Source organism: Mytilus trossulus, chromosome 14, assembly GCF_036588685.1.
Source record: "Mytilus trossulus isolate FHL-02 chromosome 14, PNRI_Mtr1.1.1.hap1, whole genome shotgun sequence".
In the NCBI taxonomy this organism is placed as follows: Eukaryota; Metazoa; Mollusca; class Bivalvia; order Mytilida; family Mytilidae; genus Mytilus; species Mytilus trossulus.
In genome coordinates this window covers 8,257,186-8,401,364 of record NC_086386.1, presented here as the reverse complement: position 1 = coordinate 8,401,364, position 144,179 = coordinate 8,257,186, and the positions used below count along the sequence as shown (strand labels likewise).

The window sequence follows — 144,179 nt, the reverse complement described above, 5'->3', positions numbered from 1 at the left end:
CCATGTATGTTTTAAATTTGCCTGTAACTTTTATGTTTTGAGCAGAATTGCTAGAGGCAATTTCTAATACATAATAAATATATAAAATTGAGAATGGAAATGGATAATATGTCAAAGAACCAGCAACCCAAACAAAGAGCAGACAACAGTCAACGGCCACCAATGTGTCTTCATTGGAGCGAGAAAATATGTTTTTTTTCTTGGTAATTTATTTGGCAAATTTGTATTCATGTGTTGATTATAACAATGCAAAGTTTAATTTTGCTTTGAATAATTTAGTATATATTCATCTTATTTAGTAATTGTATGTACATTTGCTTTATATACAGGATGGAGAAAGATGTTCACTATGAATCAAAAATTCAAAACAGATGACTTTTATATATATATCAACAAAACCACTTGCAGTACATGCACATGTATGATTGATATACATACAGCAGGAAAACAGTAATAAAATAGAGAGTCAACAACGAGTAATGTCCAAAGCAAAATTATTTTGTTAAAACAAAACAATATGACTAGAATATATTAAGGGTAAGTAATCCAAATGTGTCTGTTCAGGGTAACAACAGTGGGTTATTTACAATGCGCTATGATTTCAATCCCTCAAATATGAAACAAAAACATGATAGACATTATCATGATTATGTATTAACTATTTTGATAAGGAAATAGACTGAATATATCTTACATTTAACAGTCAGACAAGAAAATTGCCAATGGAATAAATTGGGAATGGAAGTTAAAATTTATAGTTTATATTTATTTATGAAATGCACATTTATACCACAGGCACTTGTCTCAGAATTTTTTTCCCCCTATATACCTTATATGTTATAATAAGGTATATAGGGAAAAAAAATTCTGAGACAAGTGCCTGTGATTTATACACAGACTTTAAGAGCAAATGGTATACTTTTAACATGTTTAATAGTTTAAAGATTTTATACTATTATCTATGCTGTATAATTTCAATATAGTTTCATTTGGATGTAAAACCAAATTTCAAGAATGAAGGGTACTGTAATTTAAAATTAATTTATAAAGATAAAACAACAATATAAGGGAATTAACTCTTACTTTATGTGCATTATATCCATGAGAATGAAGTGGTTTAATAAAATTGGCCATTTTCTTCAGATAAGAGAATGACTTAAGCAGACCATATTTTGGTCAAAGATGCAAATGACAATAAAATATAATATTTTATAATTATCATTCATCATTACTTTTCAATTGAATCAACAAACTTAATTTAATAACAATTTTTTTTTTTCAGTACACAACACATACTGGAGGATGAAAATTTTGATACCTGGAATCAGCAAAATTTAAATGAATTTTGTTATGAGAGATATGTTCATGTACAAAATGGTAACTGAGGTGGTTCAAGTGTTTATTAGCAGACATTTTTGTTGAACTTGTGCAGGATTTGAATAAATGAAACTTAACTCAGTCTTAAGCTGACTATGGGCTCAATGTGTAGTAAAAAATTAATAAATAGTAAATCTAGAAAAAAAATCCTATAGATCCCCAATGTTATGGTTTATGCGGTTTATTAAAAAAGTTGGCAACAAACTTTTACATACTTCATTCAAATAATTTACAGTAAACAAAATAACAAAAAAAAATGAACAGGTACCTTTGATTGGATATAAAGGTAAAGTACCTAGAACAGACAAGCAATTGTTTGAAAGACTCATTGTTGAAGGCTGTACGGTGACTTATAGTTGTTAATGTTTGTGTCATTTTGGTCTTTTGTGGATAGTTGTCTCATTGGCAATCATACCACATCTTCTTTTTTTTTTTTATATAAGCACTAATACAAACACACCAGGATTCTCTTCGAATTCCCCAAAAAAAAGCAAATGGCCACCCCCTCCCCCTATGCAAAATATATTACTATATATTTGTAGTACTAATATAGTAATTGTAAATAATCATTGATCTAAGAAACTGCAAATTTGAAATAAGTAAAATCAAGTAGATATTGAACCTTAACAGCAAACCAGAAATTGAGAACCATAAGCCCCTAAAAATCACGCATGCCTTTGATAAAATTAAAAGAGCACCCCACCCCAACCCCCTTTTTGACAAAAAAACGGAAACACTGAAAACAAAACACATAACGATAATTGCATTAACGAACGAAAGGAAAATTATGAAAGAAATCGATATGACCAAACAGATAAGTTGTTCATTTAAAAAAATCAGCGACCGGTAACCTGGTAACAACATGCACGAAATTAATCTTCATCAACTACAAGTACGATGTCAACAAGTCAATCTCATGATGATGGCCTCAAACTGTTAGTTTACCAAGTAAGGCCTGTTTTGGTATAACGTTGATATGGATTCAACATATTGCATGACTTTCTTGACATTAAGATAAACAAAATTGATACAAAGAAGAAAAGATTCCAACTTTTAATGACATTTTACGTTGACATTTTCGGCGCCGGAAATTGACAACGTTGATCTAATGTATTGACACAACATCGGATGGGGTCGATTCCGGCATATTCTGTTAAAAATTAAAAAAATCAGTAGCACTTAAAATTTGTTGATGTCTTAAAATATATTCATTTTGTTTCAATGATATTTATTTGATAATTAATTTCGAGAGATGAATAGCTATCGTGTACTTCAGAATCAAGGTGAAAGGATGACCACGCCCCCATAGTGGTGACATACAAAATAAAGATGACCGTTCTCCATTTCTACTCGATAGAAGTGCCTAATTTTTTCATAACATCTGCATTATGTACCAAAGATTATAAAATGAAAGTATAAAAAAAATCGAGGCGGAGATTTTTTAGAATCATCTAATAATTATAGCAGACCAATAGACGTATTAATAGAGAAATAGGCGAAAATGGCGTCTTCTTCAATTTCGAAAAAAATCGATAATTTTACAATTTATTGACACATATTGATATTTTTATAAGGGTTACATATATAAGGATTCAGCTATTCTTGATAGTTGAATGAATATTTACTTTAAAAACAGAATCTTTTCCAATTTCTAATTCTACCGGCCATGCAAGGGAAAACCTTCAAAAAAATTAGACCCCTACTTTAAAATGGGTACAATTTTTTGCCCTACTGTGGACACCCCTTTTCTTTACGGATTTCGATTTGAAAAACTAGCGAAATTACGATGTAAAAAATTTAAGGTAATTGAAGGATAGGCTTTTTTTTGTACCCCTTTTTAATATCGCTATTAAATTCTACAGTGCAGAAAATTGAAATCCGAAATTCGATGTTCAAATGTGAAAAAATAAGATTTTCTTATATTTTTTTGTTCAAACATGTAAATAATGAGTAAACTCATATATTTTTCTCTTATAAATGAGCCTACAATCAACAGCATTTACCGCCGGTACTTTGCTGTAAACGAATGAAATGTTTTTACAAAAGCGCGCCATTTTTCAGCTGACGTCGGCCGACGCAATATAGTCCAATTTTCGGCGTAGGACTACTGAGCGCCGCCGAATCACATTTTGGCCAAAAAGGCACATCCGGTTGTCCTGCTGAACTACAAAAGTTATTAATATAATCGAGAGAGCAAACATAATCTTTGAGAACCAATAAAATCTATAATGCAGCATCTACTATTCATAGAAATAAATGAATCAGTATGATTTTTTGTATAATGAGCATATGTTGATACTAATACAAATGCAATATAGTAGAAATACTCAAAATATGGAGCATGGCCGTAACGTTTTCTCTGGACATTGAAATATTTAGTAGAATACAACATTATTTTACCTTAAAAAATCAAAAATTGTAAAAAAAATCTCTTTTAGCATATGAGAATTACAAATTTTAGTTGAGAACTCATTTTATATAGGCAATGGTCAAAATGATGGTAGTTTAAATTATATAGGCAATGGTATTTATATAGGCAATGTAAGTTATAAAGGCTATGTTTGTTATATTGTATATTTTAATAATATATCATAAACCATATATAATCAAACAAAAAAGAAAATCAATTATGACAGCTATACGCATGCTTTTTTTGGTTCAACAATTTTATCATCATAGAATTTGGAGAACAAAAGACACAAATAATATTATATACTCGATTTATTTTAAAACAAAACTTTTTCTGTAAATTTCGTTTAAACAAAAATTTGCTAATTCATTGAATTGTAATTGCATGATAAATAAAGTTGTTAGAAATTTGAAACACCAAAATATTTTGAGAATAATTAAATAGGAAATACATGGTATGTAAGCTGTGGTTTAACACCGTATATAAGTAATGGGAGATAACTCTTTATTTCAGATTTATTAGTGAACAGCTGTATACCCAGACAGGATCTGAAGCAGTACAGTTGTTCAAGGCTGATACAGAAGTAATGGGAGATAACTCTTTATTTTAGGTTTATTAATGGACAGCTGTATACCCAGACAGGATCTGGAGCAATACAGTTGTTCAAGGGTGATACAGAAGTAATGGGAGATATCTCGTTATTTTACGTTTATTATTGAGCAGCTGTATACCAAGACAGGATCTGAAGCAGTACAGTTGTTCAAGGGAGATACAGAAGCATTCAACTGTTACCATGAAGGTTTTCAGAACCAGGTGAACAAATGGCCAACTTATCCAGCAGATCTTATCATCCAGCAGATTAAAGCAGGTTCAGTGTCTACTCTTTTCAGCTCATCTGGCCCAAACGGCCAAGTAAGCTTTTCTCATCGTTTTGCGTCCGTCGGCGAACGGCGTCCGTCGACGTCCGGCATCTTTCGTCTGTAAACTTTTACAAAAATCTTCTCCTCTGAAACTACTGGGCCAAATATAAACAAGCATTGCCAAAATCATTATTAGGATATCTAGTTTAACAATTGTGTCCGGTGACATGTCCAACCAACCAAGATGGCCGCCATGGCTAAAAATAGAACATAGGGGTAAAATGCAGTTTTTGGCTTATAACTAAAAAACCAAAGCATTTAAAACAATAGGGGTAAAATTATTTATCAGGTCAGGATTTATCTGCTCTGAAATTTTCAGATGAATCGGAAAACCCATTGTTAGGTTGCTGCCCCTTAATTGGTAATTTTAAGGAAATGTTGCTGTTTTTGGTTGTTATCATGTATATTATTATAGATAGAGATAAACTGTTTATAGCAAAAATGTTCAGCAAAGCAAGATTTACAAATAAGTCAACATGAACGAAACGGTCAATTGACCCCTCGGGAGTTATTGTCCTTTATAGTAAATTTTTAACAATTTTCATAAAATCTGTAATTTTTTACTAACATTTCCCGCTCAAACTACTGGACCAAGTTCATTATAGATAGAGATAATTGTAAGCAGCAAGGATGTTCAGTAACGTAAGATGTACAAACACATCACCATCACCAAAACACAATTTTGTCATGAATCCATCTGCTTCCTTTGTTTAATATTCACATAGACCAAGGTGAGCAACACAGGCTCTTTAGAGCCTCTAGTTATTGGTTTGTGGAAACTGGAGTGCCAAACGACAACCATTGAATAACATGTTCCTGACTTGATTTTAATACCTCTGTTCTCCACTATTATTACTATGGAGATCAGAGCACAAAATCAAGATACCCAAGTTACAAAATGATGGGTATGCTTTTATCCATACTTGAAACAGTTATCAATATATCCTTTTAAGTGTAAAATCTGTGACAGACCACATTTGGTTGTAAGAAAGATCCTTTCCTTCTTTTTCAGTGCCAGTACAGTTGTTATAGGAGATTTTGGATGTGGAGATGCTAAGATAGCCAGAAAAGTACCTAACAAAGTTTACTCCTTTGATATTGTGGCTTTGAATGAACATGCGACAGTGATAATTGAAGTGTGTAATATTGAAAAGGTACCAGATTAGTTGATGGTTAAGAAACCAAGTTAAAAATAATGCTGGGGATTTGGATACTTGACCCAGGTTAATCTTACAAGTATCTGATGGTTCTGGTTTCATGTGTCCAATCCTTATTTATTCATATTGACAAATATAAAGGAAGATATTTTTTTCTTTAATTATTTATTAAACTTATTTAAAAATAACTTTACATGCATGCATTCTATACTTTTAAAAATACCTAAGAAATTAACAAAAATATGAATACAGAAAAAGACCAATACAAACCTATATATATGTTATTTATTAATTGAAACTATTCTGATAACAATTCAATTGTACACCTTTATTTGTTAGTTAATGTAGGCTGCATTACCTGTTTAAAAAATGCTACAAATTAAGAAAATAAAGATGCTTACATGAAAACACATTCAACTATCCTGTTATACATTTTTTTTGTAATACATTGTACTCGTTTAAGGTGTTACCTAACACTACAGGGAGATAACTCTGTAAAATCAGCTAAACGTTTTAATTACGTTGTGTTGTTGAGGGTTTATTTAGTGTCTTAATGATCAAAAGAAGTGTTTGTCAAACTGCTATATAGCTAGTGTAATTTTTCTGATAAAATGGTTGGTTCAAATTTTTTTAATTTTTTATATTTTTGTCAAAGGGTCAAAGTAAATTCTTTGTCAAAATGTAATGGAAATTAAACGAGCCAAATTAATTTTAGTGAAGGTGTTGGGTACCACCTTAATTACTTATAGTTTAGTATCGAAAGCTTTATACATAAAACATGTGTATGCACAAATGATGTTTATTTGTTTTTGTGTTCCACAATTTAATGCACTTCTGTGTTGCACTTAATGTTGTCAACGATTGACTTCACTAATCTAGCATCTAGGGAAAGGTCACTTATGTATTTCATCACGATTTGACATATATATTTACAGAATCAATATTATTTTTTCCAGATTCCTTTGAAAGGCAGCTCATTAAATATTGCTGTGTTTTGTTTGTCATTAATGGGGACAAATTTGGTAGACTATTTGACGGACGCTAAAGGGTGTTGAAGAAAGGGTATATATAATTTAAATGTAGACATCAATATCCAAATACTGAATAATCTCTAAATAGTGTTACATTCTGTATTGTCATGATTGTAGATTAGCAGAACACAATGAGTCTGCTTTTATTTTGCATATTTTGATACTTAATGCAATTTAGAAATAAAAAGTAAAATCACAAAAATACTGATCTGAAAATTCAATCGGAAAGTTCCTAATCAAATCGCAAAATCAAAAGATAAAACTCATTAAACATATGGACAACAACTGTCATATTTCCGACTTGGTACAGGCATTTTCAAATGTAGAAAATGATGGATTGAACCTGGTTTTATAGCACTAAACCTCTCATTTGTACGACAGTTGCGTAAATGTGATTTTATCTTAACATCTTAATCTTGATATATTTACAAAGATAGAATATATTTTGCTTGACATTTAATTATTTTATCTTTACATATATATAGGGAAGATAACTTTTTCTCTTTGGATTAATAAGTGGAATGTAGGACAGGAAGTCACAGGACAAAAAGTCACAAACAAAAAGTCACAAACAAAAAGTCACAGGACAAAAAGTCACGGACAAAAAGTTACAATTCAGTTTTGAGATTATTTTCCTTTGGACACTAAAACACTAATTTTGAAAAAAAATAATCTTTTTTTCTTGAACAATAATATATAAAGCAACTTTCTTATTAAAATTTATTTCATAAATATCAATAATGATTAAATAATTGTTAAATATGAAAACAAGATGTCAAACTAGCCACTTCTTCATCGGTGCCAATAAATATATCATTTACTTGATTAAAACTTAATTAAATTGGATTTATCAAGGCGTATGTACAATTTCCTAAACTTAAAAATGAATATACATAATAACCAGATGCTCCGCAGGGCGCAGCTTTATAAGATCCCAGAGGTTGAACCCTGAACAGTTGGGGCAAGTATGGACACAACATTCAAGCTGGATTCAGCTCTAAATTTGGATTGTGATTAAATATTTGACACAGCAAAGGTTTCTGACACAGAATGAATGTGGTCTAATGAACTTAAATGTTTTGTTTTGTCTTTGAGAAATTCATTATGCTGTTGAATATTGATATTTTTTTTCACACCCCCCTTTCCCTTATTCCAAAACTGATCTCAATTCAAATTTCTAATGGCCCCTAAAATAACTACTCATTTAAATACATCATAAAATATTAAAATGTAAAAAAGTGCTTGTTATCACTGAATGGTAAAGATTGTTTTGATTTATCAGTTGGTAGTAAAAGTGAATATACATTGTACATTGTATAAAACAATGATTTAAGTTGATTCAACTACTATTCTGGACAAAGAAAGATATCTCAAGTTTTCAAAGAATATTGAAAATTTCTTGCTATTGCACAATATTGTGCAATTAGATATTTCTTGCCATTGCGCAATACTGTGCAATTGAAAATACTTGCCATTTCCCAATACTGTGCAATTGAAGATTTCTTGCTATTGCGCAATACTGTGCAATTGAAAATTTCTTGTTATTGCTGAATACTGTGCAATTGAAAAGGAGTAGGTCCGGTAAGGACTCGTTTTGGCCTCAAATTTCAGTTTCATCTGACGAAAGATTTGGACCACTTTTTAAACACTTAAGTGTCTATTTCACTTGATTCAATTAGTTTTTGTAAAAGATTTTAACTAATTTAGTCATTAAAAACGATCCGATTCAAGCTCAAATATGAAAAATCTCTCAAATATGCCCAAAAACGTCACTTTTCAGGTGGTTTTTGTCAAAAATGAAAGTGGCCGCATCCGTGTTCATCCACAATCTTTATATATGTTATGTAATATTATAAAATACAACTAACATTTCAATATTATGAATGAACACGAATGTGGCCACTTCCGTTTTACACGGAAACCGTCTAAAATTTAACTAAAATGATAGAATTTTGAAGATTTGCGTAATTTAGCATGACTTAGTGGTGCTACAACCCGATATATGTGCATTGTATTGTCAAAAACAGCCTATGTTTATGTAGCAGAAGCATTCAACTGTCCAAAAAAAATCTAAAAGTTTACATTTTAACAATTTTGTAAAACTGCCATATTTTGGGGCCAAAAAGGGGTCTTACCGGACCTACTCCTTTCTTGCTATTGCACAATACTATGATAATGTTGGATCCTGGTTTGGACCAACTTGAAAACTGGGCCCATAATAAAAAATCTAAGTACAGTTAACTCTCGTTGTCTCGAACTCGGTTGACTCGAAATTTCGGATGAGTCGAAGTTTTCACGTGGTCCCGAACTTTGTTCCATATAAATGTACGTAATTCGACTCCTGATGAGTCGAAATTGGATGAGTCGAAATTTCGGTTGAGTGGAACTAATTTTACGATCCCAAGGTTAACAAAAGCATTCAAAATTCATTATTTATCTCGAACTAATACACATTTGTCAAAACATAACCTCTGGCATTTAAATGAATTGAAGAGTTAATCTGACAATACACATGTAATTAAATTTCCGGTCACTGACCACTGTATTGATATATGACATGCTATTTCCAAGAGTGTTTACCTAAGATTATCTTTTATAGAATTTTTATAAATAATTAGTGATACATTGTTAATGTTTATGAAAAAGTATTTAAAATGTTACAAAACAATTAATTGTGATTTACACTAATGAACTTGGGTGTGTATAACGTAACTTTAAAAGATTATGACTTCCGTTGATGATCACCTAAAAACTACTCAATCAGCGTCTTTCATCTTGTTGTATTTTCTTTTGAAAAGAAAGAGTGAGATAAAACAAGATGAAGAGGAATATAAATTTTCTAAAGTCTCTTGTATCCGAGAATAAACAATTTTGTCAACTATAAACGACCTGAGTAATGTAACTATCGATTGGAAAATACTCTCTCGGATAAAAGCCATAGGAAAAAATTGTAGCTGAAACAACTGAATAAGTAAAAATAATGTTATTATAATAATGAAAGACCATGACATACAAATACATCGATCTGATACCAGAATATCGATTCCCTTCCCATATTCATCCGGATTTATTTTAGCTTTCCCAAGCTAAGCAAGAGTTGTGTCCCTTGTTCTGTCAAACCTCCGGTTTTCGTTTGAGTTGAACTACGTGTGTCTCGAACTTTTTCTCTGGTCCGAATGACTTCGAGACAACAAGAGTCGACTGTACATGTTTAGATTCAGCATATCAAAGAACCGCAATGATTCAATTTTTGTTAAAATCAAACTAAGTTTAATATGGACCCTTTGGACCTTAATGTAGACCAATTTGAAAATGGAACCAAAAATTAAGAATCTACATACACAGTTAGATTTTGCATATATCCCAATTATTCAATTTTTGATGAAATCAAACAAAGTTTAATTTTGGACCCCGATTTGGACCAACTTAAAAACTGGGCCAATAATAAAAAATCTAAGTACATTTTTAGATTCAGCATATCAAAAAATCCCAAGGATTCAATTTTTTTTTTAAATCAAACTAAGTTTTATTTTGGACCCTTCCGACCTTAAAGTCATAAGAAACCTCAAATTAAAAAAAAAATGTTTTTTATAACTAAATGGATAGTTTTCATTATACAACTTATGTATATTTACTTTTTTCTGAGGAAAATTCTTTAATTTGTCCACATTTAGAAGAAGTTTACTTATTTTTGATTGCTATTCTAAAGTTATGGTGCGAATACCAAGAAAAATGCTTATTTGGGCCCCTTTTTGGCCCCTAATCCCTAATCTGTTTGGACCTTAACTCCCAAAATCAATCCCAACCTTTCTTTTGTGGTCATAAACCTTGTGTTTAAATTTCATTGATTTCTATTTACTTATACTTAAGTTATTGTGCAAAAACCAAGAATAATGCTTATTTGGGCCCTTTTGTGACCCCTTATTCCTAAACTGTTGGAACCAAAACTTCCAAAATCAATCCCAACCTTTCTTTTGTGGTCATAAACCTTATGTCAAAATTTCATAGATTTCTATTTTAATACTTGAACTAAAGTTATAGTGCAAAAACCAAGAAAATGCTTATTTGACCCTAATTCCTAAAATATTGGGACCAAAACTCCCAAATCCAATCCCAACCTTCCTTTTAAGGTCATAAACCTTGTGTTAGAATTTTATAGATTTCTATTTAATTTTACTAAAGTTAGAGTGCGAAAACTAAAAGTATTCGGACGCCACAGATGACGACGACGCAAACGTGATAGCAATATACAACGAAAAAAAAATCAATTTTTGCAGTCGTATAAAAAGAAATTATTTCAAGATTTTTCTCTTATATGTTAGAAAAAATGTCAACTAATTATTTGTGACTTTTTGTCCTGTGTTCACCTATAAGTGCTATCTTTTAAATTCTAACATTTTTAGTGGAAGAAGTGTTTAAGTCTTTTTAAGCTTTCTACAAATATGACTTTCATAATGCTTAAAATCCATGCAGTACTAGTGTTAGTGTATGTTATTTTTTTAATTAATTTACGATGTTGCAAATATACATGTGGAGCTTATTTCTTTCTTATTTGTCTATACATTTACAAATGATAAGGAGATGGAGACATGAACAAAAATATATACAGATAAGATATATAAATATAATGATTCATTTGCAAGCAGTGAACAATCATTTGTCGAAAACAAAACAAAACAAGAAACAGATTCTTCTTATTATTTTATTTTATTCAAATAGAGAGGCAATAAGGGAACTATAAACATTACAATTTGATGAAAATTTTAAGAAAAAACACAATTTCTACATCATTTGGTTACATTTACGACAAAATTTATGTCGATAAAAAAACATGATGTTTTGACCATTCAGTACTTAATAGATGCATAGTTCTTGGGGAAAAGTTTCATCAAATAATATGAATATAAATGACTTTTTTTGTGCTCATTTTTTACAGTGGGTTGTGATGATCTTCCAGTTAGGTTACCCTCATTTGGAGTGTTGTTCTCAACCTGTTCAAGGTCCATCTTTGTGCATAATTCAAAATTGGAAATTTCAACAAGCATCTAATATTCTTAATCTTCAAAATAAACCCTGGTCTGCAAGCTTCATGTATATTTTTTCTACCGATGTAATATATAACTAGAATCATGCAAACAGACTTAAGGAAAAGGCATGTAAGTTCATCATACAAATATGACACTTTTTCTAGACAATCCAGATCTTGCAAAATACGTCGCTAAAAATTGTAACCTTTAAAATTGTTGTTGTGCAGTAAAAACCCATATGGGAACTTTCAAAAGTTGACAGGTATGTAACAAGTCTTACTATTTTTATGCTCCATTTATGGGCAATATGTTTTCTAATCTGTCTGTCCGTCCTGCTTCTGGTTATAAAGTTTATGGTCGAGGTAGTTTTTGATGAAGTTGAAATCCAATCAACTTGAAACTTAGTACACATGTGTTCCTCTTGATATGATCTTCTTAAAATTACTGCCAAATTAAAGATTTTACCTAATTTTCATAGTCAACTGAACATAGAAAATGATTGTACGGATGGGAAATCCATGTACTTATGACCTTTTCTTGTTTGAAGAAAAAAAATACATTTTAACGATAATGGAACAAAGCAGCCTGGGTAAGTGGGGCTGCTTTTATGGTAATTCAAGTTACCTTTTATTCACCTTCTTCCACTTCAGAGCTATCAGCTCTTTGATTTTTTTAACTATGAAGTTTTGGTCACATCAAACTGAAACTTTGGACAGTTGTACATAATGTTTATTTTAGCTCACCTGGCTCAAAGGGCCAAGTGAGCTTTTCTCATCACTTGGCATCCGTCGTCGTGTGTCGTTCTTCGTAGTATACTTATACAAAAATCATCTTTTCTGAAACTACTGGGCCAAATTTAACCAAACATGGCCAAAATCATTATTAGGGTATCTAGTTTGAAAATTGTGTCTGGTGACATAGGGGAAAATGCAGTTTTTGGCTTATAACTTAAAAACTAAAGCATTTCGATGATTTGACATGGTTTAAATTGTTGATCAGGTGAAGGTCTATCTGCCCTGAAATTTTCAGATGAATTGGACAACCCTATGTTAGGTTCAGACTTGGGGTAATTGTAATTGTAATCGTTAATCAGCTGTAATTGGTTACAATTTTTCAAGTAATCACTGTAATCATTAATCAGCCAAAAATCTGATTACATGTAATTTGATTTAATCAATTACTTTTCAAAATACTCTATAATCATGATAACTTTTTGATTACATTCTGATTACAATGAAAAAAATCTAAAATTGTGTTTTTGGTCATTAAATGAACCTCTTTGTTATTCATATTTGATATAAAAAAAATTAACATGCTAAAATGGTTTGGTTACTTTAAGCATGTCTACTTCAGTAAAAAAATAAACTGTTACAGTATTGAAAAGTCATCATTAGCCTAAGCAGAGACATATAATACAATTATATACCTTTTATCTTAGTAAAAGATATTGTACATACATGTATATTCATCGTTTTATAATGATCTTCATATTAATATTTGATAATAACTGTTATATATTCAAGTACATAAATGTAATACTTTTCTTTAACCCTGAATTATAATCTGTTGTTAATTTTTGTGATTTTTGTCATCTTTGAAATGACAGGTAGGAGACTAATTAAGGTTTGTTTTCATTGCAATTACAAATTGAGTATAGCAATTCAATTCAATTTAATTCAATATTTTATTTACGTCTCACCTTATGTATAAAATTACACAACACATTTATAAAAGATACATTTTGTATACATAAGCCAATCTGTACAGATTTATGAGAGACGATAATCACTTAAAAGAATATGTTTATGTACATAATAAATATTAAACCTGAATGGTAAAATTATACAACAAAAGTATTTCATTATTATTTACAATATAAAACTTCTCGGTGTCGTTTAAGAATAAAATTACAGGTTTTGGCACATAATCTTATAATATCTTGATTCGAAAATAAAAATACCATTTTCTGACAATCTGTAAAACTATTAAAATGTTCATCAATTTTGAGAGACTCAGTAAAAAGAACTTGTCTAAGATCATTATAAACAGGACAATGTAAAATAACATGATATTCATCTTCGACAGTAATAAAACAATTAAAACAGCATCTCTCTTCCAGCGGCAAATTTTCATACCTCCCAGTTTCCAGTCTAATAGGAGCCACCCACATCTAAATTTTGCAAAGGCGCTTCTTTCACAAAAAGGCATAACCAGTTTGCAGTAGTTTTCAACAACATACTCCTTTTTAAAAATATTATAGGTTCTTAATTTATTACGCCCATTTCCCCGTCTGGAAGAGGATGAACTTACAATACACTTCCACTCTTCAATATAATTATCAATCATTCTTGACATCACTGTATCAATAAACATATTTTTATTAAAATTAGTGTTTATATCACAAAAGTCAACCAATTCAAGTTCCGTGAATTGTTTTTTAACAATGAAATTCCAATTTTTCACAATTTTATGTTTCAGACCGACCTCATCTGCCCATATGAATATTTTCCTATTAATACGATCTGGCTCCATATTTACTAATCTGTGCCAGTGTCTGAAATTACTTTCCATTGAGTATGGTAAATTGGAATCCACCCCATGTCTCCCGTAATAGCTGGATTAGGTGTATATTTACCAACACCAAGGAAGAACCTACACGCTCTCATTTGAATCGCATTAATAAATGAGAAATTCTTGCAGCTCCAAATCGCGGCACCATATTCAACAATAAGACTTACAAGTGCATCAAATAGTTTTTTTATAGACGTCATATGACATGCCACCAATAGCTTTACACTTAGCTATAACCAGACCTAGAGCTCTGTTTGCTGACCTAGCAACTGCTTTTGCAGTAATACTATAGTCTAAAGACTCATTTAAAACAAGGCCTAGATAAGCATATTCGCTGCTAGTAGCAATATTCATATCCCCACACTTAAAGACGTGACTTGATCGTTCAAATGAGGTCGGTCTGAAATGGACAACATTACTCTTACATTAATTAATAGTCATTTTGTTGTCAGTACACCATGATATAACTCATCTAAGAGGTTTTGTAACTCATTCTCAGTATTTGCTAACAGTACGATATCATCAGCATACAATAAAATACATACTTTTTCTCCCCCAATGTCAACACCAAAATCAAATGATTTTAAGTATACAGCTAATTCATTTATGAAAATGTTAAATAATAGAGGAGAAAGTGGACAACCTTGTTTTAAACCACAGTTCACAGTAAACCAATCTGTATTGAAGGTATTGACTCTGATCGAGCACCTGACCCCATTATAAAGGGACTTAATAGCCATACACATTTTTACATCAACCCCCAGAGATGTGAGTTTTTCCCATAACAATGTCCTATTTATCGTATCATACGCCTTCTTAAAATCGATAAATGCACAAAAGGTGGATTTTCGTAACTTTTTACGAACATCGACTAAACTAGTAAGTGAAGATATTTGATCTATGGTACTCCTTCCCTTCCGGAACCCATTTTGATCATCAACTAAGGACTTATTATCTTCAACCCATTGAGACAGCCTCAAGTTTAATATGTTACAATATAATTTATATGAAGCTGGGGCTAAAGCAATACCCCTATAATTTAAGGGGTCTCTTTTATCTGACATGTTATTTTTGGGTATCGGATTAATAATTATATTATTCCACATCTCTGGGACTTTACCAGTTTTAAAACACCAATTAAACAATCTATGTAAAAATATAATACAATTCTGGTTACATAAAACATCAGCTGGAATATTATCTACACCAGAGGCTTTGCATCTTTTGCTTTTACATACGACATTGAAAACCTCTTCAAATGAAATTTCTTCTGTTAAAAGAAAGTCGCTTTCTGTCAAAACGGCTGGGCTATGATCGACTGGAATGTTCCTATCCGTTGTAACCTGGTTACCTGTTTGATTAAGTAGATCGGCATAGTCCGATTTCCACTTTAACAAATCAATTTAAGTCTGCTAATTGATATTTTATCATATGTTTTTATATGTTGTGATGTTATGCTATTGTTTCAGAAAAAGGGAGAAGGTTTGGGCCCATTAAAACGTTTAATCCCGCTGCAAATGTTTGCACCTGTCCTAAGTCAGGAATCTGATGTACAGTAGTTGTCGTTTGTTTATGTAATATATACGTGTTTCTCGTTTCTCGTTTTGTTTATATAGATTAGACCGTTGGTTTTCCCGTTTGAATGGTTTTACACTAGTAATTTTGGGGCCCTTTATAGCTTGTTGTTCGGTGTGAGCCAAGGCTCCGTGTTGAAGGCCATACTTTAACCTATAATGGTTTAATTTTTAAATTGTTATTTGGATGGAGAGTTGTCTCATTGGCACTCACACCACATCTTCCTATATCTATCATCAATATTTGAAGATACATTACCATTTGCGTCTACAACTTCCATTGGTATTAAAGTTTTGCGTTCTGAAGCAATTCCTATCTTACCTATCTTCTTCCAAAACGTTTGTTGATCAGTTTTTGATTCCAACAATAATTCTTGCTGCAATGTGTACCAGTACTTACGTTTTGCTTTTTGAACCTCACGATCTAAAACCCTTCGTTTTGACACAAAACTGGACTTTAACTCAACACAAGATACACGAGACAATTTGCCCTTTTTCCATAACTTTTCTGCACAACACATATCATTAAACAATACACTTAAATTATCATTCCACCAAGGTTTTTTAATTCTTTTTCTCTTATTACAGTACATACTATCAGACATGACAATTACTTTTGAATGCAACTTCTGATTCATCTCTTCGCTGACAATAGCACAAACATCAGTATAAACTTGATCAATATTACCTTGGGATACTTCATTTGTTTCAAGACCATTGATAGTATCTAAAAGTCCCAATTATATCATCGCCGTGACAAAAATTTGAAGGTATGTTTTTTACATCAAACATTACGTCCGAAGCTCTAATAACTTTGAAGTTTTGAAAAAAATGAAGATTTTCATAGCTAGTAATACAATAATCAACAACCGATTGACCCTTTGATGACACACATGTGAAATCATTGTTTGTACCAACTCTACCGTTCAACATACAACAATTGCTACTTGTTAAAAAATCAATAGATGTAGAACAGTAACTATTACGTGTAAAATCTATAACACTTCTCATATTTATACAATCGACTCCAGGAATGTAATCATACTCATCCCCACATCTACTATTAAAGTCTCCACAAATATAAAATAAACAATCATTTTGGAATTCATAAACTTGTGAAATTAATGTGTCAAAAAATAGTTCCTTGTCTACTTGCCTAGTAGAGTGATCAGGTGGAAGATAGCAAACACATATATTAAATCTAAAATTTGACAGCCTGTGATGCAGATACAACCATAAAATACCTTCAAAAGATTGGTCTAAAATACCAATATAAAAAAATTCAGTTAAATAATTTTTAATTAAACCAGATGCTCCGCAGGGCGTAGCTTTATACGACCGCACAGGTTGAACCCTGAACGGTTGGGGCAAGTATGGACACAACATTCAAGCTGGATTCAGCTCTAAATTTGGATTGTGATTAAATAGTTGACACAGCATAGGTTTCTGACACAGAATGAATGTGTTCTAATGAACTTAAAATTTTTGTTTTCTCTTAGAGCAATTCACTATGCTGTTGAATATTAATCCTCTCAAAAAAATGTTTGAAGAAATTTTCATTTTATTTATGAAATTTCATTTTTAATCACATCCCCCTTTCCCTTATTCCAAATTAATCTCAATTAAATTTCTAATGGAGTTTGCAACAATAACTACTCATTTAAATACATCATAAAATATTAAGATGTAAAAAAACTGCTTGTTATCACTGAATGGTAAAGATTATTTAAATTTATCAGTTGGTAGTAAAAAGTGAATATACATTGTATATAACAAAGATTTGAGTTGATTCTGGACAAAGAAAGATAACTCCAATTAAAAAAAAATATTGCTATTTCACAATATTGTGCAATTAGATATTTCTTGCTTACTATTCTGGACAAAGAAAGATAACTCTAATTAAAAAAAAATATTGCTATTTCACAATAATGTGCAATTAGATATTTCTTGCCATTGTGCAATACTGTGCAATTGAAAAGACTTGCTATTGCACAATACTTAATATAATATTTTAGATCCTGATTTGGACCAACTTGAAAACTGGGCCCATAATCAAAAATCTAAGTACATGTTTGGATTCAACATATCAAAGAACCCCAAGATTTCAATTTTTGTTAAAATCAAACTAAGTTAAATTTTGGACCCTTTGGACTTTAATGTAGACCAATTTGAAAACCGGACCAAAAATGAAGAATCTACATACACAGTTAGATTTGGCATATCAAAGAACCCCATTTATTCAATTTTTAATGAAATCAAACAAAGTTTAATTTTGGACCCCGATTTGGACCAACTTGAAAACTGGGCCAATAATCAAGAATCTAAATACATTTTTAGATTCAGCATATCAAAAAACCCAACCGATTAATTTTTTGTCAAAATCAAACTAAGTTTAATTTTGGACCCTTTGGACCTTAATGTAGACCAATTTGAAAATGGACCAAAAATTAAGAATCTACATACTCAGTAAGATTCCGCATATCAATGAACCCCAATTATTCAATTCTTGATGAAATCAAACAAAGTTTAATTTTGGACCCTTTGGGCCCCTTTTTCCTAAACTGTTAGGACCAAAACTCCCAAAATCAATACCAACCTTCCTTTTATGGTCATAAACCTTGTGTTTAAATTTCATAGATTTCTATTTACTTGTACTAAAGTTATGGTGCGAAAACCAAGAAAAATGCTTATTTGAGTCCCTTTTTGGCCCCTAATTCCTAAACTGTTGGGACCTAAACTCCCAAAATCAATACCAACCTTCCTTTTGTGGTCATAAACATTGTGTATAAATTTCATTGATTTCTATTAACTTAAACTAAAGTTATTGTTCGAAAACCAAGAATAATGCTTATCTGGGCCCTTTTTTGGCCCCTAATTCCTAAACTGTTGAAACCAAAACTCCCAAAATCAATCCCAACCTTTCTTTTGTGGTCATAAACCTTGTGTCAAAATTTCATAGATTTCTATTAACTAAAACTAAAGTTATAGCGCGAAAACCAAGAAAATGCTTATTTGGGCCCTTTTTGGCCCCTAATTCCTAAAATGTTGGGACCAAAACTCCCAAAATCAATACCAACCTTCCTTTTGTGGTCATAAACCTTGTGTTAAAATTTCATAGATTTCTATTCACTTTTACTAAAGTTAGAGTGCGAAAACTAAAAGTATTCGGACGACGACGACGACGACGACGACGACGCCGCCGCCGACGACGACGACGACGACGACGACGCCAACGTGATAGCAATATACGACGAAATTTTTTTCAAAATTTGCGGTCGTATAAAAACCAACTCCACCTGACCCACACTTGGCGTTTTTATGGATGCCATTTCTGTAATGACCAAACCATTTAAAATCGTTTACAATCAGTACTTCATCTTTCTTTAGATGAGTTTCAGCTATACCTAAAACATCAAGATTTAAACATGAAATTGAATTTAAACGAACATCAAAATTGTCAGAAAGGGTATTTTTACTCCATCCGTTGACATTCCAAAAACCTATTTTCACCTATCTCCCTCCATGGTATTGACTTGAATTGTCTTGCATGTAATGTTCACTGTTATGTCTTGATGATCGGCGGTCGAAGCTTTCATTGTAACTACTACGTTGTGTGTGGTAATCAGAACTGTCCCTGTGTCGGCTGGTTGAAGTATGACGATCGTAACTTCCAGCGTGACTATTATGTTCACGATGCCTATTTGAACGAACATAACTGTGGGAATCTGAACGGGCGGATTCGTCAACAAGTCTAGATCCTCTCACACGTAGATCTGGGTTCACAGATTTCAGAGTTTTAGCTAGAACTCTCATATTTTCGGATTCAATGCGTTGTTGCAGGGTCATGTCAGGATAACTTGAATTCTACTGGCTGCCTTGCCATCTGCTAAATAACCATGTTCGCCGTACACAACCCAATCAAATTGTCCCAATAGAAGAAACCTTCTTACAAAACATGTGCCTGTAGCCAATCAGAAATCGCGTTGTAATATGTTGACCTTTAACCAACGTGCTTAAACTATTAACCTGAAATCATGTGCTCTATAAAAAGAACAAAGTGAGGTACACGCTGTTTTGTGATAACTTTCGTGTATTGCCCTACATAAAGCCAGTTGACTTGTTAGCCTGTTCGCTTGTGGAATTTTCCACTGGTTGACATCTATACATGCATATGACGCAATCAATGGCTTTATTAATCTAGAGAAATTCAAATAAAATATATTTAATATACATCTGTGTATTATATTATACAAACTAAACAGTAATAACAGAGTTTTAAAAAAAGGTTTTCGTCCAGAAAACACTTAAAAATATAAATAAAAAAAATAAATAAGATGGAATGAAACAAAGTGAAATGCTCCCGATCACATTAAACAAAACGGTAAAAAAAATGTTCTAAAACTATCAGATCTGTTCTTCTTCTTCAAATAAAGTCATTCTTCTTCTTCAAATAAAGTCATTCTTTTTTATAAACAATAGTTACGGAACAGTTGTTGAAAACTTGTGGACAAAGTGTAGTACGATTTATGTTTACGGCAGTTTCAGAAAAATCGTTAAACAGTTCATTTAGATTAACACCTTGCAATGATTCATTAAATGACTGTGTGCTGTTTCTTTGTTGGGTTGTACTTAAATGTTTTGGCTTAAACGTATTGCATGGCAAAGGTCCACTAAATGGCAACGGCGGCGCTTTGTGTTCCTTAGCAGATGTATACAGGGTCTTTTGTCCAACGTTGTAAGTAACGGAACTACGTTCTGTGCTCATAAGTGTGGTGCTGGCTGTTGTAATATTCGGTAGAGGAAGAAATGTGGAAGAAGGACCAATTGCTAAAGTTTTAGGAGGCACTGAGCTTGGTAAAGCACGAATATTTGATGATGTTTCACCAGCAGTTAAAGCTAATGCTTTAGAAGGTTCAGTGATGCTTTCTGTTAACGTCTGTCCCATACGTATCTTATCATCATTATCAACCCGCTGATACAAAGAAAGGGATGCTACTGACTTATGTCCAGTTACGGCCATGATCTGTGCATTGCAATATGAGTTTTTAGCTAGAACAGTAGCCCCGGTAGCACGGATTGAATGGTTAGTGTAAATTTCAGACAAGTTGCACTTCTTGCTCAGGTATGACATGAAATTGCCAAGCGTTTTTTCGCCCACAGGAATGTTATAATACCATGAAGGGTCCTCTTCCCAAAACTGATCTTTTGGTCTCTGCCATAGTTTGTCACACTCTGGATTTAATTTATTTACATACTTTTCAAAGGAGGACACGGGGCAATATTCAGAACCGGAATTTTCTGGCATTATCCCTGACGTTTTTTCTTTGTCACTGCTGCGATGGTTTTTTGTCAATTCATCTAAAGTTTTAACCACATATTTAAGCCCCGTCTTCGGATCTTTTTTTACAGAAAACGTGGATTTTGTCATTTGTGGCATATTTTCCATTCCCCGTCTACAAAAATACAGGCGAATATCAAACTGAACTTTATTTTGAAGTCCAAATGGAGTATTTGGTGATAAATATATTGAGGTATACATTTTTCTTCTGTCAGTTTCGTCAATAGACGGATAATGCTCGACGTCTCCTAATCCCATGCGTTTAAGTTCTGCCATTGCTGCTTTAAAATTTTCTCTGGAAGCGCTAAAACTTTCATCATTCACGATGTCAATTTTTTTATTGTACGGTGGAGCCTTTAAATATCTATTCAATGAGTATCTCAAGCATTGCAGTGAATTTGTTTTATAACGATTTCCATCAGCTTTACGCACATCCATATAAAAATGACCCAACACTTCATCTAGTTTTAAGGTGTCATACTGTTCAAATCCAGGATCCATTTTCTTTACTTTTAAATACTCCCTGAAAATAGTGGCTGCTGCTATATTCTGCTTAATTGTTTTGTCAGCACTCATTTTCAAACGTTTTTGTTCAATTTCTTCATCACTAGTATCAACAAATCGTCTTTTACCAGACTCCATCTTCAGTTAACATAAAAACACATGAAGTATGCACTACATGGAAAATCAATAGATCATCAGGTTACACGATACACATTAAGAGTGAGGTCAGTGGGCGGAGTTAACATGTTGCGTAGTGAAATCAAGGACACTTGTGTATTAAACGTTTAATTAATTATATACCTAGTACGGTTAGCATAACCACACAAAAATGTTATCATGCTTTGACCCAACTAGCATGATTATTTAGACGGAGTCGAAAATTGTTGAACGGTTCGGGCTTTCGCCCTCACCGTTCAACAATTTTCGACACCGTCTAAATAACCATGTTAGTTGGATCAAAGCATGATAACTTATACTATATTGTCTGCTGACTTTAAGTTTATTTTTAGCTGACAAGATACTCTTTCGGTCATCTCTTGATTTACATGAAACAACAACTACGCCATCCCGGCCAGACTTGTTGATTTTACGTTCAACATTAAATGTACCTATTCTCGCTATTTTTAGACCCTCAGTGAATAAGGCCGCAACTTTTAATTTTAGGTTCTCATTCCGACCCTCTGGAAGATTTCGAATTATCACGTTTTTTGAAATATCTTGTGCTTGGTTTGTTGCTCTACTACCTATTTCACCTACTGTTTTAGAGACTCCATCTAACTTATCTTCAACTACTTTAAGATCTTGATCAATATCTGACCTCAGTGCATCTACAATCTTATTTACATCCTTACGTATTTTTGATGACTCACTATTTACCCGTTTATCTAAAATCTGATTGAATTTCTGGGTCAACTTTTGTTCTAATTTCTCCTCTAAAGTACTTATTCGATCGTTAACGTCACTAAACATTGTCCGCATATCTGCTGATAATTTACTTATCATTTTGTCATGACAACGGTGTCCGGAGTGAGTTCTGTATCAATATGTATGTCTGCTTCGACATCAATGTTTGGGGATTTGTTTTTTGTTGGTGCACTTTTTTTTTCTGGATGTTTTGCCGATTCGGAAGTCTGTCTCCGTGCCTTTTTACTTACAGGTACTTTTACAACTTCAGATGCTATTCTGGGGGAAGCTGTGCCACTAGAATGTTTGCGTTTATTACTATTCTCAGTGCAACAATATTCAACGGAAATAGACTCATCATTATCATTATAAATAACGTCATGTGCTATAGATATCACCTCACTTGTATCTAGGTCTACCGATTTCATTGTGTTGTAATAAGTGTTTTATTTAATCTTCTGATCGTCTAAGGGAACGCTACGGGCAACAGAGTCCAAAGTCCAATACCAAATTACTCCGTATAAATCCTTTACGATAGTAAACACTTAAATGCCTAGTGAGTTATGTTCATCTGTGGTGTATGCAATGTTTATAATATGTGATAAAGAAAAGATTTTTGTCAAAAGTCAAAAATATTCAAAACTCACATACGACGAAGATAATCCTCCTGTCACAATATCAACAACTTTTCAAATATTAAAATGCAGTTTTAAGAGCTATATAAACTAAAACAATCGGAGCTCAAAACATTACAACCATATGCAAGGGCTATAACTCTATTACCTCTATAGCTGTAGGGAAATACATATGATAAAAGATAAAGCAGACATGAAAATTTATCTAATTAGCACAAATTAAAAATTGGACAAATATGTTGTTTAAAATTTATAAAAATGTATTTGGACTGGACATGTAAAATGCAATGATTTTTAGTACTTACATTTTGTGTACAATTTGATTAAACATTTCTATTTAAATTTAACATAGTTTTAACTGGTAACCTTATTTCATCCATATTTAAACTTCCATAAACTGCACCTTGGAATACATATAAATTATGAAAGAGCTCAGAAGACAAACAAAAAAACTCTTGATTATGATATATCTTTATTAAATTTAATTCAAAATAATTCAGAGATCATTGGTGATAAAGTGTAATGTATATATGTAGTGAAATTTGGTGTTTATCTAAATAGATGAAGTTTAATTTGAAGTTATCATTTTATAATTGAACCAAATAAAATACTTTCTCAAAAATGCTATAGTTATATTGAACGTTTATTCATTCACATCATTCAAAATGTTTTGTTTTTAAATTCATTGTAATCAGATGTAATCATGATTACTTTGCCAATGTAATCATTAATTTAATCAGATACTTTCAGAAATGATGTAATCATTAATTTAATTTAATCGTACAAATGACAAAGTAATTGTAATTTAATCAATTACATTGAAAGTAATCCAACCCATCTCTGGTTAGGTTGCTGCCCCTGAATTGGTAATTTTAAGGAAATTTCTGCCATTTTTTGTTAGTATCTTGAATATTATTATAGAAAGAGATAAATTGTAAACAGCAATAATTTACAGCAAAGTAAGATCTAAATGTATGCCAGCATGACCAAAATGGTCAATTGACCCCCTAAGGAGATATTGCCCTTTATCAATGTTTCACCGTTTATAGTCAATTTTTAACAATCTTCATAAAATTTGTAAATTTTTACTACATTTTCCACTGAAACTACTGGGCCAAAAGATAATTGTAAGCAGTTAATGTTAATGTTTAATGTTCGTTAAAGTAAGATCTAAACACACATCACCATCACCAAAACACAATTTTGTCATGAATCCATTTGTGTTCTTTGTTGAATATTCACATAGACCAAGGTGAGCGACACAGGCTCTTTAGAGCCTCTAGTTTTAATAATATAAGCCAGGTTAGTCTTTTGACCCAGATTTTCTGTTTTACAGAACATGTACCCTGTATATGTGATTTGTGAATAGGATATTACATGTATGTACTATTGGCCATATTCTCGTTATGATTTATTTTAAAATTTAGAATTCAACCAACTCTAACAAAAATATTTGTGAAAATGTGACAAAACAGAACTTTACAAAACTACTTATCCTTGAGCATCTGTTTTATCAGAATCTATTTAAACATGACAGTTGTGTTACAGCTTTTAGACCATGACTGAGCTTTTGATGATTTAATGAATCTTATCTTCGACACAGCATAGATTTAAATTGAAGACAATGATGACAATAATAACAATAATGACAATGATGACAATGGTGACAATGGTGACAATGATGACAATGGTGACAATGATGACAATGGTGACAATGATGACAATGGTGACAATGGCGACAATGATGACAATGCATGATACTACATGTATTAATCATGTCCTAATTTCCTTAAAGTTTACATTGAAAGAGCAGTGATATGATTTTTTTTTTTAAACTGATATAAATATTCCTCCCAATATGATTTGAAGAAATATACATATGTTTTATTTATTAATTTACGCACAAGAAATATACATATGTTTTTTTTTATTAATTTACACACAAGAAATATACATATGTTTTTTTTATTAATTTACACACAAGAAATATACATATGTTCTTTTATTAATTTACACACAAGAAATATACATATTTTTTTTTTTATTAATATACACACATGAAAAATATACACACTGCATTGTAAATACAAATTCATAAATCAAGTATATAATTGTAACATTACATATTCTGATTATATATGAGGTAATGGTGGTGTTTATGGTATGTTATTTATTTACAGCGGAGTTTTAATGATAGCAGAGGTAACCAGTAGAATACAGAAAACAGGGAAATTTATTAGGAATATTGAAAAGATGGGTTTCCAGTTTAGCAGCAAGGTAATGTCAGTGTTTTGTTTTCTGCATCATAATAGAGCCCCATATGACAAATACAATAGTTCTTATTTTTAATTTCTATGTCTGTCTACCCCCAAAGGTGATAAAGGAATATATATATATGGGCTGTTTGGTGTATCCCATGCAGGAGAGAGGGGCATCCGTCTGGTTGTACAGGGTGTACAAGTATGCAGCCTGGTCTTTAAGTTTAAAATTGATGCTTTGTGTAAAAAGAGCGTTAATTTGTTCTCATCCTGTAAATGCATGAAGTATTAAATTCTGAATGTTAAGCCACCAATAATCAATTAATCAATCAGGAGCCTGTTATTCAGTGGATGTCGTTTGTGTATGTATTACATATTTGTTTTTTGTTCATTTAAAATAAATAATAAGGCCGTTGGTTTTCTTGTTTGAATTGTTTTACATTGTCTTATCTGGGCCTTTTATAGCTGACTATGCGTTATGGGCTTTGCTCATTGTTGAAGGCCGTACGGTGACCTATAGTTGTTAATGTCTGTGTCATTTTGGTCTCTTGTGGACAGTTGTCTCATTGGCAATCATACCACATCTTCTTTTTTATACTGTCAGTTTTTAATCCTTCTGTCCATATGTCTGTCTGTCTGTCTGTCTTGCAAACAAAAACAAAAACTGGGAAGAAAAAAAAGGTAGAACTGGGATGAGTTTTGCACAGTTGTTATGCATTATACGTAGATCTATATATAAGAATCAAGAAGGTCACTGTACAACTTTGAACAATTTGCAAAACCAATACCCTATATTAAGGTATAACATGCTATAAAACATTTAAAAAAAAAATAGTTCAAAGGAGAAAACATATGATGCACTGATTTATGTACAAAATCTAATTTAAAAATTTAAAAAAAGATGAAAATAATATAGAACAACAAAAGACAACCACTGAATTACATGCATATAATTATATGCTGCTTACTTGGGACTGACATACATCACATGTATATAGAATGCTTTTTAATAAAAGTTAAAATAAAATATATTTTGGAATAAATTTATGTTTTCTGTAAAAAGTAATACATAAAATCATAAAAATTCCAAACTCTGACAAAATTTCAAATGAAAAGTCCCTAGTCATATCTCACAAAGCTTGAGAAAAATATTTAATACAAACAAAATCTCTGTAAGTTACAGTAGGAAAGAAGAACATTTTTGTGAAGGATTTCAATGAAAAATAATAAATAGACATTACTTAACCTATGATAAATAAAGGATATATCATATATCAACATACATCGGGAATAAATATTAATAAAATTTTAAAGATTTTTTTCAGCAAATATATTGAAGTCCAATGGACAATAGTTCTAGTTGATTTGATTGCTTTCCCTCAGAACAGACTGTTCACTTACATACAAAAACTGACATCTTGTAATGTGATTAACTTGACAGGTGTTAGTGATAATGTTAAGATGTGATGTCATCAATATAACCATGGCATTGTAGACACCTCACATTCCTTTTCAATGTACTCAAAAATATCATATCTAACTTAATTGACATCAATATAGTAATAAAAATCATTGAGTTTAACAAATACTTCAAAATCAGAATAAAATTATTAATATATTTGATTATAGTTCATTGACGATTTTAAGTTTATCATCTAAGACCACCAGTTTTCTTTGTATGAGATTATAATGAATCATATAATGCCAACCTGGAGTGGATTGAAATGTCTTCACTGGTTTATACTGTTTCCCATCAGATGACACATGTTGTACAGATCCATCCTCACACCCCACATACAGACTGCCATCTTGTAGTGTAATCATACTTCTGGGATATGATGGTAATGTTAGGGTGTGATGTCTGTCATCAGTATAACTGTACCAGTAAAGCTTGTTGTTGTTGTTGTTGTAGTAGTTTTCACTGTAGAATATTCTGTCACCAGAACCATGTAACTTGTCCGGACTACAGTCGGTCTGTATTATCTGTACCACCTCTCCTGTCTGATGATCTATGATCTGTAGTCTGTTGTCACCACCTACAACTAACTTGTTGTTTATACTTGTAATGCGACTCCTATAACAACTTATTCCAGATGGTGATATTGATTTAAGTTTGAGTTTATTGTTTATGTCATACATCTCTATACACTGACTATCATACAGTATAACAGCTACTGTAGAGTTGTTGACTGCTGTAACACACCATGGGTAACCCTGTACAGGTATACTGTATGCCTGTGATCCATCTGTATTACAGATCAGTAGTCTACTCTGCCAAGGTAAACACATCACCAGTCTACCATCATCCATCATCACTATATCTGTTATATCACTACTCCAGTCACCACCAAATACTGATGTCAGGTCTGTCTGATGATGTAGTGTGAAGATAGACTGACCTAGTTTGTAGGGTTTTATGCTCTCTTTGACTTGTTTTACTGCAATATAGGTATGATACTACATTTTGTGTAAATAAAAGAAACATTTTTTTTTAATATGAATAAATAACTCGACTAAAAACACCAATAGTAGGTGATAATTCAGTTGTGTACTATGAACATAAGAGTAGCCTTACATAAAAAAAAAATGATTGTATAATTTTTTCCTACCATTTATATATTTTTTAGATTAATTAAATTTTGATAATGGTAAAGTAGAAAGAAAAATTTATCTTTGACCCTTTTTAATTATAAAATTAGTGATATTCTTTTTCGAATGGAAATAAATTAAACGAGTGTCGATTTTGTAGCTTAATCATATCAATTACTTGTACTTTATAAACATCACTATACATATTTTTTTTTTTTATTTCTTTCTTTAGTAAATTTCTTATTATAGTGTGTTTTATTTTTGATATGTTCAATTTATGTGCTAATCAATCAAATTATGACTAAACCAAAAATGTCCCAAATGTAACTGTATTCCTTGATTCAAATGGTTATTATTTAAACAGCTCTCTAGTTCAATAGGTGATAAACAGATAACATGTTAATTTCATAATCCACTTATATACTTTAGCAACCAGACTATTTGAATAAATATACAGGAAAATGTATATACATATGTCACTATACTTTCACAGTAAGACACTTTTAAGGAGTATTTCATTTATTGCCGTTGTTGGATTGCTATTTGATTAAATTCTATCCATATCTAAGGATCTAGAATTGGGTGGACAGAATAGAAAATATAGGCCCCAAAAATAATGGAAAAGGGTAATTGAGCACAAAAGAATAAAAAAAAAGATATTTGTGGTTCAAAAGTATAAAAAATTAACTGCCAAAAAAATTATGACAAAAAAATAATCGTATGATAATTTTCTCAAGAATTTTAACAAATAAGTGTTATCTTTGAGAATTGAAAAAATAGAAATTTAGGACCTCTCCATTCAGGTGACCATCATATCAATATTGCATATACATTGGAGATAATTGTCCATAAAACATAGAAATTAGAATAAATACCTTGTGATTGACACTTGTCTATAGCACATTGACATGTTATTCCTCTTTTTGCATAGTATAACAATTCCTGTGGATAGTAAAAAGGAAATAAATGAGTGTGCTATAAACAGTTTCATATATAAAAAAAAACTAGGAGTAATTCCCCGACTAAAAAAACATGGGGGGAATCCTCTGTTTATTTACTTAATTAGTGAAAAAGTATCATGTTTTTTGGATTTCATTGAAAAATTAGTTAATTTGCTTTCCATTAAAACAGGTTGAATGATTGAAATTATTTTTTAAAACTATATAAGATCATGTAGATAATATGTTTTAAGGGGAGACAACACTGTAAGTGTAAACATCCTGTTTTTTGGCAGTGAAAATTGAAAATTTATTTTCAATCACAAAGCAAGAGAGCATACACTGAAACAGGATTTTTGTGAAAGGCAAGGTAAAAACCTATAAATTACATACAATTTTGATTATTTAAAATGTGCATGGATCATGTCTTAATGGGTGTGCACATGACCTGATTTCAGTTTTTATGCCCCACCTACGATAGTAGAAGCGCGTTATGTTTTACTTTCCTACATTTTGGCTTATATCTCTGAAACCAAAGCATGTAAAACAAGTGAGGTAAAAGGGGTAAAATTGTTTATCAGGTCGGGATCTAACTGCCCAGAAATATTCAGATGAATCGCAGAACCCGTTGTTGGGTTGCTGCCCCTGAATTGGTAATTTTAAGGAAATTTTGCTGTTTTTGGTTATTATCTTGAATATTATAATTATGATAGAGATAAACTGTACAAACAATAATGTACATTAAAGTAAGATCTACAAATAAAGTCAACATGACCAAAAAGGTCAATTGACAGAGCTCCAGATAAGAATTCACAAATTGGGGTTTTTACCCACCATTTTTATACGACCGCAAAATTTGAAAAAAATTTAGTCATGTATTGCTATCACGTTGGCGTCGTCGTCTGCATCGTCGTCTGCATCGTCGTCATTGGAATACTTTTAGTTTTCGCACTCTATCTATAGTAAAAGTGAATAGAAATCTATGAAATTTTAACACAAGGTTAATGACCACAAAAGGAAGGTTGGGATTGATTTAAGGAGTTTTGATCCCATCATTTTAGGAATTAGGTTCCAAAAAGGGCCCAAATAAGCATTTTCTTGGTTTTGGCACAATAACTTTAGTTAAAGTGCACAGAAATCTATGAAATTTTGACACAAGGTTTATGACCACAAAAGGAAGGTTGGGATCGCTTTTTGGAGTTTTGGTTTCAACAGTTTAGGAATAAGGGGCCAAAAAAGGGCCCAAATAAGCATTATTTTTGGTTTTGGCACAATAACTTTAGTTTAAGTGAATAGAAATCAATGAAAATTAACCACAAGGTTTATGACCACAAAAGGAAGGTTGGTTTTGATTTTGGGAGTTGCGGTCCCAACAGTTTAGGAACAAGGGGCCAAAAAGGGGCCCAAATAAGCATTTTTCTTGGTTTTCGCACCATAACTTTAGTATAAGTAAATAGAAATCTATGAAATTTTAACACAAGTTTTATGACCATAAAAGAAAGGTTGGTATTGATTTTAGAGTTTTGGTCCAAACAGTTTAGGAATAAGGGTCCCAAAGGGTCCAAAATTAAACTTTTGTTTGATTTCATAAAAAATGGAAAATTGGGGTTCTTTTATATGCTGAATCTAACTGTGTATGTAGATTTTTAATTTTTGGTCCCGTTTTCAAATTGGTCTACATTAAAGTCCAAAGGGGCCATAATTAAACTAAGTCTGATTTTAACAAAAAATATATTTTTGGGCTTCCTTGATCAAATCAGGATCCAAAATTATTATATTGAGTATTGTGCAATAGCAAGAAATTTTCAATTGCACAGTATTCAGCAATAGCAAGAAATTTTCAATTTCACAGTATTGTGCAGTAGCAAAAAATCTTCAATTGCACAGTATTGTGCACTAGAAAATATTTTCAAATGCACAGTATTGCGCAATAGCAAGAAATATCTAATTGTACAATATTGCGCAATAGCACAAAATTTTAAATTGGAGTTATCTTTCTTTGTCCAGAATAGTAGTTGAATCAACTTAAATCATTGTTTTATACAACATACAATGTATATTCACTTTTACTACCAACTGTTAAATTTAAACAATCTTTACCATTCAGTGATAACAAGCACTTTTTTACATTTTAATATTTTATGATGTATTTAAATGAGTAGTTATTGTTACCATTAGACTCCATTAGAAATTTGAATTGAGATCGGTTTTGGAATAAGGAAAAGGAGAATGTGAAAAAAAAAATGGGGGGGGGGGGGGAAGGGTGTTCAAATTTTCTCATTTCAGATTTCATAAATTTCTTCAAACATTTTTATGCCCCACTTACGATAGTAGAGGGGCATTATGTTTTCAGGTCTGTGAGTCCGTGAGTCCGTCCGTCTGTCTGTTCATCCCTCTGTCCCGCTTCAGGTTAAAGTTTTTGGTCAAGGTAGTTTTTGATGAAGTTGAAGTCCAATCAACTTCAAACTTAGTACACATGTTCCCTATGATATGATCTTTCTAATTTTAATTACAAATCAGAGTTTTTATCCCAATGTCACGGTCCACTGAACATAGAAAATGAAAGTGTGAGTGAGGCATTCGTGTTCTGAAACACATTCTTGTTTTCAGAGGATTAATATTCAACAGTATAGTGAATTGCTCAAAGGCAAAACAAAAATTTGAAGTTCGTTAGACTACATTCATTCTGTGTCAGAAACCTATGCTGTGTCAACTATTTAATCACAACCCTTCAGGGTTCAACCTCTGTGGTCGTATAAAGCTGCGCCCTGCGGAGTATCTGGTTATAATTATGCTTTGGTTTTTGATTAACTGCCTACAGCGCTTACGGCGCTTTGATTTAATCGCATTATCAATTCCAATTCACCCCTCATGTTAATATCAAATTGTTTTTTTCAACACCAAGCCCCCGAATGTATTGGGTTTTTCATCAACACAATATTGAATATTTAGGCAATATCAACCCCAGATTTTTTTCCATCTTAAATATGTTTCTTTCTTTGTTGCTGTTTTTTTGGGTTAAGGGTTATGGTTATTTGCTAGCTGTTTTATTTGGTTTATTCACTGAGGACCAATTGTAGGTATAATTTGTGTGCCATTTCAAACCTTCTGCCAGCTTTGTATTTTCTCACAAAAACGGATATGTGTATTCCCAGGCACTCGTCTTATACCTTTATATAATAAATTCTGAGACCAGTGCATGTGTGTGTATTCATTAATTAACCGTAAAATGAGAAAAAAAATTGTATATAAACTCTAGTTATACTTGAATGATTTTGCTTGTTTCAATTTACATAAATCTTGGTTTAGTTATCTTTTATTAGAAGTTGAACTTTTGGTTTCTGATGCTTTATCATGTCATAATTGATTTGGCCTTTCACTTTTTCCAACTGATTTCGTTTTTGACGAAAACCCGTATTTATTAGCAATGTTCTCGTTAAGGTACACACACACGCCAATGCGTTTGATGGACGCTTCATAAAAACACTAGCTGTGTCTTGTTATCATCATAACTTTCCCTCAGATTAAGCCTTTTAAAAAGAAGCGCAGAAAACATGCTTCATTCAATATTTTTACTGGACATTCACTTTCGTTTTAATTCAATGTATGTTATGATAAATCCCAAGCAATACGAAAAAAAAAAATGAATACATGACACACACTAATTGGATAAACGCCGAGAAGATCTATATGTTTTCCAAAAAAGGTGTACCTATTGAGAAATGGAAAACTCTTAACAGGGACCTATTCAGCTACTTGATGCAGGGATCTATTTGTAGAATGAAAGGAAATTTCCAATTATAAATATTACAAAAATAGATTTACGCGACGACTGTTAAAAGATTTGGGTAAATAACGCAAACAGTAGCCAATAAAAGGGTTGAAAACTCATGGTTTTGGCATGTACTTGGGTTTCCTTTGAATTAATTGGGTTATTAAACCCTGCAATGGGCAGTTGCATTGGGTTGTTTGATAATTGTATTGGGTGATCACGCAAATATGCAGCTTATCTGGAGCTCTGAATTGACCACTTTAGGAGTAATTGCCCTTTATAGTCAATTTTTAACAACTTTGAGTGTTTGTTTTTTTTATCTTTTACAAGAACTTTTCCTCCGAAACTACTAATGTAAATTTAACCAAACTTGTCCACAATTATCATTAGGGTATGTAGTTTTTAAAATATGTCTGATGATCCCGCCCTTGAATGAAGATGGTGGACATGGTTAAAATAAGTACATAGGGTAAAATGCAGTTTATGGCTAGTATCACAGAAAGGAAAGATTTAAAGCAAATCTGAAGAGGATAAATTTGTTTGTTGGGTCAAAGTCTATTTTCCCTGAAATTATTTGACTAATCAGGCAACCCCTTGTTGGGTTGCTGCCCAGGAATTAGTTATAATCAGAAAAATTTCCAGCTATTGGTTATTATCATGAATTTTATTACAGATCTAGATAGTAATTAACTGTAAACAGCAATAATGTACCGCAAAGTAAGACCTACAAATAAGTTAAAATGATCAGAATGGTCAATTGACCACTTAAGTAGTTATTGCCCTTTATATTAAATTTTTAAAAAAATCATTTATTTTTGTGAATTTTTGTAAATTTTAACAAAATATTTTCCACTGGCCAAGTTCATTATAGATAGAGATGGCCCAAAGGGCCAATGATCTTGTCCCATCAATTGGCGTCCGTCGTCATTAACTTTTACAAAAATCTTCTCTTCTGAACCTACTAGGCCAAATTTTACCAAACTTGGCCACAATCAGCATTGGGGTACCGTATCTAGTTAAAAAGATATGTCCAGTGACCCAGCCAACTAACCAAGATGGCTGTCATGGCTTAAAATAGAACATAGGGGTAAAATATAGATTTTGACTTAAAACATTTAGAGCAAATCTGATGTGAAGTAAACTTGTATATCAGGTCAAGATCTATCTTCCCTGAAATTATCAGCTGAATCGGACAACGGGATGTTGGGTTGCTGCCTCTGAATTGGTAATTTTAAGGAAATTTTGCTGTTTTTGGTTATTATCTTGAATATATAATACATACAGATACACTGTTAACAGCAATAATGTTCAGCAAAGTAAGATCTACAAATAAGTCAAATTCCCAAAATGGTCAGTTGACCCCTAAAGGAGTGATTGCCCTTTATAGTCAATTTTTAACAATTTTCATTAATTTGGTAATTTTTTTGAAATTTTCACAAAATGTATTCCTCTGCATCTAAAGGGCCAAGTTTATTATAGATAGAGAAAAATTGTACGTAGCAAGAATGTTCAGTAAAGTAAGCTCTACAAACATCACACACTTTTGTGATGACTCAATCTGTGTCCTTTGTATAATATGCCCATAGACAAAGGTAAGAGACACAGGCTCTTTAGAGCCTCTAGTTTCTTAAAATGCCCTGTACCAAGTCATGAAAATGGCCATTGTTATATTTTAGTTTGTATCTGTGTGTATTTCTATTGTGTGGTAGTTCTCTTATATTTGATATATTTTTTTACACCAATGAGTTTTTTTATGAAGGATGATTGATTTGCATAGTATAGAATATAAAAACAAAAGTTAGTCATGAAGCAGGTAATCAGACAACAAATATAACAAAAAGAAAGAAGGAAAAAAGTAATTTCAAAATTTTTTTCTTTAACAATTTACCTCCACGGTAGCTTGTAATCCCATTACTGCTGTATTAGTTCCTGTGACAGTCTGGTCTATTCTATTTACAGCAGTTTCATTTCTCTGAACTGTTCTTCCTATTGCATTGGTGGTGGTGTCAATTCTTTGAATGGTTTCATCAACTCTTTGAATTGATGCACCAATCTAAAATTAGTTAAATGTGACATTTTTATCAGATGAAATTGATGAATGATTAATGAATTTAATTGGCAAAAGGAAATTATCCTTTTGCTGTCACTGGGTATGCTAGGTGTCACTCATACATACATATAGCCTGTTGTTCGGTGTAAGCCAAGGCTCCATGTTGAAGGCTGTACATTGACCTATAATGGTTTACTTTTTTTTTAATTGTTACTTGGATGGAGAGTTGTCTCATTGGCATTCACACCACATCGTCCTATATCTATGTTCTTGAAGAATCTTGCATGTTACATATGTCCATATAAATTACAGTCTTACAATGAAAACTTTTCATTGCGCTGCAGGTTAATTATCACATTTTGATTAGTTAAAAACTGTCATGTGGTCATGACCCCCTTTGGATCAGTAGATTTCATAGGGGGGGGTCACATCTACAATTAATGGTGACGTCATCTATTTATGTTGTTGCATGCTATAAATTCTTTATACAGTTCACACAACTGAAGCCCTACAAATTCATAGAGATTTAGTAAAATCCATAGGGAACCTGATCATCGGCCTCATCCCCTTTAGATTTTACTAACCCTCTAGTTTCGGTTGCAATTAGGTAACTATCCATGGAATCAATACTATACAACCATAAAACATCCATCAATATGAAAACCCATATAAAATGTCATTACAAACAATAGGATACCATTTAATTGACAGAAAATTTAATGGCTAAATTTATATGTATAACAGTACAATTTTTGAAAACCAGATATGAAAGACATAAACTAAGGACAACCACTAGGCTACAAAAAATGTAGTATAAATGCCAATGAGACAACTATCCATCCAAGTCTCAATGTATAAAAAGTAAACAATCATAGAACAAAGTATGTCCTTCAACACAAAGCCTTAGTTCATACGAAACAACCAGCTATAAAGGACCCCATATTGATAAGGGTAAAACAATTCAAGTAGGAAAACCTTGGAACAGTCTTATCTATATAAAGAAGAGGCTCACATGAGCTTGAATCAATCACCTGTATTTCAGAGGAGAAGATTTGCAAACTTGATGAACAAATTGTGTAAAATTGTCTTAAAAGGGCAATAACTCCTTCAAGGGTCAATTGACAATTTTGGTCATATTAACTCTTTTGTAGATCTTACTTTGCTGGACATTATCATGATTATTGTTGTTTACAGTTTATATATATCTATAATATTATTCAAGATAATAACAAAAAACTGCAAAATTTCCTTAAAAATTGAACAACTTTAACCCATGTCAGATTTGCTCTAATAGCTTTAGTTTTTGTGATTTAAAGCTGCATTTTACCCCTATGTTCTATTTTTAGCCATGGCAGCAATGTTTGTCAATGGATCAAAACTTTGGATACAATTTATAAACTAGAAACCCTAAGGAACATTTAGTTAAAGTTTGAATGTATTTGGCCCAGTAGTTTCAGAGGAGAAGATTTTTGAAATAGTTTACGATGACGACAGAAGACGATGGACGCCAAGTGATGGCATATTAGCTCACATGGGACCCTTCTGGCCCTGTTGACCTAAAAAAAAAAAGGAGAATTGAGAAACACTTATGAACCACATCAACAAATGAGAAGGACTGAAAAAAGGTGCCAGCTATCAGATGCATATAAACATGATAAATGCAGCAGGTTTAAGGGTTTTAAAGGCGAAGTGAAAATAATTTGATATACAATATAACATTCTCCACAATACACAGAACATTGTCATGGGAATGTTGTGTGACATCTGGTTCATGTGGTTTTCATTTGATTGAAATCTATACTTTTCTACCATATAGTGATTTGTAGAGTTTTTCATATCCTGAATTATAAATTCGCCTGAGGGCTCTGTAGTCAGTAGTGCATCATCATTTATATGAAAAGACACATTTTTAGATAAGAGCATCTAATTAAGAAATAATTCTTTCATGCCATGCTCTATGCTCATTTTAACATGGGTAGGCATTATATTTGTTAATATCTTAATACCGAGCGTTAGCGAGGTATTAAATGTTTACAAATATAATGCCTACCCATGTTAAAATGAGCATAGAGCATGGCATGATAGAATTATTTCGATTCTAATAGGAATGTTTTGAACTTTTGTACTTCGAAGCGGACCTATAGTAGACGCTCGAAATGTCGCCATTTTGATTTGATGAACAAAAACCCTATAGAAAAATCAACAGTTTATTAATAAAAAAGAACAGAAACAATTAAACTTACTTTTAGAATGTTTTTATTTTATTTCCTAGCGAGCAACACCAACACAAATGTTCATTTTGATGTCTGTCGTTGTTCAAAATTCATCTGACGTTGTCGTTTCAATTGTGACGTCAATCACGTGCAGCCCATGTTCTATTCAAATTAGAACATGGCTTTGTACCCAAAGCTAAAGAAGCACGTCATATTAGAATAATAGAAGATGATGACAAAAAAATATGATACCTTTTACTTTTATTGAGGAAATGTTTTCAAAACTTACCTCGTCAAGTTTTTGGTGAATATCTAGTAGTATAGCATTATATTTATGACAGAGTGCTTCATCTAGAGGTCTGTTCTCTATCCTTATTAAGTGGTCTTCCTTGTTTTGATCAAGCTGTAAAACATAAGCTGTCAGGTCTGGCCACACTGATTTGTAGTCATCAGCTGTTATTGCACCTTCAGTGTTGTGACTCAGAAAATTATTTTTCATCTGTCGTAAGTTCTGAATAGTGTTATATTCATTTGATGTCAGGTTACAACAGTTAAGTAAGATTATGCAGGACAAGCTGATGTCAGGGTCATTAAGCTGAACAGGATTAGCTGTGTATTTACAATGACAGTTGTGGCGACATAGACCTGTTGTCTTACTGTACAGGACGCCCCACTGTCTGTAGTTCAGTGGAAGGGATCCAATATGTACACAGTTATTTTTATCGTTACAACACCAAACATTGTTATGTCTTAGATGGAATAGGATATGTTTGATCTGTGGGTTATTGAGGTAATTCTGTAAAGTGCCAAAGGCACGGAATGTTTGGTCATCCTTTATACGTTGTTGTAGTATTGGTGTGACAACTTCTATGATGACAGATCCCACCACAAAGTAACGTCTACGGTCCTCTCTGTCCATCCTGGAAATGTGTAAACTTGTCATCAGTATACGTGTTATAAGTTATTTCATGTTTTTTCAACAGAACCTTTTAAGATTTTTATAATTTTTTTTTTTTATATAGACCAATCTTTCTCAATCAGTTGCATTTTCAAACCAGAGTTGAAATAAATTTGTCCCAATCCTTATCAGACACAAAATTAATCTAGGACAAGGCAAAGGATCATCATATGAAGTTTAAAAAGTTGATGGATACAAAAAAGAAACTACTTGAACATTTTCATTGATGTTGGCCTTTTTTTTTAAGAACTTTTGCCAATACAATTGATGTATATTTCATGGTAATGTTTTGTATGGTCAATAAACCATTGATACCATCTGGTTGAAATACCAGTCACTCAAAAGGCAGAATTATCACTAATGTACCAAAGGCAAAGGGGGATAAAACAAGACAGTTCATTAAAAACTGTATTGACCTTTGATATCTTATAAACATGGTTCTTAAGTTTTAATACAGCTAGAACAAATCAAGTTTGTCTTATCCTTATCAATTCTAACTATGATATAACAAGTATTATAATTTCTGGAATATATATTGGTGGAAATACTAGATTAATATATTTAACAGGCAGTGACCTACCTGGTATGGTCCTATGACCTAAGTGTTTTGAAAAGTTATTTTGACTTCATTTCTAATACTCAATTTTGGTTGCTAAAATTTCAGTATTTTGTATAAATTTATTCCTTTTGACATTGTTTTTTTTTTGTGGTCTTAGTATTTCTTGCTGTTATTTTTACTGGTCTCTCATTGAACATCGATCATTGTAAGACCATGGCATTGTATATCCAATACAGACCTATTTATGATACTTAATATTATGTAAAGTCTTCTCAGTAAATATATGATTACATAATAAGGGATAAAAGTTTTTGTTCAAAATTAATACTCTATATGACAAATTATTATATATTATATTTATGAACCACCATTTTGGAAGATAAATGTGTGTGTATAATCAAAAGAAACATTTATAAGAACAAATACAGGCTTACAAAACATTATAAACTTATAAGATTAATACTGCTCATCATCGACACATTTGAAGATAAAGTCTTCACCATTACTTTACAGTTAATTTGATGAAAAATGTGTTTACCTTATTTGTATGAAAAGTGAAAGTAAATCTTCAATTGAAAATTGTAAGGAATGTTTTGTAGATAGTTAACTACATGAAGACATAAAGTCTTGAAAGATAAATTTTATATATTGAAATCACGTTTCGTTTACCTGATTTATCCAGTTATTTGGTTGAGCAGTAAATTCTAAACAATGCAATTAAATGGAAATCCCCTTTTCTATAAAAAGTAACATTACATACCTAACAAATATAATATATGTTAAGAAAGACAACTCTTAATGATATAGCACTTCATAAAAGTACAAACCAGTACAGAATATACAAGTAAGATCTAGAGATTGTACCTAATTATGGGTTATCATATATTCACATATTAAAGTAAACTCACAGTATATATCTGCTTTGATAGTTTGTATTTGATAAATTACTAAAAAAAATATTTTAAACGGAAACAATTTATAATTGGAATGTGTGTCAAATTGAGATAAATCGTTATGCTATATATGTTACAGTGAATTTGTATAATCAGTGATTATGTAGAATCCCTGAAATTTTCAGGGATTATGTAGAATCACTGGCTAGTTTAGGGATTATATATAATCACTAAAATTTTCAGGGATTATGTACCCGGATATAATTTTGCTTTATATAATCACTAGAAAAAACGTCAGGGATTCTACATAATAACTGAAATGAAAAAATAGCTTTATTTATAAAGAAAATGAATAAAATTGAAATAACATATTCTATAAAATCACATAAAAACATCATTATAAAGTAATATTAATTGTAAAATGTTAAGCAAAATATATCAAAATGATAACCCAATTTTTTTTAAATGTTAGGCACACTACATGAAAATGTGAAACACAATATATATCAAAACATCTGTTTTTACCACAATATCTACATTTTAGAAAACCTTTTCCTGCACATATCAAATCAGATTTTAACAACACGCCTAGGTGAAATAAAGTGTTCAGTAAAACATCTAAAGGTACCCCCCCCCCCCTAAAAAAAACCCCAAAAGATGTGAATTTGCAACCTTGAACTGGTTCGAGCAAGAAAGTTACCATGTGTTGTAGTCAGGCGATATCCTTTTTCAGACTTTTTTAAACAATTAGCATTATTTTTTTCGGGTTTCCCTTTCCTTTTTTACCATGTGGAATTGCTATGAGAATATTATACCAAATGCAAGCTTCCTCTAATTTTTGTTTCTATGTGTCAATCCTAAGTTTGGCCTGTTTTTCCTACATTTAGATTTGTTCTCACAGTTTGAATGTCTTGTTCATTTTAACAACAACAAAAAAACCGCACAAAACAGATGTTCCATAATCTTCTTCTTTGCTTTACATGTATCACAAATAACATGCTTTGTGGATTTAAAAATATAGCATAAATAAGGCCGTTAGTTTACTCGTTTGAATTGGCGTTGCTCATACAGTGACCTATACATGTTAATTTCTGTGTCATTTTGGTCTCTTGTTGACAGTTGTCTCATTGGTAATAACACCACATCTTCTTTTTTTACCTGAATATTCTTTTGACACTGGCTTTTAATAAACAAACAATACATGTTATAAAGCTATTGCTATAAAGGGAATGTTGATATTATTAATTTTGAAGTCTTCAACTTTATCTCGAAACCCTTTGTTGGTTATATCTTATAGATCATGCTCTGTGTTTAAAAGCAAAATTATTTCATCTGGCAAGGAATTAATGAAAGAAAAGAATATTATTTGTCTATTTTATTTTTTATCAAACGAAGGATCATTAAATTATTCATAATCCCTGAAATCATATTAGGGAATTTGTAGAATAATTATTAAAATGTTCAGTGATTATGTAAAATCACTGGTAATTTTTAAGGATTGTATATAATTACTAATGATTTTAGTGATTCTACATATTCCCTGAAAAATCAGGGATTCTACATAATCCCTAATTATACAAATTCACTGTAACATATATACTGCATATACAAAGGATTAAGCCTTTAACGCACAGGCACTCGTGCCTTTGCCATAAAATATTTTTAGTTAGCCATAAAATATAGATTTTTTTAATCTGACCAAATTTATAAAAATTTCACATAGAAATAGTTGTAATATAACTATAAATAAATAATAAACAAACTGTTTGTGAATTTATCACATGTACATTATAAATGATTAAGAAATTACACCCAAATTATGCATTATTTTGTTGAAATGTTAGTTTTGGTAAAATTTTCAAAAAATTGTTATTATTATAATTTACTCATTCCTTAGTCTATTTAAAGGTTTACGCTATCATCATTGGCAAATTTTGAATACAGAACATTTCAGATCCTGGGTTTCATCAAGCCACGAAATCAAGAATACAAGCAAATAACAATACATGTTTATTTAAATGTGCTAACTTCGCAACCTAGAACATACTCTAATGAAGAGATTTGTTTAACTTAGTAGCCTTCGAAATGTATCAAAAGAACCAAATTCTTGCCAATTTAAAATTTTAACATGATAAGTTGAAAGTCTAAGCAATGTTTGGCCTAAAGTGAATTTTTTTATTTTTTTTTCTCACAGTGCTTCAGTTTTGATATTAACTCACTCAGGTGCCACGTTATGGTACAATACCTTTCCCAAGTCATTTTTCATGACTGGTGTCTTCTAAATATTTTGTATGTGGTTTTATAATAGAGTCGATTAATATCATTTTTGAAACGGATATTCCATAATAGTCAACCAATCAACTTGTGATGACAAATTTATGAAGGGATTTCTACTTCACCACTTCGAGTTCTGGTTGAATAGCTTTCTATGAGCAGCAAGCCTCTTGTTAATGTGTATCTTAAGAAAAGGAAATACGATATTGTTTCAATAGCATTTTTATATGAAAATTAAAGAAAGACATGATAAGATAGACTTATAAAATCAAACTAAAATGATTAATTTGATGTGATTCTTTTGTTTATTTTAGGACACAAGTAATGCAATGTTTATACTGGCAGACTTTAAGAAGATTGGTAAACCAGAAGAACTAACACCTGACATACAGTTAGATCCATGTGTTTACAAGAAAAGATAATGTCACACATATACAACATGACAATTAATAGGAAAAAGATATAATGATGATAAGACTAACTAGATCGTATATAACATTTAGCAGGCCTATATTTTGTTAAGGAATCTGTTTTATAATAATAATATTGATATAATGTGTTAAGAAATCTTTTTATGCCCCACCCACCTACGATAGTAGAGGGGCATTATGTTTTCTGGTCTGTGCGTTCATCTGTCTGTTCATTTGTCCGTCCGTTCGTCTCGCGTCAGGTTAAGTTTTTGGAAGGAAGTTTTTGATGAAGCTGAAGTCCAATCAACTTGAAACTAAGTACACTAGTTGCTTATGATATGATCTTTCTAATTTAAAGCCAAATAATACTTTTGACCCCAATTTCATAGTCCACTGAACATCAAAAAGACAGTGGGATTTTCAGGTTAAAGTTTTTGGTCAAGGTAGATTTTGATGAAGTTGTAGTCCAATCAACTTGAAACTTAGTACACATTTTCCCTATAATATAATCTTTCTAATATAAATGCCAAAATTAGATTTTTCCCAATTTCACGGTCCATTGAACATGGAAAATGATAGTGCAAGTGGGGCATCCGTGTACTTTGGACGCCTTCTTGTTTATAATGTTGTTGATATGACATTGATGCACTACATTTTTAGCCTTAACACAAAGGACATCCTTTATGCTGCTCCAAATTATGGACTCAAATTGCAATCATGTTTGCCTTTATTTTCAAAATATTTTGTGCCAATTTTGTATGATAAGTATAGTATACAATTTGATAATAAACACCAAAATTCTGTTATATGGTCACATGCGTAGCCAGGGGAAATGGTTTTCAATGGGTTTGTACAGTCCCTTCCCCTTGAAAAATTATAAGCACTGTTAGAGTCAATGTTCTGTTTGATTTGTCACTTTTAAAGTTGAGTTGGCAAATTCATGTAACTATAGATACTAGCATGTATAAATGTTTTGTATGAATGCTTTATTTTACAAAAATGGAATCTTACTAAGAATTTATGCAATTTCATTACTTACAATAGTTGCTTTTGTCCAAATAAAAGAACAGTAATACCACATTTTAATCCACGTGTACTTGTTCTTGTTATTTTAATATTTTTATTTTGATGCTGTTAAATTTTAGTGTACATATTCAATGTTAAAAAAAACTGTTTAAACATGGAAAATAACACAAGTGTCTCATATTTCTTGAATATTTACTACAGCGGTACTCAAAATGTTTTACTGTTTTAAAGAGCTAGTAAAATACTAGAAGAACTAATGAAGTAGTTCTAGTATTACCAGATGTATTCTCATTGTGATATTGGCAGGTGTAGTGGATTATTTCTAACGTAAAGAGTATTAAAACACATGGGTATACTTTTTCTGTTCCTTTTAAAATACTAAGGTAGGCAATAACCCTCTGATGTTAACCAGTGCCATAAAAAAAGGGTAAATACAGTCCTTTTTTGTCGTTAGAAAGTTATTATATAAGATTTACACTGTAGTGACGTCATAAAATGCTATGGATATTCCATGAAAATAAAGGAATTTTGATTGTATACAGTTTCCATCATTATTTGCTTGAAGGAAGCATCTTCTAAGCAAATAACAAAAACAAAATATTTGGAAATACTTTCGTATGGCGTTTAACGCAATACAACCTGAATTTTGTTTGTTTTTTTCTACATTTTTCTGCATTGGCTAGAGGTATAAGTGGGTTGGGGAATTTCATAAAACATGTCAAGTCTTGTATTTTTTTTCAATTTTAGTTTCTTTTATACGTGTCCATTATCACTTGTTTCGTGTATGCTAGTTCCTTGTGTAAAAAAATGGCAGCTTTAATTATGCAAAAGACAAAATTTTCATCTCAATTAATTTATTTTATTAGTTCAGTACAGCAACTTTATATTTATCAGAGATAACTACAATAGCCTTAAATGAAAGTGGGTATGTTTATTTTTAAATTTTTTTTCATTACATTTTTCATGAATTTGATGTACTCCATAAAGTTATTTACCTGATGTGCCCATACTTCCCATGTAACCCTTACTTCAAAATTTGGTTTCTATGTTGAAGGTGTGTATCCTATTGAATTAGAAATAAAGGATACTACAGATACAGTTCAGTCTACCTCATATTTTGGCTTACATTTAGAAATCAACAATGAGGATCGATTCAAAAAAACTTTAAAGCAAACGAGATGATTTTTGCTTCTCAATAGTGAACTTTTCATTTCTATGTGGCAACATTCCATCAGGGCCTACATACTGAGTATATATCTTCCAATTGATACGATATTCCCGGGCTTGTATTTCCTATCAAGATTTTCTTGATAGGGCTGTGCTGCTCATAATGAAGCTATTAAACCAAGAGTTCCAAATGGTGAAGTTTAAATCATACCTTCTTAAATTTTACCAATGCCATCACGAGTTGATTGACCGTTAATACTATTATCCGTTTCACAGATGATAATGAATATGTTTTTCTTGTTGGAACTATATTTCTGCTCCTTTTTCATGAATATGACCTACCGAATAAAACTTATTACCTAGTTTGTACTAACATGAGCAATACGGGTGTCACTTGTGGAGCAGTTCAGAGGGGTTGTTTGCTAAGTCTTTGTGTTTCTATGTTGTGTTTTGTGTACAATTGTTTTTGTGTTTCGTCTTTTTAAGCCATGGCAATGTCAGTTTAATTTCGATTTATGATTTTGAATGTCCTTCTGATAACTTTTGCCCCTCTTTTATGTGTAAGCCTTGTATTATGTGCATCTTTCAAATCCATGAAGTAACATTTTAACAATTTACAAATGTACATTTAAAAAAAAAAGATTAATAATTTCTTGTGGATACGCACATCTAAATAGTGTGTCATTATTACAGGTATGTACAAAGTTCAAATTCTGTAGTTTTAGTTTCAGAGGAGTTGCAATGAAAAAACAGGACGGACAGATAGGAAAAGAATAATATACCCTGTTAGGGTATTACATATAGTTGACCTCTTGCTAAAAGCATCTGATAAATAGATAAAATCACAAAATATTACGTGTCCAGTACACTATGTATTATAAGGCCATGGTCATACATGATATGAAATCTGTCATTCAGATAAGTACACCTTGTAATCATTCTGTGCACCATATATAGTTGACATATTGCTTATAGTTTCTGAGATGTGGACTTGACCAAGAAATATTAACCTTAATGACTGATCAAGAACATGAGGTGAAGTTCTTTCAATCCTGCATTACGTGGGTCCTGTATACTTAAAAGATAGTTATCATTTTATTCATATTATGTGAGCATTTCCCATGACAAAAAAATATGTGATTTTTTTCAGGCAGCTTTTCTTAATGAAAATGAGGTCAGGGACCATGGAATCTGTACCATCTGGCATCTAAAATATAAAGATTATAACAATAGCGTATGAGTAAGCTTGATAGTACTGGTAATCCCAATGACCGGTATTTCACATATCAAGCTTATCGCACCTGTTATAGTGTAATGCCACATTGCATTGAATTAACAAAAAATATAGTAGAGAACTACAAAATATTAAAATAAAACACAAGAAAAAAACAGTACAAAACATATCTATTTTCCGACTTTAGAGGGAAATGACACAAGAAATAAATAGAACAATAGTATACTTTCTTTGTACTGAAATTTATTTTATTCTTAAAAATTATGACTTCATATTTACACAAATGTAAACAAATAACAAAACAACAGATATGACAAACCACTTCATTTATATTTTCAAATGGTACCCAACATTCTAATGTTACATCTGAAAATTGACAGTTTCATGTTTATATATAGGGCAATATACGTTCATATTGTGCTCGGAAAAGTATATAAATTTAAGAAATTTTCAAACTTGTGAAAAGTTGAATATAAATTCTTTTCATCATATCATTTCTGTTTCTCAAACCATAACATCTGGACATTATGAGAATAATATTATATACCATGATTTCTATTTTTTAATAGCTCAATAGGTAGTTTATACAATTTTAGTTTATTTGTAAATATTTAACATCCTCATCAAATACTTTGCAGTTAGGTCCAACTAAAAAAGTGTCTTCAGGACATATTTCTGAAGCTTAATGTGTAGTTCATAAGTGTTGGTATTGTTTGTATATCTATAGAGCTGTCTGTTTCATGGGTGGTGTGGTCTGTTTTCCTTCAATTTTTGGCAATTCCTATTGTCTTTTTTATGCATTAGTTTAAAAATTAGTTAAAAAAAAATAAGAGTATAAAATATGGTGTTTTTTTTTACCAAAAATAAGCATATTCTTTATACATTTGTACTATGTTTTCAAACGATTGTAAAATACTAACATATGTTACAAGTCTGCTCATGTAGGCATATTCCAAAGGAAAGAAATATGTAGTTGAATTTAAAAAAAGGTACATTAAAATATTTCACAATGATAAGATGATGTCAAAATTGGAAACAAAAAGAGTTTACATTATAAGATGTAATGCATTTTAATGCTGATTATGTAATGCATTGTTAAAAATGCCAAAACATTTAACATAGAAATATATAAACTTCAAGTAACATTGTTTTTAAAATTAATAGCATTCCTTATCAAGCGTGTGGCTTGAGAAAATGAGGTATGTTAAAAAGCTGCTATGCCAAAAAATCAAAATTACATGATTTCAGTTATTGGCTTGTCTAACATTTAATAGTGTAAGAGAGATTGAATATTGCTGGTTTTATGTTCAGTGACAAATGTTAAGCATGGTCATATTTCCATTCTTTGTATAAGTCATCAAGCTTATATATATTTTTCTTATTGAAAAAAGAAGTTGTTACACACAGGAAGCAATGTTAATCTAACAGGACTCAGAGCCTGTCAGTCTTTTCTATCTCAGTAAATGCTGAAGGCTCGTCAGAAAACCATTAAATTACAATTGTAAAGTCTATTGAATAGAAATTTAATGTATTTCAATCTAAAATGTGATTATTCTCCTTAACAGCTATAAATATATAGAAGAAAAAATAATTCTCAAAAGATATTTTCATATGAAATTCATTTCATATACAATATTTTGAGTGACTCCTTTAAGGATGTAGTCTTCTGACGTTTCAGTCTCGTTGAAATCTCGTTCTGGAATTATTTCAGAAACATGTGATACAAGTGAAAAATATCAATGAATTTTAAAAACATTATAATCAAACATAACTCTGTGAAAAAATTGTGTATTTACAATAAACAGTTTTTAGGTTATCCAGTTTTCAAATTTCACAACCAATCAAGTCAGTCTTTTTAGAATTTTTTTTAGCAAATGTGTGAGGGGTACAAATAATGATTTTACAAGAATCATGTACATCCCATATCATTTTTGTCTTTTCAAATTTCTTAAGATATGTATGTTTTCAATCATTAAAACAAAAAAGTTGAAATAAAATGCACTCAGATAAATCACAAATTTACAAAATTGACAGCATGGTAAATTTTACACAAAAAGGCATCAAAATATGTCAAACTGTTTTATATAAACCCCCTACCTACATTTTTTTTTAAAGTTCAATCTATTCAGATTGGTCCACTTCACCTTTATTGAAAGTATGAACAAAAGTTTAATTGAGGAACTGAGATTTTTTTTCATGATAATAGCCCAAAAATAGGTAAATTGATGAAAAATGGGAAAATCATCCAAATTGGGTATTTTCTTAGGGCCATAGCACCACCATATGATTCTTTCTTCAACATATTTTTTTTTAAATAAGAAATTGAAGGCACTAAGCTTAATATTCAGTTTTAAGTGAAGGTAGTTTATACCTGCCAAACCTCCTATTTAGTCGTTCCCTGGGCTGTCAAAGCTGAGGGGAGATCTCTATCTTTAAAGGTTTCAGAGGTTGGCAGGTATGGTAGTTCTGAATAATAAAGAGTTGTATTACCAGACAAAAGGATGGCTGAAAATATGCTGATCCTACATTAACCAGGAAACTTTAAAAAAAAAATATACAATTAGAAAAGACAAATATACCATCATGAATATTGCAGTAACAATTTAAACACATATTTAATAAAAAAAATTATGATGACAATGTATAAGAAAGAAAACCCACAGGCATTGCAAAATATATAAATGACTGGTTAAAGGGAAATAACTCCTGCATTATTCAGATCTTCAAAATGCATTGGTAATATATTATTTTCAGTGTTCATAAGTAAAAATAGTCTGTTTATGTCTATCTAAGTAATTCTGGTTTTATGTTAATTATGTACAATAAAAATAAATAAAGTTCTTAACAAAATATCTTAAGAAATGAAAGACTTAAGAATATACAGATTCTGGTTTAGGGTTATGGCTTTTTTGAGAATTAAATGGACAGATGGATAGGTGATGGATTAAGACATTTTTCCCGAAGATCCCCACCCAAAGAAATAAAATTTAAAATGTTATGCATTATGGTAGGAGGAGGTGTTTAGAATCTCACTACTGCTTTAACTTATTATTAATATTAGGTACATCCAACTCTTCCAGCCACCCATACAATTATTAATCTAAATATATTTCAACTGTTTTACTGGTGGTCCAATCAGAAATTCTTATTGGAATGCAGTATAAATAAAATTCTATATAAAGAATGAAATGTATCTCTCCTATATCTAAATAGTTCTAGCAAATTTTTAAGAATTGCAAGACTAAAATGTTTTGCATAAAATCTAAAATTGCACATTCAAATATCATGATTTAATTTTTTTCAATAAAAGAAGAGGCATGATTTAGCCATATGATTTGGAGTCTCACAAAGAATTGCAATCTTTAAAATAATACCTTCAGAAATATACAAGACATAATGGATCCGCAGTCTCTTGGATATAAACCACTGTAAATTAAGATTTTACAAGATGTTTTTATTAGTGTGGAATTTCAGATCCAATAGCATTAGAAAAACTATAAACTCTGCATTTTTAATTTTTAAGATGTTTTTGTATACAGCATATGCTGGAATAACAATCATAAATCTCTCATATTTTTTCATGGCTCATTACTCTAAACTTCCTACATGTAAATAGTAACGGCCATCCTTGTCATATTTCAAGGTCATATGTTTTAAATATTTTTGATATTTGAATATGAGAAACAACAACACTGAAAACATTATTTAAAACACAAGACCATGCTGATGTCAGTCAAACATTTATATTTCACTTTAATACATGCAGAAAACAAAATGTAATATGTTTTTTTGGTCCAATATCAGTAATGACATCACAGTGGGGTAACAACACAATTGGGTCCAGATTATATCATGATTTAACTCTATTTTTAAAGGATAACTTTTTTTTTCTATTTTACAAATTTCAATTCCATACGATTTTATATTTGTATTAACATCACATAAATAGAAAGTGGAAATATCAGAGAAAAAGAAAATAGAGTGTGTTTCATGTTATATCTATCAGACAATGAGAGTTAATAAATAAATAATAGTTGTTTTATAGATTATTTATTGCAATTTTAAAATCATTGCAAGAAATAAATCCCGAATACTCTTACTAACTGAAATACTGTCACATTTTCCATTGTGATGAAAAAGCATTATTTTCATCCAAATAAGTTATTTCTAATTGCAACATAAGAGACACAGCTGTCTTTCAATCCCAGATCCTTTCATTCATAAAAAGTTATCAGAAATCTGTACAAGAATGTATTAATTTATTCATTCTCTTGATTGATAAAACAAAATATATCCTGTCTCTGAATTTTTCTGTAGATCTGATGGCAGTCCATAAAAGTCTTCTATTGTAGAGGGGTCAATTTTCTGTAATGGAACAAATTTTCAATTAGGAATTTTATTTAAACACAGGAAACATATGCATCTAAGTGGAGTGAGAATATAACTGTTATGTTGTATTTTGACCAATTTCAGTGAATATGCTATAAAATAAATGCAAAATTAAGATTTAAAAAAAAAAAGAAAAGCAGATGCTCAATATATTTTTCTGTGACTATAGAACAGCTTTCAAATATTGCATGCCATAAAGTATGCTTGGCTTGGAGCAAGATACTGATTCTAATGAAAACGGACTGTTTTTGGTTTCTAAGAATTATGAATTTCTGATTGCTACTATCTTATTACTTGCAATTTTAAAAATGGTTAAGTACTGTATAAAATATATTGTAGTGAAACAATTCTCATGCAGATCTATAATACCTTGTATGTAATTTAACTACCAGTAACATTAATTAACAATCCTAAATCAACAAAACCATCTTTAATAACTCCGTTCATTTCTGATTGTAAGACAGTTGCTATGGTAACCAATACTTACATCAACAATATCATCGTCAAACAATAACCAGAATCCATCACTTTTAACAATACTGATATAATGACCTCTGTTTAAACTGCTACCTATGTGTATCACCACGGCAACAAGGTCATACATTCTATCAGGGTTAAAAGCATCATCTGACTGAAAGAATAAAATAAGAAATTTATTATTTGTAATACATAAGTTCATTCTGTTTTGAGATCTATGAATTGTGATTAAATATGTAAACTGTTTTAAGGGATCAGTTTAACAACCATTTTTAGAGAAAGAAAAAGATATCTAATTTTCCAGATATCTACAAAATATCACCCCTCTGATGGCTTAATAAATATCAATTTCAATCTATTTACATAAATGCATACATTTCTGTGATGTCTTACTCTCTTTATGATGACCGATTTCTATGTATCACCCAGTCAGTATCTAACTATAAACTTATAAATAAATATAAAATGTCTTCTTAAAACTAATCTGACATTGGAACCTGAATGGTTAATTTTTTTAAACATTCTTCGGGTTAATTAATTTCAGTTGTTTTTGGGGAGAGCATTAACTATGTGTTGTGGTATATAACATTTATACTTACTGTATTAAATAATCGTAATTCTAATGGAAAGACAACTCTGTATGAAAGTTTTGTAAATCTGTTCATCTGTTCCATGTATTTAAAGCGTTTTAAATGTAAGGCTAATATCTGTGGCAGTTTTTTTACTCTCATTCTGAAAATACAATATAAAATTGAGAATGGAAATGGAGAATATATCAAAGAGATAACAACCAATGAGTAGATAAAGGCCACTGATGGGTCTTCAATACAGCAAGAAATCCTATACCAGGAGGTGGTCCTTAGCTTGGTTACTTTCTTAGGATTCAGTATCAAGTGTTGAGTATTATCAACAAAGTGTCAGCCATTATTTTGTGCATGTCGAATGTTTCAGGTTCTTTTGACTACGTTTCATCACTGTAAACACTATTCTTATAGATTATCGATGGTTTTTCAAACAAGAGGTTGTTTCTCAGCTACAATCTCATCAAAGGGGGACAACCTTGAGATGACATGTGGCCAAGAAACATTACAGAGTTTAAAAGACCATTGATAATCTATTAATCACTATTTTGCCTATGAAAACATTAATGTTTACATTGACAACTACATGTGCGCTCTTAGTTTCTGATGATGATTTACTATCTCAAGCGTGTAGCATGATATGAAAAATATTCACAAGAAAAGAGCTGCTGAGGAAGAATGCACAAAATGGCATCAGATTTCATAAATAATCTCTATATTTTAAGTTGTGTTGACAAGAAACAATATCTGCATAATTAAGGTAATTATATCTAGGCCAAGAAACTTATGAAGACGAAAATTTAAATCCTATTTAACATTAATCAATAATAAATGGCAAAAGTGGGTATGGGTCACATATCATGCCCCCACTTGCATATCATATAAATTAATAAAGAACATAACCGAAAAACGCCTAAGTGGCGCTATCCCAATTTGTACTTGAAGGGTCTACTTTTACAAATTGCGACTTGAGTAGAGAGTTGTCTTATACCACATCTTCTTATATCTAATATCAACATACTAGAACAGACAAAGTGAAGCCACCAAAATTCAAACTTGATCTGCATTTTGTGGTAATAAGTATTGTGTGTAAGTTTCATAACACTTGGTTAAGGCAAACTGAAGTTAGATAATGGAAATCAAATTTTGAACATACATACAGATGGACAGACAGATTTTCAGACAAGGTGAAAACTAAATGCATCCTCCGCTACAACAGGGGCATTAAAATGTTGTACCTAATGACATGTATTTCTAGACACTGAACACTTGCCAAAATGCTTTTAATACAAATGATTTAAATGTTTTTTGCAAGAGCTGATGCATTTAAAATATATCATGGTGAATGTTTATATTGACCTTTTCTGTGCTTCCTGTTTACTACAGCATACTTCACAGTAATACTTCTGTTCTGCACACAGTGTCTCAGTACTACTGAATCCTCTAAGACAATGTGTGATTGAGGTATTTTGTTCTACATCTACAGAAAGATCTAAAAAGTCTTCATCTTTGCTGCTAACCTGTAAAAAAAGACATCCTGCTGATAAATTCCCTTTAAAAGTTTTTATCTATATATAAATATCTATCGAGTACAGATTTTAAGATATTAGTGGAAAACGTAAAACATTTATAAAATTGGTCATTAAAAGACAATATCTGTATAAATAAGGATTTGACTAATGATTTCAGCCATGTTGGCTTATTTGTAGATCTTGTCTTGCTCCCTATGTTTGATGTTTATAAGTTTATGTCAGTCTATTGAAAATTTTAAGATAATAGGCACAAATCTAAAAAATAAATAAATGGTAAAATCAATCTTTTAAGTGCAATAAATCATATAAGCAGTTGTCCGACAGTTTTAACTTGAATGAACAATAAGAAGAGCTCAACATTTTTAACAGTTTGGCGCTCCCTGTTAGATTTTCTATTTTTGAAGCGGATTTCAAAATAATAGGCAAAACTTGCATTTTATCCCTATGTTCTATTTTACCCTTGTTGGCCATCTTTGTTGGCTGGTTGGGTCATCGAACACAATATCAAAGACAAATACCACAAATGTTTGGTTAAATTTGGCCCAGAACTTTCAGAGGGGAAGATTTTTGTAAAAGTTGACAGACAACGTCATTTGCCAAGTGATGAGACATGCTCTCTTGGTTTTTTGAGACTAGGTGAGCTGAAAATAACTTACTGTTTCACAATTAAGACACCTTGTCTCGTTTGTAAAGGTCCCCTGGAATAATTCCTCCACCCAGGTAGGTTCTGGTTTACTCTGAATCTCTGGGTTATTCACAGACTTTGGTTTGTTGCCTTGTTTCTCTGCTAATAGCATAAATAAATAAAAGATAATTGAGTCCACATAAAACACAATTTACACAACTATTTTTTCACATGAGCTGCGTCCAAAAGCAATCGATCGTGTGCAAATAAATATCAGTACATCTGTTTACATATTGTGGGTCAAGGAAATCTTTGCAGAAATTCTGTAACTTTTGAAAATGAAGTAGTTATAAGAACCCTACAAAACACTATAATTCATCATTTTCTTCATATTTGAACATTACAAAATCAATTAAGTAATATACATGCATGTCTACAAATGATTTTTAAAGCAATTGCTTTCATGCCGTCGCGTATGGCCATCTTTGTGACCCAGATCAGAGACTCCGCCCAGATCAAGCCATAGTATTTTGTTAAACAGGCTCCTGGGCTGTCATTTTTAAACACCTGTGTATGTTTTCTAATGCAATACATAGCTTGAAACTTTTGAAAAACGTTAGTGGATTTAAGAAGTTTCAGCATACGTTCTTGTAGATGTATTTTTGTATTTAGGGGGACAACCGTTTGACTATCAAAAAACATAGACGTCCGAGTGAAAAAAATGCATTTTTATACTTGCGATTCCGTTTTCCGTTCGTACGATGTTTCAACAAAATATGGTATCATTTCAGTTGTTGATTTAGTATTGAAAATTTGACTGAATTATCTTTTATAATATACGGTTTTATATGTTTAATTGGTGTTCTTTTAAGAAAGAGGTCAGGTGCTCTTGTTCATTCATAAAATTGTCGTTCATTCATAAATTTATCGTAAAATCAAAATCACTACACAGGTTATCAGGTTATACGTAGTGTCAAATGATTACTCGAATCTAAAAATAGACAAAGTTAACTGACCAATTTTGTTGATTTGTTTGCGCAAATAATTTAGAGGAACGAAACCCTTGTTAAAAACACACAACAATAAGTTTGTTTTCCTTTTTGCCATAACTCCGTAAGATTTATCGATCACCTTACTAATGAAATGGACCCGTCCAAACGTGATAGATGCCAAGTCCAGATGAAGAGATATTTACAATTTGGAATTTTCTAGTTTCATAGATTAAAAAAAGTACATCCTTTTTGGATATCATATTCAAAACTGGGTATGCATGACAAATGATGAAACCATTATCCTAGTCTTTCCAATGAACGAGTCTACTACGTTTGTTGACCCTCTACGGTCCACCGTGTTTGCAATTTTATTTCACATGAATTCGAAATATTGAAGATCATTTTCACAATTTTTCCTGAAAATTGGATAAATATCAAAGCAACTTAGAGCTGTTTGTTCTTGTTCGTATAATGACGATTTAATGTCATGTTTGTCTGTGATGGCCCCTCTTTTCGGGATTGCAGGATAATTATAGTTATCTCGTACCGCATGAGGATGACACATATCAACTGAGCAATAATGTTTGGGACTTAGTTTTTAAGAAATGATGACAAAGTAACATTATGAAAATATTTTTAGTCAGCTGAAATATATATTTATTTTTTACATGTTTATGCCTGTAAAATATTTTGTTTCTTTCCCGTTTTTCAACATTTGCGTCTGGAAAGTTGAAATGTTTTAACTGAAGTGTTAAATTTAAATTAATTATGAAAATTAAATCAATAAAGGAAATTATTGTCCAATTACAAACACTACTAGGGGATAATCCATAATAATTTTTCTTGGAGTTATATGTTTCAGCACATGTATATTTGACCCCAACTTTAGCCTGGTAAACGTCTCCTTGTGAAATATAAAACATATTAAAAATGACTTTCTGCTAAAGTCTTTAATTGATATAAAGTTAAAACCTTCTTAATTCTCACTAGAAAACACTCCTGTCATGTTTAATTCTTAAATATATGTGGATGAAAAAAAAGTCCCCAAAACATAAACATGGCAGCAATTGCTTTTACAGCCTTTCAGGCTTTGATTTAATATGTTTCTTATCTTAATTTTTAAAATAAACAGCTGCACCATGAGCACAGCATAGGCCTGACGTCTTGTGTGGAAGTTTTATGCAATAATCGTAAATAGTTTCTGAGAAAGTTTTGAGCAATAACCATATATTGTTTTTGAGACAAGGCATAACATGTGAAACCCCTCACCCTGTTTTTTTTAACAAAAAACTGAATATCACTAAAATAAAATTTTGAATCATCACCAAAAAGTATAAAGATCCTCAGATTAATATAACATAGATCTAGACATGTGTAAAGTTTTAAGCAATAATCATAAATCGACCTTTTTTTACAAAATACTCAACAACCTAAAAATGAAATTTTGAATCATCACCAAAAAGTATACAGATATTAAGATTAATATAACTAAGAAGTGTTTAAAGTTTTAAGCCATCATCAACAAATGTATGTGAAGTTAGCAGCCGGTTCGTTATTCGTTATTCGATATTCAATATCCAATCGGCTGCTAGCAGCCAGTTTGATATTCAAAATTTAGTGAAAAAATTACAAGATAATTAAATACTTGATAACATAAAAAGCATGATTTTCATATTTATAAAAAAGACTGATAAGATACGTGGGAAATCGTTAAATGACCTTTTCAAGCTGTCGTAATTTCTCGTCGTAATTTCTCGTTGTCCTCGAATATAAACCCTTTTCCATGTTGCATATTTGTCTTTATGCAATATAGAGTTTTGTCAATAAACGACTTCAAAGATGTACTTTTGTGTATAATATTTCTTAAGACAAAAAGAAAAAAAACATAACTCTAGAAATATTTATAACTATAAATAGAAATATATATGGAAAGCCAAAAAAACAAAACAAATCATTCGAAAAATGTCAAAATCTTAGGACAAAGGGCACAGGGTAATGGTGAGAGCCCCCTGATCTCTCAATCTTTCTAATATTTGACAGACATTTAGTCAATAGGTAGATACAAACGTGACTAAAAGGAATTTGGATACACTTCCTGTCTTCTATGTTTACGGAGCGCCCAAAGTGCCAGTTGGATATTCAAAATATATAGCGAAAACCTACCCGAGACCGCTTAAATGAGGTTGAGACCCCCCGGGTCGTTCAATGTCCATAAAATTCAACCAAATCATTGACTCTGTATATATAAAGGTTGTATTAGATGGATTTACCAGAATAACGTCATCTTCTATATCTACGGAGGGCTAAGATTGTCACTTTTCAGTCGAAAAATGTCAAAATCTTAGGACAAAGGGCACAGGGTAATGGTGAGAGCCCCCTGACCTCTCAATCTTTCTAATATTTGACAGACATTTAGTCAATAGGTAGATACAAACGTGACTAAAAGGAATTTGGGTACACTTCCTGTCTTCTATGTTTACGGAGCGCCCAAAGTGCCAGTTGGATATTCAAAATATATAGCGAAAACCTACCCGAGACCGCTTAAATGAGGTTGAGACCCCCCGGGTCGTTCAATGTCCATAAAATTCAACCAAATCATTGACTTTGTATATATAAAGGTTGAATTAGATGGATTTACCAGAATAACGTCATCTTCTATATCTACGGAGGGCTAAGATTGTCACTTTTCAGTCAAAAAATGTCAAAATCTTAGGACAAAGGGGACAGGGTAATGGTGAGAGCCCCCTGATCTCTCAATCTTTCTAATATTTGACAGACATTTAGTCAATAGGTAGATACAAACGTGACTAAAAGGAATTTGGGTACACTTCCTGTCTTCTATGTTTACGGAGCGCCCAAAGTGCCAGTTGGATATTCAAAATATATAGCGAAAACCTACCCGAGACTTCTTAAATGAGGTTGAGACCTTCAGGTCGTTCAATGTCCATAAAATTCAACCAAATCATTGACTCTGTATATATAAAGGTTGTATTAGATGGATTTACCAGAATAACGTCATCTTCTATATCTACGGAGGGCTAAGATTGTCACTTTTCAGTCGAAAAATGTCAAAATCTTAGGACAAAGGGCACAGGGTAATGGTGAGAGCCCCCTGACCTCTCAATCTTTCTAATATTTGACAGACATTTAGTCAATAGGTAGATACAAACGTGACTAAAAGGAATTTGGGTACACTTCCTGTCTTCTATGTTTACGGAGCGCCCAAAGTGCCAGTTGGATATTCAAAATATATAGCGAAAACCTACCCGAGACCGCTTAAATGAGGTTGAGACCCCCCGGGTCGTTCAATGTCCATAAAATTCAACCAAATCATTGACTCTGTATATATAAAGGTTGTATTAGATGGATTTACCAGAATAACGTCATCTTCTATATCTACGGAGGGCTAAGATTGTCACTTTTCAGTCGAAAAATGTCAAAATCTTAGGACAAAGGGCACAGGGTGATGGTGAGAGCCCCCTGATCTCTCAATCTTTCTAATATTTGACAGACATTTAGTCAATATGTAGATACAAACGTGACTAAAAGGAATTTGGGTACACTTCCTGTCTTCTATGTTTACGGAGCGCCCAAAGTGCCAGTTGGATATTCAAAATATATAGCGAAAACCTACCCGAGACCGCTTAAATGAGGTTGAGACCCCCCGGGTCGTTCAATGTCCATAAAATTCAACCAAATCATTGACTCTGTATATATAAAGGTTGTATTAGATGGATTTACCAGAATAACGTCATCTTCTATATCTACGGAGGGCTAAGATTGTCACTTTTCAGTCGAAAAATGTCAAAATCTTAGGACAAAGGGCACAGGGTAATGGTGAGAGCCCCCTGATCTCTCAATCTTTCTAATATTTGACAGACATTTAGTCAATAGGTAGATACAAACGTGACTAAAAGGAATTTGGGTACACTTCCTGTCTTCTATGTTTACGGAGCGCCCAAAGTGCCAGTTGGATATTCAAAATATATAGCGAAAACCTACCCGAGACCGCTTAAATGAGGTTGAGACCCCCCGGGTCGTTCAATGTCCATAAAATTCAACCAAATCATTGACTCTGTATATATAAAGGTTGTATTAGATGGATTTACCAGAATAACGTCATCTTCTATATCTACGGAGGGCTAAGATTGTCACTTTTCAGTCGAAAAATGTCAAAATCTTAGGACAAAGGGCACAGGGTAATGGTGAGAGCCCCCTGATCTCTCAATCTTTCTAATATTTGACAGACATTTAGTCAATAGGTAGATACAAACGTGACTAAAAGGAATTTGGATACACTTCCTGTCTTCTATGTTTACGGAGCGCCCAAAGTGCCAGTTGGATATTCAAAATATATAGCGAAAACCTACCCGAGACCGCTTAAATGAGGTTGAGACCCCCGGGTCGTTCAATGTCCATAAAATTCAACCAAATCATTGACTTTGTATATATAAAGGTTGAATTAGATGGATTTACCAGCATAACGTCATCTTCTATATCTACGGAGGGCTAAGATTGTCACTTTTCAGTCAAAAAATGTCAAAATCTTAGGACAAAGGGGACAGGGTAATGGTGAGAGCCCCCTGATCTCTCAATCTTTCTAATATTTGACAGACATTTAGTCAATAGGTAGATACAAACGTGACTAAAAGGAATTTGGGTACACTTCCTGTCTTCTATGTTTACGGAGCGCCCAAAGTGCCAGTTGGATATTCAAAATATATAGCGAAAACCTACCCGAGACTGCTTAAATGAGGTTGAGACCCCCCGGGTCGTTCAATGTCCATAAAATTCAACCAAATCATTGACTCTGTATATATAAAGGTTGTATTAGATGGATTTACCAGAATAACGTCATCTTCTATATCTACGGAGGGCTAAGATTGTCACTTTTCAGTCGAAAAATGTCAAAATCTTAGGACAAAGGGCACAGGGTAATGGTGAGAGCCCCCTGACCTCTCAATCTTTCTAATATTTGACAGACATTTAGTCAATAGGTAGATACAAACGTGACTAAAAGGAATTTGGGTACACTTCCTGTCTTCTATGTTTACGGAGCGCCCAAAGTGCCAGTTGGATATTCAAAATATATAGCGAAAACCTACCCGAGACCGCTTAAATGAGGTTGAGACCCCCCGGGTCGTTCAATGTCCATAAAATTCAACCAAATCATTGACTCTGTATATATAAAGGTTGTATTAGATGGATTTACCAGAATAACGTCATCTTCTATATCTACGGAGGGCTAAGATTGTCACTTTTCAGTCGAAAAATGTCAAAATCTTAGGACAAAGGGCACAGGGTGATGGTGAGAGCCCCCTGATCTCTCAATCTTTCTAATATTTGACAGACATTTAGTCAATATGTAGATACAAACGTGACTAAAAGGAATTTGGGTACACTTCCTGTCTTCTATGTTTACGGAGCGCCCAAAGTGCCAGTTGGATATTCAAAATATATAGCGAAAACCTACCCGAGACCGCTTAAATGAGGTTGAGACCCCCCGGGTCGTTCAATGTCCATAAAATTCAACCAAATCATTGACTCTGTATATATAAAGGTTGTATTAGATGGATTTACCAGAATAACGTCATCTTCTATATCTACGGAGGGCTAAGATTGTCACTTTTCAGTCGAAAAATGTCAAAATCTTAGGACAAAGGGCACAGGGTAATGGTGAGAGCCCCCTGATCTCTCAATCTTTCTAATATTTGACAGACATTTAGTCAATAGGTAGATACAAACGTGACTAAAAGGAATTTGGGTACACTTCCTGTCTTCTATGTTTACGGAGCGCCCAAAGTGCCAGTTGGATATTCAAAATATATAGCGAAAACCTACCCGAGACCGCTTAAATGAGGTTGAGACCCCCCGGGTCGTTCAATGTCCATAAAATTCAACCAAATCATTGACTCTGTATATATAAAGGTTGTATTAGATGGATTTACCAGAATAACGTCATCTTCTATATCTACGGAGGGCTAAGATTGTCACTTTTCAGTCGAAAAATGTCAAAATCTTAGGACAAAGGGCACAGGGTAATGGTGAGAGCCCCCTGATCTCTCAATCTTTCTAATATTTGACAGACATTTAGTCAATAGGTAGATACAAACGTGACTAAAAGGAATTTGGGTACACTTCCTGTCTTCTATGTTTACGGAGCGCCCAAAGTGCCAGTTGGATATTCAAAATATATAGCGAAAACCTACCCGAGACCGCTTAAATGAGGTTGAGACCCCCCGGGTCGTTCAATGTCCATAAAATTCAACCAAATCATTGACTCTGTATATATAAAGGTTGTATTAGATGGATTTACCAGAATAACGTCATCTTCTATATCTACGGAGGGCTAAGATTGTCACTTTTCAGTCGAAAAATGTCAAAATCTTAGGACAAAGGGCACAGGGTAATGGTGAGAGCCCCCTGATCTCTCAATCTTTCTAATATTTGACAGACATTTAGTCAATAGGTAGATACAAACGTGACTAAAAGGAATTTGGATACACTTCCTGTCTTCTATGTTTACGGAGCGCCCAAAGTGCCAGTTGGATATTCAAAATATATAGCGAAAACCTACCCGAGACCGCTTAAATGAGGTTGAGACCCCCGGGTCGTTCAATGTCCATAAAATTCAACCAAATCATTGACTTTGTATATATAAAGGTTGAATTAGATGGATTTACCAGCATAACGTCATCTTCTATATCTACGGAGGGCTAAGATTGTCACTTTTCAGTCAAAAAATGTCAAAATCTTAGGACAAAGGGGACAGGGTAATGGTGAGAGCCCCCTGATCTCTCAATCTTTCTAATATTTGACAGACATTTAGTCAATAGGTAGATACAAACGTGACTAAAAGGAATTTGGGTACACTTCCTGTCTTCTATGTTTACGGAGCGCCCAAAGTGCCAGTTGGATATTCAAAATATATAGCGAAAACCTACCCGAGACTGCTTAAATGAGGTTGAGACCCCCCGGGTCGTTCAATGTCCATAAAATTCAACCAAATCATTGACTCTGTATATATAAAGGTTGTATTAGATGGATTTACCAGAATAACGTCATCTTCTATATCTACGGAGGGCTAAGATTGTCACTTTTCAGTCGAAAAATGTCAAAATCTTAGGACAAAGGGCACAGGGTAATGGTGAGAGCCCCCTGACCTCTCAATCTTTCTAATATTTGACAGACATTTAGTCAATAGGTAGATACAAACGTGACTAAAAGGAATTTGGGTACACTTCCTGTCTTCTATGTTTACGGAGCGCCCAAAGTGCCAGTTGGATATTCAAAATATATAGCGAAAACCTACCCGAGACCGCTTAAATGAGGTTGAGACCCCCCGGGTCGTTCAATGTCCATAAAATTCAACCAAATCATTGACTCTGTATATATAAAGGTTGTATTAGATGGATTTACCAGAATAACGTCATCTTCTATATCTACGGAGGGCTAAGATTGTCACTTTTCAGTCGAAAAATGTCAAAATCTTAGGACAAAGGGCACAGGGTGATGGTGAGAGCCCCCTGATCTCTCAATCTTTCTAATATTTGACAGACATTTAGTCAATATGTAGATACAAACGTGACTAAAAGGAATTTGGGTACACTTCCTGTCTTCTATGTTTACGGAGCGCCCAAAGTGCCAGTTGGATATTCAAAATATATAGCGAAAACCTACCCGAGACCGCTTAAATGAGGTTGAGACCCCCCGGGTCGTTCAATGTCCATAAAATTCAACCAAATCATTGACTCTGTATATATAAAGGTTGTATTAGATGGATTTACCAGAATAACGTCATCTTCTATATCTACGGAGGGCTAAGATTGTCACTTTTCAGTCGAAAAATGTCAAAATCTTAGGACAAAGGGCACAGGGTAATGGTGAGAGCCCCCTGATCTCTCAATCTTTCTAATATTTGACAGACATTTAGTCAATAGGTAGATACAAACGTGACTAAAAGGAATTTGGGTACACTTCCTGTCTTCTATGTTTACGGAGCGCCCAAAGTGCCAGTTGGATATTCAAAATATATAGCGAAAACCTACCCGAGACCGCTTAAATGAGGTTGAGACCCCCCGGGTCGTTCAATGTCCATAAAATTCAACCAAATCATTGACTCTGTATATATAAAGGTTGTATTAGATGGATTTACCAGAATAACGTCATCTTCTATATCTACGGAGGGCTAAGATTGTCACTTTTCAGTCGAAAAATGTCAAAATCTTAGGACAAAGGGCACAGGGTAATGGTGAGAGCCCCCTGATCTCTCAATCTTTCTAATATTTGACAGACATTTAGTCAATAGGTAGATACAAACGTGACTAAAAGGAATTTGGATACACTTCCTGTCTTCTATGTTTACGGAGCGCCCAAAGTGCCAGTTGGATATTCAAAATATATAGCGAAAACCTACCCGAGACCGCTTAAATGAGGTTGAGACCCCCCGGGTCGTTCAATGTCCATAAAGTTCAACCAAATCATTGACTCTGTATATATAAAGGTTGTATTAGATGGATTTACCAGAATAACGTCATCTTCTATATCTACGGAGGGCTAAGATTGTCACTTTTCAGTCGAAAAATGTCAAAATCTTAGGACAAAGGGCACAGGGTAATGGTGAGAGCCCCCTGACCTCTCAATCTTTCTAATATTTGACAGACATTTAGTCAATAGGTAGATACAAACGTGACTAAAAGGAATTTGGGTACACTTCCTGTCTTCTATGTTTACGGAGCGCCCAAAGTGCCAGTTGGATATTCAAAATATATAGCGAAAACCTACCCGAGACCGCTTAAATGAGGTTGAGACCCCCCGGGTCGTTCAATGTCCATAAAATTCAACCAAATCATTGACTCTGTATATATAAAGGTTGTATTAGATGGATTTACCAGAATAACGTCATCTTCTATATCTACGGAGGGCTAAGATTGTCACTTTTCAGTCGAAAAATGTCAAAATCTTAGGACAAAGGGCACAGGGTAATGGTGAGAGCCCCCTGACCTCTCAATCTTTCTAATATTTGACAGACATTTAGTCAATAGGTAGATACAAACGTGACTAAAAGGAATACGGGTACACTTCCTGTCTTCTATGTTTACGGAGCGCCCAAAGTGCCAGTTGGATATTCAAAATATATAGCGAAAACCTACCCGAGACCGCTTAAATGAGGTTGAGACCCCCCGGGTCGTTCAATGTCCATAAAATTCAACCAAATCATTGACTCTGTATATATAAAGGTTGTATTAGATGGATTTACCAGAATAACGTCATCTTCTATATCTACGGAGGGCTAAGATTGTCACTTTTCAGTCGAAAAATGTCAAAATCTTAGGACAAAGGGCACAGGGTAATGGTGAGAGCCCCCTGATCTCTCAATCTTTCTAATATTTGACAGACATTTAGTCAATAGGTAGATACAAACGTGACTAAAAGGAATTTGGGTACACTTCCTGTCTTCTATGTTTACGGAGCGCCCAAAGTGCCAGTTGGATATTCAAAATATATAGCGAAAACCTACCCGAGACCGCTTAAATGAGGTTGAGACCCCCCGGGTCGTTCAATGTCCATAAAATTCAACCAAATCATTGACTCTGTATATATAAAGGTTGTATTAGATGGATTTACCAGAATAACGTCATCTTCTATATCTACGGAGGGCTAAGATTGTCACTTTTCAGTCGAAAAATGTCAAAATCTTAGGACAAAGGGCACAGGGTAATGGTGAGAGCCCCCTGACCTCTCAATCTTTCTAATATTTGACAGACATTTAGTCAATAGGTAGATACAAACATGTCTAAAAGGAATTTGGGTACACTTCCTGTCTTCTATGTTTACGGAGCGCCCAAAGTGCCAGTTGGATATTCAAAATATATAGCGAAAACCTACCCGAGACCGCTTAAATGAGGTTGAGACCTCCCGGGTCGTTCAATGTCCATAAAATTCAACCAAATCATTGACTCTGTATATATAAAGGTTGTATTAGATGGATTTACCAGAATAACGTCATCTTCTATATCTACGGAGGGCTAAGATTGTCACTTTTCAGTCGAAAAATGTCAAAATCTTAGGACAAAGGGCACAGGGTAATGGTGAGAGCCCCCTGATCTCTCAATCTTTCTAATATTTGACAGACATTTAGTCAATAGGTAGATACAAACGTGACTAAAAGGAATTTGGGTACACTTCCTGTCTTCTATGTTTACGGAGCGCCCAAAGTGCCAGTTGGATATTCAAAATATATAGCGAAAACCTACCCGAGACCGCTTAAATGAGGTTGAGACCCCCCGGGTCGTTCAATGTCCATAAAATTCAACCAAATCATTGACTCTGTATATATAAAGGTTGTATTAGATGGATTTACCAGAATAACGTCATCTTCTATATCTACGGAGGGCTAAGATTGTCACTTTTCAGTCGAAAAATGTCAAAATCTTAGGACAAAGGGCACAGGGTAATGGTGAGAGCCCCCTGATCTCTCAATCTTTCTAATATTTGACAGACATTTAGTCAATAGGTAGATACAAACGTGACTAAAAGGAATTTGGGTACACTTCCTGTCTTCTATGTTTACGGAGCGCCCAAAGTGCCAGTTGGATATTCAAAATATATAGCGAAAACCTACCCGAGACTGCTTAAATGAGGTTGAGACCCCCCGGGTCGTTCAATGTCCATAAAATTCAACCAAATCATTGACTCTGTATATATAAAGGTTGTATTAGATGGATTTACCAGAATAACGTCATCTTCTATATCTACGGAGGGCTAAGATTGTCACTTTTCAGTCGAAAAATGTCAAAATCTTAGGACAAAGGGCACAGGGTAATGGTGAGAGCCCCCTGACCTCTCAATCTTTCTAATATTTGACAGACATTTAGTCAATAGGTAGATACAAACGTGACTAAAAGGAATTTGGGTACACTTCCTGTCTTCTATGTTTACGGAGCGCCCAAAGTGCCAGTTGGATATTCAAAATATATAGCGAAAACCTACCCGAGACCGCTTAAATGAGGTTGAGACCCCCCGGGTCGTTCAATGTCCATAAAATTCAACCAAATCATTGACTCTGTATATATAAAGGTTGTATTAGATGGATTTACCAGAATAACGTCATCTTCTATATCTACGGAGGGCTAAGATTGTCACTTTTCAGTCGAAAAATGTCAAAATCTTAGGACAAAGGGCACAGGGTGATGGTGAGAGCCCCCTGATCTCTCAATCTTTCTAATATTTGACAGACATTTAGTCAATATGTAGATACAAACGTGACTAAAAGGAATTTGGGTACACTTCCTGTCTTCTATGTTTACGGAGCGCCCAAAGTGCCAGTTGGATATTCAAAATATATAGCGAAAACCTACCCGAGACCGCTTAAATGAGGTTGAGACCCCCCGGGTCGTTCAATGTCCATAAAATTCAACCAAATCATTGACTCTGTATATATAAAGGTTGTATTAGATGGATTTACCAGAATAACGTCATCTTCTATATCTACGGAGGGCTAAGATTGTCACTTTTCAGTCGAAAAATGTCAAAATCTTAGGACAAAGGGCACAGGGTAATGGTGAGAGCCCCCTGATCTCTCAATCTTTCTAATATTTGACAGACATTTAGTCAATAGGTAGATACAAACGTGACTAAAAGGAATTTGGGTACACTTCCTGTCTTCTATGTTTACGGAGCGCCCAAAGTGCCAGTTGGATATTCAAAATATATAGCGAAAACCTACCCGAGACCGCTTAAATGAGGTTGAGACCCCCCGGGTCGTTCAATGTCCATAAAATTCAACCAAATCATTGACTCTGTATATATAAAGGTTGTATTAGATGGATTTACCAGAATAACGTCATCTTCTATATCTACGGAGGGCTAAGATTGTCACTTTTCAGTCGAAAAATGTCAAAATCTTAGGACAAAGGGCACAGGGTGATGGTGAGAGCCCCCTGATCTCTCAATCTTTCTAATATTTGACAGACATTTAGTCAATATGTAGATACAAACGTGACTAAAAGGAATTTGGGTACACTTCCTGTCTTCTATGTTTACGGAGCGCCCAAAGTGCCAGTTGGATATTCAAAATATATAGCGAAAACCTACCCGAGACCGCTTAAATGAGGTTGAGACCCCCCGGGTCGTTCAATGTCCATAAAATTCAACCAAATCATTGACTCTGTATATATAAAGGTTGTATTAGATGGATTTACCAGAATAACGTCATCTTCTATATCTACGGAGGGCTAAGATTGTCACTTTTCAGTCGAAAAATGTCAAAATCTTAGGACAAAGGGCACAGGGTAATGGTGAGAGCCCCCTGATCTCTCAATCTTTCTAATATTTGACAGACATTTAGTCAATAGGTAGATACAAACGTGACTAAAAGGAATTTGGGTACACTTCCTGTCTTCTATGTTTACGGAGCGCCCAAAGTGCCAGTTGGATATTCAAAATATATAGCGAAAACCTACCCGAGACCGCTTAAATGAGGTTGAGACCCCCCGGGTCGTTCAATGTCCATAAAATTCAACCAAATCATTGACTCTGTATATATAAAGGTTGTATTAGATGGATTTACCAGAATAACGTCATCTTCTATATCTACGGAGGGCTAAGATTGTCACTTTTCAGTCGAAAAATGTCAAAATCTTAGGACAAAGGGCACAGGGTAATGGTGAGAGCCCCCTGATCTCTCAATCTTTCTAATATTTGACAGACATTTAGTCAATATGTAGATACAAACGTGACTAAAAGGAATTTGGGTACACTTCCTGTCTTCTATGTTTACGGAGCGCCCAAAGTGCCAGTTGGATATTCAAAATATATAGCGAAAACCTACCCGAGACCGCTTAAATGAGGTTGAGACCCCCCGGGTCGTTCAATGTCCATAAAATTCAACCAAATCATTGACTCTGTATATATAAAGGTTGTATTAGATGGATTTACCAGAATAACGTCATCTTCTATATCTACGGAGGGCTAAGATTGTCACTTTTCAGTCGAAAAATGTCAAAATCTTAGGACAAAGGGCACAGGGTAATGGTGAGAGCCCCCTGATCTCTCAATCTTTCTAATATTTGACAGACATTTAGTCAATAGGTAGATACAAACGTGACTAAAAGGAATTTGGGTACACTTCCTGTCTTCTATGTTTACGGAGCGCCCAAAGTGCCAGTTGGATATTCAAAATATATAGCGAAAACCTACCCGAGACCGCTTAAATGAGGTTGAGACCCCCCAGGTCGTTCAATGTCCATAAAATTCAACCAAATCATTGACTCTGTATATATAAAGGTTGTATTAGATGGATTTACCAGAATAACGTCATCTTCTATATCTACGGAGGGCTAAGATTGTCACTTTTCAGTCGAAAAATGTCAAAATCTTAGGACAAAGGGCACAGGGTAATGGTGAGAGCCCCCTGACCTCTCAATCTTTCTAATATTTGACAGACATTTAGTCAATAGGTAGATACAAACGTGACTAAAAGGAATTTGGGTACACTTCCTGTCTTCTATGTTTACGGAGCGCCCAAAGTGCCAGTTGGATATTCAAAATATATAGCGAAAACCTACCCGAGACCGCTTAAATGAGGTTGAGACCCCCCGGGTCATTCAATGTCCATAAAATTCAACCAAATCATTGACTCTGTATATATAAAGGTTGTATTAGATGGATTTACCAGAATAACGTCATCTTCTATATCTACGGAGGGCTAAGATTGTCACTTTTCAGTCGAAAAATGTCAAAATCTTAGGACAAAGGGCACAGGGTAATGGTGAGAGCCCCCTGATCTCTCAATCTTTCTAATATTTGACAGACATTTAGTCAATAGGTAGATACAAACGTGACTAAAAGGAATTTGGGTACACTTCCTGTCTTCTATGTTTACGGAGCGCCCAAAGTGCCAGTTGGATATTCAAAATATATAGCGAAAACCTACCCGAGACCGCTTAAATGAGGTTGAGACCCCCCGGGTCATTCAATGTCCATAAAATTCAACCAAATCATTGACTCTGTATATATAAAGGTTGTATTAGATGGATTTACCAGAATAACGTCATCTTCTATATCTACGGAGGGCTAAGATTGTCACTTTTCAGTCGAAAAATGTCAAAATCTTAGGACAAAGGGCACAGGGTAATGGTGAGAGCCCCCTGATCTCTCAATCTTTCTAATATTTGACAGACATTTAGTCAATAGGTAGATACAAACGTGACTAAAAGGAATTTGGGTACACTTCCTGTCTTCTATGTTTACGGAGCGCCCAAAGTGCCAGTTGGATATTCAAAATATATAGCGAAAACCTACCCGAGACCGCTTGAATGAGGTTGAGACCCCCCGGGTCGTTCAATGTCCATAAAATTCAACCAAATCATTGACTCTGTATATATAAAGGTTGTATTAGATGGATTTACCAGAATAACGTCATCTTCTATATCTACGGAGGGCTAAGATTGTCACTTTTCAGTCGAAAAATGTCAAAATCTTAGGACAAAGGGCACAGGGTAATGGTGAGAGCCCCCTGATCTCTCAATCTTTCTAATATTTGACAGACATTTAGTCAATAGGTAGATACAAACGTGACTAAAAGGAATTTGGGTACACTTCCTGTCTTCTATGTTTACGGAGCGCCCAAAGTGCCAGTTGGATATTCAAAATATATAGCGAAAACCTACCCGAGACCGCTTGAATGAGGTTGAGACCCCCCGGGTCGTTCAATGTCCATAAAATTCAACCAAATCATTGACTCTGTATATATAAAGGTTGTATTAGATGGATTTACCAGAATAACGTCATTTTCTATATCTACGGAGGGCTAAGATTGTCACTTTTCAGTCGAAAAATGTCAAAATCTTAGGACAAAGGGCACAGGGTAATGGTGAGAGCCCCCTGATCTCTCAATCTTTCTAATATTTGACAGACATTTAGTCAATAGGTAGATACAAACGTGACTAAAAGGAATTTGGGTACACTTCCTGTCTTCTATGTTTACGGAGCGCCCAAAGTGCCAGTTGGATATTCAAAATATATAGCGAAAACCTACCCGAGACCGCTTAAATGGGGTTGAGATCCGCTGGTCTTTCAATGTCCATTAAATTCATTCAAACCATATAATCTATATATATATATATATAGAGATTGTCTATATATATATATATATATAAGAGAGCCCAGGTGGTCGTGTGGTCTAGCGGGACGGCTGCAGTGCAGGCGATTTGGTGTCACGATATCACAGTAGCATGGGTTCTACCTATGTGGCTGGGCTCTCAAAAAAAGAGCTTTCGGTGGGCATGTGTTACCTTTCCACGTCAGTTTTAATCTAGCGGCGTACGACAGTACATGATCTATAAGGCATGAAGATGTAATTGTTACAGATCAGCTAAATTATCTATAGTAAAGGATCCTACAAATTAATGGAAGATTATATATATAGATTGTATTAAAAGAGAAATGTTCTTGAACGGACTGTTTGCTCCAGATCAGATTAGACCAGAAGCCTAGTAGAATCGAGGACCTTGTTTCAGGTACAAACTGTCACCATAGGTTGAAGTTAGCTTGGCGGGGAAAGATAAACAGACCTTTACCACGCACCTTCACACAGCTCACACAACCACCCCTTTTGATGTAAAATTCAGGTCCAGATGCATTGTTGGCGGCTATTTCACACAGGAAACTTAGGGCTCCAACACCTCATTCTGGCAGAATTGTGTTCGCCAACATAGGAAGGGCTCGCATTGCCCTTCCCGCTAACATGGAAAGGAATCCACTTTCTTTTTGAATGTTTTCTTCAATTGGGTAGTGCTCATTATCAGAGACATACCACTAGAACCTTTTTGTAGGAGCTTGGTGATCTTTTCAATCTGTCGCGTGTTTACCTTGCAGGTTTGTGTGGGATAAACGAATGGTGACAGGGCTGCTCTCTGTGATTTATTAGCTTGACCTTTTATCAAGTTCAAACCGTATTTTGATCATTCATACCTCACGAAGATGAAAGCGGATGATGAGATGTTCACTGCGGAGATTGATATGATCGCCGTCTTTCTCGGTGAGGTATGTCTGCATGCGAATGATGGCTGTCAAGGTCACGGGTAAGGACGCCATGGTTTTGTTGTGTTTGAATTATATTTACCCCGGGATCGATTGCGAGGGAAAAGCTGTAGATAGTGGAATGTTCGGTGCCGTTTACGTAGCTTCCATTGGTGATGCCACTGTTTACTAGGATGCTGTTGATGCTTTGTTGATGCTAACAATGCATTAACCCTCTTTGTAACCGTTTGTTGACCGATCAAATGTGTTGAGCTGTCGCTTAAATCCCAATATAGTGTTCTATTCCATAAATTGTAGTTGGGGGAGGGGGTGAACCACCGGGTAAGAATGCGACTATCGTTTCCAGAGACAAGGATGAAACCCATCTTTTTGGGTCTGTGTTGTCGATGATTTTCTGCAACAGTATGGTGTCTACTTATTTATTAAAACACGGCGTTCCGTCCGATTCGAACTGGAGGACTCCTACGGAGATTGCAAGTGCAAATGCTTCGGTGTTGGAGGGAACATTACGCTTGAATTCCGCTCGAATCTGGATGTCCACTCGGACTGATGACTTACATCGATGACGAACTGCGGCTATAGGTAAATGAAATCAGAGGGATTGACACCTCCGTTACTGAGGAGGGTATCAATATTTTCGAATTTCTTTCTGAAGTCTACAGCCTCCTTGAACACTCTGGCGACCTTGTTTTGTTAAAAAACGGCATTCAAGTGGACGGCTGAGTAGCGTTCAGCTTTGAGGGTGACATGGATATTTTGCAATTGACAGTGATTGAACACGGTAGTATTGTGGGTTTTATCATTATCTCTTTCGGTTTAATTTGGAAGGCAACGATGATATATCTAGGCTTTTCGTGACCACTATTGGCAGCTAGGCGGCAGTTAAACTGTGAGGCTTGGGGAATGGCTATGAAATCGCACTGTCTCATGCGAAATCCACAGTGGATCTTGGATTTATTCTGGATGGTTTTGTACAGTTGCATCTTGTTTTCGTCTGCAAGAGTGACGTGAGGGAGGAACCAAGAGATTAGGATTATGTTTGCCACGTTATTGACGGCGGCTGCCCTAAGAATGGTATTTGCATCTGAATTGCGAACTACTGATAGTTTGTGCCTGAACCCGTACACTATTTTGTTGTAATCATCCCAAAATACGTTTCAGGGGGATGACAAACGAGTACGATCCTTTGTTAGTGGGCTTGGTGATAATGTATCCATGGCAGGCTGCAAATCTAATGTTCTCAGCCTCGGCATTGGTGGAAAAATCCTTATGCAGTTGGTTGAGACCCTACGAGTTAGAGAAGTCGTCGGGGTAGGTTAACATTCCCAGCATAGAAGTGGCGATGCCGGGGTCGTTAATGTGTTCAATCTGCTGACCGAAAAGTCGATAACAGATAGTTTTGAAGAGATACATGATACCATTGAGAATGAGATTAACGTCTGCATATGCAGTACCGTCGTGCGTTTGAAGTCGCCCTTCTACCCAGTGATAACGCTCGGTTGAGTGGAGGAACAGGTCCTGCAATGTTGATTCGGATCTCCGCTCCAGAGTAGGTAAGTTGGGCGCCGGGTTAAGGTTCGAATGCGTGAACCTGGTATTAATATTTTTGAAGACTTTCATCGAAGGTCAACCCTTCTGTGATTGTAAGGATGTCAGACATTATGTATTTATCTATAGCTTTGGAGGAAGTCGTGAATGGTAGCGATTCCTCGACCAGAGATGAGATTGTTTAACTGGGTTTGGTTGTGGGGCTTACTGCGTTTAACACTGAGCTGTTGATTGGGCTTGCTGCGTTGGACGCTGGGTTTTCGAGGGCGGTTCACTTTGTCAACGTCATGGTCGACGACTTTGGTTACCACCTTTTCAAATCCTATCATGGCTGCATAGGTGGCAGCGATCATAGCCTTACTTTCCAAGGTCTTGGCAGTAGAGGTGATGAACATGCGACCAGCGATAACGGCGATAGTGTCAAAGCAAAACCTTTCTTAATTCTTAACATTTATTTACAGAATATTACGATGGGGTTGCTTATATTCTTTGATGCTGATGTGTTCACCTTTCGTCGTGGCATCGAGGATCGCCACAGTCTCGTTGCGCACGCCATTGTTTCCAGCACATTAGGCAGCGTTGCAGCGATAGGGGAGCTGGTCAAAGTCGGAGCGTAGATATACGGTTTGAAGTCCGCTACAATGCTTATCTTGCTTTAGATGTGCGACACAATATTCGTCCACTTGTAACTCTTTATCGCCTTCGGGTTCTCGAGAGGGTTAATTACCTTGATACATGGCACATGGCACCGGAACTGCTCGGGATCTCTGCATAGTCAACAAGTTCTTAAAAACGTCGGGCTCGAACGATTCTGGTTTCTTTTTCACCATGAGTTCCCAGAGGTCAAGGGTTACTTTGTACCTCACACCTTTCACAAAAAAATTATCGCCGTCAGAAGTAACTGGTTAGCTTCCGATGAAGATACCATCGTTTTCAGTTCGCGATCTAAAGGTGTGGTATGCGGAAGGATTGTTACTGAGCTGCAAACACTGCTGTGCTCAAGGTCCGAGGATGGTGTCTGTAGGTGCTGCAATGGGAAATGGGTAGTCAAACGGTGGAGGAGGGAGGGCTGTCACTGCTGCAGGAAGGTATTAGATCGTTTTGGTGATCGGTGAAGCTGCCTCTTGCTGAGCCTCAACCACAGGCTTAATACATTGGAAAGGTCCCGGATGAGTACAATCTTCGGGAGGCGATGCTGCATGTTACTGGCTCGAATCTTCCGCTTGATCTCTTGCAACTCCCTTGCGAGCGCCTCACACTGTTTAGGGTCTGTAATCTTTATAAACGTCATTATTTATAGCGTTGTCGTTAACTCCCCTAAGCGTTTGTTTGAACGCCCCTAGGCGTTGTCTGAACAGGGTACCTTTCCTGAAACCATAGACATTACCCGCCCACGTCCACTTGTCCATCTGATGAGTTAAGCCACTTTCAATGATGATGATAGTTCGTTCTTATGTTGTACTGTTATACCACTGTCCCAGGTTAGGGGAGGGTTGGGATCCCGCTAACATGTGTAACCCCGCCACATTATTTATGTATGTGCCTGTCCCAAGTCAGGAGCCTGTAATTCAGTGGTTGTCGTTTGTTTATGCGTTAGTTTTCTCGTTTGAATAGTTTTACATTGTCTTATCGGGGCTTTTTATAGCTGACTATGCGGAATGGACTTTGTTGAATGCCGTACATTGACCTATAGTTGCTAATGTTCGTGTCATTTTGGTCTTTTGTGGATAATTGTCTCATTGGTAATCAAATCCCATCTTCTTGTTTATATACACCCCAAGGGTGACTAGGGTATAGAAATATGGTAACTTGGTCTTCTCCCGACCGACAGTAAAACGCTTGCCGAATTGGGGCGTCCGTTTGGCTGTGCGGGATGTATCAATTTCGAAGTCACGTCCGGTCAGACGGGGGACGTTATATCCGATGCCTCGTTTAAAGAGAGTGCCACACTCTTTGCACGTTAAGAACCCTTGCAACAACTCTTTTAGAAGTCCGTAGGTTGCCTTTTGCAAGGCAAAATTTCTGTCCCTATCCAATACACTCATTTTCCAGTGGCAGTCCGAATTTCCCCGACCATCATGCCAGATGGCCTCTATTGCATCAACCTACCTATTGTATTTATTGTGAACTTGTTCTCGTCCTGAATATGCATGAAATATTTGCCACTGGACGTTAAGCAAACACATGCATTTCTGCTCGTTTTTCCATAAAATTGAATTGGGAAGATCGATCAATAAATCTTTGTTGATAAACAATACAATAATTTATGGACCTATGGGTGTTACGGATAGGGAAATACGGACTGTCAAACAGATAAATGCCATATAAAACATGCTAAAAACAATCTAAATGTTCATATAATCCCATTAAGAAGGCTATATTATTCTTTAATTATCTATTTTATTGTACAAAACATTCATATTTAAAAAATTCACCATGACCATAATGCGAAACTAAACTTCTAACTGTGTATTTCTACCTTATATTTTTTGGTGTCACCCTTATCTGTAAATCAAAGCACTCAAAGTCCGCTTACACCACCAAAGGGACTCTCATCGAGTGGGTGTTGTTGACAAAGGTCATCTGGTATGTCCCTTTTTTGGGCAGCTCGATCTTGACTGTCTTGTGGATGACGCAACACTCTTTGTTGGTGTCCAGAACTTCCTTGCTATAAAAGTGGGTCAAGCACCTGTAGCCTTCGATCAGCAGTAAGTTGAGTTCACCAACGTTTGAAATGCGCAGCGGGTATAATTCACTCTCATCTTTCTAAATACATTAACCGCCAGGATGGAATTGGCTTTCTCAAATTTATTAATATCCTTAAGGCTAACCAGATTGAACTCTGTGTAACCCTGTCTGTCTGTCTACCTCGTTATGGTGCAAGGTCAAAAGTATTGAAACACTTCTCGTCGTTATTTTTCACATTGATTACAGCCTTCTTGGCTTTGATCCACGCCGGCCCATAGGTCGGTTTTTGTTAAAATTGACTTGAAATGTAACAATTGCCTTCGATGTCCAGCCGCTTTTTTCAGAGGTCCACTGTTATTTCTCCGATCTTTTCATCCATCTCCTCAAGTGTTTAAGCAAGTCCGTGCACGTGGTAGAAGTGAAAATCGAGTTTCCCTATTATAAGAATCCCACGTTCTCATCATCCATCTTACCTGTTTGGTTAATCTTCACAGTGCAGCATCATATTGACTTTCTATCCTTTCAATGCCCAATCGTCTATAATTTCCATCCTTGAGATTCAAGAGACCTCAAGGAAGGTCTGCACCATGTCAATAATTGGGGTCATCTTTCAGTTAGTAAATACATCTTTAAAGACTTTCTTCAGTGGATGTACCTCAATTTAATCCCCAATGGCTTTCCTATCTTCTCTGATCTTTTCCGGTAATATCTACAGTAGTCGATCTTTCGACATACTTTTAACCCCTCGCAACCCATGCTGTTTGACCTGGGTGATAATATCCTTCCTCATATAGGGTTGGGACAACGTTCAATTTGTTGGTCTTCGTTCCGATCAACTTAATCAACTGATCTTTCCTTATCTGGGAGTACTATCGGAGGTGCTTCATTTTGATAATACCTCTCAGGGCTTTGACGTTTTCAACAACTAATTCGAGCTAATTTTAGCTGTTGGATCCATGTCTTTATCCTAACAATCCAAATTAAAATCAATTTAGGTCACCCAGAACCACTATCCCCAATTCAATGGTTTTTAGACCCGGTTTTTGATCTTTTTATCCTATCGTCCATATAAAAAAAACTATAAAATTCGTGGTAATCATACCCGGTACGCTTGGTTTTTTCATCCAATAGCTCATAATTTGCAGAGCTCAATTGGGTCTCTCTCTTTGCCAAGACTGTGGTCACCTGCTTGCTTAATCTCGATCTCACAACCTCAAGTGGGGAAAGTTGCCCCTTCCAACATAAGGTTATAATGTTTGTCTACCTATTAACTAAATCTTTGCTTAATATTAGGCAGATTGAAAGATCAGGGGGCTATCACCATTGCCCTGTGCCCTTTGTCCTAAAATTTTGATATTTTTTAAGTGAAAAGTGACAATATAAGGCCTCCATAGATATCGAATATGACAATATTCTGGGAAATCCTTCTTATACAACCTTTACATATACAGAGTCTATGATTTAATTAAATTTTACGGACATTGAAAGACCATGGGGGATCTTACACTCATTTAAGCGGTCACATGTAGGTTTTCACTGTATATTTTGAATATCAAACTGGCACTTTGGGCGCTCCGTAAACATGAAAGAAAGGAAGTGTACCCAAATTCCTTTAAGTCACGTTTGTACCTACCTATTGACTAAATGTCTGCTTAATATTAGACAGATTGAAAGATCAGGGAGCTATCACCATTGCCCTGTGCCCTTTGTCCTAAAATTTTGATAATTTTTAAGTGAAAAGTGACAATATAAGCCCTCCATAGATATCGAATATGACAATATTCTGGGAAATCCTTCAAATACAACCTTTACATATACAGAGTATATGATTGAATAAAATTTTACGGACATTGAAAGACCAGGGGGTCTCACACTCATTTAAGCGGTCTCAGGTAGGTTTTCACTGTATATTTTGAATATCCAACTGGCACTTATGGCGCTCCGTAAACATAAAAGACAGGAAGTGTACCCAAATTCCTTTTAGTCACGTTTGTATCTACCTATTGACTAAATTTCTGCTTAATATTAGACAGATTGAAAAATCAGGGAGCTACCACCATTGCCCTGTGCCCTTTGTCCTAAAATTTTGATAATTTTTAAGTGAAAAGTGACTATATAAGCCCTCCATAGATATCGAATATGACAATATTCTGGGCAATCCTTCTAATACAACCTTTACATATACAGAGTCTATGATTTAATTGAATTTTACGGACATTGAAAGACCAGGGGGGATCTTACACTCATTTAAGCGGTCACATGTAGGTTTTCACTGTATATTTTGAATATCAAACTGGCACTTTGGGCGCTCCGTAAACATGAAAGAAAGGAAGTGTACCCAAATTCCTTTAAGTCACGTTTGTACCTACCTATTGACTAAATGTCTGCTTAATATTAGACAGATTGAAAGATCAGGGAGCTATCACCATTGCCCTGTGCCCTTTGTCCTAAAATTTTGATAATTTTTAAGTGAAAAGTGACAATATAAGCCCTCCATAGATATCGAATATGACAATATTCTGGGCAATCCTTCTAATACAACCTTTACATATACAGAGTCTATGATTTAATTGAATTTTACGGACATTGAAAGACCAGGTGGGTCTCACACTCATTTAAGCGGTCTCAGGTAGGTTTTCACTGTATATTTTGAATATCCAACTGGCACTTTGGTCGCTCCGTAAACATGAAAGACAGGCAGTGTACCCAAATTCCTTTTAGTCACGTTTGTATCTACCTATTGACTAAATGTCTGTTTAATATTAGACAGATTGAAAGACCAGGATGCTATCACCATTGCCCTCTGCCCTTTGTCCTCAAATTTTGATAATTTTTAAGTGAAAAGTGACAATATAAGCCCTCCATAGATATCGAATATGACAATATTCTGGGAAATCCTTCTAATACAACCTTTACATATACAGAGTCTATGATTTAATTGAATTTTACGGACATTGAAAGACCAGGTGGGTCTCACACTCATTTAAGCGGTCTCAGGTAGGTTTTCACTGTATATTTTGAATATCCAACTGGCACTTATGGCGCTCCGTAAACATAAAAGACAGGAAGTGTACCCAAATTCCTTTTAGTCACGTTTGTATCTACATATTGACTAAATTTCTGCTTAATATTAGACAGATTGAAAAATCAGGGAGCTACCACCATTGCCCTGTGCCCTTTGTCCTAAAATTTTGATAATTTTTAAGTGAAAAGTGACTATATAAGCCCTCCATAGATATCGAATATGACAATATTCTGGGCAATCCTTCTGATACAACCTTTAAATATACAGAGTCTATGATTTAATTGAATTTTACGGACATTGAAAGACCAGGTGGGTCTCACACTCATTTAAGCGGTCTTAGGTAGGTTTTCACTGTATATTTTGAATATCCAACTGGCACTTTGGTCGCTCCGTAAACATGAAAGACAGGCAGTGTACCCAAATTCCTTTTAGTCACGTTTGTATCTACCTATTGACTAAATGTCTGTTTAAAATAAGACAGATTGAAAGACCAGGATGCTATCACCATTGCCCTCTGCCCTTTGTCCTCAAATTTTGATAATTTTTAAGTGAAAAGTGACAATATAAGCCCTCCATAGATATCGAATATGACAATATTCTGGGAAATCCTTCTAATACAACCTTTACATATACAGAGTCTATAATTTAATTAAATTTTACGGACATTGAAAGACCTGGGGGGATCTAACACTCATTTAAGCGGTCACATGTAGGTTTTCACTGTATATTTTGAATATCAAACTGGCACTTTGGGCGCTCCGTAAACATGAAAGAAAGGAAGTGTACCCAAATTCCTTTAAGTCACGTTTGTACCTACCTATTGACTAAATGTCTGCTTAATATTAGACAGATTGAAAGATCAGGGAGCTATCACCATTGCCCTGTGCCCTTTGTCCTAAAATTTTGATAATTTTTAAGTGAAAAGTGACAATATAAGGCCTCCATAGATATCGAATATGACAATATTCTGGGCAATCCTTCTAATACAACCTTTACATATACAGAGTCTATGATTTAATTGAATTTTACGGACATTGAAAGACCAGGTGGGTCTCACACTCATTTAAGCGGTCTCAGGTAGGTTTTCACTGTATATTTTGAATATCCAACTGGCACTTTGGTCGCTCCGTAAACATGAAAGACAGGCAGTGTACCCAAATTCCTTTTAGTCACGTTTGTATCTACCTATTGACTAAATGTCTGTTTAATATTAGACAGATTGAAAGACCAGGATGCTATCACCATTGCCCTCTGCCCTTTGTCCTCAAATTTTGATAATTTTTAAGTGAAAAGTGACAATATAAGCCCTCCATAGATATCGAATATGACAATATTCTGGGAAATCCTTCTAATACAACCTTTACATATACAGAGTCTATGATTTAATTGAATTTTACGGACATTGAAAGACCAGGTGGGTCTCACACTCATTTAAGCGGTCTCAGGTAGGTTTTCACTGTATATTTTGAATATCCAACTGGCACTTATGGCGCTCCGTAAACATAAAAGACAGGAAGTGTACCCAAATTCCTTTTAGTCACGTTTGTATCTACATATTGACTAAATTTCTGCTTAATATTAGACAGATTGAAAAATCAGGGAGCTACCACCATTGCCCTGTGCCCTTTGTCCTAAAATTTTGATAATTTTTAAGTGAAAAGTGACTATATAAGCCCTCCATAGATATCGAATATGACAATATTCTGGGCAATCCTTCTGATACAACCTTTAAATATACAGAGTCTATGATTTAATTGAATTTTACGGACATTGAAAGACCAGGTGGGTCTCACACTCATTTAAGCGGTCTTAGGTAGGTTTTCACTGTATATTTTGAATATCCAACTGGCACTTTGGTCGCTCCGTAAACATGAAAGACAGGCAGTGTACCCAAATTCCTTTTAGTCACGTTTGTATCTACCTATTGACTAAATGTCTGTTTAAAATAAGACAGATTGAAAGACCAGGATGCTATCACCATTGCCCTCTGCCCTTTGTCCTCAAATTTTGATAATTTTTAAGTGAAAAGTGACAATATAAGCCCTCCATAGATATCGAATATGACAATATTCTGGGAAATCCTTCTAATACAACCTTTACATATACAGAGTCTATAATTTAATTAAATTTTACGGACATTGAAAGACCTGGGGGGATCTAACACTCATTTAAGCGGTCACATGTAGGTTTTCACTGTATATTTTGAATATCAAACTGGCACTTTGGGCGCTCCGTAAACATGAAAGAAAGAAAGTGTACCCAAATTCCTTTAAGTCACGTTTGTACCTAGCTATTGACTAAATGTCTGCTTAATATTAGACAAATTGAAAGACCAGGGAGCTATCACCATTGCCCTGTGCCCTTTGTCCTAAAATTTTGATAATTTTTAAGTGAAAAGTGACTATATAAGCCCTCCATAGATATCGAATATGACAATATTCTGGGCAATCCTTCTAATACAACCTTTACATATACAGAGTCTATGATTTAATTGAATTTTACGGACATTGAAAGACCCGGGGGGTCTCACACTCATTTAAGCGGTCACAGATAGGTTTTCACTGTATATTTTGAATATCCAACTGGCACTTTGGTCGCTCCGTAAACATGAAAGACAGGCAGTGTACCCAAATTCCTTTTAGTCACGTTTGTATCTACCTATTGACTAAATGTCTGTTTAATATTAGACAGATTGAAAGACCAGGATGCTATCACCATTGCCCTCTGCCCTTTGTCCTAAAATTTTGATAATTTTTAAGTGAAAAGTGACAATATAAGCCCTCCATAGATATCGAATATGACAATATTCTGGGAAATCCTTCTAATACAACCTTAAAATATACAGAGTCTATGATTTAATCAAATTTTACGGACATTGAAAGACCAGGGGGGATCTCACACTCATTTAAGCGGTCACAGATAGGTTTTCACTGTATATTTTGAATATCAAACTGGCACTTTGGGCGCTCCGTAAACATGAAAGAAATGAAGTGTACCCAAATTCCTCTTAGTCACGTTTGTATCTACCTATTGACTAAATGTCTGCTTAATATTAGACAGATTGAAAAATCAGGGAGCTACCACCATTGCCCTGTGCCCTTTGTCCTAAAATTTTGAAATTTTTTAAGTGAAAAGTGACAATATAAGCCCTCCATAGATATCGAATATGACAATATTCTGGGAAATCCTTCTAATACAACCTTTACATATACAGAGTCTATGATTTAATTAAATTTTACGGACATTAAAAGACCAGGGGGGTCTCACACTCATTTAAGCGGTCTCAGATAGGTTTTCACTGTATATTTTGAATATCCAACTGGCACTTTGGGCGCTCCGTAAACATGAAAGACAGGAAGTGTACCCAAATTCCTTTTAGTCACGTTTGTATCTACCTATTGACTAAATGTCTGCTTAATATTAGACAGATTGAAAGACCAGGGAGCTATCACCATTGCCCTGTGCCCTTTGTCCTAAAATTTTGATAATTTTTAAGTGAAAAGTGACAATATAAGCCCTCCATAGATATCGAATATGACAATATTCTGGGAAATATTTCTAATACAACCTTTACATATACAGAGTCTATGATTTAATTAAATTTTACGGACATTGAAAGACCAAGGGGGTCTCACACTCATTTTAGCGGTCCCAGGTAGGTTTTCACTATATATTTCTTTTTTGGGCATTCCATAAATATTTCTATTTATATTTCATAATGTTTTCTAGAGTTACATATGTAGTGGTTTTTCTTTTTGTTTACAGAAATATCATGTATAAAAGTAAATCTCTGAAGTTGTTTTATTGACAACAATCTATTTATATAAAGACATATATGTAACATAGAAAAGGGTTTATATTGGAGGACAACGAGAACTTACAACAGCTTGAAGAGGTCATTTTACGATTTCCTACGTTTCTTATCAGTCATCTTAACTATGAAAATCATGTTTTTAATGTTATCAAGTATTATTTTTTTTAAGATTTTCAACAAAATTTTGAATATCCAACCGACTGCTAGCAGCTGGTTGGATATTGAATATCGAATATCGAATAATGAACCGGCTGCTAACTTCACATACATCATCAACAATCATTTTTGAGATATGGTGCGACATGTGAAAAAAACGCACCCCTGTTTTAGTTACAAAGTGCCTTAACTTAAAAAGTTTAAATCTTATTTTCACCAAAAAGTATACAGATCATTTGACCATCATAAGAAACAACTATATTATATTAAGTTTCATGAAATTTGGATATAACATAGACATGTGTAAAGTTTTAAGCAATAATCATAAATCGACCTTTTTTTACAAAATACTCAACAACCCAAAAATGAAATTTTGAATCATCACCAAAAAGTATACAGATCATTTGACCATCATAAGAAACAACTATATTATATTAAGTTTCATGAAATTTTAATAAGTTGTTCTCAAGTTACGGTGCGACCTGTTAACACCGGACAGACAGACGGACACAAAACATTTGTATACCATAATATGTCCCGTCAAAATTTTGACGGGTGTATAAAAACTGTTTTAACAATAGTAATTAATGTTTCTCATGACATATAATTTTTAATAACAGACACTATTATTTATTTTCAACTACATAACTAACCTGCAAAATCAGAAAGCTTTTAGGCATTTTAGTAAGGTGTAGACTAAAGTACCAAAGAGTAGATGTATGAACATAATAATTCATAGAAAATTTACTAATCTTTTAAGCTCATTCATAGAAAATAAAACACATTTTCTACCATGTTCTTTCATGTCTGTCTTTTTTTAAGGCAAAACTTAAGTTTGCCTATTTAAGAAGTCATACAGGATACATTTAGTGGGGCTGCTTAGTACCGAAATTTGACAAAATCATGCAAACTGTGATACAAGCAAGGGATATGACATAGACGTTCATTAGGTAGTACTTTATCATATTAGAGGGGTAGCCAACATGTTTTCGATTTTTTTCACGGCGGCCATCTTGAATTCAAAATTGACATCATTTTGCTCAATCTTTGACATTGAAAAACTGTCCTAACCATTGTAAACGCTATATATGTCATGAAAACTATTTGAAATACAAAAAATGATATGAAAATATGTCAAACACACAACAATTGTAAAAAAAAGCACCACTTCCGGTTTTGGTCGAAAAAGTTCGTACACTCAAGTGAAATAATAGTGGTATAGATATATGATAAAAATTTCCGTTTGGTCTATCGATAATTATGTTAGACATGTGGAGGATTGATCAGTGTAATATTCTACGATATTTTCCGATGTATTCTGTTTAGTTTTAACAACTACATGAACACAAAGTTGTACAGGTCAAGCCAGCTTTGTAACACTAACATCTACCAGAACAAGTTTTTTGCAGCAACATTTGTATAACTCCTGACAAGATGCAGCAATTGCTGCTAATTGTGTTCAATGAGGAATCCACATTCCATCTGCGTTCTCCTTAACCCATCCCCAATCACCAAGACTAGGTAGATGTTGATCATGTATGACTGCCTGTCCCCATACATGGCCACCTTGGTATGTAGCTCGTTTGGTATGTCCAAGCAGTGCAGCTTTAGTTGGTGGAATGGTGTCATACTGTCTTTGTTTGCGTGCAAACAGTTCAAGTCTGGATTCGTTGATGTCAAATGTTGTTTTAGTCCTATCGTACATTACCACAACAAATGCCTCTATCAACTCCATATCAGCGTCACTGACCAATTCAGGTTTCTTACTTAATCTTTCAAAAACCTCATTACATCATAAAATATTTCCCACGTCTGCCATGCCGATTTCTTCCCCTTTCCATGAAAAGCGGAGACCGTGTCACATCCAGTAAAAGCATGAAAAAATGACAAAGCTTCTGATTTAGGACCAAGGGCATGATTAATTTCGTGAATCGGAAGCCATCTCAGGTCATTTCCTTTTCCAAAGGCAACCCAATGTTTTTCTATTTGTAGTGTTTTGAAAAGAGACACCGCCAAAACCACTACATCAGTGATGACTTACACCCTTTTTTCAGCTGCACTTTTGATATGAACAAATATCCTTGTGTCTGCTTCCTCGTGAATACACGGACTCAGATCATCATGGTCATCATTAGAATTTGTCATAACAGTTTCGCCTTTAGTCACAAAAATAATTTTGTCAGATTGAATCGAGCAAATTTTGTCAGCAAGGAAATAAAACAATTCCGTTTTGTTTTCGTCCACTCGAAGGAAGCTTGACCAAGCTTTCAGAGACTTACTGGTGCCGACAACTTTCCTCCTGGATCCAGCACCCCTCTCTTTACGTGTTTGTGCTTTAAGACTGTTTTCTATGTAAATATCATAGATCACATCTACTCTGGCATGTTTTGAAGCAAGTTGGATAATGTACGGCAAAATCACATCTTTTGCGTATTCATCAAAAGTGTATGTTCCTCGCGGTGGTCTTGAATTGACCATAGCCGCACCATCAACAACTACCATGTCTGTTACAGGTTTCTCTCTTGGTAAATTTCCCGTAGCTTCTAGGATTTCCATTAGCTGTGATTTGACGCCAATATTGATTTTTCCACTTGACAAAGATGGAGGAAATTTCTGATTTTCGTGGCTGAAAAACTCTTCCAAATCCCATTGTCTGCTTTGACAGGATATGAAAAGCCTTGAAAACAAACAGCAGTCTTTTCGAGCGAGGTCAAGCTTGTTTTCTGTTTCACATGAACTTTTCTTTGGTTGGCGACTGAACAACATAAACTTATTTTTCTTAATAGGCTCATAGAAACTTGCCGTGTTCTGCATTCTGTTTCTGAAGTCAGCATACTGATTGCATCCAGTTTGTTTAATTTGTGACAGTTTCCTTGTGCCTGCTTGAACAATATCTTTACTGTCCATCTTGTAAATATCTTCAGAATCCTCAAGAAATGGATTTCCATAATCATTCATGACAGTCTTAAGACTTCTCACTTTGTCAATGAAATCTTTTTGCATAGACATAGAAATGTCATGATGTCTATCATCTGTGTTCTTTCTTCTAGACGAATATTCCTCGAACTGGCTTATCAGTCTACTGATTTCTGGCCCGGTCACCATCCACCGTCGCAAAGCAGCGGGATCCTCGGTCAGCCCTACAGCACCACCATCACCTTTAACAAAAGCGTTGTTCTGTTCATGAGCCTCGTCTATTGCCATGTTTGAGAAAACACGATTTGATTTTTTAACAGTGAAATGCCGTTTTATAAATTCTCTGTATATGTCTGGGGTTTTTGTTTCTAATGAAGCCATATCACGAAGATGAATAAGGAGCCATCTAGCATAGTTGATATGATCAAGTCCAAAAAAGTATGGAATCAAGGAAGACAACTTTTGTTTATAAAGCTCAAAATCCGCTTCTCGTAAAGATCGAATGTACGAAAAAACCAACAGCTGAAATTCAAGAACCGAATACCAAAACTCAAAATGAGGTCTACCTACTTTTCTTTCTTCACACCATTGTATAAAATTGTCAAATTCTATTGATTCATTAGGATCTTCGTTAATAGAAGATTCATAAGCAGACATAAGTAAATCGAACAATACACATACGGTAACTTGATATGTTAGTCTAGTTTTAGGAGTATTAGAACTTGACAAGAACGATTCTGCAGTCCCAGAGGATGCAACATCTGCTTCTGCCTCTATCCAACCACTATCTCGCAATAGATCACCCAAAACCTTAAAACATGCCATCTCAATATTTAATCCACCGAACATAACAACGAATTTGTTTTCACCGTATTCATTTGGCCATTCCCATTGAATTTGCTTTGCCAAAACAAATAGCGGTTGGTCTGCTGTAATCACTGGAGTTTGGCCAGGATTCAAAAACGACACAACATCCCTGACCTTATCCATCGAATGTTTTATGGTAGCAACTGAGTGAGCTTATTCTTGAAATAATGGCATTAAGCAGCTTAGACTCACTTTAACAGTTGACCCACGTCTCTCTGATGAGTCGAGTAGAATGTACCTGTTCAGAAGAAGAACCAAGCTGTGCCAATCTTTCCTCGCACAGGTTTGCCAGGTCTGCTTATCGAAACACAACCGACTCTTCAGAGTTTCTTTGAGTTTCAAAAATGTATGTGACCAGCTCAGCTAATGCAGTTTCTTTCATTATAGTTTCCTCCTATGTGCAACTTCTTTTGATCTCTGTTTGTCTCTTCTTTGATCTCTCTCTTATACAGCTGCGAGACAAGACGGGTGATACTTCATCTCTTGTGCTATAACATCACCACTACTCAGCTTTGCCAACAGTTGTTTATCCTGAAGAGCTATTGCACAATCCACTAGTCGTTAGTTTAGTTTCATTGTCATTGCCTCTCTTAAGACAGATAAAGGTGACACTTTATCACAACTGAAACATTTATGCACATTTTCAGCTAGATTGTGTTGTTGATCTTTAGAACGAGGAGTACACCTAAAAAGTTAAGGAGTTTATAATAAGGACAGAATTCCTTAAAATCAGTATCCGATCAGAATTGCAAAAAAAAACACTTCGTAACTAAAAATATGAACTTCGGATAGACAAGTACCGAGCCACGTCTTATAACAATTTAGTTTAGTTTAAACATATTTATTTATAGTGGATTGGGAAACAAGTTTTACAACTTATATTAATCCCTTTCCACTTTGCGGGTGCGAGTGCTGTCTTGTAGCGGCATTAGCCTACTCTTTTTCGAAATCTACAAGAGTGTCTTTAACGTGCAAGAGATATGACTCTCTCTTAACACGGGTCAGCCATTTATCGTCCCGATCCGACGGACTATCATCGTTTCCTTAAGACCATACTCGCAAATGGTGTCAAGGGAGAGCCGAAAATTGGATTCCTGAAATTTTCATCCCAAACGGGAATCGAACCAGGAACCCTTGTGTTAGTAGTCCGATGCCATAACCACTACACCACGGCTCTCTATAACAATGAGAACACACACTCTCAAAAAGGTTTACTAGAATAAAATTGCGCCCTCTATTGGCCTATAACCTATCGAACCTAATGTAGCAATCGAAGATTAGTCAAAGATTTGTGGAATATAACAACTGACATTATTCTGGTTATAAAACAGTCACATTTGGGATATTCATAAAACCAGGAGTGGGTTATCGACCGATAATTTACCGAAAGTGATACCTTATCTTTTAAAACAATGATTTACTCCATTTTGAAACATTTTGGATACAATACAACTAATTAGTTATCAAAAACTGACCATAACTATGTTGTCTTTTCGCTGTGAAGACGTCATTTCAAAAATCCAAGATGGCCGGCATGATCGGATGATTTTTTTTCGTGGCTACCCCCCTAATATGATTACATACACCTAAAGGCATGTTCTTACTAAGTTTCATGCTTGTATCACCATTTGCATGATTTGTGTGGTAAGCTGCTCAACTAATTGTACAGTCCCCACTTATATGGCTTACCTTGTAACAGCTCTGATACTCTGTTTAACAAGTAATTCAAGAATTCATGTGCATCCTGCTGCATATAATTATCAAATAATTCTGAAAAAACAAACAATAGTTTTGACATAAAATATACAAAGTAATGGAATTAAAGTGTTGACTAACAGTAGCATTACTGTCACTCATTGTATCTTCCATTTTAGGAGATGGGTGATAAATTATTTTGCATAGGAAAATAACACATAATTTAAATGAGTTAATTACTTAATAGAAGTTCATTTAACAAAGATCATCATATACTTTTTTTAAATGAAATTATCTTCCTTTAAATTGTGGATTTATCACTAAAAGAAAATGGTTAAAATCATTCAAGAAATACTTGTTAATACTGGGTAGAATTAGTTGATCATCAATTTGTTTTAGGTACATACATGTACTTCTGATACACATGGTACTTACATATTTGTATCAAATAATAATAAGTTTTGGGTTTATTTGTAGTTATCATAATTAAAGAGATAACAAAAACAAATGATTGATTGATTGATTATTGCTTGCTTAATGGCAATTATAATTCATGTAATCTTGATCATGACAAACTAAATAATAAAATTCATTGTAAAAAGAAAACCAAGAACAACTTACATTGAATAAGATAGAGGTTCAAAAAATTTAAAAGACATTTTTTTTTATATCAGTTCCCACATCCTTAGTTAGCACTGAGTATAAATATAATGTGTAATTACATACCATACTCTTTTCTCAGTCTTGTGATAAATTTTTTTGGTGCAATGGTTCCCACTTTTTTCTTCTGTGTAGCGATACTATAGAAAAGATCAGCCAGACAAGTCAATAATGTCTCTTTCTTATTATTCTTCTGGTGTTGTTTAAACTGTAAAACTTTCTCTCGGAATGGTCGACAAAAATACAAAGCTTGCAGCACAGAGTTACCATAACATGTGTTACCAAACTACAAACAAAGAATAAGCAAGAAAGTAAAAAAACGTTTATTGTTCCAATTGAGTTTATTTGTATTGTTATGATATGGTCATAATATTGATAAAAAAAAAAATGTACATGTTTGAACAAGATACAACTTTGATCTTGTTGACATGCATGTTATTGTATATTTAATTACACATGTATCTTATACATGAAAACAAACTAATGACAGAAGCAGGGGTTCAAAATTCTGCAGAAGGAAGAATAGAAATCTGATGATAAAAATAAGCAGATCTAACACTGTGTGGCTTGGCTTAATTTGAGATGAATTTAATATTTATCATATTTACAAATAATACTCTGAAGTCAGGAAGTGTATTCCCTTGAAAAAGTGATTTAATTTGGTTTTTTTAAATAACATCTCAACCTCCAACCTCTTGGTTACATAGTTAGCAACTGTAAAAGCTTCTTCTTTTCTTGTTGGTCGTGCAAACATGTTTAATAAATTTAAGAAAAACAATACCAAGATAATTTATGCATACATGTAAGTGAGTATTACAATCATGACAATGTAGGTTGATTTTTTTATTTATGTATTTTGACATACATGTAATAGAGGTCATAAATAAAATATGCATTTTGTCTACAATGTGTCAACAAGGTAGAGTGGTTTCTTAAGGATATGCACGAGTTTGAAGACCATAAATGCTTTTCTCTTAGGGTTGAGGCCTATTTGGGTGGAATCAGAAAAAATGAGGCAAAAGTGTGACGAGCATGGTCAAAAATAAACATATTTTTTGGGGTTCAGGATTTGTCTCACCACCTTCACCATATCATTTATTTTATGAAACTTAAGTGTCCAGACAAAGCATTAAAACATTAAGAATAATTTTAACTTTTAATAACTAACAAAATCAGTAATTTGAACAAATACAACTAAACATATACACATGATTTACATCAATTAAGAATACATTAAAAGCATAAACATATTTCCTATTAATGCCAGGTTGATTAAGGAACATTTGGATACCAAATTCTCTATACATTATCGCCATCAATTTGAAAAAAATCCTGTTTTAGCACTTTATGTATGGCAGATTATGAATGACCTGGTTATAAAAGTTTAAATACAGAAAAAAATTACTTAAGAATATTAACAAAAACACCTTTCCATTAAAGACACAACTTTTGGTAACAATCAGCAAAAAAAAATATACCAATATAGGCTACACTCTTAAAGTAATCATCTTTTTAGAAAAGCATCCATTTCTGGGATTTTGTCACACTCCTGACATATTTGACACATATCATCTATATCAAAAAATATATAATATGAATGCATTTATCACATGTTGGAAGAAAAGTATCAAAAACCAGAAGGCAATTCTATCGAAATTTCATGAAATTATTGAATATATAGAATATGTTCTCTTTTTTTTTTAATCAACATAAGGGTGGAATCAGAAAAAATGAAGATTTTAACATATTGGGGCATATTGTTTCCCCCATTATATTTAGGAAAGTAAATTAAATGTCAAACCAACAAGTTCAATACCAGCTAACTTGCAGCCAAATTTCATTTAGATATCTTGTACCAGCCAAAAGTTTTATTAAAAAAACATGTCAAATTTGTCAGGAGTGTGACGCTTTTTGTGTGACAGGATTTTTTTTTAATAATTTACATGTTGAGTAAAAATTATTATGATGAATGCATGTATATGAAGATGGTTTATAATCATTCTTCAATACTAGGTTTTGTAGATTATAGATTGGTGTTATCATTGCACAAATTACTTTAGAGAACAGCCCGGATTTTTCCTGATATTCAACATTGAAACCATGTAATTGATTGTTTATACAACCAATTAAATGATTAGGTTAAGTGCTTCTATCACAGTTGGTGTCCACTGATGTTATCAAATGAACACAGATGGTTAGCTGGTCAAGATTATTTAATTCCATATCATCTGCTCTAAATACATTTTATATTCTGTCTACAAAATATTTTCAGTCAAGGTATTTTGAATGACAAATTTTACTTTAAAAATGCATTTAAATAATATATTAATTTAATTTTTCTTTAGATTTCTGCAGCTTATTTGGAAATGCTATGATAAATATTTTTTAAATTTAGCAAATTTGATATTTTTTAATATTATATCATTATCAATAGGGTCCAGGACCAATCCAGTCTTTCTTGTTATAATCCTTCGTAAATAATTCCTTTTTTCATTTGCATATATTTGAAGCTGGTATATTCAGTGAAGGATAAATATTTCTTGTTAAAAAAGTTTTTATGGAATACATTTTTTAGCATTTATTATATATTTTTTTTTAATTCCCACTTGCAAGCTTGTAGTATATTTATGGTGTGTGTATATTTAGAATATAAATGAAAAAAAAACCTGGTCTGTTCCTAAAACTAAAGGAGGTGTTTCCGTTATGGTCACATATCATCATCTGGTGGAATCCCTAACCTATATATGTTTCCTTTCTTGTAATACTTAGAATGGTTTGAATTTGGTTTCACTTATGGGGATACTCCAGAGGCTGATTTAGACCCCCCTTTTTCTGGGAGAAATTCGATTGATTAAATAGGGAATCGCTGAAGCCTTATACATGTATACAATAAATACTTACCAGTTTTACACACAAATACTCCTTTAAAATACAACCATAACACTTTAATTTAGAAATTATCAAATTTTGCCAATATTAATTTTTGGTACATACCTTTTCACAATGTATATTTATTTACATAATATTTGTGCAATGATAACACCAATCTATAATCTACAAAACCTAGTATTGAAGAATGATTATAAACCATCTTCATATACATGCATTCATCATAATAATTTTTACTCAACATGTAAATTATTAAAAAAAAATCCTGTCACACAAAAAGCGTCACACTCCTGACAAATTTGACATGTTTTTTTAATAAAACTTTTGGCTGGTACAAGATATCTAAATGAAATTTGGCTGCAAGTTAGCTGGTATTGAACTTGTTGGTTTGACATTTAATTTACTTTCCTAAATATAATGGGGCAAACAATATGCCCCAATATGATAAAATCTTCATTTTTTCTGATTCCACCCAATTGTCCATTTCTTGCATGGATAGATCTTGTCCAACATTGTCCAAGTGGTATCTATTTCTCACTTATTACTAAAATTGTAAATATTAATCAAAGCGCTGTAAGCACTGTAGGCAGTTAACCATGAACAGGAGGGGTTGGGGGATCCCAGTGACTTCCGCTATATTTCATTTGATATGTTATATTGTCCAATACATGAATATATATGGTTTAGGGTTGGGGATCTCAACCATTACCAAGTTCTCAAAGAGGAGGGGTGGGGTGATCCCCAGGGACTCCCCTATATTTCATTTGATTATACATATATATATTGTCCAATACATGAATAAATATGGTTTAGGGATGGGAATCTCGACTGTTTCCAAGTTCTAAAATATGAGGGGATGGGTGACCCTAGGGACTTCCCTATATTTCATTTGATTAGTTATTTAGTCTCATACATGAATGTATATGGTTGAGGGGTGGGGATCTCATCCGTTTCAAAGTTATCAAACAGGAGGAGGCAGAGTGGCCCTATGGACCCCGACTATATATCAAATGATTTGCTTACATTCAGGTATCATATAATAAAGTTGCACTATTTGTGCCTGTCTCAAGTCAGGAGCCTGTAATTCAGTGGTTGGGGTTTGTTTTTTGTGTTACATATTTGTGTTTTGTTATTTTTTTTATAAAAATAGGGCCGTTAGTTTTCTCGTTTGAATTGTTTTACATTGTCTTATCAGGGCCTTTTATAGCTGACTATGCGGTATGGGCTTCGCTCATTGTTGAAGGGTGTATGATGACCTATTGTTGTTAGTGTCTGTGTCATTTTGGTCTCTTGAGGACAGTTGTCTCGTTGGGAATTATACCACATCTTTTTTTTATATAAGAAATTTCTAGTTACAGTAGACTCCACCTATAAATCGGATATCGAATATATCGGCTATTGTAATATTATTTCAAAACACCAAACCATTCCCTATATGTTTAATGTTAATTGTATCGTGTAATCGAATATCGGATATAAGAATATTTTGGCAAATCGGATAAGAATATTTGTGTATTTTGTTAAAAACCATGTATAATCGGATATTTTCAATGTTTTTCTGGCCGGAAGCGGAAGTTACGAATTAACAATCTTGCAAACAAGAAGATATTGTTTTTAATAAATAAATCTTTTTCTTATCAAATTGTTGACTTTATTCATTGGTTTCCTATGTCATGTGAATTACATGCCCTTTAACTTCAAATGGTTTGAATCTATTTATAAATTATACAAGACTCAGTTGACAAACTTCCTTTATAAAGATATTTTTTTTCTTTTCTTTCGAGGGCCGTCAGGCATGTCAGCCTTAGCTAGTAACCAGACCAAAGTAATGTTCCTTGGCTGGTATGTGTTCTATAACTATTTCCTTATTTATCACTACCATTGACCAGACCAAAGTATGTTCCCTGGCTGGTAACTGTTCTATAACTATTTCAATATTTATCACTTACATTGACCAGTCCAAAGTAATGTTCCTTGGCTGGTAACTGTTCTACAACAATTTCTATATTTAACACTTACAAGTTACATTGACCAAACCAAATTAAAGTAATGTTCCTTGGCTGGTAACTGTTCTATAACTATTTCTAATATTCTATATTTACCACTTACATTGACCAGACCAAAGTAATGTTCATTGGCTGGTAACTGTTCTGTACCTATTTCTTTCTCCAGCTGTGAAGGATTATTCCCCTGCAAACAGAAAATAATGGAAACATACATGTACAAGTAAATACATTGTACATGTGCACTACTACACTGAAATTCTAAATTTTAAATATCCTCACACAAATAGTTAATTTGTTTTTTCAGTTTTGTGTTTCCTAACATTCTATACATTGTAATCATGGTTACTACTGAAACTAACATGTATCCTATCTGTCTTCATTTTTTTTAATCCTTTACAGATGTCTAAAAGAAGGGTGTGGCTAGTTTCAGAGTTTTTATGTAACATTTTCAATGATGTTTACTTGTTCTGATCAATAAAATAAAATAAAATTGGGATTGCTTATTGATTATTGGTCAAACCGTTTGAACAGACCACTGAATGACTGATGTATGCTATTTTAAATAAATCTAAGCTTATCCCTCTATAAACATGATAAAGGTATAAATTTAAACACCATACATCCATATATAGCCTGAGATTACTCTGAGGTCCAACGGCTGTTTTGCCAGACAAGTTGGGGCTATGGGACGTCAGAGCTCGTCCCATATGAAAAAGTTTGCCCACCCAAAATAGATGCGCTGCTTTATCGCTTCTGGTGCCGTAATTATCAGGATCTATGTGATTCCCCCAACAATGTTGCAGAATCCAAATAATTATGACGTCTTAGAAGGCTATTTTAAAGTCTTGCTTTGATGCTTTCTCAAAGAAAAAAAAATATTATAGCCTTTCAAGATGTCATAATTATTTGGACAAAATGTTGCACAGTTCGTCACGGCATCAGTTGTGACGTCTTGTGCGGCTTTCTTGTTTTCATTTCCCCTGAACACCATCCTTCTACGTCAAAAAAACATAACTGTAAGTGTATTTATGATTTTATAATTTCAATTTACCATCTTCATTCGGGAAAAATCATATAATTTAAACTTGCAGACTCAAGTCAACAAATCTGACGTCCATTTTGAAATCTAGATATTCTAATTTTAAACCAATAGTCGGATCGGAAATTAGCATAAATTTCGGAATTTAGATACTAGTTTCGGCCTTTTGCATTTCGGTCCTTGTCGGTCCTTCGCTGCATTTTATCGGTTCTGGTCGTCTCATGGTCGCCTTCAGTTGTGTTGTATTACCTATTTCTCCTTTTATCAAATTGTCATGGTTTTGGCACAGGCACTTGACCGAAAAAATAATATACAGATCTAGAATTTACTAACTAGGTACATACAGGGGGAGGGCAGAGAACAAGAGCCTGTGAGTCTATAAATGTAACATAAATAACAACGACCCCATGAAATATTGTCCATTGGACTGACATAATTTCTTTAAGGGCATACGATACAGTTTTGATCCTGTATTTACAAGTTCATGAAAATTTGCATATGGCTATTTTTTACCCGATTGAATCAAATATGTAATAAAAAATATACCTTCATGTGCTTCTTTTTGAGTAAAATGAGGTCGAAATTTTGTATATTTGCTCGAAATTCAGATTTGTGGCTGTAATTTCTTTTTCGAAAGAAAGACATAACTTTTTTGTTATAAAAGATTTGTTTTTTGTTAAATAATCGGGAATTTCTGTATTTTATAAATATCTTTAAAAAATATGCAATTTTTGGTTCAGAAATAACTCATATTTATCAAATGTTCATGAATTGAGGAAAAAACGTAATTTTTTACTGCATGTGTATCACCATTAAAAAAATCCTCTTTTTACAGTTTTATAAAATTTTGGTCATATAATCTCCCTGCAAAATGAAACCAAATGCCGTTTTGAAAAATAGGGATCCATGAACTCGTTTTCAAATTAAATCAGTTTGAATGAAAAATCAGTCGAAAAATGCATCTTTTCCCGATATGTCACAGTTTGACGTCGCGAAAATAACAAATTATGTTAGCAACGTCATTACCTTCCCTGTAACTGTATCGTATGCCCTTAAAGCACACTAGCTACGAGATGAATCCGGGTCCGTTCGCTACGAGATATATTAAAAATATAATATACTAATTTTTTTACTCATTTATAATGAAATGCAAATAGCGAAATTATATTTCGTTTTTAGCAGCCAATATGGTTCAATTTTGTCAAAATAAGCTAAAAAAAAAAACAACACATTGATTATGAATTATTTACTTGCAAGTGAATAATCCTCAATTAATATATATACAGATATCACGGAAATTTATTTTTTTATGAAATGATACTTCAAGTAGTAGTGAAATATGTTCAGTGTATTTAACCAAAAGGACATAGACGGATCCAAGGGGCCCGGGGGGGGGGGCCCCTTTCGTTGGAAAAATTTGGTTGATTATATAGGGAATCACTGAAGCATGACTGGAGAGGGGCTCCTTTTGGTAATTCAGCGCCCCCCCCCCCCCCCCCTAAGGATTAATTCTGGATCAGCCACTGAAGGAGAAGAAGATTGCCAAAAAAATATATTCTTTTTTCGTAAAAGAAGAAGAAGAAAAGAAGATATTTTCACAAAGTTGTTGCGTTTCAATGAAAGTATGAAATTTAAACTACGTATACGCAGATCTAACATGAATTATTAAAATTACAAAAGGGCCGAACTGAGCATAGAAGTAAATCACATTTTGCAAACCAGACTCAAAAAAGTTATACTACGTATACGCAGATTACAAAAGGCCCAAGCTGAATAAAGAAGTAAATCACAGTAGTAAAGAGGCTAACGTCCACTTTTTATTGAAGTTTCATTGGTATTTTGTTTTATTAAAGGCTGCCCAAAACAGCAGAAAGTAATTTTTTTAGCTATGACATAAATGAAACATTCTTGAAAATGATTCTAGGGCACAAACTAGCATGAGTTTAATTTGCTTCTCATTTTTGTATATACCAGGCAACTCCATTTGCACATCACTGTGTGACTTTGTTTAACAATTATATGAGTTTTGTCTTTTTTACTCAGCCGGCTTTATTTCTTATATATAATGTCACTGAATATTTTGTTGTTGTCCATTATGGTGTGTAAATAATTTCAGGAGACGTGTGCGACTAAACTAAGTCGATTTAAAGTTTTAACCAATCCCTTTCAATTGATATAAGAAGATGTGGTGTGAGTGCCAATGAGACAACTCTCTATCCAAATAACAATTTTAAAAAGTAAACCATTATAGGTCAATACCTCTCCATCCAAATAACAATTTAAAAAAGTAAACCATTATAGGTCATTCAATGTACGGCATTCAACACGGAGCCTCAGTGGCTCACACCGAACAACAAGCTATAAAGGGCCCCAAAATTACTAGTGTAAAACCATTCAAAAGGAAAAAAACCAACGGTCTAATCTATTTAAAAAAAAACAGAAATAAGATCAACACAAACCTAATATGGACTATATGGGACAACGACACAATTAAATTTGCAGTGTTTATAAATATACTAATACTCGAATATGAAAGTTCACAATTATACTACAAACATAAGAAACACATATTAAAATTAAATACAACACATGCACTGGCATATTGTATGCAAAGCATTGACTAGTAACTTGATTTAACCGTTGTCTTGAAGCACATCTAAAAATAAAGCAGACCGGATTTTTCAAACTAAACAGTTGTTTATGTTTGTGTCATTTTGTTCTTTTGTGGATAATTGTCTCATTGGCAATCATACCACATCTTCTTTTTTATACGTACACACCGTTTGAAACAGTTGCAAGATTATAATATAAGAGTAAGTGAAACGTTGTACGAAAAATCCTTTATATATTTAAACTGTTAAGAATGTATAATTCTGAGAAGAAGAACACATTAAAATTTTAAAAAGAAATTGCATTAAAAAATATTTGTAACATGGAAAATATTAAAGGCCGAAATGACATCTTGGGCCGAAATAATGAAGACAGAAATTTAGTTTAATTGCGCATGACTCTTTCTTTTTCTTCCGGTCAGAAATCAGAAAGGTTGTTGCACGTGTTTGTCGAAATATTTTTCCATTTCTAGCACTTTTAAACAGTTTTGTTAGATCAATAAATACTCATTTCAATAATATTTTTATATATTTATATAAATGCTAACTGTTAATCGCAAAATAATCATGAATTCGACAGGATAAGCTTGATTTTTTTGCTCCGCTTAGCCATTGGCTCCGAACACGCGTGCAATATTATATTTGAAGTACACTGTTCTAATTTTAAAATTTCATTGCAATATTTCCATTTGGAATTTGATTAAGTCCTTATTTTAAAGAATATTTTTTACAGTTGTCGAATAATTTGAGTTGTCGTGTGCATAGTCCAAATAATTATGACGTCTTGAAAGGCACTACTGCCACTATAGTAAAGACGTCTGGCAAGCCTATTTTTAAAAAAAAATCTAGGAGGAAGGCGTCCCATAATTTTGTTTTAAAATAGCCTTACCAGACTTCATAATTATTTGGACCAGAAAGGCACAGGAAGGCGTCAAAGAAAAATAAATAATAGAGAATATGGGGGTTGCACTTATGACAGGATGATACACCTTATCGCTAATCCCGGCTGACCCTGCCGCTTGAACTTTTGACGTCAACAACAATCACTTTTCCATTGTGGCGTCAGATATTTTGTTCTATGACGTCAACATTTTACGGGAACCTGTGTGAAATCCAGCAATGGCAGATAAATAGCGATAAGGTGTATTGCCCGGATAGTGACCGGACGACATATAAATAGTCATAACTTTTTTGTTATCCGATAGATCAAGTTTATATTTTCGTATAATATATTTATAAATCTCACAGATTCCTAAGTTTCATGGACAAATATTGTAAAACAAAAGAGATATTTACACTTGTCGTCGACCAGTTGAATATATATATAGCGTATATTGGAGAGTGTGAATACCGTCCGGTCAACTTTTTTTGCTCAAAAATAATTATTTTCCCTCCTTTTTTTTTATTTTCATAAAATATAGTTTAATATCTTTCAGGTTTACAAATATTAAACAAATCTATTGGATAACAAAAAAGTTATGACTATTTATATGTCGTCCGGTCAACTGTTCTGTCAATATCCGGGCAATCGTCCTGTCATTAGTGCTTCCCAGAATATGGTGTGCATTAAATCAATCATTTCAATAGCTTAGCTCTCCTTGATTTTAATTTTGGCACACAATTTTTCCAAATTTACTGTCTGTGGTTTTAATCACGTCAATTAATTGTTGGAAGATTCTTGATAGAATTGACACAAAAGTGACATTTTTGGAAGTATAAATTGGAAAAAAACTTGAAATTTTATTTCAGATTGTAGAAAAATTATTATGCAAATAATGTTCTACTTTTAATCCTGGACCTTTTTCTGCTTATAATTTAGATTGACTGAACATTAATTTACTTTATTACTATTAGCCATAATCACTATCCTTTAATTTGATGGCCGTGTTAAGGATCATCAGGAATTGAAAAATATGGCCGTGTTTACACCTCAAAAATTACTATGAGTACAGACAAACTGGTACATCCAGGAAAGTTTTAAGGCATGGCAGGAACTAGATATATAAAAGTTATATGAAGTCTACGTTTCAGAAAATTAATAACTTACCTGGATTTTGATGTCCATTTTTTTCCAGTCTGCAGAAGATAGCAAAATAAACAAACACCCGAGTTTCATTTGATACGGTCCACTCAGTTACACAGTTTAAACCTGTTAAATCACCTATTGTTTACAGGTGTCTATTGTCCATCTATTGTCCATTTAAATCAATACTACTCACAACATTGATTATATGAGGGGAGCTTCTCAATCGTTTTCACGACTTAGTTAATTTTTGCACCTTCTGCAGGAATGAAAAAAAATGGATAGCAAAATCTAGAAAAGTTTATAATTTTCTGAAACATAAAATGCATTTAAAATTTATATATTTAGTTCCTGCCATCCCTTAAAACTGTTGCAGGTGTATAGGTTAGTCTGTACTCAGAGTAAAATTTGGGGTGTAAATACGGCCATTTTAGCCAAAAGGTTATGATGAACCTTAAAATTATTTACAAAATTTTATATAATGAATATTACATGTAGCAGATGATTTAGAAAACGCTTTAAAAATTGGTTGGATTACTGCAGAGAAGATGCTTTGATATCTGTATTCTACTAATATTAGATAAACTTGGATTTTTGCAGTCCATATAATATAAAAAAGAAGATGTGGTATGATTGCCAATGAGACAACTATCCACAAAAGACCAAAATGACACAAACTTTAACAACTATAGGTCACTGTACGGCCTTCAACAATGATGTTAACTCTTGCACAGCAGTCACATGGTCCTCTCTAACCATGATTGTACTTTTTCAGTTCATAATTATATGATCCATGGCAATCCATACATGTATATGTAATAATTTATTTTCTGGCATTTATAGACTTCATCATGACCAACACAAAGGGTTATAGGCGTGGTACACGTTATATGTTCTCAAGACCATTCAAGAAGCATGGTGTTATTCCACTGTCTACGTACATGAAAATATACAAACGAGGAGACATCGTCGATATTAAGGTTTGTTAATATTAAAAAAAGAATATGTACCATTAAAGAAGCAAATAACAATAGGCACTGATTATACTAGTTGAGTGTTGAAAGTATATCTAATAAAGTGGCCCAGCCGCATGTTATTTCTGTCAAGTGGCTTACTGGAATGCTAAAGATATATAGTTTGTTGAATGATGAATATTAGATAGTGACAAAGGAGAAAATTTAAATTAAATGTCTACACTGAATGAATGAATGGAACTCTTTGTCGTTTGATGATCAAGGTTTACCAATTTATATCATGTATCATTATTTTTGATGAAAAAATAGAAAAAAACGGCACAGGTTTATTTTGAATTTTATTTTAGCAATTAGCATTGATTCAACATGTTTAATTTATGCTTAGTCAGACATGAGTTTTCTTCAAATCTTTATTCCTCAATTTGAAACATTAATAACTAATGTATGCATTATTTTCAGGGTCATGGTGCAGTGCAAAAGGGTATGCCCCACAAAATATACCATGGTAAAACTGGTCGTATCTTCAATGTTACACCTCATGCTGTCGGTGTTGTTGTAAACAAAAGAGTACGGTAAGTCTACTTACAAGTGACCCAGATGTGTGACCACTGGTAATTGTAGGCAGCACATCCATTATTTAATATTTTCATTGTATGTCTACTCTCATTAGTTTTCTCAAGAGACTATCAAATGGTGAAAATTATAATTAAATGTAAACAAATGTGACATGTCATGTCAGAATACTTTAATTTTGATGATACGCAATAAAATCACAAAAAAACTGACTTCTGAGGAAATTCACAATGGAAATTCCCAATCAAAAGCTCAAACACATCAAACGAAAGGATAACAAATGTCGTATTCCTGACTTGGTACAGGCACTTTCTTATGTAGAAAATGGTGGATTGAACCTTTTTTTCTTCTGCTAATAAAACATGTAAAAGCCAGTTTGATATTCAGTGCTCACTGTGTCAAAAGTCTTATTTATGATACTTGTGCTACTTCAAAATTATTGACATAATAATCGAATTTTCAAATAATTTTCAGAGAAAGGATTCTACCCAAGAGAATCAATGTAAGAATTGAGCACATCAAGCACTCAAACTGCAGATTGGATTTCTTAAAGAGAGTCCAAGAAAATGGTGAAAAGAAGAAGGAAGCTAAGGCCCAGGGTGTCCGATTCAACCTTAAAAGACAGGTAGGTCCATGGTTAGAGGCATTGCAATGATCTCGTATATCTTTAAAACAGCCTGTTGGTCAAGGGCTTTATGTATTACATTGAACTTCAAAACATTGGGTAGTACAAGGCCTAGGGCATCACAACTTCTCATTACACTTTTATGGCAGGTAGTGTTTTGGTGGTCTTGTATTATTGTTCTGCTTGAGCATGGAAAATCACCCAGGGAAAACTAAAACTTGGAATTGGTATTTGCTGCTTTTACTTTAACTGCACATTATTTTTGAAGTAATAGCAAAAAGGAGTTGGCTTATTAGCCAGAGTCATATTAGAATCACATCAGCATGTAGATATACTGAAGGTCTTAACTGTATAAAAAAGCATTTCAAACCTTTTGATTATTCTTTGCTGTTTTGATTTATTGTTGGTTCCTTAATTAATCTGTTGCAAATATTTTCTGAATTAATATAAGAACACGTTGTACAATAAATTAGTTGGGTTGGGACACTAAGGATAATGTGGCAAATTAGAAAGCTACTTCAAATTTCTAATCCATATTTTAGTAGTATTCTTCTGGCTGTTTTTGGTATTTTATTCGTAAGAAGGGGTGCAGAGGGACTTGCCTGGAAAAACTCACAAATAAGGAAACACTACCACTAGTGCTATGTATATTCATGAAAAAGCATATAATTAGATTTGTTTTATAAAATGGCTCCTCACGTACAGTCCTGACTATTGTCTGACTGAAGTTTATATTTTTTGTACTTGTATTGACGATTTTGGACCTGTAATTTCATCATATTTGTAAACTACCCCCAAAAAAATTGTTTCTGGACAATAACTTTAGTATTTATATAAGTTAATAGAAATTGATGAAATTTAAAAATGGTTTATAACCACAAAAGGAAGGTTGAGATTGGTTTTCAGGGTTATGGTCCCAACAGTTTAGGAAAAAGAGGCTCAAATAAGCATTTTTCTAGTTTCCGCACAATAACTTGTGGAAAAATGTATGGATCTCTCTAAAATTATACCATTAGTTTCCATCATTTTTTCTTTCTTTTTTTAATTTAATTGTGCTTGTTTTATTTCTTTTTCAGCCCAAACAACCAATGGGAGCCAGATTTGTGAGGACAAAATATAACAAGCCACAGATCTTAGAACCTATACCCTATGAATTTATTGCATAAAGACTTATAATAAAGTGGTCTGAGATGATATTGGTTCATTTTCTGTGTCTTTCTAATATGAAATTTTCAAACAGCATATGCAATGCTATAATAGTTTTGCAAAAGAAAAAAAAATTAAGACCCTGGCTACCAGTTTGTCTATTACTTTTAAATATGAGTAGGTAAATGCTCAGCACAACAATGCATGCATTTTGTTTTCACTTTGAACAATTGAATAGAACAATACTCATAATTTGACCATTTAAATTTTCCAGAGTATTTAACTTTCAACAACAAAGGTTGCTATATAGTAATGCCTAGAGGACAAGTCAAAATACATTATTATCATATTGTGAATGTTTTTATAAAGATATCTGTTTAATTCGCCTATTGACAATTCAAAGAGGTCTTTCGGTTTGCATATCTGTCTATCTGTTCATCGGTCAAACAACTAGTTTCCAAACTTTTTTTCTTTTTGCTTGAAGATATTAATTTGATATAAAAATTTGTTGAAACAGCTGGTGAATAATATGACAAGTTACTGATAAAGTTCAAATTTTGTTTGTCTGTGCAGGGTTATGGTCCTTGAACTTTACTTTGGATATTGACTCAAATATAAATCAATTTCCATATGTTATTTGTAATGCTAGAAGAAATAGATTGGATAATTAGTTTGAAGTTTTAGCATGACAAGTTACTGATCAAGTTCAGATCTTGTTCTTGTCTGATGATTTTGCGCAGAGCTACATTGTACAAATGTATGGTCCTTGAACTTGCTCTGACACTCAAATTGTTTTGGTAAGGTTGAATATCTAGATATTGACATTATAATAATTATATAGTTTTACACAATGACATCTTTATAAGTTCAAGTTATCATTCTGTTGAAGTCCAATGAATTTTGAACTGGTAGGGTACTATTTATTACCAGGCAATATTTGCAGAATGCTATTTTAAATGTTTTAATTGTGCTTTGCTTTCCCTCTTTGACTTTGTAAATAGAAGCTGGTACTGGTGAAGAATAAGGAGATGTGGTATGATTGACAATGAAACAAATATTCACCAAAGTTCAAGTTAAGTGGATGTAAGCAAATGTATGGCCTTCAACAATGACAAAAACACATACCCTAATGTGTTTCTATTAGGCTTACACACTGAAAAATATGAAACCATTCAATTAAGAAAAATAATGGTCAAATTATAACCATTTAATACCCAAAAAACCAAGACACCTGAAACAACTATGGGACTATAGGACAGGGTTTAATATGTTTGTGAGTGCTAAAAACTCTCATAACCTTGGACAGTGGTCAGAGTGGTGTAACAGTACAACATAAAACAAACCCTAAAAATCAATGAAAACATGAATGTGTCCATAGAACATGGATGCCCCATTATCACTTTCTATGTTCAATGAACTGTGAAACTGGGACCGAGGCTTAATGCCTATAAAAGGGGCATAAAAAATGTTTTTAATAACAAAGTTTGCCAAGTTCACTATTTCTGAAAGATATAATGTCACAAATTATAGGTCAAAGTGACTAATATCTGCAAGTGTATGCTAAACTACTCCCCAAGATACCTTTCATTAAAAGTTGAAAATGTTTCTTATTATTACAAGTTTTGCTATAAAAATATAAGTGATAAAATTGAGAAAGGAAATAGGGAATGTGTCAAAGCGACAACAACGTTACCATAGAGCAGACAACAGCTGAAGGCCACCAATGGGTCTTCAATGTAGCGAGAAACTCCCGCGTCCTTCAGCTGGCCCCTTCAAAAAATGTAAACAAGTACAGTGATAATGGACATATACTAAACTCCGAATTATACACAAGAAACTAAAATTTAAAATCATACAAGGCTAACAAAGACCAGAGGCTCTTGACTTGGAACAGGCGCTAAATTGTGGCGGGGTTAATATTAAAAAGAAGATGTGGTATGATTGCTAATGAACAAATGTCCACAAGAGACCAAAATGACAGACATTAACAACTATAGGTCATCGTACGGTCTTCAAAAATGAACGAAGCCCATACCGTATAGTCGGCTATAAAAGGCCCGATAAGACGATGTAAAACAATTCAAACGAGAAAACTAACAGCCTTATTTATATATAAAAAAAATGAACGAAAAACAAATATGTAACACATAAACAAAAGACAATCACTAATTACAGGCTCCCGATTTTGGACATGCACACACATAAATAATGTGGCGGGGTTAAACATGTTTATGAAATCTCAACCCTCCCCTTATACCTTTAGCCAATGTAGAAAAAGTAAACGCATAACAATACGCACATTAAAATTCAGTTCAAAGAAGTCCGATGTCAGAAGATGTAACAAAAGAAAATAAATAAAATGACAACAATACATAAATAACAACACACTACTAGCAGTTAACTTACATGCCAGCTCCAGACCTCAATTTAACTGATTGAAAGATGAATATGAATATCAGGCACGATCCCTCACCTGAAGTGGTGATTTTACGGTAGGGTATCATAGGGAACATATGTACAAAGTTTCAAGTTGATTGGACTTCAATTTCATTAAAAATTACCTTGACCAAAAAGTTTAACCTGGAGCGGGACGGACGAAAAAAGACCAGAAGACATAATGCCCCTCTGCTATCGTAGGTGGGGCATAATGATATCCATAATGAAAAGGATGAATTCGTCAGATCGAAGCAGAGAAATACATCTACCAACACACCGTGGACCTCAGAGCCGTGGACAGATACTTTTACACACAAAAAAAACAAAAAAAAGATTGAAGTACAAATCTGAGAGATATCACTGTTACTGAACTATCTCAAAGCCAAAAACTAGTTAACAAATCGTGTATCTAGCACTCAAAAAACATACGATAGATTTAGTCCAAACCAGTCATTGACAGTTGGAGAATATTAAACACGACCTTGTAGGCTTGTATAATGCTAAACTATTATAGGTATCGACAGATTATGGTACTGTCAGTACTGTCCTTGAATTACACTTGTGTAAGAAATTAGAAGTGTTTAAATTTACTGATAACAAAATCAATATTATAACCAATAAAAAAATATTCAAAGATTTAATTACAGTGTTGAGCGCTGAATAGGCATTGCGAACGAGTTGGGACACGGGCGCTCATTTCTTTCTATTGGGAGGTCGACTGTCCATATGTAGTTGGTCCCCTTTCGACAAAGCCAAAGATGACTAGGTGAACACTCCCTCTGTCCATCTGTCAGCCCGGGAAATCAGTATTCCACATTTATTTTATTAATATTTGAAAATATTGATATGATATTTCAAATTGGTATATTGTTTCACCATAGCAAGTTAGAGATCAAGTTTTAGTTATGGTCATTGGGCTTTAAAATTCAATCAAATATTTTTTTTTCTTCATTTTATTCGTCATGATCGGAGGATATTGATTTAATAAGGGACAACATCAAAAGTTCAATGAAGGATAAAAAACTTAATTCACATAGTTTTTTCACTGACCCCCACACCCCCGCTCTTAACTTAATTTGGGAAAAATTGATTGACCAATAGGGATATAGGTAAAATCGATTTTAGATTAACAAAACTTGCAGCAATGTTGACACCCCCCCCCCCCCCAAACTATTTGATTTAAGTTTTTTATCCTACATCGATCTTTTGATGTCGTCCCTAATTGTTAAATAGTTGTATGACAAGTTGCAGATAATGTTCGAACTTTGTGTCGGTCTGATGATTTCGTGCAGAGTTATGTTCCTTGCATTTAGAACATCAGTTTTTCACATTTTTTCGACATGCTTCGAGATTTTGATTTGATATTTGTTATATAGTTTACACAATGACCAGTTAAAGATCAAGAAAGCATTTTGTTCAAACGCAGTTAATTATTTCAACTGATAATAAGGGACTGTGAATTGCCATGCAATACTCTCATAAAGTTTTTTACATAGTCGACCTTCACATGGTAACTAGAAACAAATGCCTGTTAGTTGGGATATATCCACTTCTAATCCTCAGAATTCACCTTATGTAGGTGTTTTCCTGGAACATGTGATGTGTACATGGAAATCACCATACAATGTATAACTTTTCACTATCATTTTAAATCTCTGGACAATGTTAAATATGATTAAGATATTTCAGAAATAGTATGGCTACTGTAAAGATATTTTCTGCCATATTTTGGGCTGGTTTTTTTTCGTTTTTTTTTCTGATATCTAAAATTGACAATGGAAATTGGGAATGTGTCAAAGAGACAACAACCTGACTATAGAAAAAAAAAAAACAACAGCAGAAGGTCACCAACAGGTCTTCAATGTAGCGAGAAATTCCCGCACTCGGAGGCGTCATTCAGCTGGCCCCTAAACAAATATATACTAGTTCAGTGATAATGAACGCCATACTAATTTCCAAATTGAACACAAGAAACTAAAATTAAAATAATACAAGACTAACAAAGGCCAGAGGCTCCTGACTTGGGACAGGCGCAAAAATGCGGCGGGGTTAAACATGTTAGTGAGATCTCAACCCTCCCAGTTTGAAATGATCATCACATGATAACTCGTCAGTGACAAAACAAAATGATGGTCACATTTGCTATAAATAGGCTACTTTTCCCTTCAATTTGTATCTTATGATCCACGATTGCAATCAGTATGACTGGTTAAATTACAATAGAATTTTAATGAGATGAGGGAAACGAGTATAGTAAATAAACCGCGAGCCTCTAAATGAAAATGTTAAAAAGTCGGAGGGAATTGGAATCTTATTTTTTTCGGAATTTATCAACGAACGCGTTTGTAAATCATATCCCTAACAAAGATTTGACTACTAAGGTGATGAATAGCCAACCAGCAGATTTTACACTATTTTGTACTATATGAGTATATGTCATTGTATTAAACTCTAAATACTTGTAAAATTTTATCTATTTAAACTGAGTTATGTCCCTTTTACCAGTATTTTGCGGAAAGTGTTGTATCAGTTCTAAATTCGACTCTACAGTCCGTCATGACGTCACATTGACAGTCTCAATTTATTGAATCTTGTATGCTTGTTGACATAATATGATAATATAAAACCTGTTCAGATGTTAATATTTGGTATATAGACCGATACTCATCACTATTATACTAGGCACAGACCTACTTAGTTTCTCGGGACCCATTTACCAAAAATTGTATTGTATATAAGTGAGAAGATATGGTATGATTGCCAATAAAACCACTCTCGACAAAAGACAAAAATTAACTATAGGTCACCGTAAGTCCTTCGACAATGAATAACAAGATTGCACACGCTGAAATGTCTCGCCCTCTTTACTAATCATTGATATTATGTGGATAGACCTAAATATAAAGCTTTAATTTACAACTGTCACATGAACTCAACATACACCTTATCGCTATTTATCCGCAATTGCTGGATTTCACACAGGTTCCCATAAAATGTTGACGTCATAAAACAAAATATCTGACGCCACAATGGAAAAGTGATTGTTGTTGACGTCAAAAGTTCAAGCGGCAGGGTCAGCCGGGATTAGCGATAAGGTGTATTAACCAAGAAAACGAAACATTGATCAGTGAACCATGAAAATGAGGTCAAGGTCAGATGAACCATGCCAGGCAGACATGTGTGTAGCAAACAATTCTTCAATACAACAAGTGTAGTTGACGTATTGCTTATAAATTAAAAAAAACCCAGACCAAAACACAAACACTAAAACACTTAGCAATGGACCGTGACATGAGGTCAAATAAAACCTGTGTAACAGACATATAGATCAAAAAATATTTCTATACACCAACTATAGTTGACCTAATGCATAAAGTATTAGAAACATAGACCAAAACTCAAAAACTTAACTTTGACCACTGAACCATGAAAATGAGGTCAAGGTCAGATGACAGGGAACATGCGAACGTAGTTTCAAGTTGATTGGATCTCGACTTCATCAAAACAATAATGCCTATAAAAGGGTCATAAAAAATACAAATACAGTTATCCATTTACTTATAATAAGAGACAATTGAACATTACAAACAAATAGAACTTTTTTTTAAGTGGTCACTGAACCATGAACATGAGGTCAAGGATATTTGACATGTGACTGACGGAAACTTCGTAACATGAGGCATCTATATATGAAGTATGAAGCATCCAGGTCTTCTGCCTTCTAAAATATAAAGCTTTTAAGAAGTTAGCTAACGCCGCCGCCGCCGGATCACTATCCCTTTTATCCCTTTACATAGCAGACTTAGTGTTATGTTTTTTTTGTCGAGCCTGCAACTTTTCCAGTGCAACATAAGAAACAATAAAAAAAAATTCAGTTGAAAAGATCTCAACTCATCTCATAGATAAGAAATCAGTATACATCTTACAATAACAGGGTGGACGCTACTCGATTGCCAATGAGAAACTCTCAATCATAAACCAAAATGACACTGCCAATGAGAAACTCTCAATCATAAACCAAAATGACACTGCCAATGAGAAACTCTCAATCATAAACCAAAATGACACTGCCAATGAGAAACTCTCAATCACAAACCAAAATGACTGAAATAGAGAAACAAGAGATAACAAATAAGAGACATTCAAACTCAAAAATAAACTTGACAACTTCTTTTCTTTGTAGATTTAGGTCATCGTACGTAGTTTATGATATAGCATGCTTATATTTTATATTTTGATATATGCATGGTGCCTACAGTCCCCCCCTGACCACCTATAAGGTTTACAATATAAATTGATAATACAACTAGTGCAGAGTATTCAACCTGCGATTCAAATTCAACTTATTTACCTGTGTTAGTAGATTTTTGTGAAATATATTTTCGACATCTGACCAAAATAAAAAATTCTACCAATATCGGTCATACATTTATAGTGGCATCATAGTATAACGTTTCAATATTCTGACTTGTGTTTTGAAGATATTTTGACATCAGTGCTACAGACATGTATAACGAAAAAGGCTATGAAACGCAACATCGCCGCTACGTTTATAATTTTAAGTGAATCGTGTATGTTGCTGGTGAAATTTTTCTTTATTCTGATGTTCTTTATGTATTTTTGTCGAACCTGCGACATTTATGTCGTCGAACCTGCGACATTTATGTCGTGAAAGGAAGACAGCGACCTTTGCTTTTTTTTCTATTATAGACATCAGCTACCATCTAACTTACATGGAATTTTATGTAAATTGGACACACGCCTTTATGTAACCAAAAACCCAGTATCCAGAGTAAAATTTTGAAAATATTTATTTAGATTTTTCTGCAACTGAGTTTTGTTTACAGTTATTAGATTCCACCCCAAGGGTGACTGGGGTATAGACATATGGTCACTTGGTCTTCTCCCGACCGGCAGTAAAACGCTTGCCGAAGTGGGGCGTCCGTTTGGCTGTGCGGGATGTATTAAGTTCGCAGTCACGTCCGGTCAGAAGTGGGACGTTAATCCGATGCCTCATGTAAAGAGAGTGCCATGCTCTTTGCACGCTAAGAATCCTTGCAACAACTCTTTGAGGGGTCCGTAGGTGGCCTGTTGAAAGGCAAAAATTCTGTTCCGGCTACATCCAATATTCCCTCATTTTCCAGTGACAGTCCAAATTTCCCCTACCATCATTCTTAATGGCCTCTATTGTATCAACCTACCTATAGTATTTATTGTTAACTTGTTCTCGTGCTGAATATGCACGAAATATTTGCCACTGGACGTTAAGCAACCAACAATCAATCAATCAGTTATTAGATTCAGACTGAGGTTAATGTTAATTTTATGAAATTTGGACAGATAGCGAGAACATTAATTAAAAAAAAACTTTCTTCATTTGAATTTTCGTATTTCACTTAAAAATGAACAGTTATGGGGGGTAGGGGTTAGTTTATTGCACATCTAATGCTTAGTCAATGCTTCATAGATTTAAAGATAGCCGATTCGTGGACTCACTTTTTAAGTCAACATTACACTGTCACACTGACAGCAGCAATCACAGGCATGGTGACAGACCTTTTCTTAAAACAAAAAAAACCACACACGAGTCCCTTAAGAAAATAAAAGTACATTTAATAACAATCTTGACATAATTAAGTAATTGTTAAGCATCAGTTTCAAATAAATTACCATACATAAAGTATTATATCTCACTAGTGGTCCTGACAGACATATCAAACAGGCTGGTTATGTAACTGATCTGGTGAAATCAATCATCACGTCAAATGTTCTGTACTCTGAGGAAGGAGAAAAAGAAGGTTGTTGTTATTTCATCTTCAGCTGGTTTATTTAAAATTCTGTAAACTGTTAACTTTTTCGATGCAGAGCAGAAGAGTTTTTGATATATACATTTATACATTTCGTTTTTTTATCGACATTGAAACACCCGTTTGAGCTAGAAAGAATGTTCTAGATGTTGATTTATATGTACCGAGATCAAAGAAAAAGGATTGGACAGACACTGCAAAATCGAGGAAAAAATAAAAACCATACTGTTCCGTATATATTAACACCATGCACAAAGTATTTGCCAAACATTTATTGACTATGTACCATGGTCAGAGAAACCCTTTTCTACATTGATGTTTTGGTCAAAATTCAGTCACATTACAAACTTAAAATGAAATTAAGAATAAAGCCTTGAAAAACATTTTTTTGGTAATCGTAATACGTGCTCAGGCAAACATGATAAATTACCAGGGCATAACAATTGTTGGCTAGATGTAAGCTAGACTGGAATAATTCACCGGAAATTATAAACTTGTCCTTGCATGGTTTTTAAAGTTTTCAATATATCTTGCAAATACATCTGTGGTTAGAAAAATTCTACATCCGTTAAAAAAAACTTGGCTTGAGTGCATGTTTATGCCCCACCTACCATAGTAGAGGGGAATTACGTTTTCTGGTCTGTGCATCGGTTCGTCCGTCCATTCCTTTGTCCGTTCATCCGTCCGTTTGTTCGTTCGTCTGTCCCGCTTCTGGTTAAAGTTTTTGGTCAAAGGTAGTTTTTGATGAAGCTGCAGTCCAATCAACTTGAAAGTTAGTACACATGTTCCTTATGATATGATCTTTCTAATGTTAAAGCCAAATTAGACTTTCAACCCCCAACTCACGGTCCACTAAACATAAAAAGTGGAAGTGCCAGTTTCAGGTTAAAGTTTTTGGTCAAGATAGTTTTTGATGAAGGTGAAGTCCAATCAACTTGAAACTTAGTACACAATCATGTTCCCTATGATATGATCTTTCGAATTTTAATGCAAAATTAGATTTTTTAACCCAATTTCACGGTCCACTGAACATGAAAAATGATATTGCAAGTATGAGGCATCCGTGTCCTTTGGACACATTCTTGTTTTACTATAATTTTACATCTTGAAAAATTATCATTGGAAACCCTTGCCGATTTATTTAAAATAAACAGAATAGTCTTTGGCGTTTATTTTCTAAATGACTAACATTGATAGTTAATTTACAAAAATCAAAAAATATGATTTATATATCGCAGATGTTGCGGTATAAACGGTAAATTATGCATAATTCCTTGCAAGTTGTGGAGACAATACTTGACTTTAGTATCACGACTGATGTGTTTTAAAACTTTTAAAATTTATATACATGTACAAATGTATATGCCCGACTCATTATCTAACTAGCATGAACAGCCTTATCTGGCCGACCAAGTTTATGACTGATTCATAATAGATAAAAGACAACAGAATAGTGCATACTACAAAAGTTTACAATAACTTGCTACGTAATGTATATAGTTCTTGTAACATTGTATTTATTTGTTTGTGTCAGTGATTGCAAGCAGTCAAGGCGACTTTTGATTAATACAGATCAATCGGCATTAGAAGATCGGTTTAGTCGCTTAGAATCAGAGATACTCAACCAGAAAACATCATTACACCATTTACTGACAGAAAACCAGCATCTGACGCTTGAAAATCAACTTCATACAACCACTGTCCAACAACTAAGTTCAGAAGTCCAGAAACTGTCGTTACAGCTGAAGACTTTATCGACATTGTCTAGTACTGAATGTAAGTTTTTTGTTTTATTGAGCGGGTCTATATCGCCTTAAAATGATGTACATTTTATACTCAATCAGAACATTTCCGTCGTCAAGAGTCTGAGTGAGTATTGAAGATCGAGAGACAGTCAAAATTTTAAGATGGGATCAGCTAGGCCCGTAGCCAGGAATTTCCAAAAGGGAGCGGTGGGGGTATTTGGACTCGCAAAATCAACTTTACTAGTCACAATTCAAACAGAATGTTGAATTTAAAAAGTGGTTATTTGATTAAAAAAAAAATGGGGGTCTTTCGAACCCCCGAACCCCATGAATACGGGTATTTCGATTATCACAATCCTTGAGTCGATGTTACCATAGCAGAGATCATTATACACGCGTGGCTTTATTACAGTCTGCGAGTGACCTTAATGAAATTCAGTATTCAAAATTTAATTTGTATTAGTCTTACATTTAAACGTAATTTGAGATTCAATAAATAAAATTGAGAATGTAAATGGGGAATATGTCAAATGGAAAACAACCCGACCAAATAAAAAACAACAGCAGAAGGTCACCAACAGGTCTTCAATGTAGCGAGAAATTACCGCACCCGGAGGCGTCCTTCAGCTGGCCCCTAAACAAATATATACTAGTCCAGTGATAATGAACGCCATACTAATTTCCAAATTGTACACAAGAAACTAAAATTAAAATAATACAAGACTAACAAAGGCCAGAGGCTCCTGACTTGGGACAGGCGCAAAAATACGGCGGGGTTAAACATGTTTGTGAGATCTCAACCCTCCCCCTATACCTCTAACCAATGTAGAAAAGTAAACGCACAACAATATGACATTAAAATTCAGTTCAAGAGAAGTCCGAGTCTGATGTCAGAAGATGTAACTAAATAAAATAAACAAAATGACAATAATACATAAATAACAACAGACTACTAACAGTTAGCTGACATATATGCCAGCTCCAGACTTCAATTAAACTGACTGAAAGATTATGATTTCATCATATGCACATCAGGCACAATCCTTCCCGTTAGGGGTTTAGTATCATACCATCATACCATATATGAGAAGAACATAACCCGTGTCATGCCAACAACTGTTTTCAGAATAAATGTGTTTAGTTCCGATGCAAAGACCTTATCAGTGACTCAATATTAACGCCAAAATATGCAATCTTTAATGACTTGACAAAAAATTGGATGTGAAATACCTGAACGTATTAGAAGTCTGCATGTTGAGCTATATTTAAGAATGATGTCTTTATACCGATGATAAAATTTAGTAAATGTTTTGACTAGTTTGTGATATCGAAAACCCTGGTGTAATAATTTTTCAGTAATACATAAATTTCTCTCATTAAAATCAAAAACATTGTTACATACACGAGCGAATCGTACAAGTTGACATATATAAACACCGTAAGATGGTGACAAGGGAATGTCACCATCTAAAAACGGATAATTAACGATAGGAAATGAAAAGCATCCCTTTTATCATAAATTTTAGTATTCAGCTTTCCGTTAGTGATATAGATATCAAGATTGAGAAAAGGGCAGTGGTCATTGTTAGTATTAGCTTTATTTAAAGTAAGTTCAACAGTATAAATTTCATTAATATACATACTGAAGTCGTCATCACTGAGAGCCAAAATATCATCCAAATATCTAAAAGTATTATTAAATTTGTTTATCAGATTTTGTTTCGATGGGTCTTTGCTTATTTTTGTCATAAATTGTAACTCATAACAATACAAAAACAGGTCCGCAATAAGTGGCGCACAGTTAGTCCCCATTCGAATTTCGATAATCTGGCGATATACGGAATCCCCAAAGCGAACAAAAATGTTATCTAGTAAAAATTCAAAAGCATATATAGTATCAAAGCATGTCCAATTAACATAGTTTTTTTGTTTATTGCTACTAAAAAATGACCTAAAAGAGTTTGAACATATATATTCACATTCTGATTTTTTGAATGCCCATTTAATTAGCTGTGTGAATTTTTTCGTAATGAGAATGTGAGGTAATGTGGTATACAGGGTAGAAAAATCAAAACTTTGAACAGATTCAAAATCACCATTATAAGCATGCAATTTATCAAGTACTTCCAACGAGTTCTTGACAGTCCAAAAGTAATTTATTCCACTATTTTCGAGGGCCTTATTTGAACAATTTATTACAGGTTTTTAATTGTACCAAGTGTGCCGGTAAGAAGAATAGACAATTTAGTAGTTGAACAATGGCTTGAAGACGAAATAAATATATATTTGTAAGTGGTTTTGTGTAGCTTCGGAAGCCAATACATAGTTGGGACTTTCATTGTATTTGGCTCTGCTTGTAAAGCAGTGGCTAAAAGTTTATGTTTGTTACAGATTTCGTTTTCTGAAAATGGAGTCAGTTGGAATGTTGGTGAATTGGTGATTTCCTTTTTCAGAACCTCAATGTAAAATTTACGTCAAACAATAATAATATTATTAGCAGCTTTATGATTTAACATTGCAATTTCGAATGGGGGATATTATTGTGGACCAAATAAATAAAATATATATATTTATATTTGTAATTTCGTTATTGTGTCTGTAAAATATGTTGCAAGACATGATACATTATACGTAAATATTTGCAGCACATGGTACAACATACGTACGATGGGCCAATGCCTCATGTCCAAGTAACAATACAGAATTAGTTTACTCAGGTATATAGGCAGACAAATTTTCAAATACAATTAAATGCTTAATAAGATTCCACAGAGGCAGATATAGTTCTAACCAAAAAATAATGAGCAGAATAAAACATATCATCTAAAGAGTTATTCAAAACTTTAAGTACATTGCTATTGAAACAAAACCAAGGCACTTTTCATTTGATCAATGATATATCTGTATGTATATAAAGTAACTTGCTTTACATTTTCTTCAATTTCTTTCATTTACGGTTATATGCGGTGTGAGTAAAGAATTGACGTTTCTTAGGTATCTAAATCCCTTTTTCTATCTGCCTTTTCCAGTCTCACTTTGAAAATGCTGTCGATATGATAGCACCGGTTTCAGCGTAAATCATGCCCTTCATTGCCATTTATGTTCTATTTAGAGTCATATTTTTATCCACCAAAAATATTCATATATATTTATATATATGTTCCCGCCAAAACTAAGAATACACCCTTTCTAAACCTTTAGAAATATCATAGAGACATGCAGGTAAATGAATATTAAATGAGCAATGCAGACTCTTTGGAGACTAGAAAAAAACTACAAAAAACAGGTACTTCTAATCTGACCATCAGGGCAAATGTGCCCTCCTATTATAATAGTTTATGCATGTGTCTTTTCAAAAGAATCCTTCAACAACGTCAAGGGTTCTACAGTGATCCAAAGTGTCCTAACTTTTATTTGATACACAAACTACCCAAATATTTCACCTATTGGCAAGAAAACAGCTATGCGTAGAAACTATTTCTTTTACATATGTAATACTTTCTGTGTGTTTTTTCCCGACCGAGCCCACATTGGTGGTTCTATACCTATACAATTGAATCACACCTCCCCAATCAGTCCCTCACAGCCCTACATCAGTGACGGCACTTTGCTTTTGTTTTTGCCAGACTATTCATGAAATCTTTTACCCTGCAGAAATAACAAGCAAAAACTATCAATTGGGTATTAAGATATCCAGTAATATAATTTAAACACAGAATAAGTTATGGCAAAGCAGTAACTACCCTTGAGGCAAGTAAGGCATTTGCCTCACTAAAATTTCGACACTGATTATTTTTTTTATGCATATATATAAATATAATAGTCATTTGTTGTTCTGTCTCAACCTTAATTTTTATAACTTGTCATCATTGCTTTTAAACTATTTGTCCTGGATATAACTCAGTATCTCAACGGGTAATGTTTCTCAATTACATTAAAACAGTAACGATAAATCATGGATCTCTAGTTAAAACAGGCTCTTGCAGAAAAAAGAAAAGCGAAACTAAAGGTAAAGAAGGAATAATTCTAGTAAACTATTTTTTTTTTGTGAGTCTGAGTATTGCATATAACTTCATTGGATCCAAAACCGATAAATAGACTGAAAAATCAAGTACTGGTCTTTAGAAGGGGGCAGTCCTGTCTGCGTATTCATTTCACGAACTGTAATCTTTCTCTTTACATATAAATAGAATATAAATAACATGAAACATACATGTTTAAGCCCGCTGCATTTTTGCGCCTGTCCCAAGTCAGGAGCCTCTGGCCTTTGTTAGTCTTGTATTATTTTAATTTTAGTTTCTTGTGTACAATTTGGAAATTAGTATGGCGTTCATTATCACTGAACTAGTATATATTTGTTTAGGGGCCAGCTGAAGGACGCCTCTGGGTGCGGGAATTTCTCGCTACATTGAAGACCTGTTGGTGACCTTCTGCTGTTGTTTTTTTTATTTGGTCGGGTTGTTGTCTCTTTGACACATTCCCCATTTCCATTCTCAATTTTATGGATTAGTTTTTAATCCATGTTTCTTTAACCTTAAAATTTTGATATTATTGAGGAATGGTAGAACCTTTAGACAGGATTTTGTCTGTACTTATTCGTGACTACGGAATTTTGTTTCTTTATATTCGGAGTTTCGGAATCAGACACCCCCAACCCCTAACCCCTAAATTTATTGATTCTGGAACAAAAATACCACCAACTATTTCCAGAAATAATTTGAAATTACGGACCTACATGTAAACGTGAAAAACTCCATTCCAATTTCCCTGTACCCATATCATATATACTTACTCTATAGATAGAATCATATAAATGTATCTTATCTCATTATATACTCTTTGTCAGCATAAAAGCGAGTTTAATATTTTGTAACTGCGACTGTATAATTGTGTTAATTCCCTTTTGCAACAAAACTGTTACTACCGATGCTGCTACCGAATTTCTGATGGAGAAAGAATTGGAAGAAGACATTGATCATTGTGTTGATGACAATGTGCTACCTTTAGGAACACAGACTGCCCTGAAACGACTGAAAACTTAAAAAAAGAGCATGCATGAGTGGCGAGAGATTGTACGGTCTTGCCATGGTCCATGTTCATCTCGATAACGATATCAGCAGACCAAATTATGATTCTGAAACGATTTGACTGAACCGGCCATAGAAATAATTGGCAAACTCTACTGAATCGATGTCTGTTCTATATCCGGCAGCAGACCCAAATCATGTCATGTTTGGATGTTTATCTTACATATATTTCATTAAGTTGTTTTAAAGTCTTAAAATATGAAAAATGTATATAAAAAATGTCCAAATTCAAAAAATTATCAAACTCTCTAAAGATGCCTAGAATGCAGGATTTTGCACTATTCATTTCATATCCTCCAAAAAGAATTTCGCCACAATCATTTTGCCTCACTAAAATAAGATGTCTATAGTTACGGCCTTGTATGGACTAATCCTTCTATGATCATCGGATTCATGTTTACTTGGCTTTGTTATACTAAATGATACATTATAAACAACCATTTGTAAATGAATTTAAGTCAGTTTCATTGCTGCTTTTTCTTACCATTATCATAAAGAGATATAAGCCTTCAAAACTTACGCTATCCTACGTCACTGAAGTATAGAAGATTTAATTTATGCTTTTTATAACTTTTTGAAGGATTTGTTGGCGGAGGAATGTATAACGACAGAACCGCTGCTCCGGAGCCAGTATGCCTCCCTCTTGATCCTGATTTTGAGAGGACTACGGGTAACGATGCAGGTCGTATGTATGGAGGAGAATATGATGATAACTTCTTTATTCAAAATGGCGATGGACTAGACGTCCCGTGTGCCGTTTGTCGGACGAGACTTGCATCTAGTGTTTTGATGATACCTGGTAAAACTCGATGTCATCCCGGTTGGAAAAGAGAATATTACGGTTATCTATCCGGAAGTAACCATAACTATGTGGCTTCCGGTTCCTATGTATGCGCAGATATCCACCCAGAATACCTTACTGGAAGTGGAACTCATACATTTTTTTAGTAATGGGAAGCTATTTACAGCTGTATTGGCAAAGTGTGGCTCACTTCAATGTCCACCATATAAAAATAATTATCCACTGACGTGTGTTTTCTGTTCTAAATAATGGTAATTTAGAGACATTTATTATAATTAAAATAAAAATAAAAAATACAAGTTTGGTTTTACCAAAAAAGGAGTTTTGTCTTTCATTTTGAAAATTGTAATGAATAGAGACAAACCGACAGAGTAGAATTTGTCAAAATATTTAGATCTAGTATAGACCTACAATCTATTTACACCACATTTTCAATATAGGAGTCATTGCCCTTTAATGATGTATTGTGTCTCCATTTGTAAAACATTTATGCCTATTATCTTCGAAAAACATAAAGATACAGAGAAACTTAAAAACAACAAAAAATGATTTGTAAGACAAGATATATAAATAAGTAAACATGTCAGACGACTCCATATTGGTGTTCTTGCTCTTGAAAGATGTGTTTATGCCCCAGCTAAGATATTATTATGTTTTGTGGTCTGTGCTTCCGTCCGTCCGTCCGTTCGTTCGTTTGTTCGTTCGTTCGTTCGTTCGTCCGTCCGTCGTACCGTGTGTTCGTTCGTTCGTTCGTCCGTTCGTCTGTCCCGCTTCAGGTTAAAGTGTTTGGTCAGAGTAGTTTTTGATGAAGCTGAAGTCCAACAAACTTGAAACTTAGTAAACATATGATATGATCTTTCTAATTTTAAAGCCAAATTAGACTTTTTACTCAAATTCTACGGTTCACTGAACATAGAAAGTAATAGTGCAGTGGGGCATCCGTGTACTTTAGACACATTCTTGTTTTAAACTATTAAAAGGTGGTCGCGAGAAACTATAAACAGGAAAAATTATAAGCAATACAAGATCAACAAAACTGAAACTATTGTCATATATGAGTATACGTAATGGACAATAACAATCATAAGTCAATGAGGCAAAGACAATTCCTTGGTAAACAAGTAAAAGGTACAGGAGTGAACATGATCGTATATAGATATAAGATGATGTGGTATGGATGCCAATGAGACATCACTCCATCTAACAATTTATAAAAGTAAAACATTATAGGTCAAGATACGGCCTTTAACACGGAGCCTTAGCTCACACCGAACAGCAAGCTATAAAGGGCCCCCAAAAATATCTAGTGTAAAACCATTCAAACGGGAAAAAACAATATACACAGAATAACAACGTAATTGACGTCGAACAACAGGACCCCTACAACAAACTGGAGATTAACTATGGTTTTCTGACAGTTTAACAGTTAATTGTATACGGTTACCTATATGATGTTCAATGTAACAGAACTGCTGTGATTTACTGAAAATCAAGTGCAAGTACACACGTACGAAGATTGACTCTGGTTTTCTGAAGGGTTAGCCGTTCCTTATCAACTGTTATTTACATGCTGCTCAATATAAGTACCGAGATTAGCTCTGGTTTTTACGGGTTAGACGTTTCTTATCTACTGTTACTTATAACATGCTGCTCAATGAAAATACATAGTCCGGAGATGAGCACTGGTTTTCTGAAAAGTAAGCGGTTTCTTTTCCAGGCACTGATTGTTACATTATATTCGCTGCTCAATGCCAGAAAATAAGTACTGCCGGGATCTGAGACTGGGATTAGCACTGGATTTCTAAAAGATACGTATGCGGTCCAATGTAATTGCCTCTCCGATGATTTGTTAAAAAAGGCAACGTTTAACATTTGAGATAATGTTTGACACAAGGAATGATACATTTTTATATTATATATGAACTAATTGACTTTTTCTAAGTCAGTGCACTAAGTCATATGACATTGACATCCAATTTAAATGGTTAAGTTTTGCATCAACATAAAAATAAAAGTACACATAACATATATAATCACTGTGATACAAAGATCGAAGGTAAGTACTCGTACAATTAGTCACGGATTAATGCCATTTTATTTTTAACTACATCTTGAAATGTAATTGAGGCACATACCAACAAATGGGTCATTACAACATACATCTTATAAAACAATTGGATCGGAAACATAAAGTCATTGTAGAAGGTCAAACAGATAGTTATGCTTAATGAGGTGTGTTTATATATGTATTAAGAACAAACTGAGGAGATGCAATACTCCTAAGAAGAATAAGCATATCCATATATTATTAATAATAATGTTTTAATATCGTGCTTGTATTGGGAAATATGTATACATTTGGATGGAGAGTTGTCTCATTGGCACTCACACCACATCTTCCTTTATCTATGAATGAAAGAAAAGTGGCGCAGCAGTCCCAGCTTAGACTAAAACAAATTCACAAACTCATAAGACAACTTCGAGACTCGATCCATTTTAAATTCATAAAATCCCCAAAATAATCTGCGAGGCATCAACAACTTGTAAATGTTCATATGTGAGTAAAAATAAAAAATGTATGATATAAAAATGTATGTGAAGTTAGCAGCCGGTTCGTTATTCGTTATTCGATATTCAATATCCAATCGGCTGCTAGCAGCCAGTTTGATATTCAAAATTTAGTGAAAAAATTACAAGATAATTAAATACTTGATAACATAAAAAGCATGATTTTCATATTTATAAAAAAGACTGATAAGATACGTGGGAAATCGTTAAATGACCTTTTCAAGCTGTCGTAATTTCTCGTCGTAATTTCTCGTTGTCCTCGAATATAAACCCTTTTCCATGTTGCATATTTGTCTTTATGCAATATAGAGTTTTGTCAATAAACGACTTCAAAGATGTACTTTTGTGTATAATATTTCTTAAGACAAAAAGAAAAAAAACATAACTCTAGAAATATTTATAACTATAAATAGAAATATATATGGAAAGCCAAAAAAACAAAACAAATCATTCGAAAAATGTCAAAATCTTAGGACAAAGGGCACAGGGTAATGGTGAGAGCCCCCTGATCTCTCAATCTTTCTAATATTTGACAGACATTTAGTCAATAGGTAGATACAAACGTGACTAAAAGGAATTTGGATACACTTCCTGTCTTCTATGTTTACGGAGCGCCCAAAGTGCCAGTTGGATATTCAAAATATATAGCGAAAACCTACCCGAGACCGCTTAAATGAGGTTGAGACCCCCCGGGTCGTTCAATGTCCATAAAATTCAACCAAATCATTGACTCTGTATATATAAAGGTTGTATTAGATGGATTTACCAGAATAACGTCATCTTCTATATCTACGGAGGGCTAAGATTGTCACTTTTCAGTCGAAAAATGTCAAAATCTTAGGACAAAGGGCACAGGGTAATGGTGAGAGCCCCCTGACCTCTCAATCTTTCTAATATTTGACAGACATTTAGTCAATAGGTAGATACAAACGTGACTAAAAGGAATTTGGGTACACTTCCTGTCTTCTATGTTTACGGAGCGCCCAAAGTGCCAGTTGGATATTCAAAATATATAGCGAAAACCTACCCGAGACCGCTTAAATGAGGTTGAGACCCCCCGGGTCGTTCAATGTCCATAAAATTCAACCAAATCATTGACTTTGTATATATAAAGGTTGAATTAGATGGATTTACCAGAATAACGTCATCTTCTATATCTACGGAGGGCTAAGATTGTCACTTTTCAGTCAAAAAATGTCAAAATCTTAGGACAAAGGGGACAGGGTGATGGTGAGAGCCCCCTGATCTCTCAATCTTTCTAATATTTGACAGACATTTAGTCAATAGGTAGATACAAACGTGACTAAAAGGAATTTGGGTACACTTCCTGTCTTCTATGTTTACGGAGCGCCCAAAGTGCCAGTTGGATATTCAAAATATATAGCGAAAACCTACCCGAGACCGCTTAAATGAGGTTGAGACCCCCCGGGTCGTTCAATGTCCATAAAATTCAACCAAATCATTGACTCTGTATATATAAAGGTTGTATTAGATGGATTTACCAGAATAACGTCATCTTCTATATCTACGGAGGGCTAAGATTGTCACTTTTCAGTCGAAAAATGTCAAAATCTTAGGACAAAGGGCACAGGGTAATGGTGAGAGCCCCCTGATCTCTCAATCTTTCTAATATTTGACAGACATTTAGTCAATAGGTAGATACAAACGTGACTAAAAGGAATTTGGATACACTTCCTGTCTTCTATGTTTACGGAGCGCCCAAAGTGCCAGTTGGATATTCAAAATATATAGCGAAAACCTACCCGAGACCGCTTAAATGAGGTTGAGACCCCCCGGGTCGTTCAATGTCCATAAAATTCAACCAAATCATTGACTCTGTATATATAAAGGTTGTATTAGATGGATTTACCAGAATAACGTCATCTTCTATATCTACGGAGGGCTAAGATTGTCACTTTTCAGTCGAAAAATGTCAAAATCTTAGGACAAAGGGCACAGGGTAATGGTGAGAGCCCCCTGACCTCTCAATCTTTCTAATATTTGACAGACATTTAGTCAATAGGTAGATACAAACGTGACTAAAAGGAATTTGGGTACACTTCCTGTCTTCTATGTTTACGGAGCGCCCAAAGTGCCAGTTGGATATTCAAAATATATAGCGAAAACCTACCCGAGACCGCTTAAATGAGGTTGAGACCCCCCGGGTCGTTCAATGTCCATAAAATTCAACCAAATCATTGACTTTGTATATATAAAGGTTGAATTAGATGGATTTACCAGAATAACGTCATCTTCTATATCTACGGAGGGCTAAGATTGTCACTTTTCAGTCAAAAAATGTCAAAATCTTAGGACAAAGGGGACAGGGTGATGGTGAGAGCCCCCTGATCTCTCAATCTTTCTAATATTTGACAGACATTTAGTCAATAGGTAGATACAAACGTGACTAAAAGGAATTTGGGTACACTTCCTGTCTTCTATGTTTACGGAGCGCCCAAAGTGCCAGTTGGATATTCAAAATATATAGCGAAAACCTACCCGAGACCGCTTAAATGAGGTTGAGACCCCCCGGGTCGTTCAATGTCCATAAAATTCAACCAAATCATTGACTCTGTATATATAAAGGTTGTATTAGATGGATTTACCAGAATAACGTCATCTTCTATATCTACGGAGGGCTAAGATTGTCACTTTTCAGTCGAAAAATGTCAAAATCTTAGGACAAAGGGCACAGGGTAATGGTGAGAGCCCCCTGATCTCTCAATCTTTCTAATATTTGACAGACATTTAGTCAATAGGTAGATACAAACGTGACTAAAAGGAATTTGGATACACTTCCTGTCTTCTATGTTTACGGAGCGCCCAAAGTGCCAGTTGGATATTCAAAATATATAGCGAAAACCTACCCGAGACCGCTTAAATGAGGTTGAGACCCCCCGGGTCGTTCAATGTCCATAAAATTCAACCAAATCATTGACTCTGTATATATAAAGGTTGTATTAGATGGATTTACCAGAATAACGTCATCTTCTATATCTACGGAGGGCTAAGATTGTCACTTTTCAGTCGAAAAATGTCAAAATCTTAGGACAAAGGGCACAGGGTAATGGTGAGAGCCCCCTGACCTCTCAATCTTTCTAATATTTGACAGACATTTAGTCAATAGGTAGATACAAACGTGACTAAAAGGAATTTGGGTACACTTCCTGTCTTCTATGTTTACGGAGCGCCCAAAGTGCCAGTTGGATATTCAAAATATATAGCGAAAACCTACCCGAGACCGCTTAAATGAGGTTGAGACCCCCCGGGTCGTTCAATGTCCATAAAATTCAACCAAATCATTGACTTTGTATATATAAAGGTTGAATTAGATGGATTTACCAGAATAACGTCATCTTCTATATCTACGGAGGGCTAAGATTGTCACTTTTCAGTCAAAAAATGTCAAAATCTTAGGACAAAGGGGACAGGGTGATGGTGAGAGCCCCCTGATCTCTCAATCTTTCTAATATTTGACAGACATTTAGTCAATAGGTAGATACAAACGTGACTAAAAGGAATTTGGGTACACTTCCTGTCTTCTATGTTTACGGAGCGCCCAAAGTGCCAGTTGGATATTCAAAATATATAGCGAAAACCTACCCGAGACCGCTTAAATGAGGTTGAGACCCCCCGGGTCGTTCAATGTCCATAAAATTCAACCAAATCATTGACTCTGTATATATAAAGGTTGTATTAGATGGATTTACCAGAATAACGTCATCTTCTATATCTACGGAGGGCTAAGATTGTCACTTTTCAGTCGAAAAATGTCAAAATCTTAGGACAAAGGGCACAGGGTAATGGTGAGAGCCCCCTGATCTCTCAATCTTTCTAATATTTGACAGACATTTAGTCAATAGGTAGATACAAACGTGACTAAAAGGAATTTGGATACACTTCCTGTCTTCTATGTTTACGGAGCGCCCAAAGTGCCAGTTGGATATTCAAAATATATAGCGAAAACCTACCCGAGACCGCTTAAATGAGGTTGAGACCCCCCGGGTCGTTCAATGTCCATAAAATTCAACCAAATCATTGACTCTGTATATATAAAGGTTGTATTAGATGGATTTACCAGAATAACGTCATCTTCTATATCTACGGAGGGCTAAGATTGTCACTTTTCAGTCGAAAAATGTCAAAATCTTAGGACAAAGGGCACAGGGTAATGGTGAGAGCCCCCTGACCTCTCAATCTTTCTAATATTTGACAGACATTTAGTCAATAGGTAGATACAAACGTGACTAAAAGGAATTTGGGTACACTTCCTGTCTTCTATGTTTACGGAGCGCCCAAAGTGCCAGTTGGATATTCAAAATATATAGCGAAAACCTACCCGAGACCGCTTAAATGAGGTTGAGACCCCCCGGGTCGTTCAATGTCCATAAAATTCAACCAAATCATTGACTTTGTATATATAAAGGTTGAATTAGATGGATTTACCAGAATAACGTCATCTTCTATATCTACGGAGGGCTAAGATTGTCACTTTTCAGTCAAAAAATGTCAAAATCTTAGGACAAAGGGGACAGGGTGATGGTGAGAGCCCCCTGATCTCTCAATCTTTCTAATATTTGACAGACATTTAGTCAATAGGTAGATACAAACGTGACTAAAAGGAATTTGGGTACACTTCCTGTCTTCTATGTTTACGGAGCGCCCAAAGTGCCAGTTGGATATTCAAAATATATAGCGAAAACCTACCCGAGACCGCTTAAATGAGGTTGAGACCCCCCGGGTCGTTCAATGTCCATAAAATTCAACCAAATCATTGACTCTGTATATATAAAGGTTGTATTAGATGGATTTACCAGAATAACGTCATCTTCTATATCTACGGAGGGCTAAGATTGTCACTTTTCAGTCGAAAAATGTCAAAATCTTAGGACAAAGGGCACAGGGTAATGGTGAGAGCCCCCTGATCTCTCAATCTTTCTAATATTTGACAGACATTTAGTCAATAGGTAGATACAAACGTGACTAAAAGGAATTTGGATACACTTCCTGTCTTCTATGTTTACGGAGCGCCCAAAGTGCCAGTTGGATATTCAAAATATATAGCGAAAACCTACCCGAGACCGCTTAAATGAGGTTGAGACCCCCCGGGTCGTTCAATGTCCATAAAATTCAACCAAATCATTGACTCTGTATATATAAAGGTTGTATTAGATGGATTTACCAGAATAACGTCATCTTCTATATCTACGGAGGGCTAAGATTGTCACTTTTCAGTCGAAAAATGTCAAAATCTTAGGACAAAGGGCACAGGGTAATGGTGAGAGCCCCCTGATCTCTCAATCTTTCTAATATTTGACAGACATTTAGTCAATAGGTAGATACAAACGTGACTAAAAGGAATTTGGATACACTTCCTGTCTTCTATGTTTACGGAGCGCCCAAAGTGCCAGTTGGATATTCAAAATATATAGCGAAAACCTACCCGAGACCGCTTAAATGAGGTTGAGACCCCCCGGGTCGTTCAATGTCCATAAAATTCAACCAAATCATTGACTCTGTATATATAAAGGTTGTATTAGATGGATTTACCAGAATAACGTCATCTTCTATATCTACGGAGGGCTAAGATTGTCACTTTTCAGTCGAAAAATGTCAAAATCTTAGGACAAAGGGCACAGGGTAATGGTGAGAGCCCCCTGACCTCTCAATCTTTCTAATATTTGACAGACATTTAGTCAATAGGTAGATACAAACGTGACTAAAAGGAATTTGGGTACACTTCCTGTCTTCTATGTTTACGGAGCGCCCAAAGTGCCAGTTGGATATTCAAAATATATAGCGAAAACCTACCCGAGACCGCTTAAATGAGGTTGAGACCCCCCGGGTCGTTCAATGTCCATAAAATTCAACCAAATCATTGACTTTGTATATATAAAGGTTGAATTAGATGGATTTACCAGAATAACGTCATCTTCTATATCTACGGAGGGCTAAGATTGTCACTTTTCAGTCAAAAAATGTCAAAATCTTAGGACAAAGGGGACAGGGTGATGGTGAGAGCCCCCTGATCTCTCAATCTTTCTAATATTTGACAGACATTTAGTCAATAGGTAGATACAAACGTGACTAAAAGGAATTTGGGTACACTTCCTGTCTTCTATGTTTACGGAGCGCCCAAAGTGCCAGTTGGATATTCAAAATATATAGCGAAAACCTACCCGAGACCGCTTAAATGAGGTTGAGACCCCCCGGGTCGTTCAATGTCCATAAAATTCAACCAAATCATTGACTCTGTATATATAAAGGTTGTATTAGATGGATTTACCAGAATAACGTCATCTTCTATATCTACGGAGGGCTAAGATTGTCACTTTTCAGTCGAAAAATGTCAAAATCTTAGGACAAAGGGCACAGGGTAATGGTGAGAGCCCCCTGATCTCTCAATCTTTCTAATATTTGACAGACATTTAGTCAATAGGTAGATACAAACGTGACTAAAAGGAATTTGGATACACTTCCTGTCTTCTATGTTTACGGAGCGCCCAAAGTGCCAGTTGGATATTCAAAATATATAGCGAAAACCTACCCGAGACCGCTTAAATGAGGTTGAGACCCCCCGGGTCGTTCAATGTCCATAAAATTCAACCAAATCATTGACTCTGTATATATAAAGGTTGTATTAGATGGATTTACCAGAATAACGTCATCTTCTATATCTACGGAGGGCTAAGATTGTCACTTTTCAGTCGAAAAATGTCAAAATCTTAGGACAAAGGGCACAGGGTAATGGTGAGAGCCCCCTGACCTCTCAATCTTTCTAATATTTGACAGACATTTAGTCAATAGGTAGATACAAACGTGACTAAAAGGAATTTGGGTACACTTCCTGTCTTCTATGTTTACGGAGCGCCCAAAGTGCCAGTTGGATATTCAAAATATATAGCGAAAACCTACCCGAGACCGCTTAAATGAGGTTGAGACCCCCCGGGTCGTTCAATGTCCATAAAATTCAACCAAATCATTGACTTTGTATATATAAAGGTTGAATTAGATGGATTTACCAGAATAACGTCATCTTCTATATCTACGGAGGGCTAAGATTGTCACTTTTCAGTCAAAAAATGTCAAAATCTTAGGACAAAGGGGACAGGGTGATGGTGAGAGCCCCCTGATCTCTCAATCTTTCTAATATTTGACAGACATTTAGTCAATAGGTAGATACAAACGTGACTAAAAGGAATTTGGGTACACTTCCTGTCTTCTATGTTTACGGAGCGCCCAAAGTGCCAGTTGGATATTCAAAATATATAGCGAAAACCTACCCGAGACCGCTTAAATGAGGTTGAGACCCCCCGGGTCGTTCAATGTCCATAAAATTCAACCAAATCATTGACTCTGTATATATAAAGGTTGTATTAGATGGATTTACCAGAATAACGTCATCTTCTATATCTACGGAGGGCTAAGATTGTCACTTTTCAGTCGAAAAATGTCAAAATCTTAGGACAAAGGGCACAGGGTAATGGTGAGAGCCCCCTGATCTCTCAATCTTTCTAATATTTGACAGACATTTAGTCAATAGGTAGATACAAACGTGACTAAAAGGAATTTGGATACACTTCCTGTCTTCTATGTTTACGGAGCGCCCAAAGTGCCAGTTGGATATTCAAAATATATAGCGAAAACCTACCCGAGACCGCTTAAATGAGGTTGAGACCCCCCGGGTCGTTCAATGTCCATAAAATTCAACCAAATCATTGACTCTGTATATATAAAGGTTGTATTAGATGGATTTACCAGAATAACGTCATCTTCTATATCTACGGAGGGCTAAGATTGTCACTTTTCAGTCGAAAAATGTCAAAATCTTAGGACAAAGGGCACAGGGTAATGGTGAGAGCCCCCTGACCTCTCAATCTTTCTAATATTTGACAGACATTTAGTCAATAGGTAGATACAAACGTGACTAAAAGGAATTTGGGTACACTTCCTGTCTTCTATGTTTACGGAGCGCCCAAAGTGCCAGTTGGATATTCAAAATATATAGCGAAAACCTACCCGAGACCGCTTAAATGAGGTTGAGACCCCCCGGGTCGTTCAATGTCCATAAAATTCAACCAAATCATTGACTTTGTATATATAAAGGTTGAATTAGATGGATTTACCAGAATAACGTCATCTTCTATATCTACGGAGGGCTAAGATTGTCACTTTTCAGTCAAAAAATGTCAAAATCTTAGGACAAAGGGGACAGGGTGATGGTGAGAGCCCCCTGATCTCTCAATCTTTCTAATATTTGACAGACATTTAGTCAATAGGTAGATACAAACGTGACTAAAAGGAATTTGGGTACACTTCCTGTCTTCTATGTTTACGGAGCGCCCAAAGTGCCAGTTGGATATTCAAAATATATAGCGAAAACCTACCCGAGACCGCTTAAATGAGGTTGAGACCCCCCGGGTCGTTCAATGTCCATAAAATTCAACCAAATCATTGACTCTGTATATATAAAGGTTGTATTAGATGGATTTACCAGAATAACGTCATCTTCTATATCTACGGAGGGCTAAGATTGTCACTTTTCAGTCGAAAAATGTCAAAATCTTAGGACAAAGGGCACAGGGTAATGGTGAGAGCCCCCTGATCTCTCAATCTTTCTAATATTTGACAGACATTTAGTCAATAGGTAGATACAAACGTGACTAAAAGGAATTTGGATACACTTCCTGTCTTCTATGTTTACGGAGCGCCCAAAGTGCCAGTTGGATATTCAAAATATATAGCGAAAACCTACCCGAGACCGCTTAAATGAGGTTGAGACCCCCCGGGTCGTTCAATGTCCATAAAATTCAACCAAATCATTGACTCTGTATATATAAAGGTTGTATTAGATGGATTTACCAGAATAACGTCATCTTCTATATCTACGGAGGGCTAAGATTGTCACTTTTCAGTCGAAAAATGTCAAAATCTTAGGACAAAGGGCACAGGGTAATGGTGAGAGCCCCCTGACCTCTCAATCTTTCTAATATTTGACAGACATTTAGTCAATAGGTAGATACAAACGTGACTAAAAGGAATTTGGGTACACTTCCTGTCTTCTATGTTTACGGAGCGCCCAAAGTGCCAGTTGGATATTCAAAATATATAGCGAAAACCTACCCGAGACCGCTTAAATGAGGTTGAGACCCCCCGGGTCGTTCAATGTCCATAAAATTCAACCAAATCATTGACTTTGTATATATAAAGGTTGAATTAGATGGATTTACCAGAATAACGTCATCTTCTATATCTACGGAGGGCTAAGATTGTCACTTTTCAGTCAAAAAATGTCAAAATCTTAGGACAAAGGGGACAGGGTAATGGTGAGAGCCCCCTGATCTCTCAATCTTTCTAATATTTGACAGACATTTAGTCAATAGGTAGATACAAACGTGACTAAAAGGAATTTGGGTACACTTCCTGTCTTCTATGTTTACGGAGCGCCCAAAGTGCCAGTTGGATATTCAAAATATATAGCGAAAACCTACCCGAGACTGCTTAAATGAGGTTGAGACCCCCCAGGTCGTTCAATGTCCATAAAATTCAACCAAATCATTGACTCTGTATATATAAAGGTTGTATTAGATGGATTTACCAGAATAACGTCATCTTCTATATCTACGGAGGGCTAAGATTGTCACTTTTCAGTCGAAAAATGTCAAAATCTTAGGACAAAGGGCACAGGGTAATGGTGAGAGCCCCCTGACCTCTCAATCTTTCTAATATTTGACAGACATTTAGTCAATAGGTAGATACAAACGTGACTAAAAGGAATTTGGGTACACTTCCTGTCTTCTATGTTTACGGAGCGCCCAAAGTGCCAGTTGGATATTCAAAATATATAGCGAAAACCTACCCGAGACCGCTTAAATGAGGTTGAGACCCCCCGGGTCGTTCAATGTCCATAAAATTCAACCAAATCATTGACTCTGTATATATAAAGGTTGTATTAGATGGATTTACCAGAATAACGTCATCTTCTATATCTACGGAGGGCTAAGATTGTCACTTTTCAGTCGAAAAATGTCAAAATCTTAGGACAAAGGGCACAGGGTGATGGTGAGAGCCCCCTGATCTCTCAATCTTTCTAATATTTGACAGACATTTAGTCAATATGTAGATACAAACGTGACTAAAAGGAATTTGGGTACACTTCCTGTCTTCTATGTTTACGGAGCGCCCAAAGTGCCAGTTGGATATTCAAAATATATAGCGAAAACCTACCCGAGACCGCTTAAATGAGGTTGAGACCCCCCGGGTCGTTCAATGTCCATAAAATTCAACCAAATCATTGACTCTGTATATATAAAGGTTGTATTAGATGGATTTACCAGAATAACGTCATCTTCTATATCTACGGAGGGCTAAGATTGTCACTTTTCAGTCGAAAAATGTCAAAATCTTAGGACAAAGGGCACAGGGTAATGGTGAGAGCCCCCTGATCTCTCAATCTTTCTAATATTTGACAGACATTTAGTCAATAGGTAGATACAAACGTGACTAAAAGGAATTTGGATACACTTCCTGTCTTCTATGTTTACGGAGCGCCCAAAGTGCCAGTTGGATATTCAAAATATATAGCGAAAACCTACCCGAGACCGCTTAAATGAGGTTGAGACCCCCCGGGTCGTTCAATGTCCATAAAATTCAACCAAATCATTGACTCTGTATATATAAAGGTTGTATTAGATGGATTTACCAGAATAACGTCATCTTCTATATCTACGGAGGGCTAAGATTGTCACTTTTCAGTCGAAAAATGTCAAAATCTTAGGACAAAGGGCACAGGGTAATGGTGAGAGCCCCCTGACCTCTCAATCTTTCTAATATTTGACAGACATTTAGTCAATAGGTAGATACAAACGTGACTAAAAGGAATTTGGGTACACTTCCTGTCTTCTATGTTTACGGAGCGCCCAAAGTGCCAGTTGGATATTCAAAATATATAGCGAAAACCTACCCGAGACCGCTTAAATGAGGTTGAGACCCCCCGGGTCGTTCAATGTCCATAAAATTCAACCAAATCATTGACTTTGTATATATAAAGGTTGAATTAGATGGATTTACCAGAATAACGTCATCTTCTATATCTACGGAGGGCTAAGATTGTCACTTTTCAGTCAAAAAATGTCAAAATCTTAGGACAAAGGGGACAGGGTAATGGTGAGAGCCCCCTGATCTCTCAATCTTTCTAATATTTGACAGACATTTAGTCAATAGGTAGATACAAACGTGACTAAAAGGAATTTGGGTACACTTCCTGTCTTCTATGTTTACGGAGCGCCCAAAGTGCCAGTTGGATATTCAAAATATATAGCGAAAACCTACCCGAGACTGCTTAAATGAGGTTGAGACCCCCCAGGTCGTTCAATGTCCATAAAATTCAACCAAATCATTGACTCTGTATATATAAAGGTTGTATTAGATGGATTTACCAGAATAACGTCATCTTCTATATCTACGGAGGGCTAAGATTGTCACTTTTCAGTCGAAAAATGTCAAAATCTTAGGACAAAGGGCACAGGGTAATGGTGAGAGCCCCCTGACCTCTCAATCTTTCTAATATTTGACAGACATTTAGTCAATAGGTAGATACAAACGTGACTAAAAGGAATTTGGGTACACTTCCTGTCTTCTATGTTTACGGAGCGCCCAAAGTGCCAGTTGGATATTCAAAATATATAGCGAAAACCTACCCGAGACCGCTTAAATGAGGTTGAGACCCCCCGGGTCGTTCAATGTCCATAAAATTCAACCAAATCATTGACTCTGTATATATAAAGGTTGTATTAGATGGATTTACCAGAATAACGTCATCTTCTATATCTACGGAGGGCTAAGATTGTCACTTTTCAGTCGAAAAATGTCAAAATCTTAGGACAAAGGGCACAGGGTGATGGTGAGAGCCCCCTGATCTCTCAATCTTTCTAATATTTGACAGACATTTAGTCAATATGTAGATACAAACGTGACTAAAAGGAATTTGGGTACACTTCCTGTCTTCTATGTTTACGGAGCGCCCAAAGTGCCAGTTGGATATTCAAAATATATAGCGAAAACCTACCCGAGACCGCTTAAATGAGGTTGAGACCCCCCGGGTCGTTCAATGTCCATAAAATTCAACCAAATCATTGACTCTGTATATATAAAGGTTGTATTAGATGGATTTACCAGAATAACGTCATCTTCTATATCTACGGAGGGCTAAGATTGTCACTTTTCAGTCGAAAAATGTCAAAATCTTAGGACAAAGGGCACAGGGTAATGGTGAGAGCCCCCTGATCTCTCAATCTTTCTAATATTTGACAGACATTTAGTCAATAGGTAGATACAAACGTGACTAAAAGGAATTTGGATACACTTCCTGTCTTCTATGTTTACGGAGCGCCCAAAGTGCCAGTTGGATATTCAAAATATATAGCGAAAACCTACCCGAGACCGCTTAAATGAGGTTGAGACCCCCCGGGTCGTTCAATGTCCATAAAATTCAACCAAATCATTGACTCTGTATATATAAAGGTTGTATTAGATGGATTTACCAGAATAACGTCATCTTCTATATCTACGGAGGGCTAAGATTGTCACTTTTCAGTCGAAAAATGTCAAAATCTTAGGACAAAGGGCACAGGGTAATGGTGAGAGCCCCCTGACCTCTCAATCTTTCTAATATTTGACAGACATTTAGTCAATAGGTAGATACAAACGTGACTAAAAGGAATTTGGGTACACTTCCTGTCTTCTATGTTTACGGAGCGCCCAAAGTGCCAGTTGGATATTCAAAATATATAGCGAAAACCTACCCGAGACCGCTTAAATGAGGTTGAGACCCCCCGGGTCGTTCAATGTCCATAAAATTCAACCAAATCATTGACTTTGTATATATAAAGGTTGAATTAGATGGATTTACCAGAATAACGTCATCTTCTATATCTACGGAGGGCTAAGATTGTCACTTTTCAGTCAAAAAATGTCAAAATCTTAGGACAAAGGGGACAGGGTAATGGTGAGAGCCCCCTGATCTCTCAATCTTTCTAATATTTGACAGACATTTAGTCAATAGGTAGATACAAACGTGACTAAAAGGAATTTGGGTACACTTCCTGTCTTCTATGTTTACGGAGCGCCCAAAGTGCCAGTTGGATATTCAAAATATATAGCGAAAACCTACCCGAGACTGCTTAAATGAGGTTGAGACCCCCCAGGTCGTTCAATGTCCATAAAATTCAACCAAATCATTGACTCTGTATATATAAAGGTTGTATTAGATGGATTTACCAGAATAACGTCATCTTCTATATCTACGGAGGGCTAAGATTGTCACTTTTCAGTCGAAAAATGTCAAAATCTTAGGACAAAGGGCACAGGGTAATGGTGAGAGCCCCCTGACCTCTCAATCTTTCTAATATTTGACAGACATTTAGTCAATAGGTAGATACAAACGTGACTAAAAGGAATTTGGGTACACTTCCTGTCTTCTATGTTTACGGAGCGCCCAAAGTGCCAGTTGGATATTCAAAATATATAGCGAAAACCTACCCGAGACCGCTTAAATGAGGTTGAGACCCCCCGGGTCGTTCAATGTCCATAAAATTCAACCAAATCATTGACTCTGTATATATAAAGGTTGTATTAGATGGATTTACCAGAATAACGTCATCTTCTATATCTACGGAGGGCTAAGATTGTCACTTTTCAGTCGAAAAATGTCAAAATCTTAGGACAAAGGGCACAGGGTGATGGTGAGAGCCCCCTGATCTCTCAATCTTTCTAATATTTGACAGACATTTAGTCAATATGTAGATACAAACGTGACTAAAAGGAATTTGGGTACACTTCCTGTCTTCTATGTTTACGGAGCGCCCAAAGTGCCAGTTGGATATTCAAAATATATAGCGAAAACCTACCCGAGACCGCTTAAATGAGGTTGAGACCCCCGGGTCGTTCAATGTCCATAAAATTCAACCAAATCATTGACTCTGTATATATAAAGGTTGTATTAGATGGATTTACCAGAATAACGTCATCTTCTATATCTACGGAGGGCTAAGATTGTCACTTTTCAGTCGAAAAATGTCAAAATCTTAGGACAAAGGGCACAGGGTAATGGTGAGAGCCCCCTGATCTCTCAATCTTTCTAATATTTGACAGACATTTAGTCAATAGGTAGATACAAACGTGACTAAAAGGAATTTGGATACACTTCCTGTCTTCTATGTTTACGGAGCGCCCAAAGTGCCAGTTGGATATTCAAAATATATAGCGAAAACCTACCCGAGACCGCTTAAATGAGGTTGAGACCCCCCGGGTCGTTTAATGTCCATAAAATTCAACCAAATCATTGACTCTGTATATATAAAGGTTGTATTAGATGGATTTACCAGAATAACGTCATCTTCTATATCTACGGAGGGCTAAGATTGTCACTTTTCAGTCGAAAAATGTCAAAATCTTAGGACAAAGGGCACAGGGTAATGGTGAGAGCCCCCTGATCTCTCAATCTTTCTAATATTTGACAGACATTTAGTCAATAGGTAGATACAAACGTGACTAAAAGGAATTTGGATACACTTCCTGTCTTCTATGTTTACGGAGCGCCCAAAGTGCCAGTTGGATATTCAAAATATATAGCGAAAACCTACCCGAGACCGCTTAAATGAGGTTGAGACCCCCGGGTCGTTCAATGTCCATAAAATTCAACAAAATCATTGACTTTGTATATATAAAGGTTGAATTAGATGGATTTACCAGCATAACGTCATCTTCTATATCTACGGAGGGCTAAGATTGTCACTTTTCAGTCAAAAAATGTCAAAATCTTAGGACAAAGGGGACAGGGTAATGGTGAGAGCCCCCTGATCTCTCAATCTTTCTAATATTTGACAGACATTTAGTCAATAGGTAGATACAAACGTGACTAAAAGGAATTTGGGTACACTTCCTGTCTTCTATGTTTACGGAGCGCCCAAAGTGCCAGTTGGATATTCAAAATATATAGCGAAAACCTACCCGAGACCGCTTAAATGAGGTTGAGACCCCCCGGGTCGTTCAATGTCCATAAAATTCAACCAAATCATTGACTCTGTATATATAAAGGTTGTATTAGATGGATTTACCAGAATAACGTCATCTTCTATATCTACGGAGGGCTAAGATTGTCACTTTTCAGTCGAAAAATGTCAAAATCTTAGGACAAAGGGCACAGGGTAATGGTGAGAGCCCCCTGACCTCTCAATCTTTCTAATATTTGACAGACATTTAGTCAATAGGTAGATACAAACGTGACTAAAAGGAATTTGGGTACACTTCCTGTCTTCTATGTTTACGGAGCGCCCAAAGTGCCAGTTGGATATTCAAAATATATAGCGAAAACCTACCCGAGACCGCTTAAATGAGGTTGAGACCCCCCGGGTCGTTCAATGTCCATAAAATTCAACCAAATCATTGACTCTGTATATATAAAGGTTGTATTAGATGGATTTACCAGAATAACGTCATCTTCTATATCTACGGAGGGCTAAGATTGTCACTTTTCAGTCGAAAAATGTCAAAATCTTAGGACAAAGGGCACAGGGTAATGGTGAGAGCCCCCTGATCTCTCAATCTTTCTAATAGTTGACAGACATTTAGTCAATAGGTAGATACAAACGTGACTAAAAGGAATTTGGGTACACTTCCTGTCTTCTATGTTTACGGAGCGCCCAAAGTGCCAGTTGGATATTCAAAATATATAGCGAAAACCTACCCGAGACCGCTTAAATGAGGTTGAGACCCCCCGGGTCGTTCAATGTCCATAAAATTCAACCAAATCATTGACTCTGTATATATAAAGGTTGTATTAGATGGATTTACCAGAATAACGTCATCTTCTATATCTACGGAGGGCTAAGATTGTCACTTTTCAGTCGAAAAATGTCAAAATCTTAGGACAAAGGGCACAGGGTAATGGTGAGAGCCCCCTGACCTCTCAATCTTTCTAATATTTGACAGACATTTAGTCAATAGGTAGATACAAACATGTCTAAAAGGAATTTGGGTACACTTCCTGTCTTCTATGTTTACGGAGCGCCCAAAGTGCCAGTTGGATATTCAAAATATATAGCGAAAACCTACCCGAGACCGCTTAAATGAGGTTGAGACCTCCCGGGTCGTTCAATGTCCATAAAATTCAACCAAATCATTGACTCTGTATATATAAAGGTTGTATTAGATGGATTTACCAGAATAACGTCATCTTCTATATCTACGGAGGGCTAAGATTGTCACTTTTCAGTCGAAAAATGTCAAAATCTTAGGACAAAGGGCACAGGGTAATGGTGAGAGCCCCCTGATCTCTCAATCTTTCTAATATTTGACAGACATTTAGTCAATAGGTAGATACAAACGTGACTAAAAGGAATTTGGGTACACTTCCTGTCTTCTATGTTTACGGAGCGCCCAAAGTGCCAGTTGGATATTCAAAATATATAGCGAAAACCTACCCGAGACCGCTTAAATGAGGTTGAGACCCCCCGGGTCGTTCAATGTCCATAAAATTCAACCAAATCATTGACTCTGTATATATAAAGGTTGTATTAGATGGATTTACCAGAATAACGTCATCTTCTATATCTACGGAGGGCTAAGATTGTCACTTTTCAGTCGAAAAATGTCAAAATCTTAGGACAAAGGGCACAGGGTAATGGTGAGAGCCCCCTGATCTCTCAATCTTTCTAATATTTGACAGACATTTAGTCAATAGGTAGATACAAACGTGACTAAAAGGAATTTGGGTACACTTCCTGTCTTCTATGTTTACGGAGCGCCCAAAGTGCCAGTTGGATATTCAAAATATATAGCGAAAACCTACCCGAGACTGCTTAAATGAGGTTGAGACCCCCCGGGTCGTTCAATGTCCATAAAATTCAACCAAATCATTGACTCTGTATATATAAAGGTTGTATTAGATGGATTTACCAGAATAACGTCATCTTCTATATCTACGGAGGGCTAAGATTGTCACTTTTCAGTCGAAAAATGTCAAAATCTTAGGACAAAGGGCACAGGGTAATGGTGAGAGCCCCCTGACCTCTCAATCTTTCTAATATTTGACAGACATTTAGTCAATAGGTAGATACAAACGTGACTAAAAGGAATTTGGGTACACTTCCTGTCTTCTATGTTTACGGAGCGCCCAAAGTGCCAGTTGGATATTCAAAATATATAGCGAAAACCTACCCGAGACCGCTTAAATGAGGTTGAGACCCCCCGGGTCGTTCAATGTCCATAAAATTCAACCAAATCATTGACTCTGTATATATAAAGGTTGTATTAGATGGATTTACCAGAATAACGTCATCTTCTATATCTACGGAGGGCTAAGATTGTCACTTTTCAGTCGAAAAATGTCAAAATCTTAGGACAAAGGGCACAGGGTGATGGTGAGAGCCCCCTGATCTCTCAATCTTTCTAATATTTGACAGACATTTAGTCAATATGTAGATACAAACGTGACTAAAAGGAATTTGGGTACACTTCCTGTCTTCTATGTTTACGGAGCGCCCAAAGTGCCAGTTGGATATTCAAAATATATAGCGAAAACCTACCCGAGACCGCTTAAATGAGGTTGAGACCCCCCGGGTCGTTCAATGTCCATAAAATTCAACCAAATCATTGACTCTGTATATATAAAGGTTGTATTAGATGGATTTACCAGAATAACGTCATCTTCTATATCTACGGAGGGCTAAGATTGTCACTTTTCAGTCGAAAAATGTCAAAATCTTAGGACAAAGGGCACAGGGTAATGGTGAGAGCCCCCTGATCTCTCAATCTTTCTAATATTTGACAGACATTTAGTCAATAGGTAGATACAAACGTGACTAAAAGGAATTTGGGTACACTTCCTGTCTTCTATGTTTACGGAGCGCCCAAAGTGCCAGTTGGATATTCAAAATATATAGCGAAAACCTACCCGAGACCGCTTAAATGAGGTTGAGACCCCCCGGGTCGTTCAATGTCCATAAAATTCAACCAAATCATTGACTCTGTATATATAAAGGTTGTATTAGATGGATTTACCAGAATAACGTCATCTTCTATATCTACGGAGGGCTAAGATTGTCACTTTTCAGTCGAAAAATGTCAAAATCTTAGGACAAAGGGCACAGGGTGATGGTGAGAGCCCCCTGATCTCTCAATCTTTCTAATATTTGACAGACATTTAGTCAATATGTAGATACAAACGTGACTAAAAGGAATTTGGGTACACTTCCTGTCTTCTATGTTTACGGAGCGCCCAAAGTGCCAGTTGGATATTCAAAATATATAGCGAAAACCTACCCGAGACCGCTTAAATGAGGTTGAGACCCCCCGGGTCGTTCAATGTCCATAAAATTCAACCAAATCATTGACTCTGTATATATAAAGGTTGTATTAGATGGATTTACCAGAATAACGTCATCTTCTATATCTACGGAGGGCTAAGATTGTCACTTTTCAGTCGAAAAATGTCAAAATCTTAGGACAAAGGGCACAGGGTAATGGTGAGAGCCCCCTGATCTCTCAATCTTTCTAATATTTGACAGACATTTAGTCAATAGGTAGATACAAACGTGACTAAAAGGAATTTGGGTACACTTCCTGTCTTCTATGTTTACGGAGCGCCCAAAGTGCCAGTTGGATATTCAAAATATATAGCGAAAACCTACCCGAGACCGCTTAAATGAGGTTGAGACCCCCCGGGTCGTTCAATGTCCATAAAATTCAACCAAATCATTGACTCTGTATATATAAAGGTTGTATTAGATGGATTTACCAGAATAACGTCATCTTCTATATCTACGGAGGGCTAAGATTGTCACTTTTCAGTCGAAAAATGTCAAAATCTTAGGACAAAGGGCACAGGGTAATGGTGAGAGCCCCCTGATCTCTCAATCTTTCTAATATTTGACAGACATTTAGTCAATATGTAGATACAAACGTGACTAAAAGGAATTTGGGTACACTTCCTGTCTTCTATGTTTACGGAGCGCCCAAAGTGCCAGTTGGATATTCAAAATATATAGCGAAAACCTACCCGAGACCGCTTAAATGAGGTTGAGACCCCCCGGGTCGTTCAATGTCCATAAAATTCAACCAAATCATTGACTCTGTATATATAAAGGTTGTATTAGATGGATTTACCAGAATAACGTCATCTTCTATATCTACGGAGGGCTAAGATTGTCACTTTTCAGTCGAAAAATGTCAAAATCTTAGGACAAAGGGCACAGGGTAATGGTGAGAGCCCCCTGATCTCTCAATCTTTCTAATATTTGACAGACATTTAGTCAATAGGTAGATACAAACGTGACTAAAAGGAATTTGGGTACACTTCCTGTCTTCTATGTTTACGGAGCGCCCAAAGTGCCAGTTGGATATTCAAAATATATAGCGAAAACCTACCCGAGACCGCTTAAATGAGGTTGAGACCCCCCAGGTCGTTCAATGTCCATAAAATTCAACCAAATCATTGACTCTGTATATATAAAGGTTGTATTAGATGGATTTACCAGAATAACGTCATCTTCTATATCTACGGAGGGCTAAGATTGTCACTTTTCAGTCGAAAAATGTCAAAATCTTAGGACAAAGGGCACAGGGTAATGGTGAGAGCCCCCTGACCTCTCAATCTTTCTAATATTTGACAGACATTTAGTCAATAGGTAGATACAAACGTGACTAAAAGGAATTTGGGTACACTTCCTGTCTTCTATGTTTACGGAGCGCCCAAAGTGCCAGTTGGATATTCAAAATATATAGCGAAAACCTACCCGAGACCGCTTAAATGAGGTTGAGACCCCCCGGGTCATTCAATGTCCATAAAATTCAACCAAATCATTGACTCTGTATATATAAAGGTTGTATTAGATGGATTTACCAGAATAACGTCATCTTCTATATCTACGGAGGGCTAAGATTGTCACTTTTCAGTCGAAAAATGTCAAAATCTTAGGACAAAGGGCACAGGGTAATGGTGAGAGCCCCCTGATCTCTCAATCTTTCTAATATTTGACAGACATTTAGTCAATAGGTAGATACAAACGTGACTAAAAGGAATTTGGGTACACTTCCTGTCTTCTATGTTTACGGAGCGCCCAAAGTGCCAGTTGGATATTCAAAATATATAGCGAAAACCTACCCGAGACCGCTTAAATGAGGTTGAGACCCCCCGGGTCATTCAATGTCCATAAAATTCAACCAAATCATTGACTCTGTATATATAAAGGTTGTATTAGATGGATTTACCAGAATAACGTCATCTTCTATATCTACGGAGGGCTAAGATTGTCACTTTTCAGTCGAAAAATGTCAAAATCTTAGGACAAAGGGCACAGGGTAATGGTGAGAGCCCCCTGATCTCTCAATCTTTCTAATATTTGACAGACATTTAGTCAATAGGTAGATACAAACGTGACTAAAAGGAATTTGGGTACACTTCCTGTCTTCTATGTTTACGGAGCGCCCAAAGTGCCAGTTGGATATTCAAAATATATAGCGAAAACCTACCCGAGACCGCTTGAATGAGGTTGAGACCCCCCGGGTCGTTCAATGTCCATAAAATTCAACCAAATCATTGACTCTGTATATATAAAGGTTGTATTAGATGGATTTACCAGAATAACGTCATCTTCTATATCTACGGAGGGCTAAGATTGTCACTTTTCAGTCGAAAAATGTCAAAATCTTAGGACAAAGGGCACAGGGTAATGGTGAGAGCCCCCTGATCTCTCAATCTTTCTAATATTTGACAGACATTTAGTCAATAGGTAGATACAAACGTGACTAAAAGGAATTTGGGTACACTTCCTGTCTTCTATGTTTACGGAGCGCCCAAAGTGCCAGTTGGATATTCAAAATATATAGCGAAAACCTACCCGAGACCGCTTGAATGAGGTTGAGACCCCCCGGGTCGTTCAATGTCCATAAAATTCAACCAAATCATTGACTCTGTATATATAAAGGTTGTATTAGATGGATTTACCAGAATAACGTCATTTTCTATATCTACGGAGGGCTAAGATTGTCACTTTTCAGTCGAAAAATGTCAAAATCTTAGGACAAAGGGCACAGGGTAATGGTGAGAGCCCCCTGATCTCTCAATCTTTCTAATATTTGACAGACATTTAGTCAATAGGTAGATACAAACGTGACTAAAAGGAATTTGGGTACACTTCCTGTCTTCTATGTTTACGGAGCGCCCAAAGTGCCAGTTGGATATTCAAAATATATAGCGAAAACCTACCCGAGACCGCTTAAATGGGGTTGAGATCCGCTGGTCTTTCAATGTCCATTAAATTCATTCAAACCATATAATCTATATATATATATATATATAGAGATTGTCTATATATATATATATATATAAGAGAGCCCAGGTGGTCGTGTGGTCTAGCGGGACGGCTGCAGTGCAGGCGATTTGGTGTCACGATATCACAGTAGCATGGGTTCTACCTATGTGGCTGGGCTCTCAAAAAAAGAGCTTTCGGTGGGCATGTGTTACCTTTCCACGTCAGTTTTAATCTAGCGGCGTACGACAGTACATGATCTATAAGGCATGAAGATGTAATTGTTACAGATCAGCTAAATTATCTATAGTAAAGGATCCTACAAATTAATGGAAGATTATATATATAGATTGTATTAAAAGAGAAATGTTCTTGAACGGACTGTTTGCTCCAGATCAGATTAGACCAGAAGCCTAGTAGAATCGAGGACCTTGTTTCAGGTACAAACTGTCACCATAGGTTGAAGTTAGCTTGGCGGGGAAAGATAAACAGACCTTTACCACGCACCTTCACACAGCTCACACAACCACCCCTTTTGATGTAAAATTCAGGTCCAGATGCATTGTTGGCGGCTATTTCACACAGGAAACTTAGGGCTCCAACACCTCATTCTGGCAGAATTGTGTTCGCCAACATAGGAAGGGCTCGCATTGCCCTTCCCGCTAACATGGAAAGGAATCCACTTTCTTTTTGAATGTTTTCTTCAATTGGGTAGTGCTCATTATCAGAGACATACCACTAGAACCTTTTTGTAGGAGCTTGGTGATCTTTTCAATCTGTCGCGTGTTTACCTTGCAGGTTTGTGTGGGATAAACGAATGGTGACAGGGCTGCTCTCTGTGATTTATTAGCTTGACCTTTTATCAAGTTCAAACCGTATTTTGATCATTCATACCTCACGAAGATGAAAGCGGATGATGAGATGTTCACTGCGGAGATTGATATGATCGCCGTCTTTCTCGGTGAGGTATGTCTGCATGCGAATGATGGCTGTCAAGGTCACGGGTAAGGACGCCATGGTTTTGTTGTGTTTGAATTATATTTACCCCGGGATCGATTGCGAGGGAAAAGCTGTAGATAGTGGAATGTTCGGTGCCGTTTACGTAGCTTCCATTGGTGATGCCACTGTTTACTAGGATGCTGTTGATGCTTTGTTGATGCTAACAATGCATTAACCCTCTTTGTAACCGTTTGTTGACCGATCAAATGTGTTGAGCTGTCGCTTAAATCCCAATATAGTGTTCTATTCCATAAATTGTAGTTGGGGGAGGGGGTGAACCACCGGGTAAGAATGCGACTATCGTTTCCAGAGACAAGGATGAAACCCATCTTTTTGGGTCTGTGTTGTCGATGATTTTCTGCAACAGTATGGTGTCTACTTATTTATTAAAACACGGCGTTCCGTCCGATTCGAACTGGAGGACTCCTACGGAGATTGCAAGTGCAAATGCTTCGGTGTTGGAGGGAACATTACGCTTGAATTCCGCTCGAATCTGGATGTCCACTCGGACTGATGACTTACATCGATGACGAACTGCGGCTATAGGTAAATGAAATCAGAGGGATTGACACCTCCGTTACTGAGGAGGGTATCAATATTTTCGAATTTCTTTCTGAAGTCTACAGCCTCCTTGAACACTCTGGCGACCTTGTTTTGTTAAAAAACGGCATTCAAGTGGACGGCTGAGTAGCGTTCAGCTTTGAGGGTGACATGGATATTTTGCAATTGACAGTGATTGAACACGGTAGTATTGTGGGTTTTATCATTATCTCTTTCGGTTTAATTTGGAAGGCAACGATGATATATCTAGGCTTTTCGTGACCACTATTGGCAGCTAGGCGGCAGTTAAACTGTGAGGCTTGGGGAATGGCTATGAAATCGCACTGTCTCATGCGAAATCCACAGTGGATCTTGGATTTATTCTGGATGGTTTTGTACAGTTGCATCTTGTTTTCGTCTGCAAGAGTGACGTGAGGGAGGAACCAAGAGATTAGGATTATGTTTGCCACGTTATTGACGGCGGCTGCCCTAAGAATGGTATTTGCATCTGAATTGCGAACTACTGATAGTTTGTGCCTGAACCCGTACACTATTTTGTTGTAATCATCCCAAAATACGTTTCAGGGGGATGACAAACGAGTACGATCCTTTGTTAGTGGGCTTGGTGATAATGTATCCATGGCAGGCTGCAAATCTAATGTTCTCAGCCTCGGCATTGGTGGAAAAATCCTTATGCAGTTGGTTGAGACCCTACGAGTTAGAGAAGTCGTCGGGGTAGGTTAACATTCCCAGCATAGAAGTGGCGATGCCGGGGTCGTTAATGTGTTCAATCTGCTGACCGAAAAGTCGATAACAGATAGTTTTGAAGAGATACATGATACCATTGAGAATGAGATTAACGTCTGCATATGCAGTACCGTCGTGCGTTTGAAGTCGCCCTTCTACCCAGTGATAACGCTCGGTTGAGTGGAGGAACAGGTCCTGCAATGTTGATTCGGATCTCCGCTCCAGAGTAGGTAAGTTGGGCGCCGGGTTAAGGTTCGAATGCGTGAACCTGGTATTAATATTTTTGAAGACTTTCATCGAAGGTCAACCCTTCTGTGATTGTAAGGATGTCAGACATTATGTATTTATCTATAGCTTTGGAGGAAGTCGTGAATGGTAGCGATTCCTCGACCAGAGATGAGATTGTTTAACTGGGTTTGGTTGTGGGGCTTACTGCGTTTAACACTGAGCTGTTGATTG

The 144,179-nt window shown here is 34.8% G+C and overlaps 4 protein-coding genes and 1 long non-coding RNA gene across 7 annotated transcripts in view; 3 read left to right on the top strand and 2 right to left on the bottom strand.

Moving 5' to 3' along the window:
* LOC134696644 (uncharacterized) overlaps positions 1–1,489 on the top strand; it is a 2,926-nt gene extending 1,437 nt beyond the window's left edge. For both annotated transcript variants that reach the window (XR_010102980.1, XR_010102979.1), the window contains exons 2-3: positions 330–537; positions 1,283–1,489. This is a non-coding gene — a long non-coding RNA (uncharacterized LOC134696644). The remainder of the gene's footprint in view (positions 1–329; positions 538–1,282) is intronic.
* A 25,839-nt stretch (positions 1,490–27,328) lies between these two features.
* On the bottom strand, positions 27,329–39,512 carry LOC134697451 (uncharacterized). Its single transcript, XM_063559728.1, has 5 exons — positions 39,454–39,512; positions 37,557–38,187; positions 34,893–35,057; positions 29,170–29,236; positions 27,329–28,143 (listed from the first exon to the last, which is right to left on the bottom strand). Exons 2-5 carry the CDS (start codon positions 38,184–38,186, stop codon positions 27,329–27,331), a joined length of 1,677 nt encoding a protein of 558 aa, XP_063415798.1. The 5' UTR covers position 38,187; positions 39,454–39,512.
* A 6,502-nt stretch (positions 39,513–46,014) lies between these two features.
* On the bottom strand, positions 46,015–93,843 carry LOC134696175 (ubiquitin carboxyl-terminal hydrolase 46-like). 2 transcript variants are annotated; one of them, XM_063557833.1, is made up of 9 exons: positions 93,744–93,843; positions 92,796–92,876; positions 87,864–88,083; positions 87,132–87,212; positions 53,424–53,554; positions 52,595–52,755; positions 51,254–51,386; positions 50,665–50,808; positions 46,015–50,153 (listed from the first exon to the last, which is right to left on the bottom strand). In XM_063557833.1, exons 1-9 carry the CDS (start codon positions 93,750–93,752, stop codon positions 50,052–50,054), a joined length of 1,062 nt encoding a protein of 353 aa, XP_063413903.1. In that variant the 5' UTR covers positions 93,753–93,843; the 3' UTR covers positions 46,015–50,051. The 2 variants fall into 2 exon arrangements, with proteins under 2 accessions (XP_063413903.1, XP_063413905.1); XM_063557835.1 differs by having other exon boundaries at positions 53,424–53,551.
* Positions 93,844–96,718: 2,875 nt separating this feature from the next.
* On the top strand, positions 96,719–101,729 carry LOC134695890 (large ribosomal subunit protein eL21-like). Its single transcript, XM_063557365.1, has 5 exons — positions 96,719–96,773; positions 99,207–99,343; positions 99,797–99,909; positions 100,385–100,535; positions 101,612–101,729. Exons 2-5 carry the CDS (start codon positions 99,215–99,217, stop codon positions 101,699–101,701), a joined length of 483 nt encoding a protein of 160 aa, XP_063413435.1. The 5' UTR covers positions 96,719–96,773; positions 99,207–99,214; the 3' UTR covers positions 101,702–101,729.
* A 9,685-nt stretch (positions 101,730–111,414) lies between these two features.
* Positions 111,415–117,704, top strand: LOC134697450 (uncharacterized). The gene is made up of 3 exons (XM_063559727.1): positions 111,415–111,700; positions 114,315–114,386; positions 117,337–117,704. Exons 1-3 carry the CDS (start codon positions 111,415–111,417, stop codon positions 117,702–117,704), a joined length of 726 nt encoding a protein of 241 aa, XP_063415797.1.
* The last annotated feature ends 26,475 nt before the right edge of the window (positions 117,705–144,179 follow it).

Bases quoted from the DNA above. Each gene is read 5' to 3' on its own strand.
- LOC134697450 (XM_063559727.1), top strand. From the start codon at position 111,415: ATGTATATAGTTCTTGTAACATTGTATTTATTTGTTTGTGTCAGTGAT. The intron at 111,701-114,314 runs GTAAGTTTTTTG...AAATATTTGCAG, and splicing joins GACATTGTCTAGTACTGAAT to CACATGGTACAACATACGTA. The intron at 114,387-117,336 runs GTATATAGGCAG...AACTTTTTGAAG, and splicing joins TACAGAATTAGTTTACTCAG to GATTTGTTGGCGGAGGAATG.
- LOC134696175 (XM_063557833.1), bottom strand. The intron at 87,213-87,863 runs GTATGTAATTAC...TTGTTTTTTCAG, and splicing joins AAGACTGAGAAAAGAGTATG to AATTATTTGATAATTATATG. The intron at 51,387-52,594 runs GTCAATATAAAC...TTGTATTTTCAG, and splicing joins AAACAGGAAGCACAGAAAAG to AATGAGAGTAAAAAAACTGC.
- LOC134695890 (XM_063557365.1), top strand. From the start codon at position 99,215: ATGACCAACACAAAGGGTTATAGGCGTGGTACACGTTATATGTTCTCA. The intron at 99,344-99,796 runs GTTTGTTAATAT...CATTATTTTCAG, and splicing joins GAGACATCGTCGATATTAAG to GGTCATGGTGCAGTGCAAAA. The intron at 99,910-100,384 runs GTAAGTCTACTT...AATAATTTTCAG, and splicing joins GTTGTAAACAAAAGAGTACG to AGAAAGGATTCTACCCAAGA.
- LOC134697451 (XM_063559728.1), bottom strand. From the start codon at position 38,186: ATGGACAGAGAGGACCGTAGACGTTACTTTGTGGTGGGATCTGTCATC. The intron at 35,058-37,556 runs GTAAGTTTTGAA...AACTAATTTTAG, and splicing joins TTCACCAAAAACTTGACGAG to ATTGGTGCATCAATTCAAAG. The intron at 29,237-34,892 runs GTAAATTGTTAA...TACTATCCACAG, and splicing joins GATTACAAGCTACCGTGGAG to GAATTGTTATACTATGCAAA.